Source organism: Felis catus, chromosome B1, assembly GCF_018350175.1.
Source record: "Felis catus isolate Fca126 chromosome B1, F.catus_Fca126_mat1.0, whole genome shotgun sequence".
Classification (NCBI taxonomy): Eukaryota; Metazoa; Chordata; class Mammalia; order Carnivora; family Felidae; genus Felis; species Felis catus.
Window position 1 is genome coordinate 85,375,746 of NC_058371.1, and position 143,380 is coordinate 85,519,125.

Consider the following 143,380-nt stretch of genomic DNA (forward strand, 5'->3'; position numbering starts at 1 on the left):
TGGTAATAGATCTTTGATTTTCCTTTGGGGACTATCCCACACCCACTGACCTGTCACCTCTGCCACCACCTGTCCAGGATGGGCATGAGACTCAGTTCTAGCCAATCAGTGGATCCTGACACTCAGACCACAGTCATAGATAGATAATAGCCATGACAGCATTATATAATTTTGAATCACTTTAATTCTAAAGAAAAATGTGACAAGTAATGTGTGGAGAAAGAAGGAAAAGGTGCAGTTAAGATCTGGGGGCTTATATAATAGCAAAACATAAAGAGACCTAAATAAAAGACCAACTTCCAAACTCTGCTATTAATTACCTAAGTGACCCGAGTCAAGCCCTTCTCTTCTCTGAGCTTCAGTTTCCTTGTTCATGGTATGAGGAGCTCAACGCAACTGTAATCAGGGTCTCTTTTCCTTCCTAAATCTCTAAGCCTTTCTTAAATTTAGAAATTCAGCAGTCAAGTCCGCACCTCCACTTTGGGCATTTTCAGAAGTGCAGGGGCTACGCCTTGGTTTATGACAATGATCTTTTCACAGTCTTGGCCCTCAGGGAACTTGCAATGGATGATTTTGAAGTAGGCCAAAAATCTCCCTTCCCTTCCCTGCGGTCTAAGCTTTTGACCTTATCATTCCCAACCATTAAAACTTGTCCTCTTTAATGACAGTTAATCAGGAAACGAATCTCTGTGACACCTTGCTTCATTTTTTTCTCCCCTGGAGACTTCCTGTCTTCTTCCCTTTCTTCATTCCAGGAACACTGATACATTTGACAGAGGTCATCGGGCCACATGGAAAGAAATGATGTTTTATTCATAATTGATTTACAGAGCGTCTCAGAATTCAAAAGGTGGACCGATCCACTAAATGGAGGCAGGGTAGTTCTATTACAGATTCGAGGTATTTTGAAGGATCTTTCTCCTCAATGTGCAGCATATATAAGGATGGTCTTGGCTATGTTCAGCCACTTAAAGTTGAAAGAACCCAACTGTGGCTTCTGTATCATCAATTAGCTCTATTACTTGCAGACTAGACATTCAGGTGACTGGTTGATCTAGTTTTTCCAGCTGGATTAGCAGCTCAGATCCAGTGTGAAGGTCTCTTCAGATATCAAAGCTACTGTAAAGTCTTGGATCTTTGAAGCAATGATTACCCTTCTTTAACCCAACCAGTAACCCTTCTTTCTACCTCCCTGGACACTAGAAATTCCAAATACCCTACTGCAGCTCCTGCCCTTCCAGGTTGGATAAGGAAAGTACGGGCACTTAAAAAATGGTTCCTGTTAACATGTTACTTTTAGCTAGGAGACTAGGGCAGTAGTTGGCACTTTCTTACTCCCCTGGGTGAATTCTCTCTGCAGAAACTAGAACCAAATTTATTACTGACTTGCCCACTCTTGGGGCTGCTAGAATTAGGAGGTGAGAGGGTGTGGGCAGAAATACAGTGCCCAAGACTCTACAGTATTTCCAAGGGTGGTGCAAATCCCTAGAAGGCAAAATGAAGCATTTATTTGGAGGGGCGAGGACAGGGGGGAAAACACACCACTGTGAAGATGAAAAGCAGAAAATGTGGAAACAGTGTAGGAATGAGGGGGTAAGAAGTTCCAAAGACAAATTTACTACCCTCACAATTTTGTTTCAGTCAGGTCTACCCACTAAGCAGTAAACTCATTGATTGCTCCAAGGGGTGGGGGGCATAAGAACCTTATCTGGGTTGACTTTTCCAAGTGGGGAAGGGGAGAGTAGGAGATCTCAGTGAGACACAAAGACTGTGGTATCATTTACCCCTACCTTACCTAGGCATCTGTTGAATGCTTTTCTTCCTTAAGTGGTTTGAGACAATCCTTGGACTTAAAACCAATGAGAATGAATTGAATGTTAAAAATACCCACTTCACTGAGGAAGTGATTGGATTAATTAGATTCTCTTTGTGTTATTTTTAGTTCTGGTATATTTGATTGTCTTTTTTTTTTTTTTTTAAACAAAGCTACACTTTAGCAAGTGAGCAGTTGGCAGTATGAGATGAGTGAACTGCCATAAACTCTTTGTAGCTTCCCTGATTCTTTGCAATGCCTGCCACTACAGGTTATCACAATTCATTATAATAATAGAAACCCCGATTTCCTGGAAAGAATGTGCTCTCTTTTTTTTCAATTTTTTAAATGTTTATTTATATTTGAGAGAGAGAGAGAGAGAGAGAGAATGAGTGGGGGAGGAGCAGAGAGAGATGGAAACAGAATCTGAAGCAGGCTCCAGGCTCGGAGCTGTCAGCACAGAGCCCGATGTAGGTAGGGCTCAAACTCATGAGCCCTGAGATCATGACCTGAGTCGAAGTCGGATGCTTAATGGACTGAGCCACCCAGGTGCCCCAAGAATGTGCTCTAACTCTTACAAGAAACTAGAAAATAGTTAAGGACTTAATTTTTTTCTCCTTTTGGTGTCGAATCTTGCTCTCAAAACAAGTTTTTGTAAATTTGTTTTGGTTTTTATTGTTAATTTTACATTTAATCTTCATTAAGGCAAGGATTTTTATATGGTTTGTTCACTTCTTATCCCCAGGGCCTACAGTATAGTAGGCATTCAGTAACTACATGTCGAATGAATGAGTGAGTGAATGAACCCATGAATCATAAGTAAATAGCACTTTGGTACCTATCAATACAGAATGCTAAGCTAGGGTTAGGGTTAGGGTAGAGCTATCAAGTCACAACTTTGAGCAGTATGATGACGACATTCTAAAAGACAATATGAAGGCACTTAGACTTTTAAAAAATGCTAATTACACAAAATGAAGGAATTTTTATGGAAGCATTTCAAAACATTAGAAGTTATATAAATATATTATTAGTTAAACTTTTGCATATGTATGATTTGCAATCTTAATGTTTATTGTGTTTGACTTGCAATTGATTCTACTAGTAAAGGCGCTGTGCTATGGCCAAAGATGCCAAGTGAGATTTTCGAGTCTCTATTAAATATGTGAAGTTTCCACAAATACCTAGAGATCTGGTATGTTTCCTGAAGAGGCAGAAGATCAGGCGACGTGATAAGGTAAAGAGACACTTCCATTCCATCAGAGTTCACTGGGGAGGAAACCAACAGCACAGAGGCAGCCTGTGTTAAAATGGCTGGGATACATTCACTTTGCCATTTGAAGGAATTCAGCAGTACAGACGAGAGCTACATAAGCAAAAAAGCTCAAGTCCACACAAGAAAGTCTTATCTGAATGCTTTGCTCACTTGGAAAAGAATAAGTCTAGGACTGTCCAACTTCCACAACAAAGCAGAGCTTTGGTAAATTCCCATCATCTAGGAAGTAGAGCCTCTTTTTGCTAAACTAGCTATCTGCAGATCTCCTAGGTGTAAAAAAGAGTGAAAAAAGGTCACCAGATATACAGGTAGATGGGCTGTGATCACAGGTCTTGAAGTATTGGGGGAATGCAAAAACCATCTAGCGATAAAGCTTGTCTTTGTTGGGGGTGGGGGGGCGTCTGGGTGGCTCAGTCGGTTAAGCTGGTCTTTGTTGTGTCTCTGAATTCAATGATTAAAAGAAATTTTTTTTTATTCCATCTATTAAATGTGAATATATCCGTGAATTCTGGCATTCCTGGTCCTCGGAGCTCCAAATGCCTGAAATAGGAACGGCTGTAGTGTGAATTAGTTGGCCTAAGCTCTTGGGCTGCTTCCAACTTCGCTACTGCTCATGCCCCACAGGTCAAGGAAAGAAGTGATGTAATGCACTTAGCTGGGCCACTTTAATTACAATGCAATGGGGAGGGGGAGGGGTTACAGGCGGTGACAAGTTTAGCGCATGACTTGCCCAGGGATGCAGGAAACAAAAACACGGACAACCATTGGCTGCGTCCACTTCCGACCCGGTATCTAGCTCCAAGTCTGGAACCTTGAAACACTTATTTCCTGGGTAGAGGGGTGGCGCTAGCCCACAGAGCGTCAACCATAAACATACAGCACACACACACACACACACACACACACACACACACACACACGGAGGCTGGCAGCGTCCTCCCCGCTGAGATGGGCGTGGGGCCGAGCGCTTGGCCCACGGTCCCCAGAAGGTTCCCCCAAAGCCCGCCACAGCTGCCGGGCTCAGCGCTCGGAGCCCGCGGAGGACCCGCGTCCGCGGAAACTGGTGCCACTCGGGCCAGCTCTAAGTGAGCCGCGCTGGCGTCATTCATTCGCAGTGTCCGGAGCGTCCTTCCAGCTGCAAGCGGGGCTTCGCCGCAGGTGCGAGTGGCCCCGCCGCGGAGCGTTACCGCGCGGTGACCTCGAGGGCGCGGAGCGGCTAGAGACTGAGGCGATCTGGAGCTCGGCTAGGTGCTGCTGTAGCAGCCGCGCCCCTGCCCAGCTCGGCGCTCGCCGCGGGGCCGTGTCAGCTGCAGGCTCCCGCAGCCCTGCTCGCCGCCGCCGATCGGGATCCCGGGACTGAGCGCCGCCACTTCCTCCTCCTCCCGCTCCTCTTCCTCCTCCTCCTCCTCCTCCTCCCGCTCCTCGCGCCGCGGTGGGCCGGAGACGAGCTGCGGGGCGGCGGGCCTGGGCGTCTGCGGCCGCGGGCTCGCGGGGGGCGGCGCCGCCGCGGGGAGGATGCTGCTCGCCGCACCCGCGTCCTCGCCGTCCTCCCCGGCCGCCCGCGGGGGCTTTGTTGTGGCCCGGCCTCCGCGGACCGCCGCCTGGTGAAGTCGCTCTTCGCCGCCGCACCTAGCGGGCGGGAGGACGCGCGTGTGCCCGGGAGTGCGCGCCTGTGCGCGCCGGTGTGTGCAGGACCTGACCCGCGGGCCCATTGTGCGTCCGCCCGCGGCGCCCGGGAACATGTGGGTGAACCCCGAAGAGGTGCTGCTGGCCAACGCGCTGTGGATCACGGAGAGGGCCAACCCCTACTTCATCCTGCAGCGGAGGAAGGGGCACGCGGGCGATGGAGGCGGCGGCGGCGGACTAGCGGGTAAGGACCGGCGGCCAGTCCCTGCGGGAGGGGCCGGGAGCGCTGCGGCGCCGCCCGAGGCCCTAGGCTGCGGGCGCCCGGGACGCCGCCCGGTCCCCCGGGGCCGGGCGACCCGCCCCACTTTGGTGAGCGGAAGACCTTAGGAGTCCTGATTTTTCAGTCTGTGAAAGAGATGATTCTTCTCTGACCCTGTCAGGCTATGGGGCCCTTCAAGTACCGGGTGCCCCCTAGGTGGGTGATGTTGATGAGATTGGAGGTGGGGGAGGGTGGGGGGGAGCAGCCCTTATGAATTAAATGCAGCACTTCTTCCTACCTCCCCACCCTCCTTAAAAATTATCGTTTTATATATGGGCAAGAGAGGCAAAAGATGGTTCATTTTGACTTCATTCACTTTACTCATCATGGCAGGATCAGGTATAAAATGCTCTTTTGTTTTCAGGGAAGCAATCAGTAAGAGACTGGTGTGGTCATTTCCTACATTAGTTATGACTGAAGAGAATGAATAAGGAAAAAGGGTATTGTTGTTGTTGTTGTTGCACCTAATAAGACCTAAGAAAGCAAGTTACCTGATTGTGAAACGAATTAGCGCTGTAACTGCATTTTAACTAGTTTAACTCAGTCACTTACCCGAACCCCCTCACAAGGTGTTATTAATACTGTAACTATTACTGAAACCATGCCTTATCATTTCGGGATTATAAAATCAGACCAATATCCCAAGTAGTGCCCTATTAGAAAGGTCTTCGTTATCAACTCAGGAGTTTGCTTGCTGGGAGGTGACCAATAATCTTGAACTCATACCATACTGGAGAAATTGGACCTTCCCCTCCCCATGGTGATTAGAACGAAGAGAACTGGGATACTTTTTACAGTGAAGAAGTTAGTTGGAGAAATAGAAGGGAGAGGTTTAACCAGGAAAGAGATTGCAGAAAAGAGATGAACCTTGACCTCTTTAGAGTCCAAAATCTATCACCCTCTGGGAGTTTGCATGCTGGCTAAATTGTGGCTTTCAAAATGCCGTGCTATGAACTAAAAATTCTCGATGTGGTACGTATTTAGTTGAGATTGTAGTTTACAGGCTGGTTTTCTCAAGATTAAAATTCAAGTGGCACATTTTATGGCACATATTGGTTTGAAGGATCTTGCTAGTATATGGTATGGCCTATGGCTAACCTGATTTTTCTATACATTTTCTGCCATGAAAGAGAAGGCAATATGCAGAGCTCCAGACCCTGTTCTGGGAATTCTGATTAGTGGCCTAGAATCAGAATTTTCCAGTTCATTTTGTAGAAGTTGTTTAACTATATACGCTAATATGTAGCTTGAGTATCTACAACTGGGATCAGCTCAGATTGTCCTTTTTTAAACCTAAAACAACAATATAAAGTAGATCGTTTATTATATTAACAAAGAACATTTCCTACCTGAGGCTAACTGTCCTACCCCGTGTAACTACTATGTAGTATTTATTTTCTAGAGTCATTTGCAATAGATTATGAAAGATTCGGAGACGCAGAACCTTCTTTTCCTAGTTAATATTTTTATTATGTTCCTACTGACTCTTAGAGCTATAAGTAACCATAGCCTGCTTGGAATCTCATTATTGATAACTCACTTCAGAAAGAAAGTTACATCTTTTTAATTGGAAAATTGTCATTATTGCACTTACTGCAAGAATAATTGAGATTATCATCACGAGTAAAAATATTACTGCCAACTAAGGCTCTTTTCAACTAACATAGGAAAAATGTCTGCTCTGATAGATTGGTACCACGTTAAAGGTAGCAGGGACATTTTAGAAATCCTTGTACTATGTATAGTCTATTTGGATCCTAATGTGAGTTCCTTCATGCCTTCATTAACGTACTAAATCATTTAACAAATATTTGTTGGTAGTGCCTGAAGTGCCAGTGTCAAGAAGCTCACAGCCTTGTGGAGTAGACAAGTGTTTATAAAATAATCATAAAAATTCATATAAAATTGCCAATCCACAGGGTCCCAGCAGAAAACAGAATCAAACCTAGTTCAGGTGAAGAGTTTCTTGAAAAGACAACTTAGAAAGGTGGGGGCAGGGTTACCAGAACCAGTGAAAGACACAGTGGTGGGGGGGTGTTACCATCCTAGGCGGCAGGAATGAGGTTCCTGGAAGCCTTATGAGCTGGAGCCAGGCAGGAGGAGCTTTGGGCCTCTGGAGACGCAGCCTCCCCAGAAACACAGAGCACAGCCAAAAGGAAGTGGAAAGGACATGCCTGATTTCTCTCCCCTTACCCTGCCGGCTCCTGCCATTGCCTTTCATCAGTAGAACCCAAGAGAAGCCAGGTGGATAGGATGTCCTGGTGATCTAGTCCCAAGGGATCAGCCTCCCAGGGATGGATCTGGGAGGTGGGGGCAGACTGAGAATGACCAGTACTAACATCGAAAGGAGAGGAGCATGATGTTGGTCACTCCACTCAGAAAAAGAGGATGGAAATGGGAGCAAGGCAAGTTTCCCTGAAGAAGTGACACCTGAGCTGAGAACTGAAGGAGGAAAAAAATTAGCCTGTGAGGAGGGAGGGAAGACCAAGTGTTGGGCATCAATTATTGGAAATTTTCTGGAGGATCTCAGGACCATTATATAGTGTGCATTATCTGGGCCAGTGCACCATTGTCCAGTCCTTAAATGGGTGATGGTCATAGGATGATGAGGGGGAAACTTGCTCAGTAGGAGGTGGCCAGGAGTACTCAGCGGTCCACAGTCCTTGGTAAGATAGTAGTGCAAAAGCTATAAAAAGTAATGGGTCATAGTGAAGACACTTGCTTTTTTTTTTTTTTTTAAGTTTACTTATTTATTTTGAGAGAGAGAGGGAGAGAGAACCAGTGGGGGAGGGGCAGAGAGCGGGGAAAGAAGAATCCCAAGCAGGCTCCATGCTGTCAGCTGCTGGGCTTGATCTCATGACGGTGAGATCATGACCTGAGCTGAAATCAAGAGTCAGACACTTAACTGAGTCATCCAGCGCTCTGCTTTTTTTTTTTTTAATTAAGCTATTTTCTTCCCAATTCCAGGCAATATACATAGGTTCTCAGGCAAAGAAGTTTTTTGTTTTTTTTTTTTTTAATTTTTTTTTTAACGTTTATTTATTTTTGAGACAGGGAGAGACAGCATGAATGGGGGAGGGTCAGAGAGAGAGGGAGACACAGAATCTGAAACAGGCTCCAGGCTCTGAGCTGTCAGCACAGAGCCTGATGCGGGTCTCGAACTCCTGGACCGCGAGATCATGACCTGAGCCGAAGTCGGATGCTTAACCAACTGAGCCACCCAGGCGCCCGCAAAGAAGTTTTTTTTATTGTAGATGCATTCAATGTATTTATTTAACCTCCTCTGAGATTTCATACGTATACAGAAAAGTACACAAAATAAAAGATGCGGAGTGCAATGATTTATCACAAAGTGACACCTTGCAACTAATACCAGGATAATAGATAGAACATTGAGCCAGAAGCTCCTCCTTGTAACCCTCTCCCATTCACTACTCACCCTCTCCTAAAGAGAAAAAAAACAAAAAACAAAAACCCACTATACTTGTGTTTTGTGGTAAACACTTTAGTGCTTTTCTTTAGAGTTTTTTGGTTTTTGTTTTTTTGGGTAAAGAACATATCTCTTTACACATATTTTGGTTTTGCCTGTTTTTTTGAGCAAGGGATGAATATAATCAGAGTGTGTATTCATGTGTCTGGATTCTTTGTTCAGCATTGTGTTTGTGATATTTACAAATGTTGTTGCTTGTGGCTGTAGTTTATCTTTCTGTGCTATACAGAAAACTATTATATGAGTATACCGCAATCATTTGTTCATATTTATCCACTGTGTTGTTGGTGGACCTTGGAATGATCTGTTTTGGGGCATTGAAGGTAAGGTAGCTCTGATCTTTCTTGTGGGTGTTTCTGATGCCTGTGGGCATACATTTCTCTTTGGTCTGCTCACAGGAGAGTAATTGCTAGCTTATAGGTTATGTGTATCTTTAACTTTAGCGGATAATACCAAACTGTTTTCCAAAGTAGTTGTACCAATATACTCCCACCAGCAGCATATGGGAATTTCCCTGGCTCCGTATCCTTGCCAACACTGTGAGTCTTTGTCATTTTACCTTTCTGGTGGTTTTGTAGTGATACCACTTACTTTTTCGTGACTAATGAGGTTGAGCACCTTTTTGCATTAATTGGCCATTTGAAATAGTCTGTGACATGCCTGTTCAAGTCTTTTGCCCAATTTTCAGTTGGATTGTTTGTCTTTTTCCTACTGATTGTAGGTATTTTTAAAAAATATATTCTGAAGATGAGTTCATAGTTGGTTATCCATGTGGCAGAATCTTCATTTGTTGCTTGCCTGTTTACTCTCTTAAGGATGATTAAAGGTTCTTAATTTTAATATCCAAATTCTTTATAGGTTCCATTTCCTTTATGGTTAGTGTTTTATTATGTCTTGTTCAATAAGTCTTTTTCCAGATTGAGGTTATAAATGTATTATCTTCTAGAAACTTTTCAGTTTTAACTCTTACACTTATTTATTTTTGAGAAAGACATTTATTTATTTTTGAGAGAGACCTGCGCGTGTGTGCACGTGCGTGCATGAGTGGGGGGAGAGCCAGAGAGAGAGGACACAGAATCTGAAGCAGGCTCCAGGCTCTGAGCTGTCAGTTGTCAGCGCAGAGCTGGTCTTAGGGCTCTAACTTGTGAACCATGAGGTCATGACTTGAGCCAAAGTTGGACGCTTAACCGAGTGAGTCACCCAGGTGCCCCTAACCCCTACATTTATATTTACGATTCACTGGGAATTAATTTTTGCATATTGTGTGAGATAGTGTCAAGGTTTATTTTTTTTAAATGTGTATGGACATCCAGTTGCCCCAGCATGATTTATTGGTAAGTCCATTCTGTTTCCACTGCTCTGTAAAGCTACTTTGGTCATGACTCAATTCTCACACATGTGACAATTGATTTGCTTGGGCACTCTAGTCTGTTCTTTTTGTCTACTAGAATATTCTTGCACCAGTACCACACTTTAGTTTTATAATAAGAGTTTCTATTCATTTGATCAAGTACTCTTATCTTGTTCCTTTTATTTTTTAAGAGTTTCTTGGCTATCTTTGTCTTTTACATTTACACAACATCTTAGAATCAACTTATTAAAGTTCCACCAAAACAAAACAACAACAGCAACAAAGATTTAAACTGTTGGGATTTCAATTGTAGTTGCATTGTGTCTATCAATAAATTTGGGCAAAATTAATATCTTTATAATATCAAGTCTTCTGGTCCATGAACATGGTATGTTCTTCTATTTATTTAGGTCCTTTAAAATTTCTCTCAATGATGTTTCATAGTTTTCTGTGTAGAGGGATTACACATATTTTATTAGATTTATTAGTAGATATTTCATATTTTTTCACCTATTGTATATTGTATCTTTTTAAAATTTCATTTTCAAGGGAGCCTGGGTGACTCAGTCAGTTAAGTGTCCAACTTCGGCTCAGGTCAGGATCTCATGGTTTGTGAGCTCGAGCCCTGCATCAGGCTCTGTGCTGACCACTTACTTAGAGCCTGGAGTCTGCTTAGAATTCTGTGCCTCCCTCTCTCTCTGCCCATCCCCACTTGTGCTCTGTCTCTCTCTGTCTCTCTCTCTCTCTCTCTCTCTCAAAAATAAATAATAAGCATTAAAAACAAATTTTAAATTTCATTTTCTAATTCTTTTTTGTTGACCTCTAGAAATATAGTTGTTGTGGTTTTATATTGACCTTGTATCCAGAACTTAGCTAACTTATGAAATGAATTATAGTAATGTATCTGTAGATTCTTTTGCATTTTCCACATACACAATCATATCCTCTAAGAATATTGACAGTTTTATTTTTTTCTAATTTTTATGCTTTTACAATTTTTTTCTAAGCCTTTTTTGTACAGGCAAATTATATAGTGTTGAATAATGTGTTGATTGTACATGTCCCCTTCTTTTTCCAGGTCTCAAAAGAAAGACTCAACATATGGTGGTTTTGTAGATGTTTTTTTTTCACTTTAAGGGAGTTCTTATTTCTCTTTTGCCAAAAATTTTTAACTAAATATGGATGATGAATTTTTTCAAATGCTTTCCTACATCTGTTGAGGCAACCATATGATTTTTCTCTTTTATTCTGTTAGTGTAGTGATTTACATTAATTGACTTCCAAGTGCTTAACCAAATTTGCATATATAAAAATAATCCAGCTTGGCTGTGATATATTATCTTTTTTATGTGTTTATTAGTGTCACTTGCTCACCTTTTATTTAGGAATTTTGCATCCTTATGAATTGGTAGTATTGGCCTGTAATTTTTCTTTTTCATAATATTCTTGTCAAATTTGGTATCACCATTATACTAGTTTTAAAAAATAAGTTGGAGAGAGCTCACTTTGTTCAATTTTCTACAGATGTTTGTGTGATAGCAGTATTATTTCATCCTGACATGTTTGGCAACATTCTCTGGTGAGGCAGTCCAGCCTTGAACTTTTATTCATGGGTTTGTTGAATGGTATGACAACTATTCAAATAATTTAAAATTTTCTTTTATTGTCAGTTTTATAATCTATTTCTAGGACTTATCTTTTTCATCAGGATTTTCAAATATGTTGGCATAAATTTGTGAATAATATTCCCATAATTTTAGTGTCTGTAGGATATACAGTGGTATATATTTTAGATGTGCATTTTATAAATAACAGAGTTGATTTTTTTTCCCTAATCCTGCTTGAAAATTTTTGCCTCCTAATTGGATTATTTAGTCAATGTACATGTGACTTGGGTTTAACTCTACTATCTCATTAAGTGCTTTCTTTTTATTTTTTTTTTTCTCTACTCTATTTTTTCTTCCTTGCCTTTAGGTAGGATATGGGATTTTTTTTTTTTTTTAATGATTACATTTTTAAGCCTCTATTAGCTAGAAGAAGCTTTATATTCATTTCACTATTCTTATAGTGGTTACTCTGGAGATTTTAATGCATTCTTGATTTATCAAAGTATATTGTTCATTGGTACTTTCATTTTATTTTATTTTTTTAAATTGGTACTTTTAATCTTTTCCCAGATAACACAGTAACAAAAGGGTACTTTAACTCCATTTATCCCCTGACCCCCAACTTATATGCTATTGTTTTAATATATTTTAATTCCTTATATATTTTAACACTAGAACATATAATTACTACTATTTTTATTACTACTACTACTATTTTTATTATTTTTTTTAATGTTTATTTACTTTTGAGGGAGAGAGAAAGAGCATGAGCATGGGATGGGCAGAGAGTGAGGGAGACAGAGAACTGCAAGCAAGCTGTCAGTGCAGAGCCCTATGCGGGGCTTGAACTCATGAACCTGAGGTCATGACCTGAGCGGAAATCAAGAGTCTGATGCTTAACCCACTGAGCCACCCAGGTGCCCCAATTACTACTATTTTTAAAAGTCTGTATTCAGTTACATTTCCACATCCGTTTACAGTTGTTTTGTACTTTCTTCAACTTTTTTTTTTTTTTCTTCTTCCATTTTTGTGTTTGTTTCTGGAATCATTTTTCTACTGTCTGAAAAAAGTCCTTTTCTGTTTCTCTTAGTGAGACCCTGCTCCTGAGAAATTTTCTGTTTTTTGTGTCTGAAAATGTCTTCATCCTACTTTCATTCCTGAAGGATGTTTGTGTTTTGAATGGTTGGCAGTAATATTTTTGTAAGCAAGGTTAAGGTATTGTCTGATTTACCATTTACTATGTTAATTTGCTTCTGACTTTCTACATGTTTAAGGTAGTGTTCAGATTTACCATTTTATTTACTTCTGGTTTACTATGTATTTATTTATTTATTTAGGAGTAAACTGTCACTCTGAATTGTTATTCCTTTGTAGGTAATAGTAACATGTCTTTTTCTCCAGCTGCCTTTAAGGTTTTCTCTTTGATTTTGGTTTTCTGAGGTTTTACTATGATCCAGCTATTTGTGAATTTTTACAAATCCTGCTTGGTGTAAAGGACTTGTTTCAATGGTTTTGTAAACTTTGCATCCACTGTGGCTGTAAATATTGCTTTTCCCTCATTCACTTCGTCTTCTTTTCTGCACACCCATTACATGTATATCAGATCTTCTCATTGTATCTTCTATGTCTGTTACCTTCTGATTTTTACTTGCTTCACTTTGGTTATTTTCTTTTGGTCTGTGTTTTAATGTTCAATCTCTTTAACTACATTTAGTCTGTTAAGCCTGCCCATTCTGAATAACTTTTTCAATTCTAAAATTTCCATTTCACTAATTTTTATAAATTCCAGTTATATATCAAAACTCAACATTTTTAAAAATCTGTCTTAAGCATGGCTAGCATAGTTATTTTATAGTCTCTGTTCACTCCAATATCTTGAGCCCAAGTGGGTTTGTTCTGTTGTTTCTTGTTTCTCCCGGTTTTTGCTCATGCTGTTATGTCATCCTGTGTACCTGGCTACTTTTGATTACGTACTGGACATTGTACTTCTACTTTGCAGAAGTAATCTGAAGTAGAAGATGATATAGGAGAGAATTTTTTTTTTTTCCTGCCAATTGCAAACCCAACTCACTTTAGTTTTAGGTATTGATATGCTTCAAAACTGAGCTTTACCCTGAGTGGTTTTGCCTACTTAGATTCACACTTACGATTAGGTTGTAGGTCTTGAAGGTCCCAAAGCAAAGAGACTGGAGCATCATCGCTTCCCTACCTGTTTGACACTGATTCCTGTCCTTGTCTTCATATTCTCTGATTCTGTTAAAAGCACATCCTGACTTTCAGCCACTCCGTAGCCCTTTCTCGAAGAGGCAAATGCCTCCCAAAATAAGAGCTGCCAAAATAGAGCTCTTCTCTCTGAGCTGTTCTCTTTTCTAAGTGAAGTCATTTCTATTTTTTTAATTCTTTGATATTTTAAAGTGTATTTTATCCCTTTTGTATAGACCTCAGTAGCAAATTACCTTACATACCATTTAAGATGGCTGCTATTATTATCCCCATTTTATAGAAAAAAGAAAGTAAGATGTTAGAGAGATCGCATGACTTGCCATGGATCTCATAGCTAATAAGTTAAGGGCCTATTAGATTTTTTATTTATTTATTTTTCTTTACAAGACTAATTATAATGGTGTGGACTATCCTTATTTTCCTTACTATCCTCCTTGAGAATCTATTAAAAGCTATTGACTCTATCTCCAGAAAAATGAAAACACCCCCAAAATTTTCACACAATTTCGGGAATTCCGTGGATCCCCGGCAAATTAAGACCATACATGCTTCCGGTTGGAGGATGTCACCAAGAGATCAACGCAATTTCTCATCCACACGCAATCAGAAGTGTAATATCCACCATAAGCTATTCTGTCAGAAATGTGTTTGAGTACCAGCTGTTTGGAGGGCTGAACTTTATAAAGATACACAAGGAGGAAAAGGCAGGATTCTCTTGCTGAGCCCTTCATTACTAACCTAGCGATCAAACCTGTATGAATAAATTTGGGAGAGCGAAGAACAGAGGCATGGAGATGATGTTAGCGCAGACCAGGGCTCTCAGATTGTTTCCATTGGCGATTCAGCACTAGACTGTCCAGGAATTGGACTCTTTGCATCACATGAAGACCTTCACAACTAGGGAAATGCTCCATTTGCTAACCGATAAAGGAAACCAGGTTGTCACCCAAAAATATGCCTCTTTGACTTAGAAATTATTTTGAGCTGGAAGCAATTAAGAAGCAGTAAACATGGAAAAAGCTCTCCCTTTTCTGCCTAAAGGCGGGAAATAAATTCTCCTTTACCTACTCTTCTCAGCCCAGAGAGGCACCAGAGGAATCTGTCAACAAACCTTGTTAAACTAACCCTTATCTTTCTATCTAGTTAAGGAAAATGAGGGCGATCTAGCTCTAATTGCATTACTCCTAGCCAAAACCCCTTTTTCTTGTCAATGTTTCACAAAGTATTGTTTCTTTGACTAAAGGATATCAAAGCTTCCTGCTCTGGCCACCTCTTTATTTCTTTATTTTCTTAGGGTTTTTTTGTTTTATTTTTGTTTTTTAAGTTTATTTATTTTTGAGGGAGAGAGGGAGAGGGCGCAAGCTTGTGATCAGGGGAGGGGCAGAGAGAGAATCCCAAGCAGGCTGCTCTGCACCATCATTGCGGAGCCCCATGCAGCACTTGAACCCCAAAACCAATAGATCATGACCTGAGCTAAAACCAAGAGTCAGAGGCTTAACCGACTGAGCCACCCAGGCACCCCTTTTTATTCTCTTATGAAGGCCTCCTTGTACATGCACAAATTCAGTAAAATTGGTGTTTTTCTCCTGTTATCGTCATCAGTTTGGTTTTCAGATCCAGCCAGTGATCCTAAGAGAGTCAAGGAAAATTTTTCCTCCCCTACATGAACAAAGAACTCCCAGTGGTGAGAGAAATAATGCTCTTTAAGCCCTCACCTAACAGGTGCCTGCTTTTAGGGTAAATGCTTTCACCTTGCTAATTTGTAAGTACTGTGTCGACAAAGTTACTGGTTCCACGCAGCAGTAGACGTTTTTCTTTGTGGATTAATTATACATAAGCAAGTAAAACTTGTTTTAGTTCCTAACGAAGTTTAATGTCGTAACTGGTGATTCTGTGTTGGGATGGGCAGTCCTCTATAGTGATGCATGGGGTTGGCTCATAATACATAACAAGTGCTACTAGCAAGGAGCTTGATTAGACAAAAGCAGATATTTCTTGCTTGTTCCATGAATTCTTTCCCATCTACTTGTTATTACGAACTTTAAGAGCATTTCATCCACAGAATGATTTAATCACCCATTCCAGTTTGTCCTGAGACTTTACCCTATTCTGCAAAGAAGTTGAAGAGTGAATGCATGTAATTTATGTAGGATTTGAGGTGGCTTTTGAGGTGGTCTTCTGGGTTTTTGTAAACTGGTCTGAAAGGGTACTGGGGGTGGCACCTGGCTGGCTCAGTGAGAAGAACAGGTGATTCCTGATCTCTGGGTCATGAGTGTGAGGCTCACATTAGGGGCAGAGATTACTTATATAGATAGATAAATGAATAAACTTAAAAAAAAAAAAGGTAGAGAGGGGAATATTTATTCCAAGATTCCTTTCATAAATTTACAGGGTTGTGACTGACCTCCTGTTCTAGGGACACTGAATGTACTTTCCGCTTTGCTGTCTTGTACAGGATTCCCACTTTATGAAGAGATCAGGTTCTTTTTTTTTAATGTAATTTTTTGTGGTTGTTGTTGATTTTAATTTAAATCCAAGTTAGTTAACATACAGTGTAATAATGATTTCAGAAATAGAATTTAGTGATTCATCACTTACATATAACACCCCGTGCTCATCCCAACAAGTGCCCTCCTTAATGCCCATTGCCCATTTAGCTCTTACCCCCACCCAGCACCCCACCAGCAACCCTCAGTTTGTTCTATGTCAGAGTCTCTTATGGTTTGTCTCCCTCTACGTTTTTGTCTTATTTTTCCTTCCCTTCCCCTGTGTTCATATGTTTTGTTTCTTAAATTCCACATTTGAGTGAAATCATATGATATTTGTCTTTCTCTGACTCATTTCGCTTAGCATAATACCCTCTAGGTCCATCTCTGTTGTTGCAAATGGCAAGATTTCATTCTTTTTGATCATGGATATTCCATTATATATACACCATATCTTCTTTATCCATTCATCAGTTGATGGACATTTGGGCTCTTTCCATACTTTGACTGTTGTCGATAGCACTACTATAATAAACTTTGGGGTGCAAGTACCCCTTCAAATCTGTATTTTTGTATCCTTTGGGTAAATACCTAGTAGTGCAATTGCTGGGTCATAGGGTGGTTCTGTTTTTAAGTTTTGAGGCACCTCCGTACTGTTTTCCAGAGTGGCTGCACTAGTTTGCCTTGACATCAGCAGTGCAAAAGCGTTCCTCTTTGAAGAGATGAGGTTCTACATTGTGGGATGGTTCCTATGCTGGCCCACAAAAGCCTGTTTTGTCCTTTGGAACTAAGCAGCTTACACCAACGGCTGTGGTAGGTAGCACCTTGAGTTCTGGGTCTTGGAGACTAAAGGCCAGGCAGGCTTCAAGGCGCAGTGGAGCCTAAGGGATGCCACAGGCAAGTTAGAAAACCACCAGGATTGCTCTTTGCACAACTTCTTTGTGTTCACTACCTGCCTGACTGGGCGTTGGTCTTTTCCAGTCCTTCCCTGGGGAAGCAGACCACAGGATTGAAATCCCAGCCCCATCTATTATCAAGAGATATGATTTGGGAAGTTTCTCTCCCTTTCTGAGCTTGATTTCCTTATATAAGATGGCTTAATAATCCTTTAGCGTCTGTTAAGAAGATTCTATGAGTTAAGTTATGTAAAGTACAGGAAGCATAAAGAGCCATTCCTAGATGATGGCCCATTATTGTTCTACCCCTGCGATGATCTCCAGTAGGTGTTAGAAGGCGGCTGACTGGGAACTAATTCACACCAGTGTGTGAGCTGCTGAAGAGTCTGCAGTTTACAGAGACATTACATTTTTCAAAGGGTGCTGTTAAAGCAAATGGATAACTGTCTGATATTTAGGCCACTTAAAAAGGTTAAGGCATAGTCAGGGTTTTTGGAAGATGGTAATTTTTTTTTGAAAAGGTAATTTGTGATCGGCAACTTTAAATTGTTTCTACATGCCGGCCTTTTTTCCTCCCTCTCTCTCCCCCTTCCCTTCGTGGACAGGCACATTTTAAGAGCTCTGCCAGGAAGCCTAGTACTGTCTCCCACCCTTCTCCCTCTCCTCTGTCCTTCTTCCCTCCTCTCTCCTTGCACAAATGATTCTCTCTGACAGTCTAGGGACAAGACTGGGGTGGGAGGCAGTGAGGAGCCATCTTTTCTCTTTATATGTATATATAGTTGATTAGTTAACCAGGAATTTGTAATTTAGAAACGTGGGTTCTAATGGTTAAACCAGAGAGAATGGTGAAGAAGTCTTTAACCTACTTTCCTCATTGTTTTCCCTTCCTGTCAGATGTATATACATTCTAGAGAGCTCAGAGGATAGGCCAGTCATTTTTAAAGGTGTTCTGAAATTGCCACTGGCTTCTAGCTTGCTTCAAATCTCCTTTCACACTTCTGCTGTTAGGTTATTTATCTGTCCTTTCAAGAGAGCTAGGTTTCCTAGTGTGAGATCCATTCAAGGAATCCATTAAGGTTCTTCTGACTCTCCGCTGGAGATCTGCATTAGAAGCTGTCATTTAGATGAATCAACTGTTTCACTCTGTGTGGGTACTAGAAGCACAAAGCTAGGTGGGTGTCTGTCTAGTCCAAGAGTTGAGGTCTGTGAAATGCACTCTCCCTCTCAGCTGCATTGTTCACAGCCTCGCTGGGCAAGTAAGTACTTGCTGGAGGGAAGGTCAATTCCAACTTTATGGACCAGATCTCCGTTTACACTCTGAACAACAAAAAGTGAACTCTGTTGATCTCATTTAGTTTTCTTCTAGATTACCTGTGTGTAATACTTCTTAATAAGGAAAACTATTTACATCGCAATAGTACCAATGACTTTTTTAAAGCTTTGTGTTAACCTAGGAAACAAGGTAGTCTTTAATAAAAATAAGCAGGATTTAACAGACTTATATTTGGACTCTTTAATTAAAGCATACAAAGAAGAAATCATGAATTCATTTACTGTCTTTCATTCCACTGGCATTTTATAACATTTACTTATCTATTCCTATAGTAAATAATATAAAATACACTTTCTTTTTAAAAAAAATTTTTTTTCAACGTTTATTTATTTTTGGGACAGAGAGAGACAGAGCATGAACGGGGGAGGGGCAGAGAGAGAGGGAGACACAGAATCAGAAACAGGCTCCAGGCTCTGAGCCATCAGCCCAGAGCCTGACGCGGGGCTCGAACTCCCAGACCGCGAGATCGTGACCTGGCTGAAGTCGGACGCTTAACCGACTGCGCCACCCAGGCGCCCCTAAAATACACTATTTCTAAAAACATCTTCATAAGATTTCAGAGCTTCGTGGTCTAAAGCTAAATTTCAAAGCATTGTTATTGTGGTCATGCTTTTTAATTAACACTTGATTCATATATATTTTTTATCAATTTTACAAATGTCATAAAATTTAAAGGCAGAGAAGCTAATATTCGCTGAAATCCTTCTGTGGTTTAGGCATTCTGCTGAGAACTTCACTGTATGTCACAAATTTGATTTTCGTAGCAACCCCGTAGGTTAGATATTCCCTCTATGATAGATGAGGAAACTGAATGCTTTGAGAAGTTAAGTATCTTAGTTGAGGAACCCTGCTACTAACAGAGTTTGGATTTGTACTTGAGTTTGGTTGAATTTGGAAAGGGAGAAGGGAGATAATAAAAAAGGAGAGAGGAGGCTGAAAATGGAATGCACCCTTTGGAAAGCTAAAGGAACCAGGGCAAAGTGAGCCAGCCCGGTCTTAGATATGCAGTGTTGAGTGTGGAAATGAAGGGAACAGGTGGAGCAAGGCTGCACTCCTGGGTTGTGACATCATTGCCTAGCGGCTCTCAAGGGTTATGCTTAAGTGACTGTGTACGCCCGGGTGGAAAGCCAAACACCAGCTCTGGATTTTCCTTTGGAAAAAGGTTTCCAAACTTTTCTCATTTCCATTTTCCTAGTCAGCTGTCTTTGGGACAACAATATGGAGCCGTCCGTTCCAGGTTGTACAGTCAAGAAGCATTGAACCTTTGGGTGGAGGACCAGACAAGGGCAGAGCCTGTTTATATGAATGAATATTCTGCAAAGACCAGTATCCATGTTGACTGTGAATGAGGTCAATCTCAAAACCAATTATGGCCACCAAGGAGGAAAAATGTGAACTTGACATACAGCATTGGCTTTTTGTTAATGTAATTTGTGTCAAATGTCATAAAGATTTTCTTTATTTAGTATCTACTTTTCTCTTTGTGGATATCAAAATATTACGGAGTTTTTTTATAGGATAATACTCCTCAGCCTTTTTCTTGTCTTTTAGAGATACTTAAGCTGGTGGGGATTTCAGGAGGTCCTTGAATGGCCGGAAATCATATACTACACTTATGGAATTCATTAGGAATGTGTATTTTTCTAGGCCTGAGGCTCCACCAGTTCCATTAGCTACTCAAAGTGATTGTGAATCAAATAAATGAAGAGCTAATACCCTAGAGTCTTGCCTTTCTCAACGGTGAATTTTGCACCAAAGCAATTTTCAGAAACATACTGTTGTTGCTTATACCAGCAATACTATAAAGTGTAAGAAGCCTTATGCCATTTCCAGGTAATTCTGTTGCTATATATTGTTTAAGCAATAGTAATACATCACTGTCTTTGAATACAGTGGTTAAAATGCTGGTGCTCCTTTTACTCTGATCCCGATACCCCGGTGTGGGACCCTTCAACTATAGCTCTCAGTGTCTCCTGGTGGGGAAGACCCGAGGGGTGGGTGTGTGGCGTGGGGGAGGGGGCAGAGAGGGAGGGTGCTGGCCGTTCCTTCCCTGTAGATGCTCCTGTCAGGCAGCCCTGTCTGGGATGCTCCGTAATGTGGGGCACACAGGTCTCACAGATAACTCCCCTGTTTTTCCCTTATGAATTCTCCTTCTCTACAGGTGAGTGGAGAGAGGAATGGAGTCTAAATACAGAACAGTGAGTTGACATTTCCCTTTCGCTCTCTAAAACTCAGCTCTCAGCCTGTCGTTGTGCAGATCTGAGCAGATGGCATGGCTAATCATTACAGACCTTGCACTCCAGTTCACTTAACTGCCAGAAGGCTGATCCTCAGAATAAGAACTGCAAACCCCTCTTTCTTCCTATTTCCTGCAAGATAGGAAGCTGTTTTGCAACTGGACCACCTCTTGTCTCTCAGTCACGTCCTGAGATTATTGCCTGACTGTAACCTGTGATCTTTAGGAAGAGGGTGCCATCCGCCCTCTGACTTTAACCATTTATCTGCTCTCATCTGTTTATCTGAGCCCCCTGTCGCCTTCCTCCTCGCTCTGTCCCCTCTTCTGGCAACCCCATCTTCGTGGCACGTTCCATGGAGCCTCATAAAGGCCTCATGTCATTTTGTTTCTGAAAAGATTCACACATTATAAAATGCAAGTTTCTTTTTGAAGCCCTGCTGATTTTGTCTAGATGATGCTAACCTCAGGATGTGTTTGACCAAACAAACACCCTATGATTTTTCCACAACTAAAATAACTTAGGCTGTACCCTTGATAGGAGTATCTGTAATGTGCTGTGGTCTGTCTCCCCTTTCTTAGCGCCAGTAGAAACTTTGGGTAGTAGAGGGAACCTCTTTACTCTTTTTGCGTTTTGTGGACATTTCAGTTTGTCACTGGGACTGTATACAGTTGAATGTTACAGCTTTGCTGAACTTTAGCATGTGTGCTTTTAGAAGCCTCTTGCAGGTTTCAATTTCTGATGTGTTTATAACCCACATTTTCAAAGTTTAGAGGAAGAGCACAGGATTGTTAAAGTCTTTAGACGAATACTTTCTTTTCCTTGTTCTTATTCACTAACTAGATCCTTGTCTTAAAGGATCCCTAGGGGCGCCTGGGTGGCTCAGTCGGTTAAGCGGCCGACTTCGGCTCAGGTCATGATCTCTCGGTCCTTGAGTTCAAGCCCCGAGTCAGGCTCTGTGCTGACAGCTCAGAGCCTGGAGCCCGTTTCAGATTCTGTGTCTCCCTCTCTCTGACCCTCCCCCGTTCATGCTCTGTCTTTCTCTGTCTCAAAAATAAATAAACATTAAAAAAATTTTAAAAAAAAAGGATCCCTAATGCGGAATGGGAGAAGAATGGGAGAGAGTATTTTCAAAAAGCTTAGGAAATGAGGATAATCATCTCTGAAAGGGCCTTGGAAATGTCTTTCAAATAGAATGTAAATGTCACAGAGAATATCTCTCCCGATTGAGATTGTTTATGGCACAAAGAAAGAATTTGATAAAAAGAAATTCTGTATCTATCATTTGTTGTGAATTATATCTGTAGTGTAAGAGTTTCAACATTTTTGGTGGTTGCTATCTGAAAGGGATTTCTGGAATGGAAGGAGACCCAGCAGTGCTGTCTCTTAAATGTGTGGCCATGATTCTTAACTTCTTTGGGACTGTTTTCCATCTGAAAATGGGGATGATCCCCCCCTAACCACCTCACATGTTCATTGTGAGGGCCAAATGAGAAACTGAAAGTGCCTTGGAAGCCAAAAGCACCGGTCAATTTTAATAGGTTATCGGGATTTTGTATTTCCAAGGAAGTCCTCTCTTACCGGAGTATCCTTCATCATCTCCGCCAAATCAGGGAAACTGCAGTGGTGATATCGCATATCTCCTGGCAAGCCATCAGCTAGCATAGCGACAGCATGCACCAATTAAAAACAGCGCACAATAAGACAGGCTTGCCCACAGGAGCACACGTTCATTTGAAAGAAGGAAGGAAAGGGAGGGAGGAAAGAAGAGAAGAGAAAGGAAAAAGAAAAGAAAAGAAAATGTCTGCTTTTAGTAACTGGGATGGCAAATTGTCAGTCCCTTTACTTTTTCAATTTTTTTTTTAATGTTCATTTATTTTTGAGAGAGACAGGGTGGCGGGGGGAGGGGCAGAGAGAGAGGGAGACACAGGATCCAAAACTGGCTCCAGGCTCTGAGCTGTCAGCACAGAGCCTGATGTGGGGCTTGAACCCAGGAACTGTGAGATTATGACCTGAGCTGAAGTCTGGCACTTAACGGACTGAGTCACCCAGGCGTCCCAGGTCATTTACTTTTTAAATCTAAGTGAAACTGGCCGACTATTCCTTATTTCCTTGAGAGTAGATAGTACATTATTTTCACATCACACACTCCGTGATGCATTTCCATGTACCTGGTTATGATTTCATTCGGGGACAGTCAAAGTGGGAAATGGAGAGGAAGCCTGCCTATGCGTTCTTAGGTGGTCCTTTGTTCAGGTTGCCTAGGTACAATCAGGGAGAGTCTGGGTTTATGGAAACGAATGTGTAAATGCACGTAGGAAGAATTTAATATTATTTAGTTTAAAGTTGTTGAGTTGTTTGCTGAAATTTGACAGGGAAAATGAAGATCCAGGCATTAAGAGATATCAAACTTCAAATCTCTGCAAAACCCCAGAAGGATCTAGGAAACATCTCTCAGAGAGAAATTTCTCTGGGAAGACTTTTTGTTTTCCCAGGCAAGTCTGATCTTGACACCAGCTAAATAAAGGAGGGATTAGTACCTGGATGTTTAATAACTCCTGGCATTTTAATTATTTTTTAAAGTTTATTCATTTATTTTGAGAGAGAGAATGAGCATGCCCCTAGGAGTAGGAGGAGGGCCAGAGACAGAGAGAGAGAGAGAGAGAGAGAGAGAATCCCAAGCAGGCTCCACACTGTCAACACAGAGTTCGACATGGGGCTTGATCTCATGTACTGTGAGATCAGGACCTGAGCTGAAATCAAGAGTCAGAGGCTTAACCAACTGAGCCACCCAGGCACCCCTAACTCCTCGCATTTTAAACTCCAATAATGATTCTTGAAGGGGAGTGAGAAAGGAGGGAAAGGATACTGCCTATACAGTAAAGGTCAGTTTTTAAAATGTTAAACACTTCAGAATATTCTCTGTTGCACAAAGAAATACCTTTTCCCCAATATTTTGAAACATATAGCCCTCTCAGCCTGTTTTTTTTTTGTTTTTCCAGCTTTAATAGAGATGTAGTTTATGATTATCGAGATACATTTCATTACTGTGAATAACGATTGTAGTTTTTTCTGAGTGCAAGGTGGTAAGTGGAAACTGGCCTCGTCCCCAGTGTCAGGGAGACAGTGAGTGATGGGACCGGGGCAGATTGGCAAGTCTGTACCCTGTCCAGATAGCTAGCCACAGGCTGTTATTTACACTGGCAGTTGTAGTGTACAATTTCACCATGATGCCTATTATTATAATTTACAAATAGATGCTGTTGGTTGGAATGTGCCAGTAAGAATGTTCGTTCCCTGCTATTTATTCAGCAGCTTTGAAATTTACTCCAAAGTGTTGCTGATTCAAATAATCACACTTTCCATAGAAAATCTGGTTTCCTGGTAACAGTGAGGGAATTCTGGGGCTTGGGGGAGGGTTATGTCCTATGATATGAACAGCTCTGGAAAGACTTGAATTCTGTATTGAAACCAGTTTTAACTGGTGATGGTGTTACCTGACCAAGATGCGATTTTATTTCAGCTAATGAAATAAACACTTAGTGAGTTGAGATGGGAACTGAGCAATGTTTTGTTTAGAACTTGGGGGTCATGGGGCGCCTGGGTGGCACAGTCGGTTAAGCGTCCGACTTCAGCCAGGTCACGATCTCGCGGTCCGGGAGTTCGAGCCCTGCGTCAGGCTCTGGGCTGATGGCTCAGAGCCTGGAGCCTGTTTCCGATTCTGTGTCTCCCTCTCTCTCTGCCCCTCCCCCGTTCGTGCTCTGTCTCTCTCTGTCCCAAAAATAAATAAACGTTGAAAAAAAAAAATTAAAAAAAAAAAAAAAAAAGAACTTGGGGGTCATGAGTGAATAAACAATAACAATGTCCTAATTGGGAAAGGTGTTCTGATTTCCCAAAGACCTTCTTGTATTTGAGACATCTTATATTAGTGTCTAGGCACAACACATTTGCATAACTGAATAAATTTGTAGCTGTACAAAGATACCTGTTAGTGTTTGGTTTTCTTTCCAAACAAGACCTATGAGAAGTGTCTAACAAGGATAAGCCATTGACCATGGAGACTTGCTGTCCTGGAAGTCAGCTGGAAAAGATTAAGGTATAATCTACCCCATACCCCAAGTCCCATTCCCCTTTAATAACTTAGAGCCCATTACTTATTATACATTATTCATACACCCGTCAGTGCTCTTTTGAGTTTATATTTTCAACTGGTACTCCCCTTAGGGACAATGGTGTAGTGTTTAAGAGTATGGGCTTGTGTTTAAGAGGATGGCTTTGGAGCTGCTTCCTAGGCCGGGCCTTGTGCACTTAGCAAAAGGTGTCCCTTCGGAGCTGTGTTGCTGGGAAGGCACAGTAGCCCCCTCCCCCCGCTCCCCCCCCCCTCAGGGCAGAGCTGGGGCTAGACTTCAGCACCACCCATTCCTCTTATCCGGATCCCTGTTTGCAATGCATACATTGCTCAGAGACACAGAACTGCCCTGCACTTGAGTTTGAAATCCACTTCTCACTTCCAAGCTGGTGTGATTTGGGAAAAATTGCATTTCCCTGCCTCAGTCTTCTCATCTTGAAAATAAGGGTAAAAGTAGTACTTGCAGTGGGGTTGTTTACATTTATGAATGGAAAGCATTGAGGACGGCACTCGGAACCTAGCAAGAGCACAGCAAGTCATGGCTGTGATTAAGAGGAGTTACAGAATGGGGAATGAGGATGGGGGGCTTCACCCCATGGCACTCAACTCCATTCATTAGTAGATGGTTTCCATTACCAGGAAGAAATGGAAGCTCAAAGTAGCCATGTTTCTTGCTGGATTCAGCCTTGAGCTCCAGAGCACCAGTTAAGAAACATTTTCGCTTCATGGTGTAGTGCAAAGAGAGGTTTTGGAATAAGAAGTAAACTTGGCTTTGTGGCCCGATGCTGCCAATTTCAATTTTTTCATACAGGTATGAGGTGAGAAAGAGAACCGCTCTTCGGGATTTTCACTAAGATCAGACGAATTGTGAATCTGGATGCACTGAGGTACTTGGCAGATGTCTAGCTTGGTTTTGTTTTGCTGTGAGGTTGGTTGCACTGGGTTTTAGACCGGGTCGTCTTCCACGAAACAGGCGGCAGCTTGCAAACCATTTATCCTCTTATAAATCAATCACTCTGGTGATTTCAAAGGCTTGGTTTTTGTTTTCGTTTTTTTTTTTTTTTTTAAATGGGTTAGTCAGAAAGAAATGTCTGGATTTGGGCAGTGAGACTCCTCATAATAATTCATGATCCTAATAATAATAATGACAATGTGTCATACCAGTTGAATACTTACTGAGAGTCTGGCACTCTTTTTTTGACCATCACAACAACCCCCAGAGTATCACTTACCATTATCCCTACTTTTTGGTGGAGGGGATTGAGCCTAAGGTCACTCAGCCAGTCAGTGCTTGAGCTGGGGGTATGTGAACCCAGGCCTTGAGTCCACCTGCTGGAACACCCTGCAGCCCACCTCCTTTTCCCTTTGCATTTCTGGAACCTTAAAAGCAAGTTTAAATGGCCCCATGGTCTGGGTAAGAATGTGGCTGGCCCTCTTTGGATCAAGGATAGCTGTCATTTAGCTGGAGTTCATTGAGGACAGGCAAGTACTGCTTGATTGATAGTTTAGAAAAGCAGTTCAAAGCCTATTCAGGGTGGGCAGTGATTGTTTCACTGCCTGTCTGCAGTGTTCTCCGTTGTGGGGTGGAGAGTACCCATCACTCGCATTTGCCACCTGAGGTGCTCAGCTCCTTACCGTTGTGTGTTGCTGGCTTTCTTTGGTGTGCAAGCAAGATGCATGTCCTATTTCTTCTTGATGTCTCAGGTAGACAGTGCCATCAGATCCATTATTTGATTTTGCCCGATTCCAACAGCTCAGAGTGGAGGCCTTCTTCCTGACCAGCTGCCCTTGTTCTCACAGTGGCCAGCTCGCACACACCAGGCTATAGGAGAGGCGTTAATTGTCAGAGTGGTCTGATGAGGGAGAGCCACTCATGAGAGACCTAAGGAGCCTTGCTAATCAAGTCAAGAATTGAACACTCAGGGGCTCCTGGGTGGCTCAGTCGGTTAAACATCCGACTTCAGCTCAGGTCATGATAGTACAGTTTGTGGGTTCGAGCCCTGCCTCAGGCTCTATGCTGACAGTTTTAGAGCCTGGAGCTTGCTTCAGATTCTGTGTCTCCCTCTCTCTCTGCCCCTCCCCCCCTCAAAAATAAATAAACATTTAAAAAATTTAAAACAAATATTTAAAAAAGAATAGAACACTCAGACAAAGCCTTTTAGTGCCTCCACTAAGAGTGGGATTAAAGGGTGAAGCTCTGTGAAGTTATGGGAAGAGAGCAAGTGGGTGAATGTTTTTTTCTGTCGAAAGTACCCAGGAGTCTATCTGGAGGAAGACATAATCTCTGCCACTCATGAACACAGATTTTGGCCCCATAGAGGTCACAACAAAGTGTCTGGGCAAGTCAGTGATGTTATCCCTCCAAAACAGAGTGCTTGCTCAAATCCCAAATGAAATCATTGCTCAAAAGGGAGACTTTTCCAAAGGAACATGGTAAAGGAGAAAATCCTATTGCATCATTCTTTTTTTTTTTTTTATTCTACTTTGAAAACCAGGAGGAAGGAAAAGTACAGCTTTTTCCATAGGATAGAAGTTATCACCTTCCCTGGTGCCTTCCGTGGGTCCTTGGCTGTTGTGATGGACAAGATGAAATAGGGAATATGGTTGAATGCATATTCCACATGCATATTTCCAAATCATCTGAATCTTCTGGCAGTAGTTAAATCTCATTAAAACCGGGAATTTGTTCAAATCATGCATATCCCTAGCATCTTAGAGGGAGAGCAAATTAGCTCTCACCCTGGTTGCTTTTATGAGGGCTTTACTTTCTGAAATCCCCTGAGGTGGTTTCACTGTGTGGTCTCTGTTGTCAACAGAGAGAGCCAGGAGGCTGCCAGTTAATGGCTCTTCCATAGCTGTGGTGAATGAGGACTGTGACGTAGAGAAAATGCAAGAAGGAGGAAGGTACAAAGGGGAACAAAGCAGTGCCAGCAGAATCTGGTATGGAACCCAGAATGGCAGTAAACACTCCCATTTATTTGCATTACATATGCCTAAATTTTCACTAGAGGAAACAGATTCCCACCTTTTCTAAAATGGTAACTTAAATGAATCGAATTTAATTTGGCAGAACTTTGGCAGAACTGTTAACTTTCTCCCCATTTAAAGTAAGATAAATAAATACAAACCTTCATGTAGCTCAGAAACTGCCTGAACTCAAGAGAAACTTGTTTCCTTTCCCCCTTAGATTGGATGGTGGCCAACATTCCGGACTGATGTTGAACTTGGTATGAAAAGAATGTGCCTGAAGTATATAGCCAGTGACCTTTATAAGCACTGTGCTATTTAATGGCAAAGTGTTTACCACCTTACATTCTTTATTAACTTAAGTCCAGTAAAATCTACTTGTTTTAGCTTTAGTCTTGGTGACCGGCCAAATGTCAGACTGACCTCCCTGTAATGTACCTGCAAATGCTTTACAAATAAATGCACATGAAGGCTCTAAAAATGGTAGCATATCAGAAAACTATAATAAAGAACATTGTATGTGGAGTAAGATTCTAATTAGAAAAAGGGAATAAATATATACTAGAGATATAAAGGAGAGGCCAGCTGATGTCTCAGGTGGAGTCTACCAGCACGAGATACTTGGATGAGCTCTTTTTTGCCTTTTCCCTGTTTTTACTCTCTGCTAATTCATCACTCATTCATTCATTTATTCATCCATTCACTCACTCATTCATCCATCAAACGGGTATGAGGTGCTTACCACATGATAGGCACTGAAGATGGAAAACTATATGACGTCATCCCTACCCTTGAGGGACTGGATTCAGCAGAAAACTGCACAGATGTTGAATGCTGAAATCAGTTTCTTGGTTTCGGTTCAGACTTAATGAGGGAGACTTGGAAGTGCAGATTGAAATGTATGTGCCCTCTATGGAGATTTGTTATTTGTACTAAAGGGGGATTATGTCAGGGATCATCCACACTCTCATCCTAGCCCATAGGTGGTTTGAGACTTTGCCCCAGGCTGGAATTTGGAAACCAGGAAGTGGGCGCCAGAATGTGGCCAGGCTGTTCCACAGCTGTGGACAGTGACACAAAGAGGGCATCGAAGGTGAAGGCAGACTCAGGGGCCAGAGCCTGACCCCTCAGAGGCTTGAAAATCAGGGCGGAGTCTTCAACTGGAGCGACGAATAGAGGCACCATCTCTCAGACACAGGAACTGAATACAGTTGTGATGTTCACTCTCAGCCTGAGTTCTCTCCATAATTTTTAAATTTGATATTTTCATCTTTATTGTGATGTTAAAAATTAGTAGTACGAATAAAATAATCTTAGTAAGTTTTTTCTGCGTTACTGGAGTGACCACCTTCTGACTGACACCAATTTTAATGCTCAAGCAGCACTTGGATTTATGTCTGTGATAATTCCATACCAGTGTTTTAAGCCATTGCGAAAAGTGGCAGAGGAGTTTTATACATTTAACCGGAAGAAGGTCAGATGATTTCACAACCCACTGCACAAATGTTTCCTGAATTCGAGGAGAGAAAAATGGTGGTAGCATCACCACATTGCGTAACAAAAGGTAATGAATGCAGTATGGTGAATTCCCCAAGGACCTGTATGGTATTCCTGATCCAAATGGCAGTTTAACTCAAACAGATACACCTCAGCTTTTCATTATAATGTAGTTATTTTAGATTTTTGTTTGTTCTATAATATTCCTGTATTTAATTTGAAAATACCTTTTGGTTTTAGAACCGTAAATGAGCTTTCAGGGTAAAAAGTTTATACTTGGTTCTGTGCTTGTATGTCTGTGAGTAATGCCATTGTAAGAAAAGGTCCTATTGGAGATGAATGTGTGTGAGAATCTTTTCACTTTTAAGGTCCATGTTTGGGAAACCGTATAAGACAGGAAGAGACCGCAAATGATGACTTTTAGTGGCTTTCCCTCAGGCATCCCCTAATTCTTGAGGTTATTTATTAACGTTCTCGGTAAAGAACATCTTCAACACAGTCAGGAAGACATGTCTTAAAATTTAAATAAGTTTTGGGGGCGCCTGGGTGCCTCAGTTGGTTAAGCGTCTGACTTCGGCTCGGGTCATGATCTCACGGTTTGTGAGTACAAGCCCCACATCAGACTCTGTGCTGACAGCTCAGAGCCTGGACCTTGCTTCAGATTTGTGTCTCCCTCTCTCTCTGCCCCTCCCCTACTTGTGCTCTGTCTCTCTCTTTTCTCTCAATAAATGTTAAAAATTTTTTTTTAACAAAATGTAAATACATTTTGAATAATAATACATTTCTTTGATTTGAAGATCCAAAGATATTAAAAGGTATACAGTGCAGTATTTCTCAGCCCTGTTACTTACTCCCTCTTGGTGACCACTGTATTCATGTTTTGTGTATCTTCCCTAGATCCTTTTTTGCATATACCAGCAAACACTGGTATATAGCTTTAGCCCACCCTTCCTTCAGCTCCTCGTACAGAAAGGTTTTTCTGCACCTTACTCTTTTCAGTGAACAGTGTATCTTCCTATATCGGGGCACAGAATGTCGCCATTCTTTTTTATGGCTGCCTATTATTCCATTATATGGCAAACCCATCATTTATTTAACCATTCCCCTATGAACAGACCTTTATGTTGTTTTCAGACATTTACTATAAAACTAATGCTCCAATAAATAACCTTGTAAATGTTATTTAGCCGAGTGAAACTTACCTGTGGAGTAGAGACCAAGAGGTGAAATTCAGGGCCATTGGGTACATGCATTTGGAATTGTGATACGTGTTGCCAAATCACACTCCCTTCGGGTTTTACTGAGTCACACTCTCCTAAGCAGTGTATGAAGAGTGCCTGTTTTCCCAGTCTTGTTATAAAGAGAATGTGTTACCAAACTTTGGATTCTTGCCATTCTGATAAATGAAAATAGTATCTCAGTATGTTTTTGATTTGCATTTCTCCTATAAGTGATGTTGAACATTTTTCATATATTTATAACCTATTTCTAGTTCCTCTTCTATAAACTGTCTGTTATTGTTCTTCGCTCGCTTTCTATTGGGCGGCTGCTCTTTTTCTTACCGACATTTAGGAACTATTTATATAGTAAGGACGTGGGCTCTTTGTGATCTGAGTTGCATCTTTTTTTTTTCTTTCTGTCTGTCTTTTGACTTAACTTAGGGTATTTTTGCCATGTAGAAATTTGGGGTTTTTAAAAAAAATGGTCTCTGGATTGTGAATCATAGTTAGAAAGGCTTCCTACTCCCAAACTCAAAGGGAGTTTTGAAAAGACCTTCAAAAATATGTGCTCACCAGGGCTGATTCGGTCACCTTTCTGGGCTACATCAGAGCCAGGTGACGATGGCACTTCCTGTGGCACTTCTTATGTCATTCCTGTCTATTGCAGAGCTTCAGGGAGCTGAAGCTGGACAAGGATATTTCAGTTGCCTATTGAACCAGTGATAGACCCACTCCCTCCTTAGCCTGTATCCTGTTTCTTTTTCTTAGCACTTTCTGAGAGAGTGGTAAGAGAGAAGGGTAGAGCAGAAATGGCCAGCTGACCCTGGAAACTGCACAGTGACCTTGCATTAATCGGGCCTGTTTGGTCGTATTTCACAGATATAACATCACTTGCTATTTTGGTGACTTTTATTATCTTAAATTTTTTTTCAGAAAGTAATGTCACCTATACAGGTGAAAGACAGCATTTTGATCATTAAATTTGACATTTTTGTGGAGCCTGTATGTTAAAATGTTCTCATCTCAATAATTCTGAAAGCCTGTCCAGATTGGAAGAAAGCTGTCAAAGACTGGGACATAATGATATAAATCAGTTAGTTTGAGGCTGGGTCTGTTGGTGATGCCTTCTTCACAGTAAGTCTTTGCAGGAAGGCCATGATGATTAAGTTGTGGCACATGGACATCCTTTTATTTGTGTCAGTCACCCAGGGTCTTGAGAAGAAGAGCTGAGAGTACACAGCATATAAGGGGTAATTACTGGGACATATTAGACTTCGTAATTCAAGATACCATAATCACTCAGACACAGCAAGGCCTTTCTCACTGGAAAGGACTCTAATGAGTAGGTACTGTGCTTTCCATCATGCAATCTAATTTGATGGTCTAAGAAAAAAAGGAAAGCTCACCCCCTCCCAAAGGAAGTTGAAAGAAATAAAGAGGAGAGAGGAAAGCAGGGATGAGAGGAGGCATGAAAGATGATAAGAGAGAGCCCAAAGAGTAATTAGCCATAATTCGATGAACAGGGAGGAGAATTGCTGGCGAAATCCAATGCCGTGAGAAGGAAAGAAGGAGAGAAGGAAAGAATGGGATTCAGAGGCACACCTTGGAGAGGATGAGAATGACATTTCAGACAAAATGGTGATGAGAGTCTTTTCAAAGTAATAGTAAAGAAAAAAAAAAGAAAGAAAACCACCAAATAAATAACAGCAGCATGGAGCAGAGAATAGTCATTTAATTGTTTTAATAATAGCTGAAGACTGAAAGGTTTACAGTGGCATCACTTATAACAATTATCACTAGACCAGAATCATAGTGTTGTTATTTACCACATTAGTTAGTCCCCACTAACCAAGGGCTTAGTTAAGAGCAGTATAGCCTTGCCATGATAGCCCCATACCAGACATCTGGTAAGTCACTGTGTAAACGTTTGCTGGGTGAATGAATGATTGAATTGGTAAATGAATGATCTGTTTGTGGCATGCTTAGTCTGACCTAAGTTCAGACTGAGTAAAAATATTTATAGCTTTGGCTTTATTATGATAGTGATTTATCTGTTTGTAGAACCAGGTGGAAAGGTTAATGGAAAGGATTTCAGTAAACACACTCGATGCAGTTTATATTTCCACTGCTCCTATATTTCTGAGGATTTGTGCATTTTATAGGAAATGAGTAGAGTTGAAAAATGATCAGTGATCAATGGAACTTCTCAAATGACCAAATACATGTTTTAGTCACGGCATTTGTGATCACTTCGGCAAACAGTAATTGGTTCATATGCCCATGTAATATTGTAATACTTTCCTTGATTTCATGTCATTTAGAGCTGCTCTGATTGCTGAACTTGGCCTGAGTAAACTTTTTCTCATCCCCCAGAGGTCCCCTGCTTCTGTGGATTGAGCATCAGTTATTACTTCCATTGATTGAAAAACAGGCCCTGTGGGAATCCAGGCAGGGAGGGATAAATCCTGGGTTGGTGACGGAACAGGCCAGCCCTGAGAAAATGGAGCTAGACATTTGGGACCACTGAGGCAAGGCATGTTTCTGAGAAAGTCTCAGCAAAAGGCGGTTGGTTAAGACCTAGGCAGAGATGAGCAGGTGTTAGCAAGTAGGAAGGCTGTGTAGTAAGGGAATGGAGATATTGGGCAAGACACCAAGATAGGCATTCAGCCACTGGAGAATAATTCTAAGCACTGCGTCAAAATGATCTGGGTATTAATAGAACCAGCAGGAAGATGAGGGTTCCTCAGGTACTCCTTGTCACAACACAGAGACTGCAACCAAGTACCAGTGTTCCATGTTCCTCCACTCTGGGATTTAGGAAGATGGAGAGAGAGGAAGGAACACTGCAGGCTCACAGGCTTGGAAGCTAAATCAGGGCCAGTAACAGGCTAACCAGTTCTCTAAGCTGGCTCACAGTTTCCAAGACAATGCCTGTTGTATTTCATCTTGACTGTGAATCATCTTTATATATGAAAATTTCTAACAGTTACACAAGTGGGGGTTAAGGAGAATACCACAGTTTTTATAGATGGTCAATTAAGAAAATAATGGAAATGGTAAGGATGCTATAGGATCTAAAGTACGTAAGGACTGAGACAAGGTTGAGTTTTCTAGAAGCTAGAGAAAGTTCTTATTACCCTTTTTATTTGTACTATTTCCTTCTGAGCATCCTCAACTCCCTTAAAGAAATTCTAGAAGCTGATGCAGTGTAACTACCACAGGCTTTGGAATCCTCCTGCCCGAGGACCAGTGACTGGAGCTGTCACCTAAGCTGTATGCCCACTGGGCAAGTTGCTTCAGTTTTTGTGAGCCGCACTGTTTTCATTCATCAGAAAGAGATGACACATAAAGATATACATACGTAAGGGGCGCCTGGGTGGCTCAGGTGGTTGGGCGTCCAACTTCAGCTCGGGCCATGATCTCGCAGTTGGTGGGTTCGAGCCCCGTGCCGGGCTCTGTGCTGACAGCTCGGAGCCTGAAGCCTGCTTCAAATTCTGTGTCTCCTCCTCTCTCTGCCCCTCCCATGCTCATGCTCTGTCTCGCTCTCTCAATAATAAATAAACGCAAAAAAAATTTTTTGTTAAAGATATACATACATACATGGCATAGGATGTTCTGAGGTAATTAAACTAGAAAATGCATAAAGTAATTAGGACAGCAGCTGGCATATGGTCACCACCGTTAGCCATTATTGGTGATACTTGGTTGTTTCAGGGGTTCATTGGAATAATACACATATGCCTGGCATAGATAGCAATTTTCATTTCATTTCCCCAACGAGAGTATCAATAGGCTTCTGTTTATGTGGACTGTGTTCCCCAGACCCTTAGGATCTCTAGAGTCTTCCCCACCCGTTGGGTCTAGGTATTTGTTGCTAGTTAGGTGCCAGGGAAATTCTGGAAACTTCCTTTGAAGGCTGGCTGAGCTATAGTGAGGACATGAATTCCAGACAGAAAGCACCTTCTAGGAACCAGAAAAGGAGCTGTGTTTGCTGATGGGACCATGGTGGCTCCCCTCTGGTTGCACACACGAGGAGCTGGTGTAGGGCCCCGCTACAAGGGTCCATCTTCCCTTCTGGAGAGAAAACAGAAAATACTAAACTTGTGAGGGCCAAACTTGCCACTAGCGTTGGAGACCTATGGGTCACCTTGGAAACCAGCTCTTCAAAGGCTAGCCCCCCTGGGAGAGAGTGGGTTAAGGAGTGTTGCCCCTGATGGAAATAAAAACAGCTGAGAATTTACCACCTTCCCCGCGGTGGCCAGTATTATCGTCCAAGTAATGCAGTGCTATGGGCTTTCCCTTGCTGCACAGGGCAGTCCATGGCCCTTGTTAACCTGTGCAGGGGAAGCAGCACAGTGGACTCACTTGAACAGTTAACAGATTTTGGCTCTGTCTCTTGATCTCTCTGAGCCTCCATTTCCTCTTCTGTGAAATGGGGATAAGACTTGCTAGGGGTTCAAAAGGATTAAAGAGGTGATTCTGTATGTAAGGAAAGTTATTGACATAAAAGAAGGGGGCTTGATAAATCCCCTCATAAAAAGTTTCCTAATTTGTCTTCTGGCTTCTGTTCCCCCTTTCTCAACTGCTGCACACTGCCCTCAGAGGGACTTCTAAACAACAGTTGTAACTCCAGCTCAGAGACCGTCCTGGGTAATATAAAGTCCAAACGGTGCAGCGCAGGGCTGCCCAACCACAATCTGGCCTCTCTATTCCAAACCTTATGGTCTTTCCCCAAGCATGCCACATGCCTTCCCTGTTGGCTGGGCTACCTTAGCACACACTTCAGCAACTGCAGTAGGTCCTGTTATTGAACACTTAACAAAGTGCCAGCTGCTGTGTGTTTCTTACGCATTATGTCCTTTAATCCTTACCGCAGCCCTGTGAGAAAGACACTATTATGTTCACCGTCTGGGTAAATAAATTGTGATTTTTACAAATTATATGCCTCGCATCCATCCTGACCCTAGGATTTAGTCAAACTAGGATTCCATGCAGATTCTCCATGCTGGCCAGCTGGCCGCTTATTTATGTATTTATTTATTTAAGATATAATTGACATAGAACATTATATTAGTTTCGAATATACAACATAACGATTCGATATTTGTATGTGTTGCGGTCTGATCCCCGCAATAAGTCAACATCTTCCACACAATTACAAGAAATTAAAAAAAAAATTTTTAATGTTTATTTTTGAGCGAGCGAGCACAAGCAGGGGAGGGCAGAGAGAGATGGGAACAGAGGATTGAAGTGGGCTTTGCGCTGACGGCAGTGTGTCCAACATGGGGTTCAAACTCAAAAACCTGAGATGATGACCTGAGCTGAAGTCGGATGCTCAACCCACTGAGCCACCCAGGCACCCCATGAAAAATTCTTTTCTTATGATGTGAACTTTCAAGGTCTACTTTTCTTAACAATTTTTATCTCACTGCTCTTAAGTCCTACCTTCTACCAAAGCCCAACTCCAGAACACTGTTCAAAACTGTCTCTTGCATGAGCACCCCAGCCCTGGGCAATGGCCCCTATGGCATCTATTATACGTATCCTTGAACTAACTGAGCAAATTGTCATTTTAACAGTTATTGTTTGCACGGGCTGCTCCTGTCTTGGCAGCCAGATCCTATTTTCCTCTAAGACAGCGGAGATTATATTTCCAATGCCCAGAAAAGTGTCCTTCCCGCAGTTGCTCAGTGTCTGTTTCATGAGGATAAGGATGAAAACCCACATCTCCAGCACTGAGACCATATTTATTCCTTCACCTTTTCTGCTTTCTAATTTATATTAAATTTAATTAATTAACTAATTTTAAGTTTGTATTTAAATTCGAGTTCATTAACATGTAGTGTAATATTGGTTTCAGGAGTAGAATTTAGTGATTCACCACTTAGGTACAGCACCCAGTGCTCAACACAAGTGTCCTCCTTAATGCCCATCACCCATCTAGCCCATCCCCCCCACCTCCCTCCATCAACCCTCAGTTTGTTCTCTATTGTTAAGAGACTCATGGTTTGTCTCCCTCCCTGTTTTTCCCTTCCCCTATGTTCATCTGTTTTGTTTCTTAAATTCGACATATGAGTGAAATCAGTGATATTTGTCCTTCTTGACTGACTTATTTCACTTAACATAATACACTCCAATTACGTCGACGTTGTTGTAGACGGCAAGATTTCGTTCTTTTTGATGGTTGGGTAATATTCCATTGGGTACCACATCTTTATTCATTCATTGATGGACATTTGGGATCTTTCCATAATTTGGCCATTGTTGATAGTGCTGCTGTAAACATGTGCCCCTTCGAATCAGTATTTTTGTATCTTTTGGGTAAATACCTGGTAGTGCAATTGCTGGGTCATAGAATACTTCTATTTTCAACTTTCTGAGGAACCTCCATACTGTTTGCTAGAGTGGCTGCACCAGTTTGCGTTCCCACCAGCAGTGTAAGAAGGTTCTCCTTTCTCTGCCTCCTCGCCAACATCTGTTGTTTCTTGTGTTGTTAATTTTAGCCATTCTGACAGGTTCTTTACGTTTACTAGACAGTAATAACCATGGTGACTACTTATTAAGATTCAAAACATAACCTTGGCAAGCACTTTTTCGTCTAGTGCTCAGTCTCTCTCTCTGTAATACAAGAAGATGGAAATGTATGACTAAAAGCTTCTCTCTTGCTCTAAAATATTATTTCAAAAAAAATCTAGATAACAAAATGCAAGATACTCTGCAATTTATGAAGCACTTCCATACACAGTATGTCATCTGATTTTTCCCAACAACCCTGGGAGACAAATTATCTCTGACATAGTAGCAGGAAACTATGGCTCGGAGAGGCTAAGTGACCTCTCTCAAGCCACACAGCTCCTGAGTGGGGAGGTGGGAACTTAAATCCACTGCGTGTGATTACTTTGCACAACACAGGGTGGGCCTTACCATGTCAGAACCATTCCTATTCCATCAAGGAAGTAGGCCAGTACAAATATCTAAATCTCTCCCTTGGATTCCTGGGTACTCTCCAAGATTTAAGTTAAAAGAACTGAGTTTTTATAAGGGGTTTTCCTGATGATCTTTTTGAAAATTATTTGAAAGAGGCATGTTGGTATTTTCCTAATCGTCTGGCTTGCTCATGTGAAAGTATTCCGTCAAACTGGTTATTTATTCATTGGACTCTCTGGCTAGGGGGACAGGAGGCCTGAGACCTGGGCACCAGTTATATGGGGTGACCCCGGCTCACTTTTCCTGAGGGTCCATTCAGAAGAGTAAGAAAAGGAGATACCAACACTTTTACAAAAAGGTTGGTTTTTTTTGGTCCTAATAAAAATTTCCCAAGAACTAGCATAAAGAGAAGCAAAGATCAGGGCACCTGGGTGGCTCAGTCGGTTAAGCATCCGACTTTAGCTCAGGTCATGATCTCACGGTTCGTGGGTTCGAGCCTTGCTTCCTGCTCTGTGCTGACAGCTCAGAGCCTGGAGCCTGCTTTGGATTCTGTGGCTCCCTCTCTGTCTGACCCTCCCCTGCTCACGGTCTTTCTGTCTCTCAAAATGAATAAACGTTAAAATTTAAAAAATTTAAAAAAAAGAGAGAAAGATCAGGCAAAAGTCACATGAGTCACCTCCCAATGTACAAATTTCGGTGTATTTTTCTTATAAAAAGAAAAATACGTATATCGCATTTAAGTAAACTAAAGCATGTTTGGTACAACTTTACAGGCAAACTGTGGGAAAAACTGCATACTATTAGCTCAATTGAATGATGTCAGTATGCACTGAGATTAAATGTATAGGAATTTTGTAGTGTAAGCCTCGTGTACTTTGTTTCATCTAATACAGAGCTTTTCACCTATTTTCATATCATAGCACACTTTGAAAATGGTGGTATTTACAGGTTACACACGGGAAGACCCCACTCAGCTCCACTAAGGGCTGAGGAATCCATATGCCTCTCCAATGCTGAAAGTGTATTTCAACACCAAACTCCAGTGGTATGATGTGTCTTCCAAAAAAACCTTCAAGAGAATGGCCTTTCTGTATATTCAGTAAAACTCTGAAAATGCAAAAAAGCAAAAAACCCCACAAACAACAGCAACAGCAAACATTTGTCACCATCTCGTGGCCTAGGAGACAGAGAATTAAGGAGTGGGGACCTGGGAACCCAGAACCCTGCTTTCTGTCTCTCCTAGATGGCACCGTGTTGCACCCAGTGGAAACCGTGAGTGCACGAAACACGCCTCTCCCAAGTGCGTAATCTTCACGATGTGACTGAGCTGTGGAAAGCATCTGTTTTCCTAGTCTGTGTTCTAGATTTCAGAGGCCTTGGCCCTCGACCAGTGGCGGAACAGTTCTGCAGCCAGGAAGGGCTGAGATGTGATGCCTCACTGTGCCCTAGCTTCCCAGCAGAGCATTTGCTTCAGCTTATTGTGCCCAGGACTGTCCCTGCACTAGCGATTACAGCTGACACGCTGTTGGGAGATGAATTTGAGAGTCATCCATTGTCACAATGGGCATAGGGAAGTCATATCTAAAAAGATAAGGGATGGTGAATTAGCCATCAGAGAACAACCACTGGCATTCTTGAATCATTTGTGTGGTAGCTACAAAAAAGAAGACTGCTGAAATTTGAAGAAGCATCTTAAATATTGTTATTTTATAACTGATAATTTATTTTTATTAAAAATTTATTTATTTATTTATTTATTTATTTATTTATTTATTTATTTTGAGAGAGACAGAGACAACATGAGAGGGGAGGGGCAGAGAGAGAGGGAGAGAGAGAGAGAGAGAGAGAGAGAGAGAGAGAATCCCAAGCAGGCTCTGAGCTGTCAGCACAGAGCCGGATATGGGGCTCGAACCCACAGACCATGAGATCATGACCTGAGCCAAAACCAAGAGTCGGACCCTTAACCGACAGAACCACCAAGTGCCCCTATAACTGATAATTTAAAAAAACAAAAAACAAACAAAAAAACCTTAGGCTTTTTCTCTATCCCTCTTTTTCTATTTCTCTCTCTCTCTCTCTCAAACAAATGACAGAAAGGAAAGTTGGGACAAAAATCTTCTGGATCAGGGAACATAAGGTGATTCTGTACAGAATCATGATGTTTAGCATAACCACCTTAAAGAGAGAGTAAAATTTCTGTGTTTATTCAAAGAGTATACTGCCTGAGAAACATTGGCATAAAAGGAATTCTTGCATGTGATTATCTTTTTTAAAAGTTTTAAAATATTGGAGTGCCTGGCTGGCTCAGTCAGTTAAGCTTCTGACTTCGGCTCACGTCATGATCTCACGGTCTGTGGGTTTGAGCCCCGCGTCGGGCTCTGTGCTGACAGCTCAGAGCCTGGAGCCTGCTTCTGATTCTATGTCTCCCTCTCTGTCTGTTCCTCCCCCACTCATGCTCTGTCTCTCAAAAAATAAATAAGCATTAAAAAATTTTTAAGTTTTAAAATATTTATTTTGATGTAGTCTTATTCTACATTGCATCATTGTGTTTCATTAAATCCAAAGATAGAAACCAAACTTTCAGAGGTCATTTCAGAACCCGACTACTCTAAACTCAGTTTAAATGAGTCTTATTTCAGCGAGCATAATATAGTATGTGTGTGTGCAATATATGTATGTGTGTGTATGTCATTCCTGCTTACAGATGGAGGTACGTGTAAAAGATATAATTCAGGGTGACAGAAACATAACAAGACCTTTATTATTTTAATTTCCCCATTTATTAGTAAAACAATAATGTAAAGAGTAATAGATAAATATAAATAAATAAAATTAAGTAAAAAAATAATACAAAAAATAATTTCCCCACCTTTCATCTTTGTTCGTCACTCTCTAATTGAGGATAGATGAGGCAGTGGCACTGCTGGTGTCATGCTGTTGGTAGTCCTGCTGCTCTGTGTCTCTTGTGTGATGACATTGTTAATAACATGAAAAAAGAACCGTTTCTTGGAAGTGACTTTGAAACCACTTTGTAAAGGAATGCTCCCCCTACCTCAGTATACTGCCTTTGCTATTGCCAGTGATCCCTTTTTCCATCCATTATCAGTATTTTCCCAAAAAACTTATAGGCTATTTCTAGGCCATACTTGAGCTATTATTTCTTAGGAAATCTCACTTGGATCTAATGTATTCCATAAGGGACTCATCTGTATATGCAGGTCTTTCATATATACTGAAAAACACAGGGACGCCTGGGTGGCGCAGTCGGTTGAGCATCTGACTGGCTCAGTCATGACCTTGCAGTTTGTGGGTTCGAGCCCCACATCGGCTTGCTGCTGTCAGTGCAGGGCCCACTTTGGGTCTGTCCCCCTCTCTGTCTGCTCCTCCCCCCACTTGATACTCTCTCAAAAATCAAAAATAAAAATAAAAGGAAAGGACATGGTGTTATAACGGGCAACTTGACAAAATAAGGGTCTTACTTGCTGCTCTACACCTGGCTTTGCAAAGCCACGCCATATTTGGTCATTTCTGCCTTGTTTACTTTCTCCAGTTGTTGGTGCCACGATAGTCTCTGTTATTTTCAGGTCCTTCCAGCTCAGTTTTCTCTTTAAAGCTTTATCTGGGCCTTAGGTGAAAGTCGCTCTCACTGGATGTGTCACAGATTAGCTTTGCTCTGTGAAATATCCCTTAGACTTATTCAGGTGCGTTAAGGCTGAGCTAGGACTGTAATTCTTCTGAGGAGGGAAGGCAAGTGGAGGTGCGTGCCTTCAAGGTGATACAGTCAGACCAAATTCCCACTCACGAAGCTGGGCTGCTCCTGGGTCTCCCGGCTGTAGGCAGCATGATTGTTTTAATTACAGTTGCATAGCTGCTATTTTTATCTGTTTTGGAATTTGGGGATGCAGGGCTAGAAAGCATGTTATTACTTGGCCATTGCTGCCTTAATACTTTGTTACATAGCACTTGTCTTGCTGTAGGAGAAGGGAATGTTTACTCAGTTCATCTTAGATGAGCAAGGTTAGCTAGGGTTTTCGTTGGGCTATTTGGGTTGCAAGGAACTCAGGTTACCTCTAGTACCCGGTGTTCGTAGCCAGGACACACAGGAACCGGAACCAGGCTTGGAGAGCCGACAGGAAGCCAAGGGCAGTGGGGGAAGTGGCTCGGCTCCTCCCCTCCCCGCTGCCAGGGATCCCGTGCTGCTCCTCTGCCTTCTCCTCTTCTCTCTTCTTGCCCACGGCTGGCTCTCTTGACCTCCGCTTTACATCTTTTCTTTACCTCGGTCTTTCCGCTTTCCTGTCATCTGGCTTGTGTGCTACATACTCTTTTCATGAAATCCTTTCATCTTCCACTTCTGTAGCTACTTGGCTTTTCTCTTGGCGTTTCTCAGCTCACGCTCCCTTGAAGAGGTTGTGATTGCCTGCCTCATTTTTCACTCTAGGCTACCTTTGAGTCCTGTGTGTTAGCATCAACCAGAGTCCCTGGTGAAAGACAGCCTTGTCTTGTGGCAGTCTTGTTCTCCACCCCCATGCCTGGCATGCCAAGAGTGACTAATTCTTAGGGTAGCCAAGAGTCCATTGCAGAAAGTAGCAGGAGCGGATTGGTTACATAGTTTCATCTTGTATAATATCTTAGAGCAGGATATTCGTTGTGATATTTTGTTGTAACTTTATTAGTTCTTGTATCATTTCCTTATTAGAATCCATGAACAAGAGTACAGGTTTATAGAGTTCCAAGAGCATAAAAATTACTTCTAAAGACACAGTTAAGAGTCAAAAGAGTCTGATTGCTTCCCTGTGGGGTGTCTCGGCATATCAGTGTCATTTCCCAGAAGTAACCATTATTAACAGTTTAATGTACATCCTATTCCAGACATTTCCGATGTAGAGATAGCCTCTTTCTTTGCCTTGCTTATATATAACCAAAAGCTTACATACAACCCAACTGTGGGTATTTATAGTCATAAGGAAGACTCTGTAATGAAAGTAGCGAAACTAATTTCATTCATTTAATGTCTGTAGTTTTTATTTGGGGAATATAAACTCCTGACATAAGCTAGTTGTTAAACACGCAGTCCCTACAATTGAGTTAAGCAAAATGGTGCTGTGTGGTTGAATATGTGTCAATTTACAGTATTGATGCACTTCATATACTAGAGGGGAAAAAGGAACTTTAAAAAATTTTCTAAAAGATACAGGCCAGGCCCCTCTCGATCAAAGTGTGTTTTTGAGGATGCCACTCATTTAGATATTGCCCCTACCTGTCCTATTGCGTTCTGGCAACAAAATTACTAACCTGTGGCTTTATGAAATGAAGTAGCAGCTTTGTTATAAACACAGTAACCACGTATTTACTTAACGCTATTACCTCTGAGTAAAAATGCCCAGAGTAGAAGGTTGGAAGTAATTGAGATAAAACATTTTTTACATCATAAAAGTATTGAGTGTACATTTGAGAAACTTTTGGAAACACAGAAGAATACAGAAACAAGGAAAATTATTTTACTCACCAGTATGTTAATTTTAGTCTTTAAAAATAGTGCATGTTATGTTTTATAATATGGTAATGTTATATTTTGCTGGGAATCATATGGGACAAAAATTATAGTTTTGTGCTCTTCACATAACATACTCAATAGGTTTCACCAGGTCATTAAATAATCACTTGAGGGCATGATTTTAAATGTCTATGGGGCACCTGGGTGGCTCAGTCAGTTGAACGTCCAATTCTTGATTTAAGCTCAGGTCATGATCCCAGTGTCATGGGATTGAGCCCTCAGTCGGGCTCCATCCTGAGCATGGAATCTGCTTAAGATTCTCTTTCTCTCCCTCTGCCTCTCTCCCTCGCTCACGCAGTCTCTCTCTCTCTCTCTCAAATAATAATAAAAAAAAATGTCTATCACTGCGTAGATGTACTATGATTTCTTTAGACATACTAGGTCATTACCTAAATGTAATTTAAAATTCCTAATTGCCCCTATTTCATGATTTCCTTCATTGTGGAGAAGGGGGTCTCATGAACTAGAAGAAGGGTTGGCAGTGGTCTTGGGGCAGTATGTGGCCCATCCAGTAGAAGATGTCTGAGGGGCATCACCCCCAGGTTTCCCCAAGGTCATTGATGTGGCTTATCTCTTAGGGACTGTGGGCTTCACAGTGATGAACTGCTCCCACCAGCACCAAAAAGGCCCCTCTGTCTTCACTCGGCAGGCTGACATTGGCCAGCCCTGAGCCATCAGGTTCAGGTTTTCATACCTGCCTCTACAGACCAGATTAGAACGAAGACAACTTCCTCTGGCATATATGGAAGCAGCTGTAAATGTAACAAAAATGCATCTACCTTCCTCTTCCTGGGTTGAGGGCTCGTTTGAGGAATCCGAGCACACAGGTGCCTAGAGTATTTTCTGAATACATTCAGTTCATTGTCCTCATATGTCTGTATCAGAGCAAACCTGAGTCCCTGATAAAAGTCTGAGAATAACAGGCTTGTCCGTAGGGATGAGATCACCACACATTGCGGGGGTCAGGGCCAGCCTCCTGGGTGTATGGCCTGTGCGTTAACAGCACAGGAACCTGCATCTAAAAGGGCTCCAGGCTTGGATTAATTTTCTACTAGTTGTCTTGAAATTCTTAAGATTTTTTTAGGTTAATGTATTTATTTTGAGAGGGAGACAGAGATGGGGAGGGGCAGAGAGAGAGAGGGAGAGAGAATCCCCAGCAGGCTCTGCACAGTCAGCATTGAGCCTGCTTTGGGGCTCTCTCCCACGACCCAGCGATCATGACCTGAGCCAAAATTGAGGGTTAGATGCTCAACTGACTGAGCCACCCAGGCACCCCTTAAGACCTTTTGAGCAAGTGGACTTGGCATTCCCGCCCCCGCCCCCTTCCGCCAGAGAGCCCTGCAAATTATGTAGCTGGTCCTAACTAGTGTGCTAGGTAATGTATTAAAATAGTTTAATGATTCCTTCTCAGACATGGCCCCAAAGGGAAGGGAAAATCAATCCCAACTGCCCTTTTTGTAGGAGGAGGTGCATGTGACTTTAAGAGACGGGCCTACAGGGTGAAATGGAGCAGGTCCTGGAAGACGTGGCCTTCAAGGGCGCTTGGTAGATTTGAAGGGCACGTACTACCTGGCTATATGACCAAGTCTCTGCTGAGGAAATGCTCTTCAGACTTCAGTTTTCTGCAGTTACTTCAGGCGTAAGGCAGCTTGTGCTTTATCTTCCGTGACGGAAAATGTGAAAGTCATGGCTTCTTTCTCTCCTTTGGAGCCCTAACTTTCTGTGTGCAGTAGTTTTCCCCTTGTCTGGGGCATACACGTTCTAAAACCCTCAGTGGATGCCTCATGCTGCGGATGGTACTGAACCCCATGTATACTGTTTTTTCCTACACATACATACCTGTGATAAAGTTTAATTTATAAATTAGGCACAGTAAGAAATCAGCAACAATTACTACCAGTAAAATAGAACAATTATAACCATATCCTGTAATAGAAGGGGTGTGAATGTGGTTTCTCTCACTTAATATACGTTATGGTGCTGCACTCACCTTCTCCCTGGGATGATGTGTGATGATGCGATGCCTGTGTGACCAGGTGAAATGATGTGGAAGACACAGGCATTGGGACGTAGCATTAGGCTACTGATGACCTATGGTCAGAAGGAGGTCATCTGCTTCCGAAGGCAGTTGACTGGGGGTAACTGAAACCAAGGCGAATGAAACCACAGGATAAGGGGGACTACTGTACTTACATGGACATGAATGTCAAAGACCTTGCAATCCCAAATTCCTTTGCTGTACTACAGAGGGAGTGCTCTGCCTCTCTGAGCTTTGTCTTTCTGCCCCCTAAGCCTCCTCCTCCTTGGTAAGAGTTGTGTCAGGGTCTCCTACGATTCCTCTAATGCAGGAGTGCAGATTTTCCATACTTCAAACCGGTGCCCTTGGGATGAATACACGATGAAAACCTCATGCCTCCCCCCATTCATGTATTCTTGCCTTCAGTCGAGAAAGGATTTTTGTTGAGTTTCATTTTAGTTTGCGGTGGGTAAACAATTATTTTAATTTCCCAAATGAAAATGTATACCGTAGAATCGAATGTGCTCTTTAAAAGTATACGCATGATTCTAATAAACATAGTCCTGAGAAAATTACTGCCCTCAAGCCTCATCTTCCTGAATGTAGCGCCATTTTAGGTACTGGTTTGCAACCTGTTTGTTACCACTGCCTTGAGCTACAGAACAGAAATTGAAATTAAGCATTTAGACACCCAGAGCAAGTTGTTGAATTAAATTATTAAAAAATCGGAGGCTTGTTTGTGTCTTCTTTCATATTCTGTAGCTATGTTTTAGTATTTCACACGCACCGTATCTTACAAAAATATCAGTCCGTAACAGATTGGAGACTAAAAACAGACCGATTCTTGACCACAAATAGTTTGAGAAGTACTCTCCTAATTGACAGAGCCGGCAGTATATTTCCTGGACCACCAGACTTCTCATTACTTCCGTCTTTCCACAAATGGTGACAAGCCCCCATGTGAGTGTGTGTGTGAGTGTGGGTGTGTGTGTAAGATGGGCTCTCTCTCCCCTCAAGAGAGAGGCATTGTTGTAAGGCAGCCGTGATGCATGTGTGGCTGGGATGGTGTCATGAGAGACGGCTGTTGAAGTTGAGAGAGTTGTGGGTGGCCTTTTCAAACCGACAACAGTGATTTGAACTGGGTTGAGAAACCATTTTTACCTAACCATGCTAGAAGGGTTAGAAAATACGCACTACTAGAAAATAAAAACATGCCCAGACTGTTCTGCACCAAAGGTAGAATCCCAGCATGGAGAATGGTCTCTCCCTTTTAGCCAGTAGGATCCATACTTGAGAACACCTTTTATACTCGTTGAGGTTATAAAACTGAGAAAACTCCTTGCCTCCATATCCAGCCCCAGCCATCTCTCCCAACAAACCTGCGTCCCTCAGCTCCTTACAGAACACAGACATGGCTCGCATGTCTCTCAGAGATACTGTAGCTGGTCTGCAGGAGCCCGTGTGTACCTTCTCGTTGTTCATGGTCACACTATGAACTCGGGTGTATTTATAACCACGGAGCTGACCCCCTCACCTGCCAATGCCAGCATCCCCCCTGCACGGCTGTGCGCACACCAGTGTTCCTAATCTCTTACCTGGTCCCCTGGCCAGGGTGGGGTGCAAACAAATTGTTTACCAGTCTGTGGGTGGGTGCAAGAGTTTACGCTGGTTAAACTTCGGAGTAATTCCTTGGTTTTTTGGCGACAACTGCCAGTCTCTGGATCAGTTTCCTTTGCAAAGGAAGAGAGTAGGAAGACTTGTGCTTTCCCTAAATATCTCTGCTTTTGGTCCATCTTAGTGGCAGATAAATCTCAATATTCATTAAAAAGTGACCAATTACTTCAGAAATTAGAGAAGTTGATCTCCCATGATACAAAGCTTAACTGGGAGCTTGATCGGTATTGCCTCACACTCTCTGAGGTGAGATTTTCCAACCTTTTCTCAAGTGTTGGTCTCCTTTCGGTGAATCATTCTTGGGCAGTTTTAATTATTTAAGGCCAATTGGCCAGAACTTATTATATCAGGACTTACTGTAGGCTTCGGGAATTCAAGATCAACAAGGCTGTGCCTGCCCTCAAGGAGCTCACAGTGGGAGGAAACTGCAAGCAAGATTCATTAGGAGACATGTAAAAAACTATGGTGTGGCTGGAGTTTATAACTGTCAGCAGCTGCTTCTGGGTGTTACTGTCTAATTACTTTCTGCCTAATATCATGTACCCTCTATAAGTACTGAGACTTACAGGGGATATACCAATAATGCCTTGGGAGCAGCTGATAGGAAGAGGTGGGAACCTGGGACCTACGGAAACTTTCCATGGGAGTGATGCAAAGAGGTTTGCAAATGTGATCTCACTTTCTCCATTTATATAGAATATATATATGAAGAAGTAAGTCCAAGTGTACTGCCTCTCAGGCTTTAGGGAGATCAGTGTATATTTGGTGAAATGAATTGATCAGCGTATATATTAGTGGAAGCCTCAAAATGGTAAACTGTGAATTTCTGAACTGGGTCTCCAGCAAAGTTCAGCTCAGTGGGAAAAGCAAATAGCTTACAGAACAGGACACCAGAATGGTCAATAAAGAGGCAAAGATACTCAAACTGATTGGTAATCAGAAAAATGCAAACTTCAACAACAAATGGGGGCTCCTGAGTGGCTCAGTCAGTTAATCCTCCAACTCTTGATTGTGGTTCAGGTCATGATCTTCTGGTTTGTGAGATTGAGCCCTGCATCGGGCTCCATGCTGACAGCACTGAGCCTGCTTGGGATTCTATCTCGATGCTGCTCTCCCGCTCAAGAGCCCTCGCTCCGCCCCTCACCTCAATAAATAAACATTTAAAAAAATGTTTTAAACAACAAATGGGTACTATTTCTCAGCCTTGAGACTGATGAAAATTAAAAAAAAAAAAAACAACGGATAATACCAAGTGTTGGGGCCATTATGGAGAAACACATTCTCTTGCTTTCCTTGTCAGAGTAAATTGGCAATCAGTTTGGACAGCAATTTTGCAATATTTAGTAAGGTTTAAAGGTACACTTACCCTATGACCCAAGAATTCCATTCTAAAATGTTTTCACATGCTTAAAGCATCATATACAAAAAAAAATTGTTGCAATGTCTGTTATAGGGGAAAAAATTGGAAATAAACCCAGATGTCCTTTATTAGGAGAAAGAGTAACTTACAGTTTATTTATACAGTGAATATTACACAACATTTAAAATGGATGAATTGGATTTACAAGTATAACCTGGGTAAATTTTATAATCATATTATTGAGTGAAAACAATAGGTTGCCAAACAGTATCTACTCTTTATCATTAATATAAAAAGTAAAACGCATATCAGTGTTAAATGTACATTCATGTACATACACTTGGGACAATAAAAGTGTAAGGACCTGGATGGGAAGAATACAAAACAACCTGACAGTGGTGAAGGAGAGAGGGAAGTAGGATCAAGGAGGCACAAAAGAGACCTTTGCTGTCTGTGTTACGTTTTCTCTGTTTAAAAAAATGAGAGAAGAAGGGTGCCTGGGTGGCTCAGTCGGTTAAGCGTCCGACTTCAGCTCAGGTCATGATCTCATGGTTCGTGGGTTTGAGCCCTGCATCGGGCTCTGTGCTGACAGCTCAGAGCCTGGAGCTTGCTTCAGATTGTGTCTCCCTCTCTCTCTGCCCCTCCCCTGTTCATGCTCTGTGTCTCTTTCTCTCTCAAAAATAAATAAACATTAAAAAAAAAAAAGATAAGGACAAATGTTAAAGTCAGAGCAGTGGTGCATGCATTTGTAATTTCCTGTACTCTTCTGTAGTTTTGAAATATTTCATTAACAAATAGTGCTTAGGGCATATGGGACACTCTCTGAGAAGGTACTATTATTGTTTCTGCACCAGGAGCCCATGCCCCTGAGTTTTCTGCTGCCATGATCTTTGTAGACTTCTGACTGTCTGTATGGCTAAGGGGGTAGAGGGAGACTGAATAAGCTTTAAGATCCTGTCCATTTTAACATTGTTATTCCAAGATCATCAGTAGATGATTGATTGTTGTCATGGCCACATTCCTACATGTGCGGCACTCTCCGGGCACAGAACCAGGGCAAGCGATGACTGTGTGTGTCACACACCCTCCAGTGCCCACAGCCAGATGGGAAACCTAAATATACCAATTTTGTTGTATTTTCTGAATCCCCTTGAAACCAGAATTTTTATGTTATGAGATGCCCCTGAACTAATATAAATAGATAGATGTGGGGAAGAGTTATTTTGAGGGCCATAATTTGATTTCGTTATCTCAGGCGATCAATGATTGTTTAACACCAGAAATAGTTGACTAGAACAGCTGCTAAAACAATGCTTTGTGTGGGAAATGATAAAAGGTTCAGTATTTTGACAGCCATTTCGGAGGTATGAATAATACGACTTCTAAGAAAATCCTGATTGCTGGGTTGGTTTGGGGGGATTTTGAGTGTGTGTGTGGGGGGGGGTTGGATTCTCTACATAAGATTTCCCATCTCCTAGTATTCTGCATGGATAGTGGGTATAGGAGGAATGTTTTCCCTCTCCCAGAGTCTTGACTCCATATCAGTAGGGTTTAGGCAGCACAGCAATAAATTACTGTTCAGGTTTTTACAAAATACCTAACTCATCCATTCATCAAATGTGTATTCAGGGCTTACTGTGCTTCAAGCAAAGTTCAGGACCTAGGAGTCAGAAGGAGTCTGTTAGATTCCGCCGTAAGGGGCTCCGTCTGGAAAGAGGAGGAAAAGTAGAACAAGGCAAAATGTGCAAGTAATTTTAAATAAATTCAATAGGTACTACAGAAACAGAACTTGGAGGGGGATGAGGGGTAGAAAGAGGTGGCGTTAAATAATTGGGAGTTTGTCATTTGAGGTCGTGGGAGGTAAGGATTGACAGACAAGCACAACATTCCAAATAGACGGCAAATTCTAGTCAGTGTTACAAAGTGACAGAGTGGAAGAGTGTATTTATTGATTCAACTCTTAATGTGGAAGAGTGTATTTATTGATTCAACTGGCCAACTGCATGCCTCAATTCACAGTATTGCTTTCTGTCTGGATATCCGGTACCTTAAATTTTCACAGAATTTTCACGGCAGTTTTCTGATTGTATATGTGCCTAATGTGAGTATTACCATATTATACTGTCTGCAGTTAACTTTTAAAATATTTCAGCATGGGGCCCCTGGCTAGCTCAGTCAGAAGAGCATATGACTCTTGATCTTGGGGTCATGAGTTCGAGCCCCACAGGGGGTGTAGAGATTACTTAAATAAATAAAACTTTAAAAAATAAAATATTTCAGCATGAACCATATGGTAGGTATTAGTTTTCATCTAAGTCTTAGTGGAAGCTGGTGGTGCCAGTTGTTTTTTTTTTAATTGTTTTTAACATTTACTCATTTTTGAGAGAGATAGAGCATGAGCAGAGGAGGGGCAGAGAGAGAGGGAGACACAGAATCGGAAGCAGGCTCCAGGCTCTGAGCTGTCAGCACAGAGCCCGACGTGGGGCTTGAACTCACAGGCTGCGAGATCATGACCTGAGCCGAAGTTGGATGCTCGACCAACTGAGCCCCCCAAGTGCCCCTGGTGGGAGTTTGTCACAACTGGTTGGTGCCAGTGGTGAGTGCACACTCAGTGTTGGTGAGCTGGCATCTGATCAGAAGCCCTCACCCTGGAGAATCTTCTTTAAACAACTCAGTTTTCTTTATCTCTGAGTGACAGTAGAGGTTTTAATTAGAGTAATGGATATTGCAGATGAATTTTAATCGGGGATATTTGTGGTGGTGAAGATGAGTGGATCAGGTTGAACCTTTACAGAGACCTTCCTTCCTGTGTGTTACAGAATATAAAAGTCTAGTGAGACATTAAGGATGGGGAAACAGGCTCAGGGAGGCTGAGTGTGAGAGTTGGGTGATGGCAGGGCCAAGACTGAAGAATTCCAGAACCAGGACTGTCTGTGTTGGCTGCTCTGCTCAGTGAGGTATGCTTGCCCTTGGAAGAATCTTTATCTGTGATGACACTCTTTTAGGGGCTCATTAAACCAAGGCTAATCCTTGACTGAATTCCCTAACCCCAGACTGAAGTGTGTGTTCTTTAGAACCAACGTAGGTGACATTTCCAGTATTGGGGGAGTTTCATTTCTTTTAGATTCAAGAAAAGTAAAGTATTACAAACACTCAGTTATGAGCGATGTATTTGTATTTCTAGTTCACATGGAAGGGAATCCAGTTTAGCTGGCGTTCTTTTCTGCTTTTCCTATTAATATACCCTTCCATCTGCAGATAATTGAAAAGTAATTAGAGCTCTTCACAGTAAATCCATGTTATATTAAAGAAAACAAAAATGCAACACATGTGTGGCATTATGTGGAAATTAACCCCGTGGAAAACTACAGGCTGTCGGGATTTTATTTTTAATGTATGTTATACAGTCCAGATCAAACAAATGAATTAATTTCCACTCTAGTGAAGGATTGTTTTTCCTGGTGTGTTTAGGTGGCTATGGTCACTGTGGTTTGGAGTGAGCCTAAACAGGTTCCTGTCCTTGGACAAAGACCAAGGACAACTATAGGACTTGCCTACGGTTAATCTCCCATAGGCCTCTTGACTAATAACCCTGGGGCAGGAAGGCAAGTGCTAGTGTGATCACTTTACAACCGAGGCAGTCAAAACAACGAGAAGTTATGGCATGTTCACACCACAGAACTGGCTATAACAGAGTCAGGGTCAGAGCTAAGCTCTTCTGAACACTGGGTGACTGCACAGTGGCCCTGTCCATGACCCCAGGCTGCCAGAGCAGAAGGAAGTGAATTTCAGTGGTATGGTGCACATCAAAGTATTCGATATGGTAGGAACCGAACCTCAAGACATTAATAGAAGACGACACATCAAGACATACTGGTGGTGACGGTTTCAGAAGAACTTCTGGTTCAGATTCCGCAGAAGTTTATGCAAAGCCTGCCATGGGTCAGGTTCATGCTTCTGGGAGGCTACTCATTTTCAACAGTAGCAGAGCAAGGGAGCCTGGACCTTTAGCCTCCCCCTCTAAGCCTTGACCACCATCAGTGCTACTCCAAACCATGTTCAGTAAACATGCCATCTAAGGATAAGTCGAATTAAACAAAGGAATGTCTTGGCAAGTTCTAGACCAGGTTTCTTAAGCCCTTATTCTATTCTGCCTCTTTCCCCTAAATCCTATTATATTTTGTCTTATTACCAGAGCAATCTTGTAGTTGTGATATTGTCTCCATTGTATCATTGAGAAAATCAAGCCATTGAAAATAAAATGCCTTGCCTTAAGATGAAAACTAGTCAGAGTTTCTAGTTGATTCTTCTGAGTCCAGGTCCTGCTGTGTGCTGATTTCCATCTGACCTTGGAATAATTCTGGGCATTTACTTTATAGGGATATTTTGGAGTCATCTTGCCAAGTAAGGGATCTAGTTTATTTGACTTTGTGGAGTTTGTGTGTGTGTCCATGTTATTTTAGAATAGTGGAGAAAACGTTTAGTGCCTAATCCCAGCTTAGGATAGATAAAAGAGGCACACTTTCCTGGAGGGGAGACTTGGAGGAATGGTGGTTTTAAGATAGACTTGCACTTCTAGTGAGAGAGAATGCACGCACACACACGCACACGCACACACACGCACGCACATGCACGCACGCGCTGCAATCCAAGAGTCTGGTGCTTGGGGCACCTGGTGGCTCAGTCAGTTGAGCTTATGACTTCGGCTCAGGTCATAATCTTATGGTTCGTGAGTTCAAGCCTCTAATGAGGCTCTCTGTTGTCAGCACAGAGCCTGCTTCAGATCCTCTGTCCCCCTCTCTCTCTGCCCCTCCCCTGCTCTCACATGCTCTCTCTCTTGCTCTCAAAAATAAATAAACTTAAAAAAGAGTTGGAGGCTTAACTGACTGAGCCACACAGGTTCCCCAAGGCGCTGCCTCTTCTTAAGTGAGCAGCAGCATATTGGGTATTTGCATTTCTCACAAATAAAAAGGTAAAATCATGTGTTGGCTATTCAGGCTTCCTGGACAGACTTGGATGATGTGGGCAAGTTTCCCTCAGGGCCCGGACAGATCAGTGAGGTTCCTGACCCACAGAATTCTACTGTATGTTACCAGGATGCCTTCCTGGCATTTTTTGCCTTTCCAATCATTTTAATGTTTGATGTGACAAATGGCAAAGGACTCTGCCACTGCGATGGGAACTGAGATGGGAAAATGCTTGTTTCACAGCCCTTGTTCACTCCTAAACAAGTGTTAAGACTCTGTTTGGCCTTCTTTCCTCCTAGATTATAAATACCTTAAGGACTCTCTGTCTTACTATGTTTTGTGCCCACAGAGTTTGCTTTGAACGTAGTAGGTACTGATTTGATGGTTGCTGAGCTGAACTATACTTTTCCAATATGAAGAAAAGTGGGGCAGATTAAAATAATATGTAGGCCAGCCTGACACAGTAACTCAGATAGACATGACTAGTTCCTGGCCTTGGCAAGTTACTCAAATTAAGGCTGGGTTTCTTAGGTGGAGAGAGGGAGAAAATAATGCACATTGGGTCTCATGTAGGTAGAGCAGAGACACCAACACGTAAATGCTTAATACCTTACTCATTTTTATTTTAAATGGGCATTTATGAACACCAGCTTATGCAGACTGAGCTACCAGCTTTGCTAGCCTTCGCTTGCTTTTGAAACCAGCAGACTGCCTTCCAGCCTGTGCTGTTTCTCTTGGTGGTTGTTGGAACAAGTCACGTAGAGCCAACATCAGAATGTTTAAGATGAAAATTTTGTCACGGCCGGGTGCGACAGGAGAGGGGTTGTCGACAAGGGTTGTAGAGGAAGACCATTGGGAGGTCCAGCCGAAGGGGTGTGTTGACACTGCCTCTGGGAATTTGGGGAAGCCCTGGGGAAACCCTTAAGCATTTTTCTGCCTTCTCCACCCTCAGGCCTTCTCGTGGGTACCCTTGATGTCGTGCTGGACTCCAGTGCCCGGGTGGCTCCTTACCGAATCCTGTACCAGACCCCTGACTCTTTGGTCTATTGGACCATCGCCTGTGGTAAGTAGTGATATTCAGAAATACCGAGAAACCTTATGATTCGTAACTTTCGGCCAGAGAGGAAGGAGCCTTTATTTGGGAATGCAGTCTCTTGGTATTTTAGGGTAATAACCATAGTCATTTTGGCAGATGAACCCCAAATCTCAATGGCTTAATGCAGGAGCGGTTTCTTTCTCACTCTGGTGAAGTCTTGTGTGGATCCTGTGGCCTCCTCCATCCGCAGTGACACAAAGCCTCCATAGGAGGACAACTTAGAAGGGGAAAGAGGGAGGTAGAGGCACACCTGCATTTAACTTCTTTGGCCCAGACGTGTCACACGCCACCTCCACTCACACTCTGTTGGCTTGAACCAGTCACACAACTCCAACCTAACTCCATGGGCAGCTGGGAAATGAAGAGAAACACATGAAACACTTGAGTGTACTAAGTGATACACACATATCCTAGCACAGTGCTTCCTCCTTGGGAAGGGATCAATTCTTTTTCCTGATGATAGTCTGGAATAATGTCCTGTGTTTAAAATGGTGGTCAACAGCTCTGCCATTGTTGGATCTCTCACAAGAATGTTTCATCCAAAGTGGCCAAGGTTTTATAGTTATTCATTTGCCTGTTATTCATTTGCCTGTGCCTTTAACAAATAACCATAGGAAAAGAACACTTTTCGTTTTGTTTTTTTTTTTTGTAAAATTTTTTTTTTCAACGTTTATTTATTTTTTGGACAGAGAGAGACAGAGCATGAACGGGGGAGGGGCAGAGAGAGAGGGAGACACAGAATCGGAAACAGGCTCCAGGCTCTGAGCCATCAGCCCAGAGCCCGACGCGGGGCTCGAACTCACGGACCGCGAGATCGTGACCTGGCTGAAGTCGGACGCTTAACCGACTGCGCCACCCAGGCGCCCCGAACACTTTTCGTTTTTTACTGCCACTTGGTTTTTATTATTATTAATAATAAACTTTATATTTTATTTTATTTTTATTATTTTATTATTATTATTTTTTAATTTACATCCAAATTAGTTAGCATATAGTGCAACAATGATTTCAGGAGTAGATTCCTTAGTGCCCCTTACCCATTTAGCCCATCCCCCCTCCCACACCCCCTCCAGTAACCCTCTGTTTGTTCTCCATGTTTACGAGTCTCTTCTGTTTTGTCCCCCTCCCTGTTTTTATATTATTTTTGTTTCCCTTCCCTTATGTTCATCTGTTTTGTCTCTTAAAGTCTTCATATGAGTGAAGTCATATGATACTTGTCTTTCTCTGACTAATTTCACTTAGCATAATACCCTCCAGTTCTATCCACATAGTTGCAAATGGCAAGATTTCATTCTTTTTGATTGCTGAGTAATACTCCATTGTGTGTGTGTGTATATATATATATACACATACCACATCTTCTTTATCCATTCATCCATCAATGGACATTTGGGCTCTTTCCATACCTTGGCTATTGTGGATAGTGCTGCCCTAAACATGGGGGTGCATGTGTCCCTTCGAAACAGCACACCTGTATCCCTTGTATAAATACCTAGTGGTGCAACTGCTGGGTTGTAGGGTAGTTCTATTTTTAATCTTTTGAGGAACCTCCATACTGTCTTCCAGAGTGGCTGCACCAGCTTGCATTCCCAACAACAATGCAAGAGAGATCCTCTTTCTCCACATCCTCGCCAACATCTGTTGTTGCCTGAGTTGTCAATGTGAGCCATTCTGACAGGTGTAAGGTGGTATCTCATTGTGGTTTTGATTTGTGTTTCCCTGATGATGAGTGAAGTTGAGCATTTTTTCATGTGTCAGTTGGCCATCTGGATGTCTTCTTTGGAGAAGTGTCTGTTCATGTCTTTTGCCCATTTCTTCACTGGGTTATTTGTTTTTTGGATGTTGAGTTTGATAAGTTCTTTATAGATTTTGGATACTAGCCCTTTATCTGCTATGTCATTTGCAAATATCCTCTCCCATTCTGTAGGTTGCCTTTTAGTTTTGCTGATTGTTTCCTTTGCTGTGCAGAAGCTTTTTATTTTGATGAGGTCCCAGTAGTTCATTTTTGCTTTTGTTTCCCTTGCCTCCAGAGACGTGTTGAGTAAGAAGTTGCTGCGGCCAAGATCAAAGAGGTTTTTGCCTGCTTTCTCCACTAGGATTTTGATGGCTTCCTGTCTTATGTTTAGGTCTTTCATCTACTTTGAGTTTATTTTTGTGTATGGTGTATGAAAGTGGTCCAGGTTCATTTTTCTTCATGTCGCTGTCCAGTTTTCCCAGCGCCACTTGCTGAAGAGACTGTCTTTATTCCATTGGATAGTCTTTCCTGCTTTGTCAAAGATGAGTTAGCCACACGTTTGTGGGTCCATTTCTGGGTTCTCTATTCTGTTCCATTGATCTGAGTGTCTGTTCTTATGCCAATACCATACTGTCTTGATGATTGCAGCTTTGTAGTATAGCTTGAAGTCCAGGATTGTGATGCCTCCTTTGGTTTTCTTTTTCAAGGTTGTTTTGGCTATTTGGGGTCTTTTCTGGTTCAATTCAAATTAGACTTTATTTTTTAGAACAGTTTTAGATTTATAGAAAAATTGAGTAGATAGTTCAGAGAGCACCTATCTGCCCTTCACACACATTGTTTCCTTTATTATTAACATCTTACTATGGTACATTTGTTTTAGCTAATGAGCTCATATTGATACACTATTACTAAACAAAATCCATAGCTTATTTAGATTTCCTTAGTTTTTTTTTTTAATTTTTTAAGTTTATTTTTTATTTTTTTGAGAGAGACATAGCAAGTGAGGGAGGGGCAGAGAGAGAGAGCGGGAGACAGAAACCCAAACAGGCTCCATGCTGTCAGCACAGAGCTGATTGCAAGGCTCAGACTCATGAACCATGAGACCATGACCTGAGCTGAAGTCGAGTCAGACATTTAACCGACTGAGCCACCCAGGCACCCCTTGATTCCCTTAGTTTTTACTTAATGTCCTTTTTCTGTTCCAAGATCCTATCCAGGATACTATATTTTGTTGTCATGTCTCTTTAGGTTCTTCTTGGCTGTGGAAGTTTCTCAGGCTTCCCTTGTTTTTGATGACCCTGCCACTTTTAAAGGATACTAGTCAGGTATATTATAGAAAGTCCCTCTATTGGAATTTGATGTTTTCCTCATGATTAAGCTGAGGTGATGGATTTTTACTGAGGAACATCACAGAGATAAAGTGCTATTTTTATCACATTATGTCAAGCAAGGGTACATATTGTCAATGTATGACTGATGATGTTTTCTTTGGTCACCCAGCGGAAGTAGTGTTTTTTTTGGGTTTCTCCACTGTTAAGTTACTATTTTTTCCTCCTCTCCATGCTGTATACTCTCAGGGAAGAAGTCACTATGCACAGCCCACCCTTAAGGAGTGGGGAATTTTAATTTATTCAATTATTTTTATCAGTGTGGAATCATATATATTTATTGGGGCAGTCCAGTACCACTTTATTTTGTTGCTCAAATCATTCTAGCTTTGGCCATTGGGAGCTTTTTCGGTTGACTTTGTTCAGTCTTTGAACTGATCTCTACTCAGTAGGAAGTGCTGTGCTCGGATCTAAAGATACAGAAATAATTAGATCCGGTCTCTGCTCTTGAGAACATAAGTAAATATTCAGTTATAGCCCAGTGTGAACCAGTACCACACGCTGCCAGTTGATTGCAGGGTGCCCAACTAAAGTCAGGAATCTCAGCTGGCCTTTTACATAGGTAGGGGAAATGATCTGGGTGTGAGTCCCAGCTGCCGGAAGGCTCCAGTGCTCTATCCATGCTCCCTCAAGGATTTAATGGTACCTGAAATTCTAACATTGTAGTGTTGTATCCCTTTCAAGTTACTCTGGTTAAGATGCAAACAGCCCCATGAGACATGATGGAATTAATCAGTCATTTATGCATTCTGGTGAATGAAGGAATGGCATCAGGGTGCAGGGCATGGAGAAAACCACCTAGGGGTGAAGGGTGGGGATTGGAGTGAGAGGAAGGAGATAAAGGCTAAAGGAAGAGGGAAGCTGGGACCCTGAAGAAGACAGACTTACCAGTGTAACCCAGGCTCCTGTAAGTTAACATTCCAGCCATCTGTGCCATTTATTCAATACAAAAGGGAAGAACCCAATAGCTACTGTAGAGTGGGGAATGCCCTGGGGTGGTTGGTGAGGAAAGTGTCACATTTAGTCGGCAAACATTCTAGAATCCTGTTAAAATAGACATTGTAGCCAGCAAGTGAAGAAATAAAAAGAAAGGGAATTAGAAATCAGACAGAACCACTAAACTACTTGACTTAACATGTGTGTGCAAAGGACACTTTCACACATTCTCTTTCACCTTCCAGCCTAGCACTTGTGCCCAGAGGCTTTTGAGATCCTTTGGAGCCTGGAGCTCCTTAGAGCTCTCCTATCTGCCTTTCTAGTGCTCTAGGTGCCTGCCCTTCCCAGGTCAGTGTGCTTTTACACTTCTATGAGCTGCTGGTTTGTGCCTCATGGCTCTTCTTTTCCTGCCCTCTCAGCCTTAACCCTTTTGTTTTGTTTTGTTTTGTTTTGTTTTGTTTTGTTTTGTTTTGCCTGTTACCTGACATTACTACTCTTCAGTTTGTTTCTGGGACTTTGCCATTCTACGAAGCACATGCTTCTGTGAAAGCTCATGTGGGAAAGAGCCCAGAGTTACAAAGCTGAATTGTTCCTGAATTATTTGCCAAAACAAGGCTAAGGAACACTAGGCAGTAAATGCTGATGGCATAATTTATACCACAAAGAGATGTACTTTCATTTTCCCAGTAAGTAATGCCTGTCACAACTGTATGATCTCATTATCATAAACCCAGAACAGTTTTAGCTTTTGTATGTATTGATTACCCATAGAGAGAGCTCCAGAATTTCCTTATGGAAGACTCCACGGAAGTGACAACCACCGTGAAAGTCCCATTCACCCATTAGCCCTTCTTATCGATTTCCATTTAAAACCCAAATTGCTGGCTCCCTTTCAGGAGAGGATTTTGAGAGCGGAAGCTGCCAGCTTTCAGATTTCTCTGATATGCTGACCTTCTGGCTTGTAATTTTAGTGTTATTTTTTGTAAACTACAGAGTTGGTACTGGTGAGACAGTATGTCAAGAGCTTTTTAATTTGCTTCAATTTCTTGAGTCTTTGCTGTAGGGAGAAGCTTCAGCAGAAAACTGGGTGAGTCTAACTCACTGCCCTGTAGAACCCATAGCATTACAAAACCTTGTGTGCCATGCACCTTGTGAACCTTCAACATGTCCATTGAATTGAAGGAAGCATCTACTGTCAGTGTCTTGACGTAGACTACTTTCTATAGAAGAGCAGTGGTAAATCCTACTCGTTTGACTTGCCTTTCACTTGAGCCACAAAGAGCCAGGCAGAAGGAGTCTTATGGGCCTAGTCTCACTTGCTCCCAATATAATAATCACCTGGCCCTTGGCGATAATATGATCCATAAAGAAGAATGGGGAAAAAAAGCAGGAGTTATTTGGTAAAACACTATTTTCGTATGCTTCTTCTAATCTTTTAACAGTTGTATCCAGATTGGTTTGAAGAAATTGATGCTTTACATTTCCTTGAGACCTTTAATTGGGAAGGAGAGCCAAAAACCTTCCTAATAATGGCCGTGTCTTTTCACTACTGCCCCAAATGAAGCCACCATTCTCTTTGGTTGATATTCCATCACACCATCAATTGTAGCTTGCTGAAGTGCATTTTGCTCAGTGGTTTATGCAGTGAATTATACCTTTTGCGATCTCTAAGATCATAAAGAAAGCAGTATCCTAGGGATTTGGCCAGCCAGCTTTGTTGAGCTCGTTATATTCTGACAGTCGCCCCCACTCCCCACCAGTCAGTTGACTGACTGTTTTGCACCTGAGACTCTCACAGGGTGCTAAACAGCTATAGGCCTTCCCCCAGCAGCTAGTGTTTTGGACTTGGTGCCCCAGAGGCAGGAGAGAGCCTAGTTCTCTCTGTCCTCCTTGGCCTTAAGTGGATTTAAGTAGAAGGCAACCCATTTGGCTTTCCCCATTAGAAGAACTAGAGAAGGTTCTAACAGTAAGAAGCGTTATACAACCTCAGTGAAAATACAGATACATAAAAATGGTGGTATTTCCAAGGACGTTGTCTACAGAGGAAGTCTGGGACCACCAAGAAGAGCAACAAACAGAAAGAAAGAAGGAGCTGTTGACAGTTCCCTCTAGATACTTCTGACCTTCCAGCAGGACTGATAAAGGAAGCAGGGTGGAGGATGTGTGTTTGATGGGCATTTCACAGATGACACAGCCCTGCATGCTGCCTTGATTTGGCTGCCTATTGATTTAGTTTCTCTTTTCTTTACCATCCCAGAATTTCCTCTGGGCCTAGATGTTCATTCAGAACTAAGTCTTTGCTGTAAGAGAAGCTTTTTCAGAACTGAAAGATATTTTAGCTGCCATCTTGTCTAACATCTTTATTTATTTATTTATTTAAATCTTTTTTTTCAACGTTTATTTATTTTTGGGGCAGAGAGAGACAGAGCATGAACGGGGGAGGGGCAGAGAGAGAGGGAGACACAGAATCGGAAACAGGCTCCAGACTCTGAGCCATCAGCCCAGAGCCCGACGCGGGGCTCAAACTCACGGACCGCGAGATCGTGACCTGGCCGAAGTCGGACACTTAACCGACTGCACCACCCAGGCGCCCCTAACATCTTTATTTTAATAGGATGGAGGCAAGGGGAATCGCCCAGGTTCACAATGCTAGCTGAAGCTGGTTAGTGCAGAGCTGAGACCAAGTTCTCAGCTCTCCCCCTTCCCAGCCTAGCAGCACCATCCTGGCTTTTATGATTAAACATTCTTTTAGTCAGCAACTGGTAAGACCCAGAGTTTAATTAAAGATTGCTAATTCTGTTTCTGCCATTTCTCTACAATTGATAGAGAAAATGTGGGGGTAATTTAGTTGCCATCCACATGAGGTACACGTAGTGTGGAAGTTGGTATTTTATAGTCTTTTCTTGGTCTGTGTACCTCAAGAACTACTCTCGTATCCTTGGGAACATAGCTGCTTAAAAAAAAAAAAGAACTTCCTTTTTTTCTTCAAGCAATACATGTTCATTGCAGGAAATTAGAAAATATAGAATAAGAAAAAAGAATAAAAATTTGAAAACAGTACCACCCTCCAAATCACCTTTCAGACTTTGTGTGTGTGTGTGTGTGTGTCTATACATACACTTACATAGGTATATTTGTGCATACATACATCTATGTATATAGACTTTCCACATTGATAAAACCTATTTCTCTAATGTGAGTTTTAATAGGTAGATAATATTTTATTGTGCATGTAACATAATTTATCTAACTGACACAGTATTATTGGAAATGTGGGTCTTTCCCCCCCAATGTTAATTGCATGTTGAACAGCCTTAATCAGTATCCTCTGAAAAAAATCTTTTCACATTCCTTTAATTATCACTTGAGGATAAATTTATAGAAATAGTTATGCTGAGCCAAAAAAACACACATATCTGTAAGGCTTTTAGTATTTCTAGCTTGATTGCCTTCCAGAAAGATAGCCGTTTACATTCTTTCCATCAGAGTGGGAGAGGACCTTGGCACTTAAGTGAAAAAGTAAAATAAGGACATCAACCACTGATTCTTACAGTCAAGGCTGGATGAGTTACCTGGGTTTCTCTTTTGTCAAAGTGTTATGAAGCTATGAGCATATTGATATGACCGGTAAGAGATTATAAACAGAGTTATAGGAGAAGCTTACAGGGGCTCCTGGGCAGTTCCGTCAGTTAAATATCTGACTTCGGTTCAGGTCATGATCTTGTGTTTCATGAGTTCAAGCCCCACGTCGGGCCCTGTGCTGACACCTCAGAGCCTGGAGCCTGCTTCCAGTTCTATGTCTCCTTCTCTCTCTGCCCCTCCCCTGCTCACACTCTGTACCTCTCTCTCAAAAATAAATAAACATTTAAAAAATATGTTAAAAAAAATAAGAAGTGGGGCGCCTGGGTGGCTCAGTCAGTTAAGCGTCCGACTTTGGCCCAGGTCATGATCTCGCAGCCTATGAGTTCTGTGCGGACAGCTCAGAGCCTGGAGCCTGCTTCAGATTCTGTGTCCCCCCCTCTCTCTCTGCCCTTCCCCCGCTCACACTCTGTCTGTCTCTCTCTCAAAAATGAATAAATGTGAAAAAAACAAGCTTACAATAGTTCCACAAGGAGTTCTATGCATGCCTTACTTCAATAATGTGTACACTTTGCAATCTAAACAGAATGATGCCATGGCCAGAGAGATTTCTGCTGAGTGCATGCTAGTCAGGCAAGGGTTAAACAGCTGATGTCTTAGTGCCCTGACATCGGACTTTCAAAATATCTTCTCCATCACAAGTCAAGATGAGATCTTTATGTTCTGCTACTTAGAGTGGCAAAGGCGACTGTTAATTTAGTGCTTTGTATTTTCTTGACCTGTGCTAAGGACTTCACATGCCCGTATTATCTTCTTTGATTCCAGCACATACCAATGTGGCAGGTGTTGTTACCTGTGTATTACAGATGAGGTGTTTGAAGCACAGAGAAATGAGCTAATTTACCTATGATCCCAAAGTCAGTATGTGTGCTTTTGAAACCAGGTGTACTTTTTTGACATCAAAGTCTGTGTTCTGCTCCGTGATGTGGTTTTGGCTCCCCGATAACCAGGCTTCTTATTATTCCAGATAATCCAACCTCAGTCGTACTTACTGCACTTAAACATAGGTTTTGCATCACAAGGATATGTCTGCTGGATATCTATCCGTAGGGCCTTAGCCTTTGTTCTTAATCCTCAGAGGCCAGATCTGATAGAATCCATTTGTGGGTCCCTCTTAATGCTTTTTCCTTTTTATTTCCAGTAGTCTTTATGTGCTTTAAGATACATTTTTTTTTCAACGTTTATTTATTTTTTGGGGGGACAGAGAGAGACAGAGCATGAACGGGGGAGGGGCAGAGAGAGAGGGAGACACAGAATCGGAAACAGGCTCCAGGCTCTGAGCCATCAGCCCAGAGACTGACGCGGGGCTCGAACTCACGGACCGCGAGATCGTGACCTGGCTGAAGTCGGACGCTTAACCGACTGTGCCACCCAGGCGCCCCATAAGATACATTTAAAGCTAGATGAGAGTTTAGGCTAGGATGATTTTGTATTTTTCATCATCTTAAATAATGTTTACATTTTGCCCAGGTATATGCACAGGGCCTGTGACTAGTATTCTTAAAAACAAAACAAAACAAAACATAAACAAAACTCTACTCTGAATGATAAAGATTCCCACTTTTCCAAAATTAATTTCTCGGTAACCTTAAGCCCATCAAGTGTCAATGTAGTTTTTATTACTGCAGAATGATTTAACTTGGGTTAACTTGGATTTCCTGAAGGGTTCTCATTCTCGACACCGGCTTTCTTTGTTGTTCCAGCTGAATGCACAGTCAGGTCAGCTTGTTTTTCTTGCTGTATCTCTGTAAATGAAGCCTTTTCCAGAAAATCGACAGCCAAGCCCTTCCTTTCTTATTCTGAGCGTCCAGCACATTCTGCTCAAACTGCTGGGTAAATAGATCTGTCCCTATTCACAGTCATGGCACAAGAGCTTCGTGTCATCTCACCTTAAAAAATAACAAAAGAAAAGTCCCAACATCTTAAATATTGCAGCCCTTGTATTTAGTTTCTTGAGAAACGAAAGAGCTATTTCTAAGGAACATTTAGGATTGCAAGATGGTGTTGTTGGAGTTTCGCTCCTTCCTAAAGAGTGGTCCGCCAGAGGGACAGTTGTTCCCAAACTGTTGGCAGGGCATTTTCTCTGTGATCTCTGAGATGTAACGTGGACTCTTTGTTCTGGAGTGAGAAGTGGACAGAAATGGACACCTGATTTCAGAAATACTTTTTATGAGACTGGCATCTTCAGAATCTGTTTTGTCTGCTGGGTCAGGAAATCAGGCTCTGCTTTATAGGTGTTGTCATACTTTTAGACTGTAGAACATGGAGCCCTGAACCCCTGTCTTCATTTACCCTTTGTGAATTTAGCAAAGCGTTCAGAGAATATGGTGCTTTTGCCTAGTAAGCAGTAAATGTAAAAAGGTGTATTTCATTACTCACCCTGGAAAGTATCCGTTGGGTACAGATAAGTATCCATAGTTAATTCCTGAAACTACCATTGGCTGATGGCTTTCTTTTCTCCACTAATACATGAGACTTTCTTTTCTCCACTAGTGTATGGTGATGATGGTTTCATATAATGGTACACAAGGTTCTTTCTTATCTAGAGCTCCGTCTTCTGGAACTTTGGAGTCTTAGATGTAGATGTAGCCAGAAGAAACCTCCAGAACCTGTTTGGTAGTACAGAAGCAGGCCCACGGCACTGAGTAAGCTGAAAGAGCTGCAAGACCTAAAGATGTTGAGATGTGCGGCGTCAGCTCCTCAGTGAGCGGCTCATTCTAGAAGGCCAGCCTTTTCATGTGTCACTGAGAAGTGTGGGAGAAACAACAGGAGATGGAGAGCGGGACAGAAATAGCACAAGCAGCAGCAGTGGGGAGGGCAGTGATGGTAACTGAAGATAGAAATGTGGGGATTCACATCCTGAGCAGCAAGAAGTGTAGAGAAGAGCCAGTGGTGCAAATGGCGTTAGGTGGTAGAAGGTATAAGTTATGGACATGTTGGGTGGGACAACGGGATGGAGAACAGGAGGTCTTGGGACAGCAGAGAAGGCAATAGGTGGGGAAACAATGTGTATAGTAAATCTGAACTTCACATGAGAGCAGGCGCATTCAGGGTGGTATGGCCGTAGATTGTAAATCTGAACACGAATACAGGAGCGGTCAGATGGTTATTGGTAGATGAGAATCGGCCATAATGTTTTCGTATTATATCCATGAGAGTTGGAAGCATGAGTGAATGTGTGTTGAATGAGTGCATGCATGCGTACGCCATCTTTACCGTGTGTGTGTTGGGAATGGGGTGGGTGTATGGGTGTACTTACAGGAATATGTACACAAAGAACACTTTGAAGGCAGCATGTATGAAGCTGAAGGCATACCTGTTCTGTCCTAGGTCTTATAGCTGATGGACTTCTCTATCCAGGATAACTGAGGATTGGTGGGGTTGAACTGAGGTTGGGTTCCACAGCCAGTCTAACAGGGCGTCTAAAGTCAAGTATCTGATGTGGCTACTTGGTCAAAGGCAGAGCATGGTGAGATACGAGTCAACAGCCAGACCACATGGAAACCTGCCTGTGGAAGGCATATCTGCAGTCGACAGAGGCAGGGGCAGAAGAGAGGCAAGATCAGACAGACGCTGGGAACTGTGCCCAATGGGTCTGCAGGACCTCAGCAGACTCGTGGGCCTCCAGGACTGACGCCGTCCTAAGGTGCATACATCTGACAGTGCAAACCAGCACAGATGGCCAGGGTGGAGGGCTCATGGCAGGCATTTACTGGGCTCTCTCTGTATATCACAGCCAGTTATAGCTGGTGATGCTAGTAACCTGTTTACAGACAAGGAAGAACACAGTATATTTTAGAAAATTATCTAATGACTATTTAGAATTTTAAAGTCTCAAATGTTCTTCTTTGAGATGTATTTTTGAGAGAGAGAGAGAGAGAGAGAGAGAGAGAGAGAGAGAGAGCACAAGCAGGGGAGGGGCAGGGAGAGAGGAAGACACAGAATCCAAAGCAGGCTCCAGGCTCCAAGCTGTCAGCAGAGAGCTGGATGCAGGGCTCGAACTCATGAACCGTGAGATCATGACCTGAGCTGAAGTCGGACGCTTGACTGAGCCATCCAGGCTCCCCTGAAATCAAAAATGTTTTAAAGCTCTCTGGTAAACTATAGAATAACCCATTCCCTAAATATTCCAAATGGGCATTCTTCTTTGCATCTGAAAAAATATTTCCTCCTTTCCAAAGTATGTCTGTGGACATTATTCTTTGGGATTTTTACAGCATTGCCCTGAAATCGGTAAGCGTTTGTTGTGTTTTTTGTTGCTGTTGTTCATTCGTCTCCATTTCACAGATTAAACGGACTGTCTAAAGTGATCCAACCGGCTAGTGGCAGAGGGAGGGGGGCCCAGGTGTTCTGAGTTCTAGCTCTCGCCATAACGACATAGTACAGAATCATCAATTGCCCTCGCATGTGGTTGACTATGACCCCAAACGAGTGAGCCAGGGAAAATGCCCACAGGGAGCTATAATCTGTTCTCTCATGTTTTCACAGGACTGCCTCTCCACTAAGAAATCTGCTTTTCACCCTCTACGTCAGCATTCTGTGAAGGCAGTTTTGGTGTTTAAAAGAAAATGAACTTGGGTTTTGTTTTGTTTTGCCTCTCCTTAAATAGTGGGTCTGAAACCTCTCAAACCTACCTCATTCTCAAAGAGATTTTAGTTTTCCTCCTACAGTTCTGGTATCACTGTAGGCGCATTCGTGTCTCCCTTCCTTGTCAGGAGTCAGAATGAGATTCTGAGATACCTTGAGTTACTGGTGACAGAGAATAAAGAGGGAAGACACTGTTAAGAAATCACATAAAAGGAAGCTTGGAAATTGAAAGAGATGCCAGGAGGTTGGATCAGTGGAGTCACAGAATCATTCCTTAATTCTGGAATGAGCAGTGCATACGATTTACATATATGGCATATGAATGATTTATAAAACATTGTTTTTCTGCAAGATCGTTAACAATCCCAGGGCAAGAATAAAAGGGGAGGGGATTTAGTCCAGTGGCTTTACAGCCACATCCTGACGGCCTCTGTGTTATGCCCTGCAGTTGTGAGCAGAGAAGTGCCCGTTACATAGGCTACAGGCTAGGACTGTTTAAATGTGGAGGTTGCCGGGCGAGGTGACTTATGCTTCTTATTCCCTACCCGAGTGTAGAGACTTGGTCGGAGGCTGTGAGGATGACCTCATCCCATTACATTTCAAGGCAGCTGTGCCCGTGAGAGCCAGGCGGCTGTTCCCTAGCGATAGTCCATTTTCACATCTCATTCATAATTGAAGTGAGTGGGGATAATTTTTGCCCATTATGGGAGGTGGTTACATCAGACCTCCAGTGGCATACCAAAGCTCTCATTATTGCAGCTTAACAAAAGTAACCTAGTCTCCTGGCAAGATCTACGTCACTCTGTGAAGTGCAGGTTCTAGGAGGGAGAAAAATGGAAGATAGTGCTCAAGTCCCAATCCATAAAAGTGAACGGGAGAGATGCTGCTACCTTCTACGTGGAAACAGTGTGCGAAAAGTGTCTGAACTCACCTGGTCAGACTTGACTATAACACAGTGCTTACTCTTGGGTTTTCACATCGCTACTTGTCCTCTGCGTCTCCTCTGAAGAGGAGAAAGCAGTTAAATGCAGTTGTCTCCTTTAGTGACATTGCATATTGATGAATTGAGCCCGTTTACATATTTTTTAAATTCCGAAAATTCTGTTATCATCTTTACATTCGTACAGGTGGTTCCAGAAAAGAAATCACCGAACACTGGGAATGGCTTGAGCAGAATCTGCTGCAGACACTCTCCATCTTTGAAAACGAGAATGATATCACCACATTTGTGAGAGGAAAAATACAGGTAGTGGGTTGTCTGTTTTGTTTAGTTTTAACTTTTAATTGGAAATAATTTCAAACTTACGGAAAAGTTGTAAAAATAAGAATTGTGTAAAGCCATACCTGTAGACCATCTGCATATTCTCCTGTTGTTAACATTATACCCAGCTACATTATCATGTGAGTGCTCATTTACTTTCTATTTGAGAGGAATTTCCTCCAAATACCTCACTGTGTATTTCTAAGAATGTTCTATTGAATAACAACACTGCAGTTATCACCCACAATAAATTTAACATTCACATCATACCTTAATATTTGGCACATATTCCAATTTTGTTAATTGACCCAATGTACAACATTTTTTTCTTTTCAGTCCAGCACAAGATCTAGTTTAGGAAGCTGTTGAGTTGGTTTTCGTCTGTTGTCTTCTTCAATCTGAACATTTCTATAGCCTTTCTCTGTCTTTTATGACATTCATGATTTTAAGTATAAGTTCTGGTTTTTTTAATGGGATGTTTTTCATTTCGGGTTTTGTCAGATATTTCCTATGATTTGATTCTGATTATGTATTCCCAGGTGGAACACTTTATAAGTGATCTTATGTGCTTTTAAGAGTATCAGTTCTGGGGACACATGATACCCATCTCCCCTTGCTGGGCGATATAACCCCAGCCAGGTGTTACCTACCCAGTTTCTCCACTGTAGAGTTACTAATTTTGCCTCTTCAAATAATAAACAATTTGAACTTTTCTGTAGGAAAATATTTTAAGGCTACACAAATATCCTATTCCTTATCAAAATTTCCCCATGATTTAGTGAGGAATCATCCCTTGACGATTTTTTTTGTCTGAACCAATCTTTGCTGTGATGTTTTTACAAACTGATAATTTTCCAACTCCAGCATTCTCTATAAGAATGCTATTCTACTATAAGCAAGGGCTCTCTCGTCATTTATTTAGCTATTTGTTTTGGTATCGACTCATGGATTCCTGTTTTTCGGTTGTTAATGTTTCATTACTGGGCTTAATTATTTTGGTACCCACACTATCCCAGGTTTAGCTAGAGGAAACACCTACATATTGCCTCCTTTGTCCTTGTGACATGTCCCTGTTGCTTTTTGAGCACTTCTTTACTTCTGCTATAGCAGGATGTCCTAGACTCCTCTGCACTTTCTCCGTCCCAGTCCTGGAATCAGCCATTTGTTTCCGTTTGCTTTCAGTTTCAGGCCCTATCTCCTTTCCCACATAGTTTAATATTATTTTTTGCATGCATAAAATTTTAACATACTTCCGAAAGTTTAAATTCCTCAAAATGTTACTCCCTTCTGCAGTCTTGCTATCCTGTTCTCCCCAACCCCTTGCAATTAACCAACCTCATTGTTATCGGGCCTATGCTTCCTGTGTTTCTTTTTGTGAAAAGAGGCTGGTATATGTTTTGTTTTGTTTTTTAATTTCTCTTTAATTCTTACACATAAGCCTTCATGTATATATGCTCCTCTGCATTTGCTCTTTTCAGTCAGTAACTCTTGGGTAACACCTCATATCAGTTCATAGAGAGTATCCACATGTGGTGTGTGATTATTTGTTATTTAAAAAACATTTTGATAGTTTGGTTTTTATGTTGAAATATTATTAATTTTTAGATTTACAGAAGAACTGTAAAGACAGGACAGAGAATTCCCATAGACCCTACCACTCAGCTTCCATTAATATTAATATCTTCTATAACCATAGTATATTTATCAAAACTAAGAAATGAACATTAATGCAATATTGCTAACTAAAGGCTTAATTTGGATTTTACCAGTTTTGTCATTTCATGTCCTTTTTTATTCCATGATCCAATCCAGGTTCCCATGTTGCATTTAGTGCCTAATTCTTTTTAATAGGTGCATATTATGTGTGTAAGTACCGTAGCACTCTCTTATGCTTGAACATTTAAGTGGTTTACGATATTTTATAATTATACTTATCTGTCTACATATACACACATACACACAAATATACAGTATATGCATGAATTATACTTCATGCATATAGTAATAAACATGTATGTATATATGCATGTGTATTTTTGTATTGTAGGGATGTATCTTTAAGATAAACTGGTAGAATAGAAAATGCATGTAGAAAATGCTGAATATTACCAAATGCCCCCTCCCCCCGCTACAGAAATTGTCACCTTTTACATTCCCATTGGCTTGTAGGGGAATGCCTGTTTCCCCACAGGATAATCCACCCACAGGTAGATTATCAAGCTTTTGAGTTTTTGTCAATCTGATGGGAGAAAAATATTTTAGTGTTGTTTTAATTTGTATTTACCTCACTTATAAGTGAAGTTGAACATCTCAGGTATTTAATGGCCATTTTTATATAGCTATAGATTGTCTGCTGGTGTCTTTTGCCTATTTTTCTATGGGACTTTGGTCTTATTTTTCTTTAATTTTTAAAAGTTCTTTTATATAAAAGCCATTAGCCTTTTGTCGGTAATATTTTCTCTGAATTTGTCATTTGTCTTTTGACTTTGCTCATGATAGTTTTTGCCATGGGACGCTTAAATGTTTTATTAAGTCAAGATTAGAAATTCTTTCCAGATTTTTAGTCGTAGTTAGAAAGCCTTTCTTTATACCCAGATTAAGGAAGAATTCTAGGAAGTGACCTGATAGTTTGCTTCTCATTAAAATTCCACAGAATGGTCAATTTCTGTTTGATTTCTTCTCCTTCACTAAACTTTTACATGAGCGAGTAGTAATTTCATAATCTGAAAAAGAAGTGGAATTTCATTGCTGTTTAGGGTCTAATGTTGTGGAAGGAGAGAACTGAATTTTACCTGGACCACATAAAATTAGAGAGGGCTAAGTAGCACAAAAACACATACAACTCATCACCCTCTCCCTTTCTCCCTCCCTTTGCCCCTCAAGATGGATATTTATCACTGCTTCAAGACGGCTGATTTCAGTTCATTTCTACTCTGTTGTAATTAAAGAGACTAGACACGTAATGAAGAGGGTAAAAATGAGAATAAGGAGGACATTAGAAAGGTTCAGTTTGAAGCTGGGAGGAGGTGAGAGCTTCCAAACAAAAAAGGGGTTCCTGAGTAATGGAGAGTTGTGTTACTGATAAAACCCATCTGATTTTATAACTTCTTCATTTCATTTCTGAGTCACATACTGACCTTCTGGGAAGTAATATAAATGGAGAGAGTGTGAGTTTCCTCATTTGACCGCGTCATAGGGGGCAGCGACTGGTGCCGGAAAGGGCGTGAGGCCTCTTTCCCATCCAGGAGGCACTACTGAGGTTCTCCGTGACCATTTCCTAGTCCTCCCTCAGATGGCATGTCTTTGGATGATAGACACAAATAAAGACCTATAGGAGGAAACTGAAACTTAGAAGTGACAATAGCCAGGAGGAAAACAAAAACAAACGTGAAAAACAAAAAATAAAACAAGAACCAATTATGTCAAATAGCTGTTCTTCTCACTGTTTTTATTACACCCAAAATGTCACATTTAATTCCCCTGAAACCAATTATGAAGAAGGAATTGCTATTAATGCAATTATGTGTGAAAGAATGTCATTCATGTGCAAATGAATGGTTTAAGCATTCCCAGTTGTCCAGTAATGAAGGGAACCAACAAATTTATTTATTTTGAGATTTAATTAACTTTTATAAATTATAAATATAATAATTAACTACAGAGGCAGCCATAATCCAAACCCATAGAGTGTATTTCTTTCTAGATTTCTGGAGTGCATTTTATCATAATAGTAGTCTTACCGTACTATACAGTTTTGTATCATGTCTTTGTTTCCTTGACTGGTATCGTTATATAATTTTTAGTTGTTGTTTTAATAATGGCATATCAGCCCACTATTGACCTTACAATTCCTCTCTTTCTAGAAGTCTCCCTAGCTTCTAGGCCAAGGGGAACAGACACAAACAGTAATATAATGCAGTGAACACTTGTGTTCATATAAGGTTTCTTATAGTTTTTCTTTCCTTTGGGATAGATTACAAAATGTTGGTTACTGAGTTAGTATACACATTTTTAATGGACCTTACTAGAGATTATCAGTGTATTGGAATCCCTGTGTAATTTGCTTACTTTTCAACAATCTGGTTGTTTAAATGGTTTTCAAAGTTAACAGGTCTTGTTTTAATTTTCTGTCTTTGATTGGTTATGAGGTTGGACTTTTTTTTATGTTTGCTAAGTTAATTTTCCTTTTTGTGAATTCTCTATCAGTGTCCTTCGCATATTTAAATTTATATTGGACCTCCCAAGTATTTGGATTATATGTGGAGCTGTTGCCTGGAATCAAGGCAACCAATTGTATGTTATGTAGAGCCTGTAGAACATAAAAGAAGGAGAGGGGCGCCTGGGTGGCTCAGTCGGTTGAGCATCCGACTTTGGCTCAGGTCATGATCTCACAGCTCGTAAGTTCAAGCCCTGCGTCAGGCTCTGTGCTGACAGCTCAGAGCCTGGAGCCTGCTTCGGATTCTGTATCTCCCTCTCTCTCTGCCCCTAACCCACTCGCATTCTGTCTCTGTCTTTCTCAAAAATAAATAAACGTTAAAAAAAATTTTTTTTAATAAATTAAAAAAATAAAGGAAGGAGATATTCCATCCCTTTGTTCCATCATCCAGTCCACCTGGCTAAAAAATTATAGCAGACTAAGGAGAGGTTCTTCATTCTGGATCCTCTCTTTTCTTAAAGGTGGGGAAGTTGGGAGTTGAACCTTAATAGGGACTATTACCTTTACTCTTGAAATTACTTGGCAAGGCTTGGTCTGTTGACATTAGTGTATTAGGCCCTGGAGTGTTCCAGAGTATTGTTTCTCAATTCAGTAGCCTCATAAATTATCTCATAAATTTAGATGAGCATTCTAAAAGTGTGGTATTTAGTAGATCTTGGATAATGTAGTTTGAATATTTTTCCACTCAAAAAAAGGGTATCATTTGGTTTGTTATACATCACTTCCTTCTAATAGTCTCCTTATTCTGACTTTAGGTCCAAGCCCTGCTAAGTGGTCCAGGAAAGAGCAAGTATTAGCCCACTTGAGGGTCTCCAAGCTTACTCTCAGTCTGTTGGCCATCAGGATTGCCTGGGAACCTGACTGCTACTAGTTATTAGTGGGTTCCCATTCAGTCACTTTTATTTATTTATTCGTTTATTTCTTATATAAAAATTTTCGGGGCGCCTGGGTGGCGCAGTCGGTTAAACGTCCGACTTCAGCCAGGTCACGATCTCACGGTCCGTGAGTTCGAGCCCCGCGTCAGGCTCTGGGCTGATGGCTCAGAGCCTGGAGCCTGTTTCCGATTCTGTGTCTCCCTCTCTCTCTGCCCCTCCCCCGTTCATGCTCTGTCTCTGTCCCAAAAATAAATAAACGTTGAAAAAAAAAATTAAAAAAAAAATTTTTCGATCCCCCTCTAAAGGCACTGATAACTTGAAATGTCACACAAGCTGTAGGTGTATTTGCCAATTGGGAAAGGTTTTTCCATCCTTCTTCTGAACTGACTACTTCTTCCCACCCAGAGGTTCAGTGCCCTCATGCCACCTCATGGTTGTCTCAAGTTCCCTAATAGAGCATGCTACCAAAGCCCGCTCACCCCCAAAATAGCTTTAGTTCAAAATGGATCTTCCCTAGTCTCCATCAAAGCCAACCATCTCTATTCTTTCCATGTAGAAGTAGCTTTGAGAAAAGTAGAGCTTGACCTTTGGGATGGCTCTATCATGGTGAACTAGGAAAAGCAGTAGAACTTGCAAAATCTTTACATCTTCACATTTGGAAAATAAAACTATGGGCTTCAATGGGCTTCATCCTAAGTGAACTTAATAACATGATTAGCACCAACAAACAGATACGCAGATCTATATTGTCATTTCAAAATCTTTTAGTATGCAGATGCTCCTTGGTAACTGGCTTAGAATTTGGGGGTTGCCTTCGAAAATAATTGATCAATTTTAAAGAAAATTCTAGCATTAGAAATTGTTCTCTTCTTTCCTCTCCAATATCTATAGCATACAGAAAAAAGCAGCCCCAGTCGTATTAATACTGGCTGCATGCTTTGTTTTATCCTCGCTTAGGGCATCATTGCAGAATATAACAAGATCAATGATGTGAAGGAAGATGATGACACGGAGAAGTTTAAAGAAGCCATCGTGAAATTCCACAGGCTGTTTGGGATGCCCGAGGAAGAGAAGCTCGTCAACTATTATTCTTGTAGCTACTGGAAGGGGAAGGTCCCCCGTCAGGGTTGGATGTACCTCAGTATTAACCACCTTTGCTTTTACTCTTTCCTTATGGGAAGGGAAGGTGAGTTGTCTAGAGTTTCAGGGGGAAGCTTGGGAGAGTCTGCTGAGGTTCACCCTGAACTCATAAACCACATCAAAGTGCCAAAAATAGGTCTGTAGTTATGACTGGGTCAACACTGTTTTAACTATTTAACAAGTGAAGTCAATTATTTTTGTCTAATACTTGTAAACAAAAATGGTTATTAAGTAATAAAGATTCACCAAAGTTATAGTTAATGCAGTTGACGTGAACTTAAATCCATAATGATTATGAACTCAGAATTTATGTGGTTTGAGTTTGTCTCTTAAGCAAACAAAATAGTATTAAATACGGGCATGCAAGCTCAAAGAAAAGGAGTGCACCGAGATTGGGGGTTGGGTTGTGAGGCTGAAGGATCCTCAGGGGCTTTGAAGGAGCCAGGTGTTGACCAGCCTTGTTCCCTGTGCTCAGCCAAGCTGGTAATCCGGTGGGTGGACATCACACAGCTTGAGAAGAATGCCACGCTGCTTCTCCCTGATGTGATCAAAGTGAGCACGAGGTCCAGCGAACATTTCTTCTCTGTATTTCTCAACATCAATGAGACTTTCAAGTTAATGGAGCAGCTCGCCAACATAGCCATGAGGCAACTTTTAGACAACGAGGGATTTGAACAAGATAGATCCCTGCCCAAACTGAAAAAGAAGTCTCCTAAAAAAGTGTCGGCTCTAAAACGGTAGGTGACAGAGACAGAGTCTTACACGCTTTAGAAAAAAGAAACCCTTACATTCTTTTATGAAATTTAGCCTTTTCTTAACCACTTCAAGGGTTCTCAAGACTTTTCTGGGTATCGATACAGAACTGAAAGAGACTGTCTGAAGCAGTCACAGTTCAGTGAGTGAGGCAGACGGCCAGCTTTGGCACAAAGTGACGGGAACTCTTCCGGTCCTGTGGGCAGTGAGCCATGGGCACACGCACCGGGAGATGGGGCAGGGTGGTGGAAAAGGCCCTCAATGGAGGCTGCTTGGAGTGGACTCTCAGGAGGTAGTAGAAGTTGCCTATGTAGATTTAGTAGGATGGATATTTCAGGCAGAGGGAATAACCTGATGCAGGAATCACAAAGGGAAGAGCATAGAGGGAAGTGAGTCCATTAATATCTGGAAAGTGGCAGGTCATGGGATGAGGAGAGGCTGCAGAGAAGCCTGGAAGTCTGGATGGGGGAGTGGGGCTAGAGAGAAGGCAAGGAAAAAGTCGGTGCTCTCAAGTGTGAGTGTATGCATGGAATTGTCCTGGACCGAGATGGGGAATGAGAGAGGAGAGCATGTCTAAGGGATGGGAGAGCTCGGTTTTGATCATGTTGAGTTGCCTGCAGAGCATCACATTGGAGATTGGTCCAGTAACACATATGGAATTGGAAATCGCTGGCATATAGCTGGCAATTGGGTCCTGACAAGAGATCACTGCAATTAAGATGCCTGGTGATTTGAAACGTGTTTCAGTGGAGTGGTTGTGGGTGAATGGTGTTACTGTGGTGGATTGAATAGCAGATGGAAGGCAAGGAGCGGGAATTAGGCAAGTAGAGACTTGCTTTTTCAAGAAATGCAATGGGAAAGGAGGGGGTTGCTCTGATAGAACGTAAAAGATTTGAATATAGGATAGCCTGGGATGAGTTTGTGGTGAGGGTAGCTGCAGGGAAGGAGGGAGCACAGAGCTACAGCTGTAAGAAAACCAGTTATTTTAATAGTGACATCTGAAAGGGCCTGGAAAAAGATGCTTGTGTGTGCAGATGCCTCTCCCTCTGAAATGGAAAGGAAGTAAGAATAGGTGAGGATGGAGGTAATTTGCAAGTAGAAGGGAGGAGGGGAGGGCATGGGAGGAGGGGAGCTCCTCTTTGCTGTGTGAAGCCAGAAACTCCACCACCCAGAGGTTGAGGCGGCATAGAAGTTTGACAGGAGAGGTTTGAACCACCGACCGACATGATGAGCAGGAAAAAGGAAAAAAGATTGTAGTCAAAGAGGACCAAGCTGAGGTTGGAAACTCTGGTTGTCGGAGAGATGGGTTGTTCCTGTGTCTCAGGCAATTTTGTTGTCTTTTTAGGACAGACAGTGATAGCCAGCAGATTCATGAGGCTGGTTTGCATTCTCATTAGGTCTTTCTTAAAAGGTAAAGCCCAGAAAGTGGCTCTGGATAAATACAAATGGAATAATCTTGTTAGACATTAGTGTATTCCTTTGGAAAAAGAATGGATTTCCTATCCAGGCCTAGTTTTCCTAAGATCCTTGAACATTTATAGATATTGATTGTAAAACGACTACACAAGGGACCTAAATAATACAAAGTAGTTATATTACACTTTTGAGTCATAGGTTGGAGTTAGCTCCAGTAGAAAGCCAAGAAGGTAGGGATACGTCTGGCGAGATCGAGGGGCGGAGAGATGGGCTGGGGAACGTCCACTGACACGTCCTTGAGAAGGAACGGAAACCTTGCTCTTGGGTGAGGTGACACTGTTCCTGCCTTCCAGCGATCTTGATGCCAGGGCAAAGAGTGAGAGATACCGTGCACTTTTCCGACTGCCGAAAGACGAAAAACTAGACGGCCACACAGACTGCACCCTCTGGACTCCGTTCAACAAAATGCACATTTTGGGGCAGATGTTTGTGTCCACAAATTACATCTGCTTTACCAGCAAGGAGGAGAACCTGTGTAGCCTCATCATCCCACTCCGTGAGGTAGGTGTCAGCGGGAAATGGAGCTCTGAGGAGCTGCATTTGTAATACTCTTCCGTGTGAACCAGGAATGTTGTTTTTACCAGCATTTCATTGGCTTTTAACCATAGGTGAATGCTCATAAGTCTTTGGTGGCACCTGCCACACCCTTTTGTGTGTTGTCATTGCTCTCAGTGACCTGTAAGAGCTTTTCTTCCTAGAAAAGGCAGCCTAGAGTTTTAACATGGAGATTGCACTATTATTATTCAGGTGTGACGAGGCCAGACCCATCAGATGGCTTGTTGGACTCACAGTCCCTCTAGGAGAGGCCATGGGGGCACATTGGGAAGCACACACTTGGTCCGCAGGCAGAGGGAGCCGTGAAAATGTGGGCAAGAGCCTTTCTTGTAGGGTGCCTGGGTGGCCCTATCGGTGAAGTGTCCAACTTTGGCTTCAGGTCATGATCTCAAGATTCATGAATTAGAGCCCTGCATTGGGGTCTGCACTGACAGTGTGGAGCCTCCTTGGGATTCTCTCTTTCCCTCTCTCTCTCTGCCTTGCCTCCACTCTCACTTTCTCTCTGCCCCTCCCCTGCTCTCACTCTTTCTCTCTCTCTTTCTCTCTCTCTCTGTCAAAATAAATAAACTTAAAAAAAAAAAAGCCTTTGCTGTTATTTCCATGGGAAGAGACAGGCAAGGCAGAGTAAACCGGTTTACTAGTCTAGTCGGAATAATCTCAGCAGGCTGTGGGGCATAGGGGTTGTCCCTAGTTATCTGGTGTCTGGCCCCCCAGTGATGAGGACAGGGATAGTGACCTTGAGTGTGAGAGCTGAATTAAGTAAAGGAGGTGGGTGGGAAGTGTGGGCTCTGGATGGTTGGTTTGCACAGGAATGACCTGCTTACAGGTGAGTCTTTTATTATCCCTTGGAGCTTGCTAACTCTGGGAAGATGGTCCTCCCAGGGCTAGCAAGGCCCAGGATGTCAAAGCATCAGATATAGGAACGAAATGTATTTACTACAACCTGCTCACAGCCTGAGAGCAGCTTGGTCACAAGGAAACAGTCTAGATTGTCTAGATTGTGAATCAGAAAGCCAAGTGTTCACTTCTGATCTGTCAATTGCCCGCAGTAGAATCTCCGCAGTTGCTGGCCACAGAGGCAGATTCCTGAACCCGCCCTACATCTGAATCTCTGCAGGTTTAGGAATCTGTATTTTAATAAAGTCCCAGGCTGGTCCTCATGCACAATGAAGGCATTGTGCATTCTTACTCTCTACACATTCTTACTGTATCTGGGGAAGAGGTGGGTCCTGTCATGTCTTTACGGAGGTAGATTGTTCCGGTACTTGTATGGAAATCTTGCCAGGAGGTTTGGAGTTAAGAAGGAACTCCATGTTAGGATGTTGGAGGCTGGAAGTCTTACAGTCTTAAAGTTGTCCTGGTAACAACTTCAACACACCCTGTTGCTTTTCTAGAAGTTAAGGTGGTTAGAAGCTTTGATTATATAATTAAGATTCACCCCTTGGGGCGCCTGGGTGGCGCAGTCGGTTAAGCGTCCGACTTCAGCCAGGTCACGATCTCGCGGTCCGGGAGTTCGAGCCCCGTGTCAGGCTCGGGGCTGATGGCTCAGAGGCTGGAGCCGGTTTCCGATTCTGTGTCTCCCTCTCTCTCTGCCCCTCCCCCGTTCATGCTCTGTCTTGCTCTGTCCCAAAAATAAATAAACGTTGAAAAAAATAAAATAAGGTTTAAGATTCACCCTTTGTTGAGATTCCCTAGAGTAAAGGATTCAAGTTTCCCTCTGCCTTCTTTTCTTAAAAAAAAAAAAAAAAAAAAAAAAAATTATGTAAGCAGATTTATTTTCTGGGTTTTTTTTTTCTTCTTGTTTTAAGAATAATTCATGGGATGCCTGGGTGGCTCAGTCAGTTAAGTGTTTGACTTCGGCTCAAGTCATGATCTCCCGGTCTGTGAGTTCGAGCCCCACATCGGGCTCTGTGCTGACAGCTCAGAACCTGGAGCCTGCTTCGGATTCTGTGTCTCCCTCTCTCTCTGCCCCTCCCGTGCTTGCTCTCTCTCTCTCTCTCTCTCTCTCTCAAAAACAAATAAAAACAGTAACAAAAAAATAACCAAAAAACATTTTAAAAAAGAATAATTCACTATTATCACAGAAAATTTGTGAAAGTATATACAAAAAGAAAACAAAATTCACCCTTAGTTCCATCCGTCAAAGATAGCCACTGTTAATCTGCTGTATGGCTTCCCAGGCTTTTTCTGTACTTTGGGGTGTATATGTCATTTATATTATTAAAACATAAAACATAGGGAATTTTTATTTTTTACCTATTTCCCTTAATACTGAGTATATATTAAACTTTTCCCCATATTATTAAATATTCTTTTACAGTGTAATTTTTAACAACTGCATATTATTCCATTAAATGTATATATAAAGCTTATTTGCTCAGTTCCCTGTGGCTGGACCCTTGTATTGTTTTCATTGTCTCCCAATCATTTGTATAATTTTCCTTAAAGTATGAATTATAAATTCCTAAAAGCTGAATTGGTGGATCAAAAAGAATGCAAAATGTTAGGCAGTTGTCAAATCTAGTTCTCCTAATAATATGAGCTAACTGGTATTATAACACTTTTTGAGGCCAGGATATGTTGTGGGGGCAGTTCTGAGACAGATAATTCAACAAGTACTGACACTTGGCCCTGGAATGGATTTCATAACATTTCCCAGTAAATGTACCTTCTTGGCCATAGACTGTCATTAAACTTAATTTTCTTCCTCAAGTACTACCTACAAGCAAGTTACCTGCACCAGCAGGTTCTTTCTTCAAGAAAGAAACCCATTCCAGGATTAAGGATGTGTAGTTGTGAATCTGAGGGAGTCATCGCTCTGTTTATCCAGAGGAGGATGCAGTGGAGGAGGTCATAAGCTGCTGTCGATATGTCCGCTCTCCTGTTCACCACCTCCAGCTGGCTCTGTTTACCCTTCGGTGCAATATACAGTACAATAGTGAGAGTTCAGGGCACCTGAGAGAATGGGGATTGATATTCTCAGCCCATCTTCTGCTTGCTTGTTTTCCCTATCAGCTGATGGAGCAGAGATACTTCAGTTATATTTCAGGGTACATCAGAGGAGGAGGGACAGTGGGCGTAGCATTGAGGAATAAAGCACGTTGTGGTTGGTGGATGCAACTTTAAAGAACTAGCTCAATGAAACATCAGTGACCTTCCCCTTAACCTGATGAATCTCCAAGATAGAATAATGATAGACCCCAATCCCGACTAGTGGGAGAAGCAAAGAACTTAACGTAATTTTTACTACCTTTAGGTAACCTTAATGACAGAAAAATGATGGCGTGGGCCCCCTACCCTCCACCCTCTACCCCGTACATGGGGTCTGTCTGAGCAGACAGAACTGAGTTAAGCTGATCTATGAGCAGCAGTCTCCATGGGAACATTACATCCTGCTTGAAATGGAAACTTTTAGGATTGTATAAACTAGGAATTATTGTTCCATTTGATTTTTTAAAAATAAGCCAAAATATTGACTGAATATTGTTAACATATATTTGACATATAGACTTAAGGTAGACCAAATCGACACAGAATCATGGAATCATGTTACTACAGATTTTGAAGAAATGACTGAGGCAGCAAAGCAGGAAGGTAGAGTGAACCAATTAGGTTCCTCATTAGATGGAGTCTCCCTTTTTTTAAGTATAAATTACCTTGCAAATAGTATATATTAAACATGAAGCTTTGATTAAATTCCAGTCTATTTTATAACCCAATTGGTAAGACAAACGTGTCTCATTAAACTAGAATACTAAAATGTAGCTGTTACCCTTTCCTTTGTCACAAAGCTTATGGGATAGGATTCTACCAGAAATCATTTGTCAGCAAAAAATATTTTGTAGTGCATGTGAGTATTCATATGTTTTATGTGGGAGCTTCCTGGTTGTTTCTGTGTTCATCTAGCTAAAGGTCTTTCCACTTTGACCTCATCAAGATTCACATGGCTATCTAGGTTTTAGGTATGGAACTTGAACCTTTATTTCCCTTGGCATGTGTCATTTAGTCTGAGACATCTGGTGACCCAAAGAATCAGAAAAAAATTTATGAGAAAAGGAGTTTTTATAGGTCTTTTAAAAATAGGTATTATTTAACATGTTTTAAGTGCCATGGGAAAATCCTTCTCCTGGTAAAGGAATTGTTTTTCCCATTTCTGCAGGTTTTTTGCATTAGGAAAAAAAAAACACTTTTATGTGCAACTCCATGTATCTTGGGATTCCTTTAAAATATATAAGTATATATCCAACTATATGTACTTATAAAATCTGAGAGTAGAAGTCAGGTTCTGCAGTTTTCCCTCCCTGGAGCGGTACCCATTTTGCACTTGGGGTGGTGCCGCTTTTCAGGCAACTGCAGCAGGTTTCTTAGCCTTGACGGGGGGAAAAGATTTTAAAGTTCTGCTTTGGGGAGAATGTATTTAACATGAAAATGTTGATAAAGAAGTTCCAGTTGAACCTGTCTAGACTGCTCACAGGTGGAAGTGAAGAGGGGAAGCGAAATTGAACTTTAAGTATTATAGTCAGAGCTGCTGTAAATAAACCATTTATCTAGGGCTCGCTTTGAGATCTTTTTCCCTAATGTGCTAAAGAAACATAGTTTTAAAAAAAAATTAATGTTTATTTTTGAGAGAGAGAGCCCGAGTGGGGGCGGGACAGAGAGAGAGGGGGAGACACAGAATCCGAAGCAGGCTCCAGTCTCTGAGCTGTCTGCACAGAGCCTGATGCAGGGCTCAAACCCTCGAGCCATGAGATCATGACCTGAGCCAAAGTCGGACGCTTAACTGACTGAGCCGCCCAGGTGCCCCTAAAGAAAAATATTTTAATGCATTTATCTTACTTTCCAGGTGAGGGAAATCCTATTATAAAGCACCAAATGCGTGTCTTCAGTTCAGAGCTAAAACAGATGTCCTTCTTTCCTACTTGTCTCCTGATGTGGTAGATTCATTTCACCACACACATGCGCACACACACACAGAGTCAGCCAGTGCAGGCAGATAGGGTTGCAGTTAAGCTGTTTACATCGTGTCTGTTCAGAATGGAGCCTTTAAAAGTTTCAAGTGGAAAGAGGGGAGGGATGCAAAGCTCTGGAATTCCAATGAGATGTTTGAAAGGTTGGCAGCGTTTTGAAAGCCATCCCAACATTAATCTTGGCAAAAGAGCACAAGTATCACAGGTTGTTTCTGTCTCTTATGGATGATGCAGCAGCCAGAAGTCGGCTCCTTTATGGCTTCGTTAAATTTTAATGAAAATCAAGGAGTTTCTTTGCAACACGTCTTCTAAAGCTTGGCCCTGTCGACGCCTGGCCCACGGCGTCGAAAGGGCCAAGCTCTGTTGGGGGCCAGCTGCCCTGTGCACTGCAGGGTGTTTAGCGGCATCCCTGACTTCTACCTGTTAGATGCCACTGGTACCCTCCACTGTGGCATCCGGAAATGCCTCTAGATGTTGCCAAATGTCTCCCAGATAACAAAATCACTCCCAGTGTAGAACTGCTGATTTGGAAAGACCAGCAAGACAATTCCAGCTTCTGATAAGAGCTCCAGTTTGATTTGTTATGAGCTATTTTATTTTACTGGAACAGAGTCAAAGACTCTCATTCTGCCTCAGTAAAATACAGGTGGTTCCTCCAGAATATGAAGTGTTGTGTTCCTTGTTTCGTGCTGCTCGGAGGCTACTGCTGGGTGATCCCTGGAAAGTAATGCTTTGTTTCGTGTTTCATGTTTCTTTTCAGGTGACAATTGTGGAAAAGGCAGACAGCTCCAGCGTACTCCCCAGCCCTTTATCCATCAGCACCAGGAACAGGATGACCTTCCTATTTGCCAATTTGAAAGATAGAGACTTTCTAGTGCAGAGGATCTCTGATTTCCTGCAACAGACGACCTCCAAAATCTACTCGGACAAAGAGTTTGCAGGCAGCTACAACAGTTCAGATGATGAGGTCTGTGGGAGACGCCTGAGGGTATTTGCCTTCGTCCTACTCTGCCCCAGAATGTTCCCTTCCTCATCTGTTCTGTTTGATCTGCAAGCTCTGCAGCTGTGCTAAGATAAGGCTCCTCCCCTGATGCCCAGGGCAGTATCTGAGCAATAACTCATTTGAATCCCATGGAGTCTGTATTTGGGATCCCAGAGCTGGACAGAGCCTTGTAGATCATCTGGTCTAACCTGCCTATTTTATAGTTGAAGAAATCATTGAGTGATGTGTCTTGTTTACACAGCAAGTGGCTCTGGTCCATATAGTGACATTGTTGGGAATGCACAGAGGTCACTAAATAAAGTCTCAAATCTGAAATGCAACATCATGATGATGATTTTATTCTGATAAAAAATACCTATTGTGTCCCTTTTGAATTAGGCCCTGGACCAACATCCAGGGAAATTGGCAGCTAAAACATAATTGTAAAGATGGTGACCTCACAAGGAACATCTCTGCCCCAGTCTACCCGGTCTGAGCTCATGTGGGCACGAGGAGGCGGTCCCTCTGTCAATAAGCAGTTGATTCAGCCCCGTCATGCTTTGCCTGCATGCTAATCAGAGGCTAACGGTCAACCAGTTTGTTGCAAAAATGCATCGGAAATTAGATGAAACGTGTTTTCAGCACTGAAGCTCTGTGTTCTGTGACCCACAAACCTGATAATCCCCGCCAAAATGCTGGCTTGCTGCCTTCCTCCTGCGTCTTCACGCAGCAAGAACCATTTTGGGAACCATGATGTAGCTGTTGGTGTCTGTACAGAGGACACTGAAGAAGTAGCTTCTACGTCTGTCCCTTTCATTGTCTGTCCCTCTCTGCATCAGCAGGTGTATTCTCGGCCCAGCAGCCTTGTCTCCTCCAGCCCTCAGAGAAGCACGAGCTCCGAGGCCGATGGAGAGCGCCAGTTCAACCTGAACGGCAACAGCGTTCCCACAGCCACGCAGACCCTGATGACCATGTATCGGCGGCGGTCCCCCGAGGAATTCAACCCGAAGTTGGTGGGTGCCTCCTGCCCTTGCCTGAAACTTTTCTATATTAGAGCAATAACATTTAAAAGTATTTGTAATCTAAGTAAACTGATAAATATTTCCGTAAAGAAACACTTTCCTAGAAGCACCGAAGATTTTTATCTAAATCTCTCATTCGATTGTAGAACAGCTTCTTCAAAGAAGGAGATGAGGTGTAGAGTTATAGGTGACATTTGTTTTTTTATCTCGTCTTGAGTGTTTAAGTCAGCCAACAAATAAGTACGTAATCTCTCAGCCCATGTTTAAAAAACGTCAGCTCACTTTCACTCGGAGGTGTACACATAAAGCCATAAAGACAATTCGCGTTCTGCTGACCTGTTTCACGTAAGTGGAATTCTGATTCTGGTCTAGAAAGCTTCGAGGCAGGACCAGAGGCTGTGGTTCAGGGGTCCAATTAGGGAAGGACTGCAGAGAATCTGAGTTCTTTGTTCTCCTGAGTTGTGTCCAGAACAGAACCACTCCATTCACCAGGGGAGATGTTCTGACCTTCCGTCCAACTTCTCCTGTCTGTCCCCGACATGCTTTGGCACGTAGTCATGTTTCATTATCCCTTTCAGGCCAAAGAGTTTTTGAAGGAGCAAGCTTGGAAGATGCACTTTGCCGAGTATGGGCAAGGGATCTGCATGTACCGCACAGAAAAGACCCGGGAGCTGGTGTTGAAGGGCATCCCGGAGAGCATGCGGGGGGACCTCTGGCTGCTACTGTCAGGTATGGACAGGCGTGGGGGGCGGGGCCTACTGGCCCCAGGGTGTGCAGGACCTCAGCGCGCCCCTTCTGCCTTCCCTCATGCACCTGGGCTCTTTTCAAATATGCAGTCCTCCAGTTCAGCACTAAATCCCCTTTCCTTCCCAAAGTGTTGAAGTCCCTCGATAAAAACACAGGACGCATATACACCTGTCCAGATATTGAAGCCCCCATCCCCCAAATCCGCATAACCTCTTCCATCACTTCACTAATGCTACTTAGAAGAAGAGAGATCCTGAAGGGTAAGAGTACGATTCTTTGTGATTTTTGAAGTCCTTGTTCCTTTCCCAGCTGTGTCCACTTCGTTGAAAATGGGTAAGTGTGGCACACGCTCAGAGCCCTCATTAAGGTGGGGAGAGGGAGGAATGAGAAAGCCTCGTGCTTGGTTTCTGCCACCTCCTGCATTTGCTGGTTATCACATGGAGATGTGAAGGGGAGGCCAGAACGTGCACTAGAACTGAAGGCCCACCCAGGTCACACTTACACTCCAAGCTGGAGATGCCAGGAAGGCAGAAGGGGGTTGTCATGGACCTTTGGGTCCCCCTCCAGGCTCCTGCCCAAACACAGCCCTGTGGGGTCAGACCTTTGAGCCCTGCTGGAGACCAGAGGTTCTTCAGCTGGGCCCGTCATACCTTCCTCCAAGCCGAAAGCATCTAGGGGTCTGTTCTGTCATGAACATCCAGGGCGTTTTTTTGTTGTCACCAGTCTTTGTAAATCAGGTGCTTTACCTGGTTAGAGGCCTGAAATGTAATTGTTTTAAATAAGCTTATTTGAATATTTGTATGTGAAACTAAGACGGTCTGACACAAGTGCCACTATCAAAACCTTTTATTTTAAAAATAACATTAAAATTAGAAGAAAAGTTACCAGACTTACAGGACAGCCTTAAACAAACAAACAGGTTGTAGCTCTTTCTAAAAGTAAATACAAATGGTAATCGCCCGTAATGAGATGTATTAACATCTCAGCAGTTGGGGGATAGAATCCTGAAAAATAATTGGCTCTGTGTGTTTCATGCAAAACTAGTTTGTTTTGTGCTCGTTCATATGGCTTTTTCGTTGTCCTTCAGTAGACCAGCCTTAGCTCCTCATTTAGAAATCCAAATTTGAGGGGCGCCTGGGTAGCTCAGCGGTTAAGCGTCCGACTTTGGCTCAGGTCATAATCTCGCAGTTTGTGGGTTCGAGCCCCATGTCAGGCTCTGTGCTGACAGCTCGGAGACTGAAGCCTGCTTCAGATTCTGTGTCTCTCCATCTCTTGGCCCCTCCCCTGCTCATGCTCTGTGTCTCTCTGTCTCTCAATAATAAATAAATGTTAAAAAAAATTAAAAGAAAAAAAAAAAAGAAATCCAAATTTGAGTCAAATGATCTCTGATTACACAAATCCAGCCCAAGAAGAGCCTTCCTGTCCGGTTTTCTGTCTTCCTTGTGTCTGGTGAACTAGTCACCTCGACAACTTGATTCAGATCGTTGACATTGTAAATACAAAATTTCTTTTTCATCCTCGTTCAAATCAGAAGTTACTTACAGCCACATTTTGGATGAAAACGAAGCTCAAAGTCAGCACCAAGAAACAGTACACAGTGGTACACAAGCACAGTTGCAGAGACGCATCTAGAGTTAGATCCAGTGTTTTCTTTAATGGTGATGGAGGCCCGAGGGTGGAGCGGGCTCCCTGCTGCCTCTGTTGGGTAGACAGCAGCCCCTGTTTTCATCCAGCTCCCTGGAGGTGGGGTGCATGTGAAGCCAGCCCACCCATGGGGAGAGCCCAGCTTCTGGTAGGGGAGCCTTGCCTGGGTACCGCCCTGCTCCTCGTGACTCTCAGGACCATTGTACCAGGACCTGGCTCAGTGTATCCAGTGAAGTGAAGTGCAGGCCAGAGGGTAAGATATCTTTGCAAATCTCCCTTGAGAACAAAGCAAAAGCCAGTGTTAAGTTGCTGTCAACCAGACTGCCTTATCCAGGGTAAGTGTGAGTGGGAAGCCTGTCTCCCCGGGTGACTGTCATTGACAAGCCCAGGCCATCCCAAGGGCTCTAATTTCTAATCAGTGAAATACAGATCAGTCTGTCCTGTGTTGTAGTGTGTGTGTATGTGTGTTTAACATGTGCATATGTGTGTGTGTGTGTGTGTGTGTGTGTGTGTGTGTGTAGAGAGAGAGAGAGAGAGAGGGAATTTATAATTACCTAAGTTGTATTTAAGTAGATTTTTATTTAGATATTCTCATATAGGGCTTTCTGTCTTTAAGAATCTTAAAATGCAAGGATCTCAAACCAGTGATCCTCAACTCATTTCTCCATCCTCATCCCAACCACCTGGGAAACTCCCACCCATGAGGGTGGCTCACTGCTAGGAATGCCCACCCCACCCACCGCCCTGCACTTCTCCAAACCCCTCCACGTGCTGTAGCACCTCCTCCTACTCTTCAGTACGGCTGTTTGGACTCTTCAACGCTTATGCTTCAGCAAGCAGCGTGTGGACTCGTTTTGAGAGACAAAACTTCCCTTTTCAAGTGAAATCTTAAGGAAAACCCCAATAAAGTACCAGCAAAGCTGCTCTGGTTGAGGGAGGGCTGAGACGGGGAGGCTTTGGCTTACTCTTCCCCTAAGTGGCTCCCCAGGATTGTTCTTGGAAGTTCTGTGGAACACAGATTTTTCTCTTGCAAGCCCCTGCCTCGGGAGCTCTCTGAGCCCACGTCTGTGAGACGTCATTGTTATTTCGCAAGTGTCCTTGGAGCGGTGAGGAACGTGAAGGGGTTCAGTTGGGAAGCCATGTCTGCAGACCGAGGGCAGTGCTTGCACTTTTGGACGTATCTGTTGGGTATTTCCTAGGTGCAATCAATGAGAAGGCCACACACCCTGGGTACTATGAAGATCTAGTGGAAAAGTCCATGGGCAAGTATAATCTCGCCACGGAGGAGATCGAGAGGGATTTACACCGCTCCCTTCCAGAACATCCAGCTTTCCAGAACGAGATGGGCATTGCTGCTCTACGGAGAGTCTTAACAGCTTACGCTTTTCGAAATCCTAATATAGGATATTGCCAGGTAAATGACACAGATGGTTTAGTTTTTTTTTTTTTAATTGTTTATTAACCAGTAAGTAAGTGAGAAGAAGAAAGAAGAATGGTTAACTTCTAGAACCATCCCTGCACCTAAGTTTCTTGGCCTCAGCACTGTAGACATTGTGGACTGGATAATTCTTTGTGCTTTGTAGGATGTTTAATAACATTCCTGTTTAATAACACATTTAATCACATCCACCCACTAAATGCTAGTAGAACCCCCTAGTTGGGACAACCAAAATGTCTTTAGGCATTGCTGAATACCCCCTGGGGAGCAAAATCTCCCTGAGTTGAGGCCACTCCACTGAGCAGAGGAGCCAGGAGATAAGGATGCCCTTTCTGGATCCAACACCATGTAGCTGGGTGACCTTGGAAAGTCACTTCTGATTATTCTCTGAGCCACCCCTCATCCCTCCCTGAGGTAAAAGAGAGCATGCCTGAGCACCAGGCCTGTGATTCTGGATTCTCAGTTCCACAGTGCTCCTACTTTGCATCCTAGGTAATAACGTCCTTGAGAATAGAACTCTTTTATGCTATGATTATATTTTAATACACACTAAAATAAATGTCTAATCCTCTATTTAAAAAATGTTGCCCCCATACCAACTAAAATTATCTCTTGTACTAGGACATATACCACAATTTGGAAAGCTCCAAGATTATATGACTTTAGACTTAAAGGCCATATATTCAGAGAGGCCTTCCCTGATCATCCAGCTAAAAGCTAAAGCAAATCTGGGCTTGCTTTGACAGCACATATACTAAAATTGGAGTGATACAGAGAAGATTTGCATGGCCTATCACATGGATGACACACAAATTTATGAAGCATTCCGTATTTTTGTGGGAGATAGAGGCTTCCAGTTATGGAATGAATAAGCCACTAGAATAAAAGACACAGCGTAAGGAATGTAGTCAGTAATATTGTAATAGCAATGTATCAATGTATCTGTAGGGACAGATGGCAACTATACTTGTGAACATAACATAATGTATAAACCTGTGTCAACGGTACTCCAAAAAGATGTGAAAAGAAATCACAACCAAATACAACATTTAATATGTTGACAAATACTTCAAACTTGCCCCAAATCCAGAAAGATGGTATAATGTATTTTTTACTAAATGACTGCTTAACACAAAAATACATAAATAGATAAATGCTAAAGTAGGCTTAATTCCTCTACACACACACACACACACACACACACACACACACACACACAGTACAGGTCTTCCTGTACCGCATTACTTTACCGTTTTGATAGCACTTCATTTAAATATACTCCCAAATTGGTTAATTAATGTTTACATCTTTATTTTGTCTCTCTGACATCAACGTTTAAGCCCTGTGAAACTTGTCACCACTGTGTCCTCCCCTCCTACCCATCCCCCAATACTTAGTCCAGAGCCTGTTGTAAAGCAGACCCTCAGACTTACCTTGACTAAATAAATGCCTAAGGAACCAACCGTGATGTACTAGAATCGTCAGGTTAATTCTCAAGTGAAATTTTAATAATGATTTCACTTGGGAAAATATTAAGACTTACAAGAAAAAGCCTATTAGACCCAAATTCCTTTTTTGGTGTGCGTGTTGTAGAAGTCTGATGAACGATTACTGGTTTGTAGATCAAAAGATGCACCGGACTTAGTTGGCTTCTACAATTACAGAATTCATATTTATCTTTTGATCTTCCTCTTTTTAATTAAGAGGACTATTGAAATAGTTGAGCCTTGAGTGGTTATGAGCTATGTGATAATATCTTTTAATAAAGTAGGTTCCTTTGGAGTCTAAATCACTGTTACATATCACTACCGTCCTTATCCAGATGGAGATAGTGGGTGAGGACGCCAAATTTGAAAGGTTTTATTGTTCTCAGAGGAGAGCCTCAGGCCATGTGTACTTGGTTATAGAAACCATTATGGAACATTAAAAAGGAAACATTTACCTCATGAATTAAGGATTAAAAACACTGAGTTTTCACAGGTTAACAAGCTTTGTCAAACAGCCTTTGGGCAAAGTTTTTGCATAAGGGCTTGCCTGTGTGCAGGGGCTCAGTCCTTGGTGAATATTAGTGTTCATAAAGACCTTTAACGGTTACCAGATCAAGGACTAAAGGTTTGTACAATTTTTAAGGGTTCTAAATAATATAAGCAAAACAAAACTTTGGGATAATATGTGTGTCTAGCTTGCAGAGCCTTTAAATGTTTATTATCTGGCCTTTTGCTGAAAAAGTTTGCTGGTCCTGTGAGACAAACTCAGTAATTTTCTTTAGGTCAACAAGATTTCTTATGCTAACGTGTATGATGTATTTAAAATACATTTGACAACAGCCTTTTTCATGCCTTTAGGCCATGAATATTGTCACATCAGTGCTGCTGCTTTATGCCAAAGAGGAGGAAGCTTTCTGGCTGCTAGTGGCTTTGTGTGAACGCATGCTTCCCGATTACTACAACACCAGAGTTGTTGGTATGTGCGGGATGTAGTTAATATTTTGACCCACGGCTCCCAGTGAAGATGTTTCTAGAGCCAAGATACCGGCTGGAACACCATTTCCAGTCACCATTAGCCAAAAGAATTTTAGACAACTCCAGTTTCCCAAAATGGGAGTGAGAGGGCTTGAATTAATATAAGATTGTACACAAAGGAGCCCCGCGGAGCGTAAGAGAATATGCATGTATCACTGTTACAGGAATTATTTTAGAAAACATTTGATGTGGGTGTCACTCTGTGGCATGTGTGAACTGCACCAAACATGTCAGCTGTCAATCAACCTGACAAGATTTGGCAAAAAATGTTTTCATGAAAAGGATGCAATCTGTGGAGAACAGAAATATGCAAAAAAAAGATCATATAAAAATGTATGCAAAACTAAGTTGCTGCAGTTTTTTTCAGTTTCATGGCAAAGCAAACAATGACTGTAAGCATTTAAACAAATTATTACTGTTACTCCCTATAATCCTCTCACGTGTTAGACATTCCCTTCAGCAGGACAAGCTTTTTGTTGCTAGTGTAGTAAATTGTATGCCTTACGTGCTCTTCATTTCTAAACCTTTTCACACTGATTCATTGATTTTGATTCATTGGAAAAATTCTCCAGAAACGCCAGTAAGTTGGTCATGAGTGTGTACAACTGGAATGCTTTTTTTTAGATTTTTTTTTTTTTTTAAGTAATCTGTACACCCAGTGTTAGGATCGAACTTACAGCTCCAAGATCAACATGCTTTACCAATAAGCCAGCCAGGTGCTCCTAGAATGCTATTGAGCTTAAAAAACACTCATTTAAGGGGCACTTGGGTGGCTCAGTGGGTTAAGCTACTGACTCTGGATTTCAGCCCAGGTCATGATCTCATGGTTCATGGGACAGAGTCCTATGTTGGGCTCTGTGCTGACAGTGAGGAGCTTTCTGGGGATTCTCTGTTTCCCCCTCTCTCTGCCCCTCCCCACTGTGCTCTGCGCCCCCTCCCCCCCGCCGCCTCTCTCAAATAAACTTAAAAAAATAAAAAAATAACCTCTCACTAAAATCAACAACTCATTTGTGGGGACTGTGCATCCAGAAAAGCATTTTGTTTTTTTATTTTTTTAATTTTTTTATTTAAAAAAAATTTTTTTAAGGTTTATTCATGTTTCAGAGACGGAGAGAGACAGAGTGTGAGTGAGGGAGGGGCAGAGAGAGAGGGAGACACAGAATCTGAAACAGGCTCCAGGCTCCTAGCTGTCAGCACAGAGCCTTACACGAGGCTCGAACTCGGGGATGGCAAGATCATGACCTGAGCCGAAGTCAGACGGACGCTCAACCGACTGAGCCACCCAGGTGCCCCAAAGCAACTTGTTTTTTAAATGAGTTTGCCAGGAAACGGAGCTACTTAGATATACACTTCATGCCTAACCGAACAATTATATATCATGAAAACTTTCTAAACTGACTTATCCAACAACCCTTACCATTGTGTTACTGCCCTTTTGTGGTAGGGAAGCAGGACAGGAAGACTCTGGAAAGAGAAGAAACACCCAGAACTAATCTGCTGACTGAGCTATGTTGATTGACACCTTGGTCTAGTAACTTAGTGCCTGGTAACATGGTAGCAGCAGAACAGTTAGAGAAGGGAGCTGAGTTCCGTCTCAGCAGCAATTGTGAGCTGGATTATTTTAGTCAAGTCATTTGATTGGGTTCCTGGGTGAGAAGGTGCGGTGGGTTCACCTGCGACCCTTTGTGCCCACCTCCGCTACAGGCGCGCTGGTCGACCAGGGTGTCTTCGAGGAACTGGCGCGAGACTATGTCCCACAGCTCTACGACTGCATGCAGGACCTGGGCGTGATTTCTACCATCTCCCTGTCTTGGTTTCTCACGCTCTTTCTCAGCGTGATGCCCTTTGAGAGTGCGGTTGTGGTTGTGGACTGTTTCTTCTATGAAGGAATCAAGGTGATATTCCAGTTGGCCCTGGCCGTGCTGGATGCAAATGTGGACAAACTGTTGAGCTGCAAGGACGACGGGGAGGCCATGACCGTTTTGGGAAGGTAATAGACCAAGCCTCACTTTGAAAACCCCTCCAGTTCCTTCTCTGAACTTGCCTTCTCTCTTTCCCCTTGGTTTCGTGAGTCTTACTTGGCTCAGTGCAGCATAATGCCCACTTCTGTCTGTGGCTGAGGATTCATTTTCATAGGCTGCATCTTTAGAAGTTAGGAAGACTTTATTCTGTTCTTAAGGAAATACTTAAGATGAAGTATAAATTTTAAAGTATGCTTTAAAATGAAGAGTTTGCAGAAAACAGAGAACTGTATTAGGAGAACTCCAAATTAGCCTCCGGCGACTTCTGATTCCTTTCTTTGTCCAGGTATTTAGACAGTGTGACCAATAAAGACAGCACTCTGCCTCCCATCCCTCACCTCCACTCCCTGCTCAGTGATGACGTGGAACCCTACCCTGAAGTGGACATCTTCAGACTCATCAGAACTTCCTATGAGGTGGGTCTCGTTCCCTACCTGAGTGGTACAGTGTTCTGAGAGTGCAGAGAGGGACACTGATGTGTGGCACCCACTTCCATTGCTAACCACAGATATACGTGCTTCCTTTCACCTTCTGAGAACTAATTGCCAAAGCAAGCAGCTGCCTTCCAGCTGACGGCTTTGACCTTCAGAGATAGGGACTGAACGGGGCCATGACCCCTGCTGGCTCTAATGCCATAGAGCAGATGGCATGACAAGCTCTTGCCCCCTGGTTCTTTGCCATGCCCACCCTGAAGCCTGATCAAAGTAGCAACTCAGATTCAGCTCTGGGTGTATTGAGGAGGGGCTTCGAGAGCAAGCATGCTAAAGTCAACCTGCACACATTGATGAACTCTCTATTCTCATGCCAAGACTCTCAGGTCTTCTCTAACGAAAACAAGCCAATTCTCTTCAGTTCAAGACACATGGAATAGCCTGTACCATCCTAGAGATGAACCAGAGTCCTGGTATTTCTCTCAAATAGCTTGACCTGGCTGGGGAGGATGCTTTCTGGTTCGTGAGGACCCTGGATCTGGCCCTGAATCTCAGAATAGACCTAATGAGCTTCTAGGAGTGAAGGAACCAGTGTTATGTGCTTTGTAGTGTTTGGTGGTTTGTGGAGCCCCAGTGACTCAGTGCCCATAATACCTAATGGTTTCTTCATTTCCTGATCCTTGGCTGTGCAAACTTTTATAGAGATGATCATTAAGAAAGAGCATGAATATTCTGCTGAGCACAGTACTCACAGATATCTTGGGAATGTATGACTATGATTCTCAGCATTACAACTAGTAACAGCCTGGATTAAGGGACAAATAGTAAGGGACAAGCTGAGGTCAGAAAGCCTCTCTTAAAGAGAATAAAAAATTTGGTGCTTTAAAACATAATTGGTATAGATCCAGAAACCTTTTCAGAAACATATGCCCTTTCACTCATAAAGGGGACAAGACTGGTAATTTGTTATTTTTAAAAAACTTCATTGACACTCAATATGTATTGAGAACAAAACATTTTTTGTGTCTTTTAGAATCATAAAAGTAATGCACGTTTATTTTTAAAAATGTAGAAACTATGGAAAAATAAACTATATTCTATCAGCTATAATTTACTATATTTCCCTCAAGTAGATTTTTATATTTGTAATACGCACTTAAAAAAATAAGTCTCTACTAAAACGTGCTTTGTAACATCCCATTTTTCACTTAAAATATACCATGAGCACTCTCTAATATATTATTATTTAAAGTCATAATTTTAATAGAGTCTTAATATTTTGTTTAATGAGGTACCAAAATTTATTTAACTGGTCACTTTCATTGTACATTTACTTTGGTTGCTTCCAAATTTTCAATATTTTATGGCAAACTTCTATGCTATTACATACATATATGAAGAGTTTGCAGAAAACAGAGAACTGTAACAGGAGAACTCCAAATTAGCCTCTGGTGACTTCTGATTCCTTTCTTTGTCCAGGTATTTAGACAGTGTGACCAATAAAGACAGCACTCTTTATTTATATATATTCACACATACGATATATCCTATATTGTGTGATAAACTTGTATGCAAATATCACATCTCTGATTATTTTCTTAGAGTCCTTTCTGAGGAATAGATCTATAGCAATAGATCAAAAATTATGAATTATTTCCAAGCTCATAGCATACACCGTCCAATTTCCATGAAGATTGACCTGATTTATATTTCTGCTAGTAGAGATTAAGGATGAATATTTCACCTCAGTCTCTCCAAAACTGGTTATTATCATAATGAAATAAAAAAACATCACTGCCTCAGGACTTTGGGATAATACTCTGTTGGGAATTTTGGATGATTATTTTTCTAGAAAAAGAGCCCATGTAATTAAAGGCAATAGTTATTATTATAGCTGTGAGTTGTTTTTCTAAAAGGCATCCCCTGAAACCTTTATTGTTAAGAAAATTCTGGACCAGAGTAATAAAGCTTAGTATGTGGAAACTTAGCTTTATTCTTCACAGCAGATAAGCTAACATCATGCTGAGGTCAGCACTTGACCCATTTTTAATGGGAAAGAAAAGAGAATGGAGACAAGACCAAGGGCTGGTTTCCATTTACATCCTGTCTGGCTGATCGCTAATGGTGGCCCTTTGGCTGCCAAACATCCTGTCGCAGGAGACAGCAGCAGTTTCCTTCCTCTGCCTGGACAGACAGCCCCTTTTATTTACGCCAATGCCTGTATTACCTGGTCTTTTGATGCATAATGACTGGTTTTTTGTTTTTCGTTTTTCATGTCACCGCACCGCTCATAAGTTTCCAATGGCTCCCCAGTGCCTTACAAATCAGCCTAAAGAGACCACCACAAACTCTTGCCCATCTCCCTTTTCCCCTCCTAACCATTAGATTGGTGGTTCTCAATCCTACCTGTGCGTTAAAACCACTTACAACTTTCTTCCGTGTCAGGCTTTTAAAAACGTAAATTCCCAGGCTCCAACCCAGACCAGTTAAATCTGTATCTCTGTCATGAGGCCTACAAACTAAGTATTTTTTGAAAGTCGCCCAGAGGGTTCCAGTGCCCGGGGAGGGCTGAGCATCACTGCCCTAGATGCAGAATGGGGCCACTAGTCTCAGAAGCTGGTTATAACCTGGTTTGAACTCAGGCAGGACACCAGTTTTCTAAGGCATCAACACATTTATCTCTGTGCTTCAGGATAATTAGCCAGTAAAATGGAAAGGTAGGAGGAATACTGAAAGTACCTTCAGCTTTGAGATTCCATCAAGGCCTAATCCAGGTTGCTGGAGGTTGGTTTGATATTGTTGAAATTTCTCCTGATGAGTGGAGATGATAACTTTATTCATAAATACCTCATGGAGCAATTCTTGTTCGTTATAAGTTCTCCCAAGACCCTCTCTGAAGGAACTGTGTAGACAGTTTTCTTCTGGGTGGGCCCTGTGTGTGAGGCTCTGCAGTTTTGCAGGGTTACACAGAAGTAAAAGACAAAGCCCTAGCCTTCAGGTTTTATTCGTAGACCAAAATGTCCCTCCTCGAAAGCACAGGGGCACACGAATACAGGACCCTACAGCAGGCGCACGACCACCACAGAGCTTCTTTATGTTCAACGTGACCCAACCCGGTGGGTTTAATCTGAGAAAAGCTAGCTAATAGAAAAGGATGTGGCTAGGGGCACCTGGGTGGCTCAGTTGGTTGAGCATCCGACTTCGGCTTAGGTCATGATCTCGAGGTTTGTGAGTTCGAGCGCCACATCGGGCTCTGTGCTGTCACCCTGTCAGCACAGAACCTACTTCCCATCCTCTGTCCCCCTCTCTCTGCCCCTCCCCTGCTTGTGCTGTCTCCAAAATAAATAAATAAATATAGAAAGAGAGAGAGAAAGAGAGAGAGAGAAAGAGAGAGAGAGGGAAGGAAGGAAAGAGAAAGAAAGAAAGAAAGAAAGAAAGAAAGAAAGAAAGAAAGAAAGAAAGAAAGAAAGAAAGAAAGAAAAGGAAGGAAGGAAGGAAGGAAGGAAGGAAGGAAGGAAGGAAGGAAAGAAAGAAAGAAAGAAAGAAAGAAAGAAAAAGAAAGAAAGAAAGAAAAGAAGGAAAGAAAGAAAGAAAGAAACGAAGGAAAGAAAAGGATGTGGCTACTAAAACACAGGGAGAAGTTTGCGCGGGACAGGCAGTTATGTGTTGGGCTTATTGCTGATGACCACGAAAGGTACCATTCACTGAGAGCCTGCCCTGTGTGAGGCAGGGTGCCGAATACTTCATAGACAAACCCACCAGGTACCAGTTAACCCCTTTTAAGGTAAAATTGTAAGTTGAGAGAGGTTGAGCTAGGTTTTCCAAGCCACACAGCTAGAAAGTGACTCCCTAGCATTAAAGCCTGGGCCAGTGGGGTTAGTCTGGATAGAATGGAGATGGAATTGTAAATATACTGGTGAACATGAGGTCAGTGGTCCAGTAGAGACTGGTTCGTGGGGAGTCTTGAAACCACTGATGGATTTGCAAGGCACTCAACAGCACGTTGGAAGCTGAGGGGAGTTTTTCTTTAAGTACATTATTTCTGCTCCCTATGCAATAAATTGGACTGGGGAGAGCTGAAGGAATAGACTAGCAAAGAAGATACTACAGCTGTGTCAGTGAGGGAAGACCCAGGAGATACAAGAAACACCATTGATCCATTTATTTATTTATTTTTTAAACGTTTATTTATTTTTGAGACAGGGAGAGACAGAGCATGAACGGGGGAGGGTCAGAGAGAGGGAGACACAGAATCCGAAGTAGGCTCCAGGCTCTGAGCTGTCAGCACAGAGCCCGACGCGGGGCTAGAACTCACGGACCGCGAGATCCTGACCTGAGCCCAAGTCGACCGCTTAACCGACTGAGCCACCCAGGCGCCCCTCCATTTATTGAAAAAATCTTTAAAGATGTTATGGGTGCCTGAGTGGCTCAGTCAGTTAAGAGTCCAACTTCGGCTCAGGTCATGATCTCGCGGTTGGTGAGTTCAAGCCCCACGTCGGGCTCTGTGCTGACAGCATGGAGCCTGGAGCCTGCTTCGGATACTGTGTCTCCCTCTTTCTCTGCCCTTACCCCATTCATGGTCTCTCTCTCTCAACCTCTCTCTCTCTCTCTCGACCTCTCTCTCTCAAAAATAAATAAACATTAAAAAATAATGTTATAAGTGCCTGTCTTTTGCCAGGCATCATGCTCGGCCTTGGCGATAACGTTATCAACAACTGGTGTGAATGTTTTTCTTTCTTGATCTTTAATGTATAGATATTTTCAAGCACAGTAGAAACTCAGAGGATAACCTGATGCATTTCCATTAACTCATCACCCAGTCCCAACAATTATCAACATTTTTCTGATCTCTTTCATCTAAGTCACTTTTTTTTTTCTCCTGGAGTATTTTCAGGCAAACTCTAGACAGCATATTATCTCACTTGTAAACCCTTGATTATGTATCTCTAATAGGAAGGCAGTTGGGGCTTGACATTTTTTGCTAATCTACAGCTCTTAATTCCAAGTTTAATTTTTTAAATTTTTTTTTCAAAGTTTTTTATTTATTTTTGGGACAGAGAGAGACAGAGCATGAATGGGGGAGGGGCAGAGAGAGAGGGAGACACAGAATCGGAAACAGGCTCCAGGCTCTGAGCCATCAGCCCAGAGCCTGACGCGGGGCTCAAACTCACGGACCGCGAGATCGTGACCTGGCTGAAGTCGGACGCTTAACCGACTGCGCCACCCAGGCGCCCCAACGGTGTATTTTTAAAGAAGATGCTCTAGAGTGGGTGACAAGCACACATGACTGCATGTGAGACAGACACCGAGTGGGAGGGGGTGAAGGAGTGGGGAAACGTGGCCTCGGGGCACTAGATGGTAAGGTCCCTCTTGGTGGTGAGCCAGCCTCTTTGCCACTGGAGATGAGGAACCATTGTTGCCAGACCTTTTGATTGTTCAAGAGAACTTGGAGGTCTTGATTTTATTTGAATTGTCCTAATTTTCAAAATACACTTTAGGCCAAACAATACATGCCATGAGCCTCCCAACCCAATGGCTGCCTCTTTATAATTTCTGCAACTTTTAAAATAAATTCTAGGTAAATATATAACGATACAGGGCATCGTGCTTTGACATTTCCATGCCCTATGAGAATTAGTGATCACCAGCCTGAGAATCAGGTTGTATTTTTATGCCCCTTTTACAAATCATAGAACTCAGGTTAAGTAACTGTCCAAGGTTTCCCAGTATGTTGGAGCTGAGATTCAGATCTCATATCTGTTTATCTCTACTGCTACTCACCATTTCTTATGTTTTAATTAGCTTGTTCAAACTACAGCTAATAGTTTACATGGGATATTTTACACTGAAGCTGACTGAAATATTACTTTGTAAACATTTTCCTCATGTGACAATGGCTTTTCTAGACCTTTATGCTAGGCAAAACTTTAAAACTTTGTGAGGAACACAAATTTGGTTATAAAACATGGGCCTGCTTTCTGACAAGAGTTAGGAAGGTGTTGCCTGGATATTAATCTTGTCATGAATAGAGACTTCTTTAATGATCGGAGGACCCCTGGAGAGACACTCATTCAGCAAACATAGGACACCAACAAGCAAACAATTCACACTGACTTCATGTCCTGGTTCCTTCTTCTCTTCTTCCTCCTCACCCTCCTCTTTCCTCCACGGAAACACCTCCGCCCCACCCAACACACGAGCACCCAGGACAGACAGATGCGGTCATGGCAGAGAGCAGGGCAGAATCTGGGGGAAGTATTCTTTCAGCAGTTTGAGAAATCTCTCACCCAGCCCTTGGTCTCAGCCCCCCACAACTTTCTGCTACTTTTTCAAAGTCCAGAGACTCACTCACATCCCATCAGTTTCTCTTTTCTCCCCCAACCCACTCTTCCAAGGCACCACCTTAGGCGTTTGGAGATTTGGGGAGATTTCTGACCACAGAAAGGACCCTCAGGTGTGAATAGTGCTCAGTCCTCTGGCTAAAAGGAGTGAGCCCCATTCTCTATCCCAGGAAAATGAGTACCGCAGAAAATAAGAAACATTTAAAGGGCACTTTCGAGCATAATGTCGATGGGATACCTTTACTGAAAAACAGATGCTGTGGAGTTTGGATTTTAGAAACGATGCCTTCTTTTTGTTTCAATAGATTTCCTTGCGGTAGGCAGATTCATTCAGATCATCCCATCCCTTACTTAGGACTTAAGGCCTAAACTGTTTTCTGTTGCCCCCCCCCCTTTTTTTAAGCCTCAGCATTTAAATATTTCTAGTTCTCTCTGGAGGATTTAGAAAGGAGGAGCCTTCTGAACTTGATGGAGCCTGGCCCTTGTGGTGTCTCTGTAAAATCTGTATTTGTTCTCCATCGTCCCTGTCTTCCCAGCAACACAGGGGATGAATGAATCACAGGAGGCTGCCCAGCATGGGGAAGGGAGCTCTTGTCCACTCAGGAATGATGGTGGGGGTGGGAGAGGCCAGAGAACACGCACTGGGAACTTGAGACAAACCGGCCCCCACATCATTCCTTTTCCTGACCCGTTCTCCTTGTCTCAAGTCTGTGCGGTGAGAACTGGAACGCAGGAGGGGTGAAGTGGTATGAAATGAAGGGCCGAATACCTAGTTCTTAGCTGGTATCAGCAAGGCCAGGGGAGTGGGGCAAAGAAGCAAAAAGAGGATGTTGTGCCTGCATTGAAAATCTTCTCAGCTCCTAAAGACATCAGAGATTAGGTTGGAAAATTAGAAACAGCTCACAGAAACATTCAGATAAAAATTGAGTTGGAGGGGCGCCTGGGTGGCGCAGTCGGTTAAGCGTCCGACTTCAGCCAAGTCACGATCTCGTGGTCTGTGAGTTCGAGCCCCGCGTCAGGCTCTGGGCTGATGGCTCAGAGCCTGGAGCCTGCTTCCGATTCTGTGTCTCCCTCTCTCTCTGCCCCTCCCCCGTTCATGCTCTCTCTCTCTCTCTCTCTGTCCCAAAAAAATAAATAAAAGTTGAAAAAAAAATTGAGTTGGAGAAGAGATGTAAATGAGATGGATAATTTTGTTTATTGTTTAAGGAAGGGTAGGTTTTAGAAAATTGAGATAATTTTAGGCTCCCTCACTCGCATCACTAAATTCTATTTGTTAGAAAAAGTATTGTCCTTACGTTAGTGAATTAGTTCTTTTCATGGAACTGAAATGTGCAATGCCTGGGAAGAAGTGTTACACCCAGGCTTTGCCCTTGTTTTGAGTAATGGAAAATGTTGGCTCCGGGATGTACCGAGCCACCTTTTTAGTTTGCCCTATATTTAGTATTTCATTCTGTCAGAGCCCCTGCAAAAGGTGGGAGAAAGGGGGATTAGGGGAGAGAGAGAGGGACTCAGTCATTCTCATTGCTCATTTTCATTTAGACATCCTCCAGGCAGGAACTTAGAGTCCATGGTTTCCTTTTAGGTTGCGACTGTTTGCTTCAGAGGGAAGGGTCATTGTGTTTCCATTGTGTTCTGTCTGTTACCAGTCCCAGAGGTCTGGCCGAGGGAGGGTCCTGCCTAGCAAACAGCAGGATCCATTTCTAGTTGAGGAACAGACGTTAATTCAGTATAGACATACAAGGCTTCTTGAAGGTCAGGCTAGGAAATAACTCTAGCAATCTGCAAAGATTATCAAGCCAATGTTTAATATTAGTGACTACTGTCAGTTCTTTATATTAATACATCTATCTTGTTCTAACCACAGTTCTACAAGGACAGTTTTGGTGTCTCATTTACAGAGAAATAAAGTGAGGTTCAGAAGACTCAACTGAATTGCATAGAGTCGCAACGGCAAAGAACATGAATTTGAATAAAATTTTGTCTACCTCCAAAATCTATTCTCTGATCTACCCAGAGACGGGAGAGAACTTCTTGTTGGATAGAATGATGGGTGGTGGAGTTATGGAGCTGGTGTCTGGGCCTCAGACTTGCACCTATGGAACTCTGAGTCACTTATTTAACCTCTCTGAACCTTGGTTTTCCCATCTGTAAAATGGAAGTAATGGTGCCAACTCACAAAGTCATGATAAGGAGCCAATGACACAATTGTAGGTTCAATAAAATTTAGTTTTCTTCTAATGTTTTTTCATTGTTGTGAATCAAAGGCATATATATTTTGGCTCAATTTGAAGTAAATCCAGTTCTCTGTCTTTCTTTTTTTAATGTTGTTTTTTTTTTTTTAGTGTTTTTATTTATTTTTGAAGGAGAGAGAGACTGAGCACAAGTTGGGAAGGGGCAGAGAGAGGAGACACAGAATCTGAAACAGGCTCCAGGCTCTGAGCTGTCAGCACAGAGCCCGATGCCGGGCTCGAACTCACAAACTGTGAGATAATGACCTGAGCCGAAGTCGGACGCTCAACCGACTGAGCCACCCAGGCGCTCCCCAATCCAGTTCTCTGTCTGTAGCCTGTACTTTGCAGTGAATGCTTTACCAGCTCTGTGGGCTTGGGCAAGTTAGTGTTTTTGTTAAACTTCTGTTTCCTTGTGTCTGAAATGGGGAGAAGAGCACTTCCTTCCTGGTATTATCATGAGAATTCGATGTATTCAGCAAATATTTGTTGAGCATTTAGTAAATCAGCACTGTCCTCCACTCCAGTGGGCACAGTCTCTGCTCTCATAGTAAGTGAGGGGGGGGGGGGGTAGGCGATAGGTATAATAAGTAAAACCCAAACATAAGGTAAAATGGTAAATTCAGTTTCTTCTATGTATCAGGATTGTGTCTCCATAAATCTTGCAGACTGTGTGCTTTAGCAGATTTCTCAGAAACACCAATATTGCTCCTTTCCAGAAATTTGGAACCATCCGGGCAGACTTGATTGAGCAGATGAGATTCAAACAGAGACTAAAGGTGATCCAGACACTGGAGGATACTACGAAACGGAATGTGGTAAGTCCTTTGAAAAATAGTGGATGGCCTTCTTTCTCCATAAATTCCTGCTTCACAGACTGAGATGATTTAAAAGAAGAAAATCAGGGACTTTCCCAATATAACATCTTTGAGATTGTGAAATTAATTGTGTCTACCTTCTTAAAGGTCCGAACAATTGTGACAGAAACTTCCTTTACCATTGATGAGCTAGAAGAACTTTATGCTCTTTTCAAGGTGAGTTCTTTTTTATTAATGTCTATTTACTTTTGAGAGAGAGAAAGAGAGAGAGAGAAGCAGAAGGAGAGGGGGGGAAGGGCAGAGAGAGAGATGGAGACACAGAATCCAAAGCAGGCTCCAGGCTTTGCTGACAGCTCAGAACCATGAACCGTGAGATCATGACCTGAGCCGAAGTCGGATATTTAACTGACTGAGCCACCCACATGCCCCTCAAGGTGAGTTTTAAAGTTAAATGCATGTACATCCAGGGGAATAAAAGAGTTCACTGTAATGATTCAATTAGTTCTAGATTTTTTTTTAATATTTATTTATTTTGAGAGAGAGAGCACGAGCAGAGGAGGGGCAGAGAGAGAGGGGGACAGAGGATCTGAAGCAGGCTCTGTGCTGACAGCAAGAGAGCCTGATGTGGGGCTCAAACCCACAAACTGTGAGATTATGACCTGAGCCACAGCTGGGCACTTAACTGACTGATCTACCCAGGCTCCCCATTTCTGTTAAATTGTTAAGGGACAGCATGAGTGTCGGCATGCATAAATATGAAGATAGAGCTGAGAGTATAAAAATGGAGTGCTTCGGGGCACCTGGATGGCTCAGTGGGTTGAGCATCTGACTTCAGCTCAGGTCATGATCTCACAGTTTGTGTTTTCAAGCCCCGTGTCAGGCTCGCTGCTGTCAACGCGGAGCCCGCTTTGGATCCTCTGTCACCCTCTCTCTCTGCCCCCCTCCTGGGCATGCATGCTCTCTCCTCTCTCTCTCTCAAAAATAAACACTTTTTTTACAAATGGAGTGCTTCATATGAAAAATAAGCATTTTCTCTTAACTGACTTAAGCTGATGTTTTAGCGCTGTTCCACTCCATATATATTTTAGCTATTTCCTTGGTCCTAACAAAATACGGTATTACTTTATAACACTTATTGGAATGATGGCAGTTGAATTTAAAGTCTCCCTGAAATTATTGTACGTTATAATGTCTTACAAGAAGCTGTATTAAAGCACCCTCAGAGCTTTCCTGTATTAAGCTATGTTAAAACACACTGAAAAAGAGATATGTAGCCAGAATAAGAATAAAGCTGTTCATATGCGTAAGGAAAAGCCTAATTGGTTAAAGTTCTGTGATTTTCATTCCATAATTCAGCCCATACCAATCTTGATCCTGAATAAGAAGACATTTTATTAGTAAATAAAGCAATGTAGAATTTTTTTCTTCTAGAAAAAATACTTTTAACCATCGTTATCAACCTCATAGGTAAAAATGTGGCCACTTTGGAGAAACTTTGAAAAGATGTCTTTTATGCTGATGCCAACTTTATCCTGATCTCTAATTGGGTAGCTACTTGTATGTTCCCCTTTTATTGCCAGAAATAACATGACTATTTGGAGACCTGCAAACATAGTACAGCAGGAAGCATTAAGGGACAAAGGTCTGGGTTGAACACTAACAGATCTTAGAATCAGAGGATGTGATAGCTGGGAATGTTTTCACTAATATCCCCACTTGCTTGTTAGCTACTAAAGAGCACCACCATTATTTTCTGTTTGTTTGTTTTACTGGTGCCTACTATAGTGTCTGTCCCTGGCAGGTGCTCTAAACATGTGTATTGAATACATGGGTAAGTTAGTGGTCAGTGGTCCATAGCTGGTTAATGATGCCCTTCGTGTATCCCAGCAGCATGACCAGCAGAGTGGACATCACCCCCCCACCAGCCTCTATTCTGCACTTGATGGTGAGGTCTTTATAGTATGCCAGCCCATTCATATTTTATTCATACGCCATAACTAACTGCTCAGTGTAAGCTGGGTATTCATATGAAAAGGGTTTCATAAAGGAAAAATACAATGATCCAACTTGGATCAAAACCAAAGATACAGTGATCCAATTAAGATCAGATTTTGAAGAGATGCTGAAGACCAGAAGAAATCCGCTTTACAGGGTGGCGGGTAAGATTTGGGGTAACCGAGCAGAAGTGGGAGTAGCAGCCAGAGGCAGCAAGACCATGAACAGATAGCAGGAAGGGCACTGACGTTAGAAAGGGGAGGCTGCTTTGGGGGGACACCAGGGAAAGGAGGGCCAGAGCAGGTTGTGCGGAAGTCCCGGACCCAGAAACTGCCGAAGCCTGGGCACGTCTGCACTGGTTGGGTCATTTGCACCTGAACAAAGCAAACTCTTCTTTTACTCCAAAGCCCTGCCCTGAGGCTGTGTTGACAAACAGGAACTCCCCCAATCTACCATGCACCCCAAGAAAGAACCTGAGACTCGGTGTCAGGGGTCAGAAGGAGCCTCAGGAGATACTGTGGAACCCAAGATAAAAACTTCATTATATGGGCACCTGGGTGGCGCAGTCGGTTAAGCGTCCGTCTTCAGCCAGGTCACGATCTCGCGGTCCGTGAGTTCGAGCCCCGCGTCAGGCTCTGGGCTGATGGCTCGGAGCCTGGAGCCTGTTTCGATTCTGTGTCTCCCTCTCTCTCTGCCCCTCCCCCGTTCATGCTCTGTCTCTCTCTGTCCCAAAAAATAAATAAACGTTGAAAAAAAAATTAAAAAAAAAAAACTTTAAAAAAAAAAAAACTTCATTATGGACTCTCTTTTTTTGAGTCTTCTGAACCCTTTCATTGGCTTTAAATCATTTGAATGAACATTGAGGCATTGCTATGTGTCAGACACCTTGCCAGACTTCTTAGTCCTTTAAAAAGCCAATTTTGGGGAGCAGGGGGTGGGGAGGGGTTCCTGCATATACAAAGGAAAGATGCATCCCCTCTGGAGGAGCTTATAAACTTGGCAAACTACTAAGTCCTATACCTGAAACTAACGTAACATTGTGTGTCAACGATACTCAAATTAAAACAAAACAAAAACTTGGAGGAAAAGGGTGAAAGGCTGCCACCTTGAGGCACATTTGATGACAAATGTAGTTCAGGGCCCCATTGCCCTAATTTCTCTTGAACTCTCTAAATTATTCCTTTGGTCGTTTTTGGATGTCTGGGCCCCAGTCCCCCCATGATGGAGTGTGGGGGCTATCAAGGAACTGGCTTGTCTTTTCCTGATGTTTGTGAGCACTGTCAAAATGCCTGGACTCACATTCCAGCCCGGTTCCAGAGTACTTTGCAAGCTTTAGTTAGGAGGAAATGCCTGAGGCAACCTTTATCCAGGAAGTAGCTCAGGCGAAGAGGACCCCTCCCAGGGATGTATTACCAAGGCCATCCCACCCACTGAGGGCTGCTGGCATCACTTTAGGGCTTGACCCTTGCAGGCTCTCTGACCTCAGCCTCGCCTGCCTGCCTTGAACATCCCCCCACTCTGACCTTACTACTACAGCCCGGGAATGCATTCCCAAACCCCCGTGAACTCTGACCCACTTCCTTTATTCTCCCAAGGCTGCATTGCAAAAACCTGCCTTTGGTTCTGCACTCCACCTCTTCCTCCCCCTCTCTTGCCTACCCCCACTCCTCTCTTTTAGTTTGTTCGCTGTGATTCCCAGTAAACAATTGTGATCAAGACATTTGGGCTTTGTTCCTTTCTAAGAGCAAAACTACTACCATACCCACTACTGACTCCCCCCTTACACAGCTCCTAAGCTAGGGGAAAGATCTGTTTCGAAAGTGCTCTTTTTCTACTGCAATATTTATACATTACCGTAGTGAGATACTCAGACAGTACAATGGGGAATAAAGTAAAAATAAAGTCCTCCTTTTCACGCCCCTCCCATCTCCCCCATTTACCATCCAGAGCTAACTGTAAATGTCTGGGGGAAGGGTGTCCTTCTGGGCCTTTCTATCACAAGTTTTATCTTTGTGGTCTTCCTAGAATGGGTGCACATATCTACCAGGATCAATATGACTTCATGAATAAGAGGCTGCCTTGTTTCCAAGGACAGAAACAGGAAGCTTTTTGTTGTTTCCAGATCTCTATTCTCCTCACCATAGTGGTTCCTACTCAGAATTTTCCTAGAGCTATTTTCAGATGCGTGAAATAAGAAAGCCACACATTTTAGCTTGAATACTGTGACTATGATATTTATGTAATTTCAGTAACCAAGAGGAAAGGGGTCTTTGGGACACTAAACTAGGAATTCAGAAACCCCAAATGTCATGATGCTTCTGCCCTGAGTACGCAGTTGATGACCTCGTGAGAGCCCCTCAGCCTCTGGGCTTTCTCATCCTCACCTAGAAAACAAGCTGGTCAGATTGCCTAAATTACAGATCCTTTCATTTAATTTTTTTTAATAAATATTTTTGTTTATTTTTATGGGTTTTTTTTTTCTTAAACGTGTGTCAGTGTCTAAAGGGGAAACGAGTAGGGGTAGAGGCAGGGGATGTGGGGTTTTTTTTTTTCACCTACCTCCAGTAACTGAGCTGGACCTTTCATGCCGGATGTAACCTGCAGAGGTGGTTGCCATGGAGTTGGTGGGGTGGTCCAGTGGAGATGGGTGTAGAACAAGAAGACAGGGAGCCCTAAGACCAGAGCTCCTGCCCCAGGAGACACACACAGGTGGATCGAAAAGGCTTTTTGCAAACGTGAGGCGGGACTTTTCCTTCCCGGCACTTGCCGTAAGATCGCATCCCCAGTAATCCTCTTTTTTTCTTTAACTTTTCAGGCAGAGCATCTAACCAGCTGCTACTGGGGTGGGAGCAGCAATGCTCTGGACCGGCACGACCCCAGCCTGCCTTACCTGGAACAGTATCGCATTGACTTTGAGCAGTTCAAGGGGATGTTTGCTCTTCTCTTTCCCTGGGCCTGCGGAACTCACTCTGAAGTATTGGCCTCCCGCCTCTTCCAGCTGTTGGATGAAAATGGAGATTCTCTGATTAACTTCCGAGAGTTTGTCTCCGGCCTAAGTAAGCATGGGATGTTACTTCATGAATTGGGAAGGGATGACGGGGCAGCAACAGCCCCGTTCCTGGTGGTCCTCAGTGCTGCCCTCCGGGCCACAGCCCCGAACTGCCTCCAAGGGTTTAGAGGGTAGAGCGTCTCATTTTAAGGTTTGCAAACTGATGGTAAAATTCGTTTAAATGAACGGTTATACTATGTGATTAAAGCATTCGACACTAGTTAGTCCTCAGCACAAGTTAAAATACATTATCGGAGAATGTGCAAGACAATAAAATGCCAACTTACACACTGAAACCACAGGCCGTGATACCTTTACAAGAATATTTGAGTGGATTGTTCTTCTTTGACACAAAGTATATTTATATTATGTATCACAAAATGTTATAAAAACCTTTCGTGATGTTTTTAATAAAGGGCTGAAGAAACCGCAGCAGTTCTGCGGTCTCAATGGAGGTCTTTTCTCTCCATCTGGCCTGGAGGAAGGACCGGCTGTCCTGAGAAAGCACACCCACACCTCACAAGCAGCACGTGGTTTCTGCCCGTCAGCCTCACTGCCTGACTGTTATTCTGTGTTAGCAGGACTGCCCTATGTCCTTTAGAACTCTTGCTCCCTTCATGATGGAACAGAAAGGCTACAGGGTAGTAGAGCTTGGCCCACCAGACATTGAAGTTGTGGATGTAGGACGTGTTATGCCGGTGGGTCAGAATGAGACAAGGAGAAGGAAAAAAAAAAAAAAAAAGCTCATTCTAATTGTGCCACTCTGTGACCATGGGCCAGGTACTTTATTTATTCATTTTTTGATGTATAAAAAATTATTTATTTATTTATTTTGAGAGAGAGCAGGGGAGGGGCAAAGAGAGAGAGAGAATCCCAAGCAGGCTCTGTGCTGTCAGCACAGAGCCTGATGCAGGGCTTGATCTTAAGAACCATGAGATCATGACCTGAGCCCAAATCAAGAGTTGGAGGCTTCACCTGACTGAGCCACCTAGGCGTCCGTCCCCAGGTCATGTACTTTAAAATGACATGCCCTAGGAAAGATGAAGGGGTCAGGCACAGAGCCAATGATGACTCCAAAAAGTGCTCTAAATCTTTAAGAATAATGACTAGGGGGGCGCCTGGGGGGCGCAGTCGGTTAAGCATCCGACTTCAGCCAGGTCACGATCTCGCGGTCCGTGAGTTCGAGCCCTGCGTCGGGCTCTGGACTGATGGCTCGGAGCCTGGAGCCTGTTTCCCATTCTGTGTCTCCCTCTCTCTCTGCCCCTCCCCCGTTCATGCTCTGTCTCTCTCTGTCCCAAAAATAAATAAAAATGTTGAAAAAAAAAAAAAAAAGAATAATGACTAGGGCTTAAAGGCCGAAGGAAACTGATGGTTTTTAAAAAGGCAAAGGGGAGGGGCACCTAGGTGACTCAGTCAGTTAAGCGTCCAACTTTTGGCTCTGGTCATGATCTCACAGTTCCTGAGTTCCAGCATCAGGCTCTGTGCTACCAGCACAGAGCCTGCTCAGGATTCTCTCCCTCTCTCTCTGCCCCTCTCCTGCTCACGCTCTCTCTCTTTGTCACAATAAATAAGTAAAGATAAAAAGACAAAGGGGTGCAGATGAAGTGCACTTAGGAAGGAAAAAATTATTTGTATAAAGCACTCACATATATGCTTAAAAGGGAAGGGGGACATGGAAGAACTAGCCTTTTTTTTAGTGCAGACACTACTCAGATGCTTTAGAATTTGTATTTTATCGCTAAATCCAAACAGTAGCCTTTTGAGGAGATACTAATGACAGCTGACATTTATACAGTATTTACTCTGCTGCGGGCACTGCTCTCATGTTTACATGCATTCAATTTGCCTAAGACACACAACTACGAAATTGAAGTTTGAACCCAGGCACTTCAAGGGCCCACTTTGTGCTCTTACTATTATGCTTTATTACCCACGTGCTTACTCTTATTAGCCCCTTTTTTGGCTAAAGACATGAAAGCTCAGAAAAGTTAAATAACTTGCTGGGACACTAGTTTCTAGCGAGTCAATACTTACCTGTTATTGGACTGAACTACACAGTTAGTACATGCTGGGCCCAGGATTCAGAGAAGGGCTGTCTGTCTCAACGATTCATCCTTTTCTTGCTACTCGATGCTGAGGACAGCAAGCAGGATATTTCTTAGGAAGGAGGAGGTATCAATTTTTAATTACACAAGTAACATATAAATACATCCCACTTTTTAAACAGTGAAACAATCCAGGCAAGGCTAAAGACCCCTTTATCCCTCTCCTAATCTTTTCTGCCCCAAGGTAACTACTTATTGCCAGATGGGTGGCTTTCATCAAATCCAAAGGGGATTTATAAAACTTATCTTTGGACAGGATTAAGGAGGAGGAAAAAGAAACCAGTGCTGCATTAGAAACGTGATAGAATTTAATAGAAGTATTTAATTGACTTAAGTTCAGGTGACTCCAGTAAGGAAAATACTCTTCAAAATCTTCAAGAAAGGAAAGAGAGGCTTGTAGTCCAGGATAGTGAAAACACTGAAAAAGAGTATTTAGGGTTCTCAAAAGGCAGTTGAGTTCTTGAGCAAAGTATGCCTTGCTCCAGATACTGGGAGAATGCTCAGAGCTGTTGTCACTCTGTGGGACAATTATTACGGAGATAGACAAGCAGACCAGAAAAGAGAAATTCTGTTCAGGTTTTAAAAACTAAAAAACAGGGGCGCCTGGGTGGCTCAGTCGGTTGGGCGTCCGACTTCGGCTCAGGTCATGATCTTGCGGTCCGTGAGTTCGAGCCCCGTGTCGGGCTCTGTGCTGACAGCTCGGAGCCTGGAGCCTGTTTCAGATTCTGTGTCTCCCTCTCTCTCTGACCCTCCCCCGTTCATGCTCTGTCTCTCTCTGTCTCAAAAATAAATAAACGTTAAAGAAAAAAGTTTTTAAAAACTAAAAAACGGATTCTGGAAAAGATGAGATCAATCCCCAGGAAGTTCCCTCTAGAAATTCATGAACAGATGGTCTATGTGGAATTAGAAATAAGGGATTACTATCAGAAGCCACAAATGAACTGTATCTCCTTTTCCAATCGTGTTGCTCAAAGGCAGGCTCTAAATATGTCATACGTGTCCTGATGCAGCTGGTCATTTGACAGATAACTTGTTATAAATGGAAAAGGTAGGAAGGAGTATATAGAAGTTGGTGATTAGGTAACTGGCTGAACACTGCCCCCAAAATATGATGGTTAATGAGTCAGTTTCAACTGAGGGTTCTCTGGTACTTTGGGTTTGATATTTGACCTCTGATTTTTCCTTCATTTGCAAATGAGTAACTGTCAGGATAAAATGACTTTGAATAGAATTCTTGGAACAGTGCCTGACTTAAGGGTTTAATGACAGACATTTATTAATTATTTGCTTTGTGTTAAATCTCGTGCTAACTGCTTTCCACGTGTGTGTCACTTTTCTTCTCACAATAATTTTACGAGATAGAATTGTCTGCCATTACTTTCATGATTAGTATTAGTTGGTGTGCAGACATCTTGGAGTTCAGTTAACCACGTGGTCAATATGAAACTCCAGAGTGAAAGAGTATAAAAAATTGAATGTAAACTCAGGCCATGTTAGTGGAAAAGTCAAAAACAGCTCCACTCTTCTCTGAAGTAGATAAGAGTCTTCTGGGACTCTCTCTCCAGAGAGATATTGATTGATGAGTTGACACATAAAGTGGATGTGAGTAAAAATGGGGAAGGCTGTACAAATCATGTTATGAGAAAGTGGAAAAATTTGGAGAGGGCACGATAAACTTGCCTTGAAAAGATAAGCGTGAAGGAGACAGGTGAGTTGTCCTCAAAATCTGAAGGTTGTTGTATTGAGGCAACAGACCTATTCTGTTTGGCTTTACCGAGTAGAATAAGGGAAGGAAGAGCAGTTCCAAACCTTTTTTTGAGTCATGGACTCTTTGAGATCTAATAGGGACTTTGGACATTTTCTTCCCCTCAAAATGACATGTGCACATAGAGACAAATTTTCTATTTCATGGGCTTTGTGGACTTTCTGAAGTTGAGATTGCAGGTTAAGGATCCTGAGACTAAAACAAAAATTGCGGAAGGACTTTCAGTAGTTAGAGAATACATCTGCAGAACGGAATGCATCTGGTGGTGATGGCCTCTCCGTCTCTGAAAGTGTTCAAGCAGGTGCTAGATCCCTGTCTTTCGTCAGTGCGTGAAGGGAGATGCCTGCATTTAGTGGACACCCCTGCTGTTTCTGGCAGCCCAGATTCTGCGATTCCTCTTTCTCCAAAGCTGACTAATCTTCAACTGGCTGCTCTAAGACTAGATATTTGTGAAGGATTTTCTGATTCCAATACGTATAGACTTTAAAAGAAAAGTAACAGGGTTCTTTTGATTGAAGGGATGGTGATATGATGGCAGACAGATGAGGATGAATCAAACTGAAGAAATATTTAGGAGAACCCCAAAACGACTAACAGGGATTTCTACAATGAATAATTGGAAGCGATCTCAAACATGTTTCGAGATTATTTCTGAATTCTGTTTGAGTGTTGAAACCCAGTTAAATGGGTTTTCTTATGAAAAACACATTTATTATGTTCCAGGCACTATTCTAAGTGTTTTATACATGTTAATACATTTAATTCTCACATTCCTTTGATCCTGATGTCAAGACCACTGGTAGAATCTTGTGTTTATTATTATACAGGGGAAACTGAGGTACAGAGAGATTAACTCTCCCAAGGGCAAATAGTAAGTACGAAGGAATTGAACCCAGGCATCTGGGTTCCAGAGCTCTTAACCCAAATATGTCCTGACCGGACCTTTTGTCACCTAATGTCTTGATTTCAGTTTGCAAAAAGTAGACTTTTTAGGGGAATGCTAAGCTGAGAGCATCACTACCACACATGATACATTTCATATTGTATTTGTATGATTCTAGGTGCTGCATGCCATGGGGACCTCACAGAGAAACTCAAACTCCTGTACAAAATGCATGTCTTGCCTGGTAAGTGAGCCACACAGAGGAGCCCATGTATTTGTGACCATGACCTGGTTTGAAAGTTCTTTTTTTGATATACAAAATCACTCACTGGTCACTAAGCATGAACTGAATAGTAATTACTGCATAGGTTCCTGCATCAGTGTGTGCTTGATTCCATGGTCATTTACCTGTCTGAGGTATGAGTTGTAATAGAAAAGAGCAGACATCTGCAAGAGAAAGAACAAATAGCATTTGGTAACTCACGAGATACAAAGGTCGCAAAAGAGGAGAACGTAGGACCTGAGATTCTGAGTTTAGAAGGAGTCATTTTAACACTGACAGAAACAAGTGAGCAAGATGGAGAGGTTTTGAGTTTAGGTTTTAAAAGGTTGGCCTATAGCTTGGATATATCTAGCAAACACTAAAAAAAAAAAAAAAAAAAAAAAAGATTGCCATTAAGGATAGAGATAGGGTAAAATTGTAGATTTGAGAATTGTCTTTAATTGTATACAGTTTCCACTTCAGTGTGAGGTTGTTAAAAAGGAAGGTGGAGTGAAAAAATGGAGTGAGCCCCCCACTCCCCCCATGAGGCTATAGACGCCGTCGGTATTCAGGGCCCCCAGTGATGTGCCCCCTCTCCACCTTGGTACCTCCAGCTCCTCGTCCTCCCCCATGTCACTTCTTTAACAATTAAAGCACACTTTCCTTGAGTCACCACCCCGCCAATACGAGAATGACCTCTCCTCCCCTCTCTAGAGCCATCCTCTGATCAAGATGAGCCAGATTCTGCTTTTGAAGCAACTCAATACTTCTTTGAAGACATCACCCCAGAATGCACACATGGTAAGTGACTTTCCTCCCCATAGGTACAGTATTTCTTTTCTACAGAGCCCTCTGTTGTTACTAGAAAAAGTTGCCTCAAAGCTAGTCAGTCAAAGAAGTATATGAATTCAGTTGCCTAATACATTAGTTTCTTTTCAGATTTGTGAAGTCAAGCAGCCAACAACTAGGGAGTGGGTACTTTGCCCACTGAAGGGAGCATGCACACTGTGTCCCACTGGCTTAGAGAAAACATGACCCCTAGAGCGATATGCTTTGTTCCCCTTTCCCTACTGTAGTCAGGCTCATTAAGAACATCATCCTGTTATTATTCTGCTATCCAGAATCAGGACATTTATGTCAGAAAGAGTTCTCTTATATCTGTATGTAAGAGATACACAGGCTCTGTAATAGGTGGCAGTAAACTTCAGCCCAGAGGCCAAATGTGGCCCGGGATCTGTTTGTACAGCCTGCGAACTAAGAAAGGGTTTTACAGGGGCACCTGGGTGGCTCAGTCGGTTAAGCGTCCCACTTTAACTCAGGTCACGATCTCGCGGTCCGTGAGTTCGAGCCCCACGTCGGGCTCTGGGCTGATGGCTCAGAGCCTGGAGCCTGCTTCCAATTCTGTGTCTCCCTCTCTCTCTGCCCCTCCCCCGTTCATGCTCTGTCTCTCTCTGTCTCAAAAATAAATTTAAAAAAGTTTAAAAAAAAAAAGAAAGGGTTTTACATTTTTAAATGGATTTTAAGAAATCAAAAGTAGAATGATATTTCATGATCTAGGAAAATTATATGAAATTTAAACTTGAGTGCCTATAAAGTTTTATTGGAACACTGCCAAGCTATTCATTTATGTATTGCCTCTGGCTACTTTCATGCTATGGGTGGTAGAACTGAGTAGTTGAGACAGAGGCAGTGTGGGCTGTAAAACCTGTGAAATATTTACTGTCCAGTCTTTTATGAAAAAAAAAAAAAAACGTGCTGACTTCTGCTTTATGTAGGTATGGGTATTAGGTCTACATAGACATGGTTCAACTCACTGTATACAATGAGATACACAGAAGGTGTCTGTCTTGTGTGAATCTAGGCAACATCTCTCAGTAGCTATCGCAGTGACTTCTCTACCTTCTCATTCATCATCACTGCCGCTTCATGACTTCACCCAAGTTCAAAAGTAAACATGGGCTGCTTCTGGGTCCTTTTGCCTCTTAAATCTTATCATTCCAGGGACGCCTGGGTGGCGCAGTCGGTTAAGCGTCCGACTTCAGCCAGGTCACGATCTCGCGGTCCGTGAGTTCGAGCCCCGCGTCAGGCTCTGGGCTGATGGCTCAGAGCCTGGAGCCTGTTTCCGATTCTGTGTCTCCCTCTCTCTCTGCCCCTCCCCCGTTCATGCTCTGTCTCTCTCTGTCCCAAAAATAAAAAAAAAAAACTTGAAAAAAAATTTAAAAAAAAATCTTATCATTCCAAAATAAGTACAGTTTAGACCAGCTTTTTTTTTTAATTGGAATTTTTAACTTACAGTGTTGTATTAGTTTCAGCTGTGTGACATGACTCAACAATTCTATACATTACTCAGTGCTCATCACGATATGTGTGGTCACCGTATGTCACCAAATAATGTTAGTATGATTGAGTAGAAAGGGGTGAGCCAGACCCAGTCTTATTACTATTGGCAATACAAGTTGAGGGAAGGATCTTTGGACGGAATGCCACTCTGTATATTGTTACCTACGTGAGCTCAGGTAGGTTCTGGCATCTCTGAGCCTCAGTTTCCTTTTGTGGAAAATGGAGATGATAGCTGGCATATTGGGTATAGTATGGATTTAATGAGCTGACATAGTCAGGCTTTTTTAGCATAGTGCCTTAGCATATCTTACAATATTCCTAACTTTGTTTGCAATAGTTTTTTGGCTGCAAAATGTTAGCCGTATCTTTGTTAGTAAACACTCATTTCAGAAAAGGATTCACTTATTTCAGAATGCTTCAGGAATGGTCACATGCTAATAGGATTTAATAATCATTAAAAGTTGCTTTAGGGGTGCCTGGGTGGTGCAGTCGGTTAAGCGTCCGACTTCAGCCAGGTCACGATCTCGCGGTCCGTGAGTTTGAGCCCCGCGTCGGGCTCTGGGCTGATGGCTCAGAGCCTGGAGCCTGTTTCCGATTCTGTGTCTCCCTCTCTCTCTGCCCCTCCCCTGTTCATGCTCTGTCTCTCTCTGTCCCAAAAATAAATAAACGTTAAAAAAAAAAAAGTTGCTTTAAAAAAAATGTTTTTCTAACTCCCAAATCACTATTGCTTTGTGTTGAAATTTTAAAAATACAGTTATAATATATATATATAAAATAAGCTAGGGGTGCCTGGGTGGCGCAGTCAGTTAAGCGTCCGACTTCAGCCAGGTCACGATCTCGCGGTCCGGGAGTTCGAGCCCCGTGTCAGGCTCTGGGCTGATGGCTCAGAGCCTGGAGCCTGTTTCGATTCTGTGTCTCCCTCTCTCTCTGCTCCTCCCCCGTTCATGCTCTGTCTCTCTCTGTCCCAAAAATAAATAAACGTTGAAAAAAAATTTTTTTAAAGAAAATAAAATAAGCTAAAGATAAAGCTTACAATTTTGTAATACAAAGATAACAGTATTCTGGGATACTTTTGTCATGTTTATTCGTATAACATATGTAATTATGATAATATATGCATATATATAAAACGGGGACCAAATTGCCTATACAATTTTGTATCCTACTTTTTTTGTTTAAAATCCTGTGAGCATGCTACCATGTCATTAAACATCCTGTGAAAACCTGGTTTTTATTTATTTGTTTTTAATTTTTTTAATGTTTATTTTTGAGGGGGGTGGGGGGCAGAGAGAGGGAGACACAGAATCCGAAGCAGGCGCCAGGCTCTGCTTGCAGTAGAAGGGGCCCCCCTGAAACCAGGCGCCCCCCTGAAAGCCTGGTTTTTAAATGGCTGTACAATATCTGTTGCATGAACTTAACCGTACTTTAAAATATTTTTGAATATCTACTTGTCTCCTAAGTCATTTTCAACATTAAGAGGAGAAGAATTTCTCAATGACATATAGTACATTGTTCTCACTCTGTCTTAAAAGCTGCCGAGATTAACCTGACGCTGAATTCAGTGAAGGTCACATATCTGGCAAGCCAGCCACCTTTTGGATGATTGAAGATGTGCTGGAATGCATTTGGACAGCTGACAAACTGAATGGGAAATGGGAGGGGGAGTTTTATACCTCTCCCTTCTGAAGCCTTTATGTGCCCTGTAATGTCCTGTTTTTAGAAGAAAAAGGAACACAGTTAAAAGTGGTTTCCTTGAAAGTCATATATTTTTTAAAATTTATTAACTTTGAAGAAGAGAGAGAGGGAGAATGAGTGGGGGAGAGGCAAGAGAGAAGGAGAGAGAGAATCCGAAACAGGCTCTGCTCTGTCAGTGCAGAATACATTGCAGGGCTCGACCCCCACAAACCATGAGATCATGATCTGAGCCGAAATCAAGAGTCAGAAGCTTAACTGACTGAGCCACCCAGGAGCCTCAACAAGTCATAGTTTTGAAATACCATATTATGAATGTAAAGGAATTTTGTAGCATATCACATTTTTGGGTTTTCTTTTTTAAAAAGTGAGTTCTTTATCTTTTGCAGAGCCTGGCAGAAAACCAGTCTCATGAATGCAAAGTTAAGATGATGATATAACAGAGAGGGTAGGGAAATCATTCATTGGACCAACACCACCATTTTTTAAGAAGGGAAGACTACACGACATCGTTTCTTAAATTCCTAGTTCTACCCTGAACCCTGTTTGTGAAAAATAATTCTGGGGGAATCCACTACTGAGAAATAGGGTTGTCAGATAAGATAAGGAACACCAGTAAAATCTGAATTCGAGACTAGCGAAACATCATTTGTTTAGCACAAGTATGTTCCATGTGATATTTAGGACTCACTTACACCAGAATATTATTTACCTATCTCAAATTCAGATTTAACTCAGTTTACTGGGTTTTGGCTTTGGTTTTCTTTGTTTTGCTAAATCGGGCAGCCATACCTAAAGGTTTTCCTGTTTTCTACTGCAAATGCTGAGTCTGTGGGTGTATTATGTAACCTTGTACTTTTCTTTCTTCCGCACATTTCTTGGCAGTGGTGGGGCTGGATAGCAGGAGGAAACACGGTGCGGAGGATGGCTTTGTGACAGTGAGTCTGCAGCCAGACAGAGGTATACATCTCCTCTTCCGCATGTTTGCCTCATGCTGGGTGAACACTTGTTTCTGGCCCTTTGAACACTTACTTCCTGACATTTGGGTTTTAGGGAAGAGGGCAAATTCTCAAGAAAATCGCAATTATCTAAGACTCTGGACTCCGGAAAATAAATCCAAATCAAAGAATGCAAAGGATTTACCCAAATTGAATCAGGTAAGTGTCTAACATTTCAGTTTCTTCATTTTGAACCTTGAAGATGTTTTCTAAGTCATAGAAAAATGTAGACTACGTACCCCTAAAAGATAATGGTAACTCAATAAAAAAATAAAAAATGAATTAATAAAAGGGGATGCCTTGCCTGGGTGGCTCAGTCAGTTGAGCCTCACGGCTCAGGTCATGATCCCAAGGTCATGGGATCGAGCCCCACGTCAGGCTCCATACTGAGTGTGGAGCCTACTTGGGATTCTGTTTCTCTCTCTCTCTCTCCCTCTGCCCCTCTCCCCCACTTGTGCATGCCCTCTCTCTCTCTCTCTCTCTCTCTCTCTCTCAAACTAAAAAATAAAATTAATTAATTAATTAAAAGATAATGATAACTTGGGGTATTCAATTAAGATCTGTTTGGATCTAGTCTGTGCATGTTTCCATGCATCAAAAATAGGTTCAATCGTGAGGAGGTGACCCACCCCCTCAGAGAAAATGCAAATCACAAAATACTCAGTTCTTAGAGTATACACATTCTCATTTCAGTTATTAAAAATACTCTCAGATACTCAGAAGACAAGCTCATGCTGTTTTCAAATCACCGTGCTCGGCTATAAAGATGTCTGACACATTTTTTCCTTAAAAAGCTGAGTTGTAGTGAGGCAGAGGAAACAATATAAATAATACAACCCAGGATGAAAATGTTGTCTCCTAACAGGAGAGCAGATGAATCACGTGGGTGGGGAGTAGAAGGCATCACGCCTGCCCACGACACCAGCAAATGTGAGAGAGGGGATTTGAGCTAACCTGGGGCTGCACGCTGAAGAGTGTAGACGTGAAATGGGACGAGGTCTGGGATTTACTTAACAATACTTGAACAGAGGATAAAAGAGTTGGTGAAGCAGCCAACGGTAGGACAGTCATTCTAGACTCTGGGTGCCAGCTACGTGAAGGTTCATTATTTCATCCTTTCTACTTTCACGGATGTTGGAAATTCTTCAAATTAAAAAGAATGGAAACATGAGTGAAGAGACTTTGTTTTTTCAGGTTCATTTATTTAGCTTGAGATGGGGGGGATGGGCAGAGAGAGAAGAGAGAATCCCAAGCAGGCTCCACACAGTCCGTGCAGAGCCCGATGTGGGGCTCGAACTCAGGAACAGTGAGTTGATGACCTGAGCCAAAATCAAGAGTTGGCACTTAACCGACTAAGCCACCCAGGCACCCCAAGTGAAGAGACTTTAAACAGTAGCCAGTTGGTTCTACATAGAGGACTTTTCAGAGTCTTTCAGGAGCCCTGTTATTAAATGGCTTCACAGTCCGCTTCAGTCCTGCCTCTGTGCTTCCAACGAGATGGTCCCATCCTCTGTGTTTTTCCCGATCACTTTTCAGGGGCAGTTTATTGAGCTGTGCAAGACCATGTATAACATGTTCAGCGAAGACCCCAACGAGCAGGAGCTGTACCACGCCACGGCTGCGGTGACCAGCCTCCTCCTGGAGATCGGGGAAGTCGGCAAGCTCTTTGTCACCCAGCCTGCCAAGGAGGGCGGGAGCGGGGGCAGCGGGCCCGCCTGCAACGCGGCCATCCCGGGCGCGCTCTTCCCCAAGAAAGGGCCCGGCCGGCCTTACGTGGTGGAGGCCGTTGAGCCCCTCCCGGCCGGCTTGGCGGTGGAGGGTGAGGAACACTCCTTGGGAGGGCAGTTGGAGGACATCAAGCTGGAGGACTCCTCTCCCCGGGACCACGGGGCCTGCTCCTCCATGCTGATTTCCGATGACGACACCAAGGACGACAGCTCCATGTCCTCGTACTCGGTGCTGAGTGCCGGCTCCCACGAGGAGGACAAGTTGCACTGTGAGGACATCGGGGAGGACACCGTCCTGGTGCGCAGCGGCCAGGGCACGGCGGCCCTGCCCCGGAGCACCAGCCTGGACCGGGACTGGGCCATCACCTTCGAGCAGTTCCTGGCCTCCCTCCTGACTGAGCCGGCCCTGGTGAAGTACTTTGACAAGCCCGTGTGCATGATGGCCAGGATCACCAGTGCAAAAAACATCCGGATGATGGGCAAGCCCCTCACTTCGGCCAGTGACTATGAGATCTCCGCCATGTCAGGCTGACCCCTGCGCCTTCTCTGGGGACCGGGAGGGGAGGGAGGGTTTTTTTTTTAATGTTCCGTGTTGGGCTTTCTTTCTTCCTTTTAAATTAAATATTTATTAGTACCCGGCTTGAAGCCTAGTGTTTTCATAATATAATACAATGAAAACTGTTGGAGAACTATTTAAACACCTCGACGTAGGTACAGTACACTGTCTTGGGGGAGGGGATTGAACAGAATACAGTTAATTCAGTGAATTCCAAAAAAGATTAATCTGTCCGTGATATGTGTGTATTTTAACTTCTTAATCTTGCTGTTGAGCTGTGTACATGGTTAAAAAATAGTGCTGTTTAACGCTAAATAAGGCAGCAGCCTTTTGTGTCTTTGGGCTTTTTAGATAAAACTAGAGCCGTCGGGAAAATGAAATGCCACAAACACAAAATGTTCCTAAAAGGAAAAGGCATTGTTGGCGGGGGTAAATCCTATACCATTTTAGGTGGAGGGTGCATTAGAAATATTTTTTAAGATTTGAAATATATTTCATAAAAGTCCTCTATTCAGAAATCATATTCAACAGATGTTTCCTTTCAAGAGGAAAATATTTGAGGCTCTAAACAATTATGAATTTTCACATGATGCCAGAATAACACTTCCAGTTGATCAATTTGGACCAATACTGGACCAACTTTGCATTAAAAAAACTGTTGTGATTATTTAAGTCAGCGGGCCAGAATTCAGGGAAAATGAACAGTCTTTTGTTACAGAGAATCTGAAAATGACAACAGAGATAACCGAGGGCTCAGGATTTTTCTTTTTTTTTAAAGAGTAAAAGTACTGATGCTTCTGGTACTGGATCTTCAGCTTCTTGTTACTCATTGCAAATAAAGCAAAAACTAAAACCGATAAACTTTACCATTGCTATACTGTGCATAGGTTCAAGAAATTAAACTACGTATCTTCTATGACCATCTTTCCCGTTAAATCGATGTCAAGTAGAGATCATGTAAAGTAAAAAACAAAATCTGCAAGATAACGTACCTGAATGTTTTAAAGCAGAACTTGTCACTTTATTAAAAGAATAGTATGCTCTATTTCCTGAATGGATGTGGAAATGAAAACTAGCACACCTGCACTTTGGATTCTTGCTTTTTTTTTTTTTTTTTTTATTACTCTCACAGTTTTGCCTTTTACAGATGTTGAAGGTTTTTTCTCCTTATTGTTGACTTCACCATCGCGGTCACATTTTCTTTGCTGATTCAGAGTGTCCCTTTCGACACATTCCTTTATTATGCATTGTGTTTTTTTTTTGAGCTGTTGCTGCTGTTTCTTATTTTGTTTACAGAATGATTTTTAAACTGTCAAATGAAGTAGTGTTAACCTCAAGTAGGACAAATGTGAACAAATAAAATACATCAGATATTCAGATCCGGCTTTTATTTCAGTGCTTGAGTTCCTGCCTAAGGCAATAACGTTATTCTTTTGACAACTTTGCAGGGGAAATCATATTTAGGCAACCATTTTGACTAAGTAAACCAACACTTAGAGGCAAATATTTTCAGATAAAAAAGACCGTGTGTCGTGGTTTGCATGTGAATGGGTGTATTTAAAATAAGGAAGTGAATGTGTATCAGTTACCTAATTATTTAACTTATGCGGCGGAAGTGATAAAAAGGTGAAAATCTCTCATTAGTACACTGTAATACCATTTGGTATGTATCTAGTTGGGTAGCTAGTCATTGATTTGATTTGACTTTTTTTTTTTAATATTTTTATTTTATTTTTGAAAGAGAGAGAGACAGAGTGCAAGTGGGGGAGGGACAGAGAGAGCGGGAGACGCGGAATCCTAAGCAAGCTCCAGGCTCTGAGCTGTCAGCACAGAGCCCAACGCGGAGCTCACACTCACGGACCATGAGGTCATGACCTGAGTTGAAGTCCAAAGCTTAACAGACCGGACCGAGCCACCCAGGCTCCCCAATTTGATTTGACTTTAAGGTTGTTCCGCATTATTCCATCATGTGTTTAACTGTAAAATCCTGTTCTCTTAACCACCTCTACCTTGCCAATATCAATGATGGATCTGGGAGGGGAACAGGGATGCGTTTAAATGCATAGCCCCAGGTAAACAGGAGGAGTCAGAACGTTCCATTGTTACTGAGAAAGGGACTGTGACTCAGCAGCGTATTACCCTGAAAGCATGTCTCTGAGGCTGTGTTGTCATCTTGTCCCCCTCTGTTCAAACACATCATAGTGCTCGTCACAGCGGAACTATACTTACTACGTAAAGGCCATTCTTAAGTCTGTTTGCTTCCGTAGGCTGCACGCGGAGGAGTCCTGAGCCTGTGAGTTGATTATTTCCAGCTTAGTCTGTGAGACAAATGGGCCTGTCACCTCATCCTCTTAGCCTCCAGAAGGCGGTCAGTGCATTTCAAAGAGCATTTTCTGAGAAAAGATTAAAGTTCCTGTCTTCTTTTTAATGGGTGTGTTATGTCTTTTTAGTATCTCCATGGATTCTCTTGATTTCAATTTATTGTAATTTACTATCTCTGTATGGTCCCTTTTGATCTAGCTCTGTGATGATTAGCTTCCCAGGCTAATAATCATTACACCATCCAGATGGTGGCTCTCGTGTATATCCTAATAAACTCGAACTGGCATCCCTGTGAGCTTTTAGCTACAGAGCTCCAGAGCTCCGGGTCTTGGCCACCAGTGGTGTTTTTACATATGAAAGCTCAAAAGAAAAAGCTACTGCCAGGGGAAAGGAAGAAACCTTTTGGAGCCTGGATGCTAGGGAAGTGGGTGTGCCAGAGAAACCACAGATCCAGCCCGGGTGTCGTTCCATCCAGCATTACTTCAAGTCTGATTCTGGAATGGAGGGGGGACAAACTCTGTGGAAGTGCCACAGAGGGAGCCACAGGCAATGGGAAGGCTCCTGTGTCAACAGTGTCCTCGTCTCCCACTGAGGCATGCAATCTGGGAACCATGGCTGCCAGGCAGAGGGCCGCCGTCTGTAAGTCCTTGTCACAGCAAGTAGGAAAGGTAGCTAGACATCTCCTCACTTTCCTGTCCCGAGAGTTTGGATAGCAGCCCCCCAGTCTTGGGCTGGTCTCTGACTGAAGCTTTGTCTGGGGGGGGGGGTCTAAGCTTAGAGCTACCTGGGGCGCCTGGGTATGGCTCAGGTCATGATCTCACAGTTTGTGGGTTGGAGCCCCTCGTCGGGCTCTGTGCTGACAGCACAGAGCCTGCTTCGGATCTTCTGTCCCCCTGTGTCTCCATCCCCCTGTGTCCCCCTGTGTCCCCCTGTGTCTCCATCCCTCCCCTGCTCCTGCTTGTGCTCTCTCAAAAATAAATAAAACACTAAAAAAATTAAAAATAATAAACTTAGAGCTACTTTAGCTCTTGAATCTAACAGAGTGAAACTCCTGGGGAGTGCGTTGACAGCTGCCACATTTCCAATCCCTCTGGCTGCTCTGAATGTGAATTCTTCACTACCTATCCCATAAGAAGGCTCTTTTGTTACGGCATCGACTTCTAACCTGAACAGAGTAGCAGTTGATGTGGTGAGTACAAAGTATTTCACACTATTTTCTGCTTGAAGATGACTCTTTACGTAATGTTTAGGGCCCCATGCCTTCTGTTGAGCATTTTCTTGACAGTCTAATTCTTTAAAAGGAAAGCTCGGGGAGCCAGACAAAGGAATTGAGAGCTAGGCACAGTGTGAGTACAGAAGACTTGGATCAGGGTTCTCTGCCTGTGGGCTCTGTTAAAATGCCAGGCTGCCAGGAGGCGGGTCAGCTCAGCCGCCAGAAGCAGATGACTCAAGGCCAAACTATAGATTGTGAGGGCTTCCTGGATTCACAACTGCTTCCTCTCCTCACCCTTCACAGAGAGGCCAAGAACTCTGCAAACCCAAATCCTGTAACTCTTCTTAGAATACTTCAAGGGCAAGTATCAGCTAGACTGATGCCACATCCTAGGACTGGGCTGGAGGCAATCTTGAGCCCTAGAATAGGTCTAGCAAATTCACTTATTTCGTGGATATGGCCTACCTACTGGGTGCCAGATACTGTTTCAGGCTCTTGGGGTACAGCAGCAAATGACACGGATCAAAAACTCCTGTCCCTAAGAGAAACTTACGCTCTGATAAGGGAGACCGACAATAAGCAAGATAAATGCCATCGATGCTATATGTTAGTGATGCAGGCAATCAAAATGAAGCAAAGGAGCAGGGCTTGAAAGGCTGGGGTGCTCAGGGAAGACCTCACGGAGGTGACTTGTGAGTAAAATCGGAGGGAGCGAGCCGTGCAGTTATCTGAGGGGAGAGCTTTTCACACTAAAGGAACCCCAAGTACAAAGGCCCCTAAAGTGAGAGGCTGCCTGGCAAGTTTGAAGCAGAGCAAGGCAGCTGTGGATGAACAGAGGGAAGACGCTAACAATGAGGCAGAGATAATGGGGAAGCAGATCTCACAGGATCTAGGAGGTCAACGAAAAGGCTTCGGCTCTTAATGCCGAGTGAGATGGAGTGGCCTAAAGAGTCAGGAGCTAGGGAGGCACGTTCTGACTTAGATTTTAAGAGTAATTCTGGGGCACCTGGGTGGCTCAGTCAGTTAAGTATCCGACTCTTGATTTGGGCTCAAGTCATGATCTCAAGGTTCATGAGTATTGAGCCCCACATTGGGCTCCACATGGACAGTGCGAATTGGAATGCTTGGGAATCTCTCCTCTCCCTCTCTCTCTTCCCACCCCCCCCCCCAAATAAATAAATAAACAAAAGAAAAGGAATAATTCTGAGCCTGCTGTTGAGAATAATGGTAGAAACACAGCAACAGAAAGGGGCAGACCAGTTAAGAGATCAGGGTCCTAACTGAGGTAAGAGTTGGTCAGGACTGTTTCCTCCACCCTCGCTCCATCCTCACTCTAGGCCCGAACTAGAATAGGGGCACATCCACCACGTTCTTGTGGTCCAAGAAGTCCCAGGCCAAGTCAGACTCAAATGGAGGGAAGCCAGACCCTATCTGTGGGTGAGAGGCGTGTCAAAGAATTGTGCCCCCTTTTGCTCTGTCACATCTACCAGCCTGGGTTTTCCTGAGTCTTCTCCAGCGTTTACCAAACAGCATCCACATGACAGATTTCCTGTCTGCCCCCATTTTTACCACCACTCAGGGAACCTCAGCATCTATAGAGAGAACCCAGCAAACACTCCAACCTCGATTTCTGTGGCTTTTCATCCCCCGTTACGCCTCAGAGATATGAATGAACCTCCCGACTCTCCAGCTGTGTTGCACCCACCGCACCCACCCACCACTCTCAGTCTTCTAACCCTCAATTTGCCATGTCTCTCTCTGAGTTTCCTCATCAGATCCCATCCCCTGGTCGTCTCTTCAACCGCTGTCTTCCCAGCTCTCTCACTTCCGCTTGTCCTCACCTTCTGTGGCTCCCACTTGTGGTGGCCTCTCTGTAATCCACAAATCTTGAATCATTACAAGCATCTGCCTTCTTCAGTCGCATCTTGGCGGCTGAGTAGCAGGGGCTTCCAGGGCAGGAGGGGAGTTCACGATACATAGATTTGTGCTGCTACAATTTTATGTTTGTCTTCAGATGAGTCTGGAATGACAAGTCAACAATCCCTTTCCACATCCCTGATCCAATCCTCTTTATCCCAACATAAGCTATTTGAATTCTTGACTCATTTCTTAAAGTCCCCTAACCCCACTCCTACCCCCTCTTAGGTAAAAAATTTGATTCACAGAGATAACCAGTGCTATCAGCTGCAACTCTCCACTTTTAGCTCAAGTACAAATGAGTGTGTACCCACGATCTACTTTGCTCTGTCCTCCATCTTGGAGAATATTTGGCATCTTTTCATCTCTTTTGTCATCAACATCTTCACAATGGATTTCTTGGCCTTAGGTTGTGAGAATGTTTACTCCATTCCTCAACTCTGTTACCTACTTTGATTACTGACTTATCAACTGCGTTACAGTCAAACATCACGAAAGAGCAGTGTAATCTTCCGCCTCCATATCTTCATTCCCAACCTAACTTCCCTTCACTTTAGTCGGGCGCGGTGACTCACCACTGAAGCTGCTTCTGCCGAGGGCACCAGTGATTGCCTAGACTCCTGAATCCAATAGATGCTTTCTGGTACTTACTGCCTCTTTCTATGACATTTTGATCTGGTGACATTCCCACACTAAAATTCCCTCCTCCCTTGCACTGTGAAACCAGTGTTTTCCAGATTCCCTTTTCCCTCTCACACAAAGTCTCCATCAAGTATCCAAGCCTGCCTCCCTTTGCTGTCCCATCATGGGTGCCACAAGGATCTGGCTAAGGTTGTCTCCACTGCGTGTCCTGAAGGAGCTCCCCGACCTCAGCTGTTTGGACTCCTGTCTGTCTGCTGCTGACTCCCGAAGGTTAGTTCAGCTCAAGCTTCTCTCCTGAACTTTCGTTCAACAAGTATGTATTGAATGGCTTGGGTATTCCAAGTTTTGTCCATTCTCTCATTTCCTGAATGTACCAGAAGCACCTTGAAAGTAGACTTGCTATTTTCTTTCTATGACATATTCCCCTTTGCTATCCCTTAGCTTAATGACATTAATACCTGTCCAGTACCTGAAGCCAAAAATGGGAGTCGTCTTCGATTCCTTCTGATAGCATATGACCCACATCCAGTTACCAAGACCTATCCATTTTTTTCTAAACATCTCTTAATCTGTGTTCCTCTGTCTGTTCCCAGTTATACAATCAGTCTAGCCTTGTACTTGTTGATAGGTTTAAGAGGGTTTTATTAGGCTCATATTAATATTTGATGTACCCTCATCCCTCTGAACGATACTTTTTTTAAAAATAGGTTGTGCGTAAACAAAAGTAGCAATCCCAACTACCTGTCACATGACACGAGAAACTCTATTGCTTTGTAGTTAAAAGAACAGAGCATGTCCAGTCTTTGGTGGATCGAGCAGGCTCTTGGCACCTTGTCTTTTCTTGACGCCTTTGCACAATATCTAATGGTCAAGCTTTATGCCCAAGTGTGACCCAAAAAGGGAACTCAGAGGTCACTGATGCTCTGATGAAAGGCTAAGTATGGATGTATCGTCCCTGCCCATGGCAACACCAATGCAGCTTTCCTTAATTGGGTCTGTTTTTTCTTAATAACTGGAAGGCAGTTATTCAAAACAGCCCTTTGGCTATTGGTCAGACTGAGTATGACATACTCTTCCAATCCTTGGCAAGCAAGAAAAAAGGGATCAAGTCTGTAAATCCATGATGTTTGTGAAAAGCGTCTGAAAGAACAAAGTTGGCTGGATTGTGGCCACTTTATTTTTCTGCCTCTAGTCTCCCTTCATACCTCCAGTTACTCTTTTACGCTGCTGTTACATGATCTTTCTAAAACTTCAGTGTGATCATATTCCCCTCTCATCCCAACTCCCTACAGGAAAATAAGCATATAGGAATGTTCATGATCTGTCACTGCCTGTACACCTGTAGACCAAGTTGTCAGCATTCATTGGTATTCTGAGAGGTGAGGGACCTAAAATACAGCAGCTATTACACTTTGTTCATTTTCTCCACCGGCTGGTTTTGGTACATTATTTACAGCATCCTTTGTCAAAACCTGTGAACGACTTGTGCTATTTCAACCCCTCCCTCAACTGCTGCCACATCTTTAGGTCTAGAGTGAGAGGTAAAGGAGAGTGTTGACTTTTGAAGTGTTGGAAGTGAAAGGGAGCTTGGTATAAAATAGTATGTGGTTAATATGACATTTCATCAGAAGCCAAAAATGGAGTCTTAGCATCAGATATTTGGACATCAGTCTTGTATAATTTGTATTGAAAATCCAGGTATCCCCAGTGTGATAGACCATGGTTATCTCTTCTCACCATGAGAAGTGAAGCACTATACATTATAACAAGGGGGGAAATTGAGAAATAATACCTGAATTCACTGGGTCCTTCTTGAAATAAGCCAAAGAAATCCTCAGTGAAGCTGAGAAGATACTTGAAAGAATTTGTGAAAAAAATAAAAGTATAAAATGTCTCAGGATGGGGCACGGGGTGGGGGGTGATTTCCTCAGCAGCTGGTCTCATAAAGAAGATGCAACACGCCATAAGGAATTTGCAAATGCCCGCTGCGGAGGAGTTAACAGGGGTATGTAAGTGGACTTCCTAAAAGACTGAAGCAACATATAAAATTTAAACTCCTTTGAAAGTGAAGTATTATATAAAATAGCTTTAATAATATACCCAGGTTGCCATGGACATTTCAGAATCTCCTTTGAAAATCCTCCTCCTTTCTGAATAGGGAGGAGCCAAAGGGAGGATTTTCGTAGAGCTAGTTGTCTCCAGTGGCTTTACCAGGTTCGGGGCGGGGCAGGGGGCTGGGGGGTGTTGCTGTTAAGAAAATAATGACTGGAAGTCCCCAGGCTGCAACGCCGTCACCACCTCGTCCACCATGGCTCAGTCCAGAATCCTGAGTAAGCAATGCTGACCTGGACAGTGACAAGGCCAGGAAAAGATTCAGACTATCTGGAAGATAACAGATTCACACATTTCTCCAGCAAAATGTTTACAGTGTGCTGAGATTTCTTGAAAAATGACACTTGGCAGAAAGACTTCCACTGCGCTTAGGCTTCAACTTTGTTAAATTTAAACTCTCTACATGCTACAGTAAAGAAGTCTCCGATAAACATTAGTGCATCTGCATGGACATCACATAATAATACTTAAATATTTTGTTTGCTTTTTACAAACAAGGAATATACAGATGTAACAATCAAAAACGAATACACATACTGAACAATAGAAATTATGTGGAAAGGAAGTCTTCCTTTATTAGCCCCTCAACTCTTCCTACATGGAGGTAAGCATTCTTGGTAGATTGAAGCTCATTGGTTCTATAAATTTATATACACATCTGTGTACAGGCGTTTTTTTAAAAAACAAAAATGAGGGGCACCTGGGTGGCTCAGTCAGTTAAGCGTCCGACTTTGGCTCAGGTCACGATCTCGCGGTCCGTGAGTTCGAGCCCCGCATCGGGCTCTGGGCTGATGGCTCAGGGCCTGGAACCTGCTTCTGATTCTGCGTCTCCCTCTCTCTCTGCCCCTCCCCCGTTAATGCTCTGTCTCTCTCTGTCTCAAAAATAAATAAACGTTAAAAAAAAAAAAATTAAAAAAAAAATGAGATCAGATTAAAGTCATTCTGTGATTCCATTTTTTATCACCTAAGTGTCTGGGAGATATTTTCATGTTGGAATATACAGATACTACCTCATTTATTTTATATTTTTAAATTTTTTGAGGTTTATTTATTTTTGAGACAGAGAGAGAGTGGGGGAGGGGCAGAGAGAAAGGGAGAGAGAGAGAGAAAGAGAGAAAGAGAATCCCAAGTAGGCTCTTTGCTGCCAGTGCAGAGCTGTGAGATCACAACCTGAGCTGAAACCAAGAGTTGGATGCTTAACTGACTGAGCCACCCAGCACCCCTACTTCATTTATTTTAATGGCAGCACAATATTCCATAGAAACGGAATATCCCATGCCATACCCACCTTCCCACTCCCAGGTGATGGGCTTTTACTATGGTAGAGTCTTCTTATTATAAACATTATAGTAGCAAAAATCATTATAAAGACATTTGGAGCATATATAAGAATATTTCTTTGGGATAGAATTGACCGGAGTAAAATGTCCATTTAAAATTGTAACAAATGCTGCCAAATCACCTTTCAAAATAATCTACTTGCTCACACTTCCATCAACAGCCAATGCTCTCCTCTCACAGCCTTCACTGACTGTGAAGTTAACAACCTTTTAATTTGTATTATTCTGATCAATGAAAGAGGATATTTGATTTTTTTTTATGTTTATTTTTGAGAGAAAGAGAGAGAGACACAGATGTGAGCGGGGGAGGGGCAGAAAGAGAGGGAGACACAGAATCTGAAGCAGGTTCCAGGCTCTGAGCTGTCAGCACAGAGCCTGACGCCGGCCTTGCTTGAACTCACCAACTGCGAGATCATGACCTGAACCAAAGTCGGACGCTTGACTGAACCACCCAGGTGCCCCAAGGTGATATTTCATCTTAAGTTGAATTTTTCTTATAATAAGGATGTTGAGTATTTTTTGAAATGTTTACTGGTCCTTTAGATTTCTTTTGCATTTGTCTTCTAACTTTTGGTGTCTTGTGTTCTACAATAGTGGGTAATTTTCATGACATCAGGTCTGCTTTTAAATATGGCTTCAGTTTTTGTTTCTCTAGTTCTTACATGCCATTCACTATGGCAACAACAGGAGAGTAAAATGAAAGAAAAAGAGCAGGTTATTAAGCAGAGTGAATTGATCCACCTTCCCTGAAGGCTTGTGACTTACCAAATGTGAGTCATTTCAATGGTATTCTTAAGAGCCACTACATTTGCCACAGAGCAGACTTGATGCAAGGCCTCTAGTTACACCTGTTCAGTTGCATCTCACATACCCTAGTTAATATCTGTTCTGTTACATCCCACTAGGGGGTAATGTTGGGCTAAAGATGTATGTTTCCTGTGACTAAAGTTGAGACTCACATTTAATACATTCTGGTAAAAGTTTTACTTCTCCAGTCAAAACTGAAAGGATAACATTTCCCCTTACTGCTCAAGACAATTGGGGCAGAAAAAGACCAGGGAGTTTGAATGCAAGTGTAACTGAAAGGATATTATCAAGAACAGCTTGACAGAAGCATCGGCTTCAGGCAGCACTCCGCAGACAATGCACCGTATTCTGTTATGAACACAGGAAGGCAAAGGATCAAAGGGAGACAAGATTGAATAGAAGGTAGATGATGCCTTCATGATGCGAACATTACCTGACGTTGCGTATTTCCACAGCATTTTATTTTTGCTCGAAATGTAATTTCCTCTTGGGTTCATGGCCTTAAGCTGGCAAAATCTCCCTTTACAGCCCTGCCAGTGCCAGCCTGTCTCAAGGGGCACAGAGTTCGTCCTCCATAGCCAGTATGTTCTGGCACCTCTCTTCAGGAGCTGCCCTGGGACCCAGGTGACCCCCTGGTGGCCTCCCCTGACAGACACAGTGGGCGGAAGCCAGTTTTCTGTACAAGAGCCAGTACTAAAGTCGTGTACCAAAGCACGAGCTAGTTTGGATGACTCTTCAACCTTTGGAAGATCTTCCACCCCCCAAGGTCCCTTCACTCTGTTGCACACTTTTTATTTTCTCTGCAAAGGAGGCAACCTCAGGTGCTCTTCTAAAAGCTCCTTTAAATGCATGAAACGTCTGAAGAAACTTAAAGGCCAGGATGGTCTCAGTTAAATGAGACAGCCATTTCAGGATTCAAAGGTGATCCTTTAAAAATAATAGAGCCTCAACCTTTTCAGAGGGATCGATGCAGGGTTGGCCTTCAGCATGAGAGCTCACAGACAGCAGCAGCACCAGCAGACAAGCCGGGTAACGTTCTTTCCCAAATTTGGCAAGAAGGAGACAGGAAGACAGAGAGAGCATGCACACATACATACGTGTGTGCGTATGTGAGAGGATATATGAGCTCACTGAGTAAAATAGCCATGCCAAGTTCCAAACCATCAAGGATCAAGGTGGCTAACCCCCGTAGAAATGTCCAGTTCTATTTCTGATTGGCATCCCTAGCTGTGAGGAGCAGGGACGTGGCAGCGTGGAGAGCCAGGAGGCAGCAGGTGGGGCAGCCGCATGCTAACGCTCCCCCATGTTTTCTACCGCGCTCCTGTCCCCGTGCACGGATTGAGCCTTTGGAAATGAGAAGGGATATTATTTCCCAGTGTAAAGTCTAGAACCTGAGAGTTTGAGGGGTGTGTGTGTGGGGGGGGGCGGGGGTTGGGGAGAATAAAAGGCCAGGGAGTTGGCCAGCAGAGGACAGATCAGTGGAGTCACCTCTTCTGGGAATAAACATCCTCCCCACACACACACCTCTGCCCTTTCCAAATCCACCCCCTTCTCTCTCTCCTTTCCCTCCCTTCCCACTAAACTCTTGCGAGCAAAAAACTAACCTGGAGATTTTAGTGACCCCTTTGGTTCCTAAGAGGCAGAAAGGAAGAGAGATTCAGTAAAACCACTCAGAGAAGCTAAGCCTGTGGGCTGACTCTACCCCTGGCATTCGTCCTTCCTGTGTCTATATTTAAAAATATATATTATTTACTGTAATACAGCCTGAAATACCATGAATCAGAGAGCCACTGTGGTCTAGTACTGCCCTCAGACATGGGCATTTGGTGCCTTGTCTTGAGCCCCACGCTTTAGTGGTTCTGGCTTTGTCCACCCAATCAGGCTGTACGGCTCCTGAAATACCACTTCAGAAGAACCACGGAGACTACTCAGTGAAGCTTCATTGCCCTCACCCTGTATGCCACATTCCAGAACCAGGCCCCATTATTTCCTCCCCAAAGAGTCTTGAGCCCCTGCCAGGGCCTGCCGGGGTCTGCCGGGCCTTCCTCCCACCCCCCTGAGAGCGGATCCATATATCCTAGATCTGGGATCCTAGAGCAGAAGGGTGCCGGTGAGTCACCTGTTGGGAGGAATGTTTATGGAGCCTCAGTGTAAAAGTTGGGATGTCACGCCATGTGCATAAGGCCACTCTGGGTGAGATATGGGGCAGGTGATAAGACAAGGGGGTGGGCTTAAGGCATTCATGCATATTCTTGCCTCACCCAAAAATGCCTACAGTGAGCCAGCTTGGGTTAACAATCTTTCTTCAAAATGGAACCATAATGACTTACTCATTACTATGAAATCAATTTATAAAGGAACCATTAGACCATAACACGATGCAGGGTCAAAGAATAAAAGTGAATCTGACAGTCTTGAGTTTCAAACTTGTTTTATTTCCAGACAGCTAAAGAAACTCTAAGAGCTTCAGACATTTTGCAATTTGTCAAAACACACGTTAGGTACAAATATTAATAGTCAGGTTTTCCCTTTGAGAACTGCCAGTATTTCACAGCGCTTTTCTAATTTTTATTTATTTAATTGTTTATTTATTTATTTATTGAGAAAGAGAGAGACAGAGGGTGAGTGAGGGAGGGGCAGAGAGAGAGGGAGACACAGAATCCGAAGCAGACTCCAGGCTCTGAACTGTCAACACAGAGCCTGACACGGGGCTCAAACCCATGAACTGTGCATGAGATCATGACCTGAGCCGAAGACGGATGCTCAACCGACTGAACCACCCAGGCACCCCACACAGTGCTTTTCTCCCTGATGGGAGATCCCCCAGGCAGCCTCTCCTTGGGATATTTATGTCCTGAGTGATTTTCCTTAGCACACACTAGACAGATGGGCTGAGTGTCAGTTGTCCTCTCTCTGGGACTACAGGCCCCCTCATTCCCAAGAAACATTAGAATTCATTTTCTAATGGACATGTAAACCTCTCTGCTGCTTCTTACTATTTACAGTAAAAAGAATCCCCTTTGTTTTTAGCTGGCAGTCAAAATCACTCAATTTGTACAAATGACATTAAAATGTAAGTTTATGGCTGCAGAATACAGTCCAGCCCAGTTGTTTACATATAGATTTTTATTTAGAACGTTTCACATATGTGGGGCACCTGGGTGGCTCAGTTGGTTAAGCTTCCCACTTCGGCTCAGGTCATGATCTCACAGCTTGTGAGTTCAAGCCCCACATCGGGCTCTGTGCTGGCAGGTCAGAGCATGGAACCTGCTTCGGATTCTGTGTCTCCCTCTCTCTCTGCCCCTTCTCCACTCACACTCCATCTCTCTCTCAAAAATAAATAAACATTAAAAAAAAATTTTTTTAAATGCTTCATATATGCAAACAAAACATTCAAGCATAATAATGCTTGAATAATAATAATGTAGCTTAATAATGACTTTCTAATACCTTAAAGATAAAGCAGCGGCCCACCGTTCTTTACTCTTCTTAAAGAATGTTACTGAGGACTTCTTCTACGTAAGATGGGCCAGCTGTGCCTGAACAACTAGCACAGCTGGGTTAAACACCAAAAACCAAAAAAAAAAAAAAAAGACATAAAAACAAAGCTGTCTGAAAGCAGCTAGGACTTCAGGGACCAAAGTCCTAGAAAGAAGAAATATGCACGGAGCCAATCCCAACATTCTGCTCAGCTTTCCCCCGTAAGGAAATAGTCAATTCCTTATCAGTGGAGGGCAAAACGTGACGGCAAAGAGGAAAGGTGCTGAATAAAGCCTTTAGTAGGGTCTTGAGGCTGGAGAGACAAAAACAGGAATGCAGGAATGACAAGGCAGCAAGGACATGAGGGGCCCAAATTCTGGAGAGAATGTTAGCAAAGAGAAGTAAACGCTACGTGGAACACTCCTCTCCCTCCAAGGCTTCTGCTCATTGCTAAGCAGCGTATCAAGAAGCTGAGCAGAATTTCAGGCATCCTGGTTGAACAGGGAGATAAAAGCCAGGGAGTTCAAGCGGAAATCCCAGAAAGATTTTTAAAACTCAGCCAGAGTTGCCACACCATTTGGAGCCTGAGTATCATGGCCTCCCACCTGCCGTCCTCCCTAATGAGGTTCAGAACCAGGGGGGTAGCCATCTGCCTCAGGGGGACACGCTCGTCCAGCCAGCGCTCATAAAGGCCCCCTGGTTCCCTTGGCAGTGCCCCGGTCCAGCAAGGTCACGAGGCACCCACATAACTGCTGGGAAGCCTGTGAGGAAACCCGGGCCTTCTGCAGGTTTCCAGGAAGAGTGAGGGGCCACTAGCTCCCTAAATCCCCTCAGCACTTGAGTCTTCCTGGGCTTTCGTTTGCCCCGGTGCGCCACTACTAACGTGTCCACTGGTCATTCATATCTGGCTTGGCCTCATCTGCTGCTTTGCCGTTCTTTCCCTCCATTGCTTTGGCAGAAGGATTTGTATTTGTTAATAGCTCTTCGCTTTTGCCTGTAGCCATAACAGCTTCCGTTTACTGTGTCGATGCGGTGTTGCCCATAGCCCCTACGTGCAGTATATTATTTCTAATTCTTATACTCATCTCTCAAGGCAAGTCTTTATTATTCCCACTTGACGGAAGGGTAAACTAAGGAAATTGCTCAGTCCTGCATAGTAAGTGAATAGTAAAGCCAAGATTCAAAATCGAGCCTTTCTGACTCCAAAGCCCCCAACCCTCCAACTCCAGCACAATGCCTCTCCTGTCATCCTCAGGTCACTGCTGAGAGCCCAGCCTCACGCCTTAGAATCCTAGGGATTTGCCTGGCCTGGGGGTGAAGGCGGTGCTCGCCCGGTGCAGGACCCTTCACTCTACACGTCTCAGCTCAGCCCAGGCAACCCTTCCCCACAGGAGAAGGGGCCCTCACAAGCAGGCTAGCTGCAGCACTGGGAAGGAAGAGGGTCTGGGGTGCTCAGTGACAGACACGGGGTACCTGTTATTTCCTTCTCCTAACCAGTTTCTTAGGATCGGGTCTACACTTGTGATCACTCCCAAATTACAGGTACCTACTCAAAACTTTATGAACAGTCATTTGAAGCAAACTCCTTGAAATATTTTCTGCACTCAGCAACAGAGCTACTGTTCTCCCTCCTTCCACCTTCTACATCGCTGGTCACTCCTGCTCAGTCTCCTTTGCTGGTTCCCCATCATCTTGATGTCCACATGTTGATGTGTCCCAGGACTTGGAATTGGGTCCTCTTCTCTTCTCCATCTGCACTCACTCTAAGTGGTCTCATTAAGTCCTGTGTTTTAAATATCATCTGGATATTGATGAGCCTCCCCTGACCCCAGAATCATATACTCAATTGCTTGATTGAAATGACTTGGATGTCTTTTTTTTAAGTTTATTTATTTATTTATTTAGAGAGAGAGATGCAGGGGCAGGGGGAAGGGGTGGAGAGAGAGGGAGAGAGAATCCCAAGCAGGCTCTGCTCTGTCAGCACAGAGCCTGCTGTGGGGCTCGATCCCACAAACCATGAGGTGACGTCAAGGGTCAGATGCGCAACAGACTGAGCCACCCAGGTGCCCCTGAAATGACTTGGATATCTCATAGATTAAACTCAACAAGTGCAAAGCTGAATTCAGTACTTTACCCACTCCCTCAAATCTGCTCCTTCTGCATTAGCTCCATTCCTCCAATGGCTCAGGCCAGATTATCTTGGAATTATTCTTGACTTCTCTCTTTCAGCCACATGCTATATGAAATATGTCACAGAATCCTATCAGGTGTGATCTAACCATTTCCACTGCTGCTACCCTAGTCTAGACCACTACCAAACTTACTTGCATTCTGTAAAAAGTCTCCTAACTGGTCTTTTTACTATAATCATTGTTCTCCTATAGGCATTCTTTTTGAAATGTAAGCTACATCACTTCTATTCTCAATTGTTCAGTAACCTCCCACCACGCTAATAATTCCAGGGGTTCATCATGGCGTAAATGATCCAGTCTTGGCAGCTGCTCTAACCCAATACTTATGCTCTAACACATCCACCTTGTTCCCTCTGCTTCAGACACGTTGATCTCTTTGCTATTGCTTAAATATGTGATCAAATTCTTGCCACGGGGCCTTTGCACTTGTTTTGCCCTCTACCTAGAGCACATTTCTGTCAGTTATCAGCATGGTTTGTTTTCCTTCTGATCTCTGTTCAAATCCTACCTTATTAATAATGTCTTTCTTGAGTACTATGTCAAAAACAACAGTCCCCAATCATTCTGTGTCCTCTTATTCTGCTTTAGTTTTCTTCGTAGCACCTATTATCACCTGATATTACCAATGTCTTTATTTGCTTCTTATCTCTATTCTTTCCCCTACCCAACATAATTCCAAGGAAGCAAGTATACTGCTTTATCCTCTGGGCTTAGAATAGCTCTTGAATCGTAAACATATTGAAAAGTATTTGTTAACTAAGCGAAATATACATATAGAGCCCCTATACATACAAAGCACTATGCTTAAAGGATGAAGGAGGGGCGCCTGGGTGGTGCGGTCGGTTAAGCGTCCGACTTCAGCCAGGTCACGATCTCGCGGTCCGTGAGTTTGAGCCCCGCGTCGGGCTCTGGGCTGATGGCTCAGAGCCTGGAGCCTGTTTCCGATTCTGTGTCTCCCTCTTTCTCTGCCCCTCCCCCGTTCATGCTCTGTCTCCCTCTGTCCCAAAAATAAATTAAAAAACTTTGAAAAAAAAAAAAAGGATGAAGGAAATATGAAGTAAACAAACAGATATGACAAAATCCTGTGCTAAATGGATTTATACTCTAATCATAATGTCTAAAAAGATGAATGGGTTAGATACATTTTTAAGTCATACAAGGGAGTGAAAACAGCAAGTGACTCCCAAGGCATCATATTCATTTATGTAATTTTTGGGTCCAGCCCCAGAGGATGACCTACATTACCAGGGTTGCAGCCAGGTGAGGGCAGGGCAGGCTGGGGGAGGCGTTATCCTAAATCCCCACCCAGGAGCGTGGTGGAGTGTGGAGATCCCGTGGTGGAGTGTGGAGATCCCTGGTACTATTATGCTTTATTTTCTATGTCCTGATTTCTCCAGCAGGGATTTCTAACCCCCAGTGGCATTTCTTGGTTAATAGTGACTTGATTTCTGTTCTTCCACTACTTATTCTCTTACTTGTCTCTGTACAGCTTGATGTTGCCACACTGGAAAGCTGTGGACAGTTAAGGCACCAAACCTGTGGGCTCCTCCCTGAGCAAAGATGGCCTGGGGATTCCTAACGCGGCTGTCTGTCTGCAGGGCAGGAGCTGTGGCAGAGGGGATCGCTCGCCCACCTGCACGCAGGTGATGGAGGCAGGGAGCGAGCGCCTGCTACCTGGTCCTGCAGCATTGGGGGACAGGATGCCAGACTAGGCATGGGGCCAGGAAGCCCTCTTCTGACCAGGGTCCATTCCTTGTTCTGCGAGCAGTTCAGGTAAGCCAAGGCTGCAGGCAGCCTCTTCCAGCTTCTTTCTTGGGCTCTTAATTTTGACCCATCCCTCCATGAGCTGGCCTACTTGTTCAAGTAATTTTTACCTGAGTATCTGGATGTTTCTGAGCTTTCCATACCTTATGCTTGGATCACTAGTCTCTTTTTGTCATGTTTATTATCTCTCTAATCAGCTTTATTTTCCTGTCCGATGTTCTCTGCATTCGGGAAGTTTTCTGGTTTGTTCTCAGATCACTGTTAAATTCTATTAGTGAGTGCCTTGCGGATGTTGGCAAATTCACTTCTGATGCAACTCCATTTCTGATTCCCGTTCCTTTCTGCACGTCTGGCAGAAAATTTATTCTTCGTTATTCTGGGCTGCATCCTGGGGTCGTGCTGTGGATCTTACAGTGTCAAGAGTGGGAGAAGAGTTTTTTCGTTGCTTGTCTCCACACTTTTCGCGCCCACACCTGGGGCAGGTAAAACTCTCTGAAGCTGCTTTTTTTTCCTGGGGATTGGTGGGGGGCAGGAGGAGGGGGCAGTCCACTGGGTCCCATTGTTCTTGGAAGCCATCCTGCCTCTAACCAAACACCCTCTTCCTTTCTGGGACTTGAGTTCTCGGACACAAAAGCTGGGAAGAAAGTCTTTTCAGGGCAATGTGTCCATTCCACTAATTTGTATCTACCTCTAAAGCAGTAAGTGTAAAGCCAGCTACCTACTTGAATGAGATGAAGTTAAAAGGGAAAATACAGGAAGGGGAAAGAAACGCATAAAATAATATTTTGAAACATTAAGTAGCCCTATGCAAATTCTGTGTATTCTTTCCACCAGATCAGATTTCCATTTGGCTATTGAAATTTTGATTTCTCTGCCTTTCTTTCTTAGCTCTCGCGGGTCCCTTTTCTTCCTGATTCGCCTGCCTCTCATCCTCTTTTAATATTTCCCTGGGCATGATTTCTCATGGGACTTTCTGCTTCTTTTTTCAAAATTCGTATCTTCTTTACATCTTTAAAACTTTTTATGTTTATTTATGGTTTTTTTTTTTGAGAGAGAGAGAGAGAGAAAGACAGAGTGCAAATGGGGGAGGGGCAGAGAGAGAGGGAGACACAGAATCCGAGGCAGGGTCCAGTCTCCGAGCTGTCAGCACAGAGCCCGAAGCAGGGCTTGAACTCACAAACTGTGAGATCCCGCGCTTAACTGACGGAGCCACCCAAGCACCCCCCCCACCCACATCCTTTTTAATAGGCCATGAAATTTGTCTTACATTTTCTTCCAGCTCCTTGAAGAGGGAAGTTCTCTTTGCCACCATGCTTCCTCTTTGTTTTTCTATTTATTCCTTTTTAACCCAACGGTGACATCTAAGCTCAAGGTTTGCCAAAAGAGCCCTCTGCAGGGGCGGCTGGGAGGCTCAGTCGGCTTAAGCACCCAGTTTTGGCGCAGGTCATGATCTCACAGTTAGTGAAATCGAGCCCTGTGAGGTGCTCTGCGCTGACAGCTCGGAGCCTGCTTGGGATTCTTTCCCTCTCTCTCTGTCCCTCCCCAACCTGTATGCACACGCGCGCTCTCTCTCTCTCTCTCAAAATAAATAAACAAGCTTAAAAAAAAAAGTCCTCTGCAGCTTATCACTGGCACCTGTTTTGGGTTGTATTATGTCCCTCTCCCCACCAGATTCATATGTTAAAAGATGTAACCCCAAGTACCTCAGAATGTGACTTTATTTGGGAATAGGGTTGCTGCAGATGTAATTAGTCAAATTAATTAATGACGAGGGCATTAGGCAACATGGATGAAGCCAGAAGACAATTATGCTAAATGAAATAAGACACAGAAAGGAAAAAAACTGAGGAGTACCTGGGCCGCTCAGTTGGTTAAACATCCAACTCTTGATTTTGGCTCAGGTCACGATCTCATGATTCATGAGATGGAGTCCTGGATGGGGCTCTGAGCTGAGAGTGTGGAGCCTGCTTGGGATTCTCTCTCCCTCTCTCACTGCCTCTCCCTCCCTCTCTCAAAATAAGTAAACTTTTTTTTTTTTAAAAAAGGGTACAAAGTTATAGTTCTGTAGGAGGAATAAGTCTAGACATCTAATGGACAGCATGATGTAGTTAATTATACTGTATCGAATACTGGAAATTTGCTAATAGTGGATGTTAGGTGCTGTCTCCACAACAAAAGAAAAAAAATGGTAACGATGGGAGGAGATGCATATGTTATTAGCTTAACTTAGTAATCATTTCACTATGTACATGTACATGCACACCTCATTTTATTGCACTTTGCTTTATTATGCTTCACAGACACTGCATTTTTTACAAACTGAAGGCTCGTGGCAACTCTGTGTCCCCATTTTTCCAATGACATTGGCTCACTTTGTGTTTCTGTGTCACAGTTTGGTAATTCTTGCAATATTACAAACTTTTGATTATTATATGCGTAATGATGATCTGTGATTGCTGATTACAACTTGCTAAAAGCTCAGACGATGTTTAACATCTTTTAGCAATAAAATATTTTAAAATTAAGTTATGCACATTAATTTTTTAGACATAATACGATTGCACATTTAGTAGACTACAGTATAAACATACTTTTTATATGCACTGGAAAACCAAGAAATTACTTTGACTAGCTTTATCGTGACATTCTCTTCATTGTAGTGTCTGAGACCCAACCCAAAACATCTCCGAATTATGCCTGTTTATCGATTATCATGTCATACACCTTAAATATATACAATTGTTATAGATGAAAAAAAAAAGATAAGGTCATTAGGGTGGGCCCCCTAATCCATAGGACTGGTGTCCTTATAAAAAGACATACACACACACAAGGAGAACACCACATAAAGGTGAAGGCAGAGGTCAGGATGATGCTTCCCCCTTCCAGAGACTGGCAGCAAACCAGCAGAAGGTAGGCAAGAGGCATGGAACAGATTCTTCCTCGGGGTCCTCAAGACATCTGCCCCAAAGCCACATAAATGTATCTAAAACACAACACTAACTTTGTCCCTCCCGTGTTTAAAACCTCCTCATTACTTAGAAGACGATAAGATCAGAGCCTCCCAGAGTTGCGCTGCCTCCTTAGGCTCAAGTCTGGTCTCTTGCCTCCCCCTGCCTTGCCTTTTATGATCCCAAAATACCAATAAGCTTTTATTTATCCAAACTTACTATGCTGTTCCTTGGTTCCATGTCTTGGCTGTGTGGTCCCATGTGACCAGCATGACCTTGCTCTCCACACCTCTTGCCTGGGTAATTCCTACTCACTCTCTAAGACTTGGATTCATCTGCATCATCTTCCGGAAGCCCCCCACATGCCCACAGTCTGCATCAGATACCCTTCTCTTCTGCTCTCTGATCACCTGAGTACATCTCTAACACTGCACCTAGCATATTATATCACGATCATTATTAGTGTGTCCATCTCCCCAGACTTCAGCACAGTGCATGCAGCAAGTGCACAATTAATGCATGTGGAATCACATTCGCTGCATAAACAAGTAGAATGATAGAACAGCTAGAATGGGAGAAGAGCTCCACCCAATGAATAGATACCCCCAAATGCCAATCCTCTTCATACCCTGTCAGGAAATACTGAGGGACGCCTGGGTTGCTCAGTCGGTTAAGTGTCAGGCTTTGGCTCAGGTCATGGAACACATGAGCTTTGGCTCACAGTTTGTGAGTTAGAGTCCCAAGTGGGGCTCTGTGCTGACAGCTCAGAGCCTGGAGCCTGCGTTGGATTCCCTCTCTCTCTCTACCTCTTCCCCGTTCATGCTCTGCCTCTTTGTCTCTCAAAAATAAATAAACATTTGGGGCGCCTGGGTGGCGCAGTCGGTTAAGCGTCCGACTTCAGCCAGGTCACGATCTCGCGGTCTGTGAGTTCGAGCCCCGCGTCGGGCTCTGGGCTGATGGCTCAGAGCCTGGAGCCTGTTTCCGATTCTGTGTCTCCCTCTCTCTCTGCCCCGACCCCGTTCATGCTCTGTCTCTCTCTGTCCCAAAAATAAATAAACGCTGAAAAAAAAATAAAAAAAAAAATAAAATAAACATTAAAAAAAAAAAAAGAAATACTAAAAAAGAGTTTAGCACAGGATCTAAACAAAGAGGGAGCACCTGCAAAGGGAAAGGGCTAGAAACATGAAATAGAGCACAATGCTAAGAGTCTACTTCTAAGTAGACTAAACTCCAAGAGAGTGACTTCATTATGAAATTTAGCTGGGCAAAGAAACCCTCCAGGAGAGTGATCAAAAGGTCATTCTACGGATCACAGGAAAATAATGCAGAAAAGACTTTGTTTTCTTATCTGTGAAATTTGGACATCTTATTTTATTTTTTTTAAGATTAAAAAAAAATTTTTAGCATTTATTTATTTTTAAGAGAGAGAGGGAAAGGGAGAGCGTGAGCAGAAGAGGGGCAGAGAGAGAGGGAGACACAGAATCTGAAGCAGGCTCCAGGCTCTGAGTTGTCAGCACAGAGCCTGACTCGGGCCTTGAACTCATGAACTGCGAGATCATGACTTGAGTCAAAGTCGGCTGCTTAACTGGCCACCCAAGTGTCCCTTAAGAATTTTTTTTAACGTTTATTTATTTGAGAGAGAGAGAGAGAGAGAGAGCAGGGTAGGGGCAGGGAGAGAAGGGGATAGAGGATCCAAAGCGGGCTCTGTGCTGGTAGCAGAGATAACTCACAAACTGTGAGATCATGACCTGAGCTGAAGACGCTTAACCAACTGAGCCACTCAGGCACCCCAGAAATTTAGACACTTATAAATCAGTCACTTATGTCTTTCCAAACAGTCATTCTGACTACGCAAGTAAAATGTAAAAGAGAGAACTTGTATGGAATTTCAAGCACACAAATACATTTGCACATGACAAAGAGTGCATATAGTCAGATGTTTCCCCCATCTTCTTTCCTCCAGACCCAGCACCTTGGGCACGTCAGGTGTGGGAGACTGCATTCCGTGGGGAGATTCTCCACTGCCTGCCCCTTTGGCATCTTACCCAGCACATTCAAACAACAATGTGAAAATAGTTCAAGGTAGTCATTTCTTTACTTTGCCTGGCTCCATCGTGCTATAGATGAGATAAATCCATCCTTTAATTTTTAGTGTCAGGCTGCATCTTTCCCAGACAGCTTGCCACACAGGGGCTGCAGTGGGACATTTCACAGTCTGGCCAAGAAGGCCTCCTGGACGTCTCTGACTTGGGAGCAGTGTTGGAAACAGGCAAACTGAAGCAACAACCACAGACATCACCAAGAAGGCTTCCAAGGTAACCTCAGTTAGTCTTTGCTCCTTCCCCCCGTGTCCATTTCACATTCACACTAGGGCTGCAATCCTTGACCTTTAGCCAAGTCCTCTCCGCCAGGCAGGATGCATCGCTCTGACATTTCCATTGGTCTGGGAGATTAGGGGAGGGAGAGGATCCTGGAACTGGGCCATGACCTCTAACCTGGCAACCATGTCCTCATCACAACAGAGCCCAGCAGCCCCTACACCCTGGGAGCCTCAAGGCTGGCTCTCAGCTGTAATGGCCCCATTTCACCTTCATGCCACTCCTGGCTGCCCTCCACCAAGAGATCTGGGTCCCAGTCCTGCTTCCCCTACGTAATAACTGTATCCCAGGATGGGTCACAGAATCCGGAACTCAAGTTCTCAGAGTGTGAAGGGACTTATACACCTTTCAGTAAAACTGTTAGTTGAATGGGGCGCCTGGGTGGCTCAGTCGGTTGAGCATCTGACTTCGGCTCAGGTCATGATCTCGCAGTCCATGAGTTCAAGACCCACGTTGGGCTCTGTGTTGACAGCTCAGAGCCTGGAGCCTGCTTCAGATTCTGTGTCTCCCTCTCTCTCTGACCCTCCCCCGTTCATGCTCTGTCTCTCTCTGCCTCAAAAATAAATAAACATTAAAAAAAATTTTTAAAAAACCAAAAAACTGTTAGTTGAATGCTTTGGTTCCTTACAACAACCTGAAAAATGGTCATCCAAACTGCATTAATAAAATATAATTGTAATGATCATTTATTACGCCTTTTCTAGGTGCCCCTCTATAGTTATTGTGCTAAAATCTTACTAGTATTGTTTAATTACATCCTCACAATATCACGATAGCTGCAATTTTTTAAAAAAATTTTTAATGTTTATTTTTGAGAGAGACAGAGGCAGAGTGTGAGTGGGTGAAAGGCAGAGAGAGAGGGAGACACAGAATCTGAAGCAGGCTCCAGGCCCCGAGCTGTCAGCACAGAACCAGACATGGGGCTCGAACTCACAAACCACGAGATCATGACCTGAGCCGAAATTGGACGCTTAACCAACTGAGCCACCCAGGCGCCCCACTATAACTGCACTTATGACTGCCATCCCTTTTTTACACACAGGAAAACAGGTGTAAAGAGATTAAACAAACAAATGTTTCATGAAATGAAACAAAGTGATTTTAAA

At 42.8% G+C, this 143,380-nt stretch overlaps 1 protein-coding gene and 1 non-coding gene across 3 annotated transcripts; both read left to right on the top strand.

The window, feature by feature from the left end:
• The first annotated feature begins 3,833 nt into the window (after positions 1–3,833).
• TBC1D9 (TBC1 domain family member 9) lies at positions 3,834–120,533 on the top strand. Of its 2 annotated transcripts, none has more exons than XM_023252784.2 (21): positions 3,834–4,959; positions 53,919–54,029; positions 67,475–67,593; positions 73,657–73,885; positions 74,315–74,576; positions 76,362–76,569; positions 82,351–82,557; positions 83,412–83,585; positions 84,173–84,323; positions 87,185–87,399; positions 89,769–89,886; positions 91,650–91,935; positions 92,253–92,382; positions 101,686–101,784; positions 101,932–102,000; positions 106,595–106,835; positions 111,760–111,825; positions 112,558–112,644; positions 116,761–116,835; positions 116,929–117,032; positions 118,410–120,533. In XM_023252784.2, the coding sequence occupies exons 1-21, from the start codon at positions 4,830–4,832 to the stop codon at positions 119,130–119,132; spliced, it is 3,804 nt and encodes a 1,267-aa protein (XP_023108552.2). In that variant the 5' UTR covers positions 3,834–4,829; the 3' UTR covers positions 119,133–120,533. The 2 variants fall into 2 exon arrangements, with proteins under 2 accessions (XP_023108552.2, XP_023108553.2); XM_023252785.2 differs by having other exon boundaries at positions 3,835–4,959; positions 83,415–83,585.
• LOC111560294 lies at positions 88,158–88,259 on the top strand. The gene has a single exon (XR_002742051.2). It is a non-coding gene; the product is annotated as a U6 spliceosomal RNA (small nuclear RNA).
• Positions 120,534–143,380: the final 22,847 nt, after the last annotated feature.

Coding starts and splice junctions, on each gene's coding strand:
- TBC1D9 (XM_023252784.2), top strand. CDS start 4,830: ATGTGGGTGAACCCCGAAGAGGTGCTGCTGGCCAACGCGCTGTGGATC. Junction 82,558..83,411: donor ACAACAGTTCAGATGATGAG/GTCTGTGGGAGA, acceptor TCTCTGCATCAG/CAGGTGTATTCTCGGCCCAG. Junction 89,887..91,649: donor CTACAACACCAGAGTTGTTG/GTATGTGCGGGA, acceptor CCTCCGCTACAG/GCGCGCTGGTCGACCAGGGT.